General features: G+C 52.9%; 9 protein-coding genes across 19 annotated transcripts; 5 read left to right on the forward strand and 4 right to left on the reverse strand.

Moving 5' to 3' along the window:
* Nucleotides 1-6,626: 6,626 nt before the first annotated feature.
* Nucleotides 6,627-9,184, forward strand: LOC113993882 (protein SYS1 homolog). Of its 2 annotated transcripts, XM_027732445.2 has the most exons (3): nt 6,627-6,817; nt 7,486-7,553; nt 8,133-9,184. In XM_027732445.2, exons 1-3 carry the CDS (start codon nt 6,656-6,658, stop codon nt 8,371-8,373), a joined length of 471 nt encoding a protein of 156 aa, XP_027588246.1. In that variant the 5' UTR covers nt 6,627-6,655; the 3' UTR covers nt 8,374-9,184. The 2 variants fall into 2 exon arrangements, with proteins under 2 accessions (XP_027588246.1, XP_039242644.1); XM_039386710.1 differs by lacking the exon at nt 7,486-7,553 and having other exon boundaries at nt 6,641-6,817.
* A 1,277-nt stretch (nt 9,185-10,461) lies between these two features.
* Nucleotides 10,462-20,125, reverse strand: LOC113993883 (neuritin-like). 3 transcript variants are annotated; one of them, XM_039386712.1, is made up of 4 exons: nt 19,256-20,125; nt 16,862-17,009; nt 13,029-13,265; nt 10,462-10,603 (listed from the first exon to the last, which is right to left on the reverse strand). In XM_039386712.1, exons 1-3 carry the CDS (start codon nt 19,326-19,328, stop codon nt 13,040-13,042), a joined length of 447 nt encoding a protein of 148 aa, XP_039242646.1. In that variant the 5' UTR covers nt 19,329-20,125; the 3' UTR covers nt 10,462-10,603; nt 13,029-13,039. The 3 variants fall into 3 exon arrangements, with proteins under 3 accessions (XP_039242646.1, XP_039242645.1, XP_027588247.1); XM_039386711.1 differs by lacking the exon at nt 10,462-10,603 and having other exon boundaries at nt 12,707-13,265; XM_027732446.2 differs by lacking the exons at nt 10,462-10,603; nt 19,256-20,125 and adding an exon at nt 17,387-17,491 and having other exon boundaries at nt 12,707-13,265.
* A 1,585-nt stretch (nt 20,126-21,710) lies between these two features.
* On the forward strand, nt 21,711-28,683 carry LOC113993881 (dysbindin domain-containing protein 2-like). Its single transcript, XM_027732444.2, has 4 exons — nt 21,711-21,913; nt 26,541-26,696; nt 27,165-27,308; nt 28,073-28,683. The coding sequence occupies exons 1-4, from the start codon at nt 21,871-21,873 to the stop codon at nt 28,279-28,281; spliced, it is 552 nt and encodes a 183-aa protein (XP_027588245.1). The 5' UTR covers nt 21,711-21,870; the 3' UTR covers nt 28,282-28,683.
* Nucleotides 28,684-30,691: 2,008 nt separating this feature from the next.
* On the forward strand, nt 30,692-35,711 carry PIGT (phosphatidylinositol glycan anchor biosynthesis class T). Its single transcript, XM_027732507.2, has 12 exons — nt 30,692-30,881; nt 31,283-31,460; nt 31,970-32,097; nt 32,559-32,659; nt 32,783-32,869; nt 33,122-33,209; nt 33,296-33,393; nt 33,684-33,849; nt 33,952-34,152; nt 34,686-34,851; nt 34,969-35,052; nt 35,167-35,711. The coding sequence occupies exons 1-12, from the start codon at nt 30,692-30,694 to the stop codon at nt 35,417-35,419; spliced, it is 1,740 nt and encodes a 579-aa protein (XP_027588308.2). The 3' UTR covers nt 35,420-35,711.
* Nucleotides 35,712-44,678: 8,967 nt separating this feature from the next.
* Nucleotides 44,679-46,321, forward strand: LOC113993906 (BLCAP apoptosis inducing factor). Its single transcript, XM_027732495.2, has one exon. The coding sequence runs from the start codon at nt 44,791-44,793 to the stop codon at nt 45,052-45,054; it is 264 nt and encodes an 87-aa protein (XP_027588296.1). The 5' UTR covers nt 44,679-44,790; the 3' UTR covers nt 45,055-46,321.
* A 3,109-nt stretch (nt 46,322-49,430) lies between these two features.
* Nucleotides 49,431-78,259, reverse strand: SRC (SRC proto-oncogene, non-receptor tyrosine kinase). 3 transcript variants are annotated; one of them, XM_039386722.1, is made up of 14 exons: nt 78,238-78,259; nt 65,524-65,598; nt 61,689-61,938; nt 61,349-61,448; nt 60,869-60,886; nt 57,470-57,568; nt 56,334-56,437; nt 54,919-55,068; nt 54,502-54,657; nt 54,160-54,339; nt 54,003-54,079; nt 53,468-53,621; nt 53,176-53,307; nt 49,431-52,741 (listed from the first exon to the last, which is right to left on the reverse strand). In XM_039386722.1, exons 3-14 carry the CDS (start codon nt 61,927-61,929, stop codon nt 52,533-52,535), a joined length of 1,620 nt encoding a protein of 539 aa, XP_039242656.1. In that variant the 5' UTR covers nt 61,930-61,938; nt 65,524-65,598; nt 78,238-78,259; the 3' UTR covers nt 49,431-52,532. The 3 variants fall into 3 exon arrangements, with proteins under 3 accessions (XP_039242656.1, XP_039242655.1, XP_039242657.1); XM_039386721.1 differs by lacking the exon at nt 78,238-78,259 and adding an exon at nt 67,598-68,431; XM_039386723.1 differs by lacking the exons at nt 60,869-60,886; nt 78,238-78,259 and adding an exon at nt 67,598-68,431.
* A 9,968-nt stretch (nt 78,260-88,227) lies between these two features.
* MANBAL (mannosidase beta like) lies at nt 88,228-95,719 on the reverse strand. 4 transcript variants are annotated; one of them, XM_027732492.2, is made up of 4 exons: nt 94,530-94,817; nt 93,285-93,333; nt 91,361-91,555; nt 88,228-88,821 (listed from the first exon to the last, which is right to left on the reverse strand). In XM_027732492.2, exons 3-4 carry the CDS (start codon nt 91,508-91,510, stop codon nt 88,714-88,716), a joined length of 258 nt encoding a protein of 85 aa, XP_027588293.1. In that variant the 5' UTR covers nt 91,511-91,555; nt 93,285-93,333; nt 94,530-94,817; the 3' UTR covers nt 88,228-88,713. The 4 variants fall into 4 exon arrangements, with proteins under 4 accessions (XP_027588293.1, XP_027588295.1, XP_027588292.1 ...); XM_027732494.2 differs by lacking the exons at nt 93,285-93,333; nt 94,530-94,817 and adding an exon at nt 95,629-95,719; XM_027732491.2 differs by lacking the exons at nt 93,285-93,333; nt 94,530-94,817 and adding an exon at nt 95,138-95,221.
* Nucleotides 95,720-101,945: 6,226 nt separating this feature from the next.
* GHRH (growth hormone releasing hormone) lies at nt 101,946-110,044 on the forward strand. Of its 2 annotated transcripts, XM_027732479.2 has the most exons (7): nt 101,946-102,248; nt 105,367-105,466; nt 106,293-106,424; nt 107,045-107,149; nt 107,747-107,884; nt 108,178-108,274; nt 108,715-110,044. In XM_027732479.2, exons 2-6 carry the CDS (start codon nt 105,387-105,389, stop codon nt 108,239-108,241), a joined length of 519 nt encoding a protein of 172 aa, XP_027588280.1. In that variant the 5' UTR covers nt 101,946-102,248; nt 105,367-105,386; the 3' UTR covers nt 108,242-108,274; nt 108,715-110,044. The 2 variants fall into 2 exon arrangements, with proteins under 2 accessions (XP_027588280.1, XP_039242658.1); XM_039386724.1 differs by lacking the exon at nt 101,946-102,248 and having other exon boundaries at nt 105,278-105,466.
* A 1,548-nt stretch (nt 110,045-111,592) lies between these two features.
* Nucleotides 111,593-129,736, reverse strand: RPN2 (ribophorin II). 2 transcript variants are annotated; one of them, XM_027732477.2, is made up of 18 exons: nt 129,701-129,736; nt 129,397-129,602; nt 127,892-127,987; nt 127,054-127,229; nt 126,126-126,201; nt 125,607-125,741; nt 123,597-123,773; nt 123,134-123,252; nt 122,665-122,770; nt 120,172-120,263; nt 119,930-120,044; nt 119,407-119,601; nt 118,810-118,896; nt 118,211-118,306; nt 117,001-117,076; nt 115,969-116,098; nt 114,181-114,265; nt 111,593-111,974 (listed from the first exon to the last, which is right to left on the reverse strand). In XM_027732477.2, exons 1-17 carry the CDS (start codon nt 129,711-129,713, stop codon nt 114,214-114,216), a joined length of 1,947 nt encoding a protein of 648 aa, XP_027588278.1. In that variant the 5' UTR covers nt 129,714-129,736; the 3' UTR covers nt 111,593-111,974; nt 114,181-114,213. The 2 variants fall into 2 exon arrangements, with proteins under 2 accessions (XP_027588278.1, XP_027588279.1); XM_027732478.2 differs by lacking the exon at nt 114,181-114,265.
* Between the last annotated feature and the right edge of the window lie 7,351 nt (nt 129,737-137,087).

Genomic DNA, 137,087 nt, shown 5'->3' on the forward strand with positions numbered 1-137,087 from the left:
AAGCTGATGCAAGAGATAAAACAAATATAATGCACAGGCTTGACCCACTCCATGGTCAAGAAGAGGGCTTGAATATCAGCTCCCAGGATAACTCCACTGTCCTGAAAGACTCTGGATTCGGACTGTTTAGATTTCACTTGCCAGACTTTTTAGAATATTCTCTCAAGTGTTCCCAACATCACTTTGGGATGTTTGGTAAGTGTCCAATACATTTAAATTTCATTAATGTGATTCATAAATGTGATTCATTACAATGCCTAAGACACAAGAGTCTCTTTGTCATAAATTATAGGTAATCTGCACTTTTACGTTAGCTCAATTACCAGTAATAGAGTTTTAATGCAGTACTTACATGGTGTTAGAGAGAAATCTTTGGTACTACTAGATTTATCTCAAGGAGGAAATGAAAACTAAATTGGAAAGGCTGGTACAGAAGAAATGCTGATAGGGCACCAGGGAATGGAAGTAAAGACAGAAAGCCATATTAGTCACATGAAATGGAGAAAGATAGAGTAAATATAAGATAGAAGAAGATTAAAACACACTAAGAGAAGGAAAAATGTAGTGCTCTAAGGATGCTTGAGGAAGGAGAAACATATCAGAAAGTGTACTAAAAATGGGGGAAGAGAAGGAGAATGAGAAGAGTGATAGGGTCAATTACATGGAATTGGTCTGCTTTTAGATCATCATGGCTAGGCTTCGCGAACGAAGATTTGGGAAGGCTCTATCCACATTTGCTGCAGGCACGCTGGTGGCTTATGAGGCCAATACGTGACAGACAAATCCGATTGCAAAAGGCACAGCAGAAAGACTCCTTAGATGGTGTATCCTGCAATACACGGTTCTTTCTGCGTTGCCTTTTTTCCTCGAGGGTGATCCTGCGTGTGTTCTCAAAGGAGACAGCTGCGTTATAGATGGTGTGTCTCCAGGCCTCCCGATTTGAGGCCAGAGTAGACCAGTTATGGTGATCAATATGGCCAAGGCTGAGATGTTGTTTCAGGGAGTCCTTGTATCTTTTCTTCGGGGCTCCTCTCATGCGGCAGCCAGTGGCAAGTTCACCGTAAAGCAAGATCTTGGGAAGGCGGTGGTCCTTCATCCTGGAGACGTGCCCTGCCCAACGCAGCTGTGTTCTCATCAGCATAGCCTCGATACTTGTGATAGCTGCTTGCTCTAGAACAGATGTATTGGTCACATAGTCTGACCAGTGGATGTTTAGAATTGTACGGAGGCAGCGTTGATGGAAGCGTTCTAAGAGACGCAGGTGGTGGCGGTAGATGACCCATGATTCAGATCCATATAAGAGAGTAGACAACACAATGGCTTTGTAAACACTGATCTTGGTGCTTTTCTTCAAGTGTTTATTACGCCATACTCTTTTATGGAGTTTTCCAAAAGCACTATATGCCTTTGCTAATCTGTTGTCTATCTCTCCGTCAATCTTACCATCTGAGGAGATGAGGCTACCGAGGTAATTAAACTGTTGGACTGATTTGAGCTCTGATTGACCAATGGTGATGTGGGGATGATGGGGGACATCCTGAGGTGCAGGCTGATGGAGGACCTCTGTCTTCTTTAAGCTGACCTCCAGACCAAAGAGCTCAGCAGCATCTGCAAAGCAGGATGTTAAACGCTGCAGAGCTGCTTCTGTGTGGGCAACAAGGGCGGCGTCATCAGCATAAAGCAGCTCCCGGACAAGATGGTTTAAGGTCTTAGTGTGGGCCTTCAGTCGCCTTAGATTGAATAGACTTCCATCAGTACGGTATCGAATGTAGATACCGTCCTGATCATTGAGGTCTGCTGTGGCCCTTTGGAGCATCATGCTAAAGAAGACGGTGAATAGGGTAGGAGCGAGAACGCAGCCTTGTTTCACACCATTCTTAATTAAAAAGGGCTCAGAAAGTGCATTGCCATATCTGACTTGGCCATGCTGATCCTCATGGAGTGAGATAATCATTTTGAGGAATTTAGGGGGACAACTAAACGTTCCAAAATCTGCCACAGACCTTTTCTGCTCACAGTGTCAAAAGCCTTGGTGAGGTCGACAAAGGTTACATAGAGACCTTTGTTCTGTTCCCTACACTTCTCTTGCAGTTGTCTGAGGACAAATCCCATGTCTGTGGGGCTCCTGTTGGCTCTGAAACCACACTGACTTTCAGGAAGGATACCTTCTGCTATAGTGGGTATTAGTCTGTTCAAGAGTATTCTTGCCAGGATTTTGCCAGCAATGGAGAGCAGAGTAATACCACGATAGTTTGAGCAGTCAGATTTAATTCCTTTCTTCTTATACAAGGTGATGATGACTGCATCACGAAGGTCAGATGGTAGTTCGCCGAGTTCCCAACAGCGCACCACGAACTCATGGAATTTGGTGTGGAGTGCAGGGCCCCCATGTTTCCAGATTTCAGGTGGAATTCCATCAATCCCAGCTGCCTTGCCGATTTTCACCTGCTGTATGGCCTTGAGGGTTTCTCCTAAAGTGGGGGCAGTATCCAATTCATACTTTACTGGTTGTTGTGTGATGGACTGAATTGCTGAGTCTTGGACTGTGCGGTTGGTACTGAATAGAGTCTGAAAGTGTTCAGACCATCGATTCAGAATGGAGGTTTTATCTGTCAGAAGTGTTTGACCATCAGCGCTGAGTAGAGGGCTTTGTACCTGGTATGTAGGCCCGTATGCTGTTTTCAAGGCCTCATAGAAACCTCTGTGATCACCTGTATCTGCGCATAATTGAGTTTTTTCAGCTAGATCAATCCACCATTTGTTCTGGATGTCACGGAGTTTCTGTTGGAGTTTGCTGCACGCAAGACGAAAGGCTGTTTTTCTTGCGTGACAGGATGGCAGTGCAAGGTGTGCTTGGTGGGCGGTTCTCTTCTTCCTCAACAAGTCTTGGATTTCTTGGTTGTTTTCGTCAAACCAATCCTTGTTCTTCTTGAGGGAGAACCCTAAGGATTCTTCGGAGGATTGCAGGATGCTGTTTTTAATATGATGCCAGATTGTTTCAGGAGAGGAATCTGCAGAAACTGTGGGAATGTTATCGAGCTTAGTTTGAAGGTTTGCCTGGAAACTGTCTCTTACTGTGGCTGATTGGAGATTGTTAACTTGGAGTTTTCTCCTTGGGATGCTGCCCCTTTTTGGTTTGATTTTGATCTTGAAATTGAGTTTACAGCGCACCAGCCGATGGTCTGTTTGGCATTCTGCGCTGGGCATCACGCGGGTATGGTGGACATCGCGGACATCTCTCCGTCGCACCAGGACATAATCGATGAGGTGCCAATGCTTAGAACGGGGGTGCATCCAGGTTGTCTTCAGACTATCTTTCTGCTGAAAGATAGTATTAGTGATGGTGAGTTGTTGCTCTGCACAGAATTCTAGCAGAAGTCGACCATTATCATTGCAGTTTCCAACACCATGCTTGCCTAATACTCCTTTCCAAACTTCAAAATTCTTGCCTACTCTGGCGTTGAAATCACCAAGGATAACGATCTTATCGTCTGCAGGGACCTTTTGGGTAAGGAGGCGCAGGTCAGTGTAAAATTTATCTTTTTCAGCAGGGTCAGCTTGGAGAGTTGGGGCATATATACTAAAGATGACAACATGTTGCTTGTTGTTTAGTGGAAGGCGTAGGGAGATAATGCGGTCAGAGTGACCTGTCGGCAGATTTTCGAGTTTAGGAACAATAGAGTTTTTGATCATGAAGCCGACTCCTGAGAGGTGTTTTTCAGTTCTGGGCTTACCTGACCAAAAGAGTGTGTAACCGGCACCATGTTCTCTGCGGCTGCCTTCTTCATGAAGGCGAACTTCACTGAGAGCGGCAATGTCGATGTTGAGACGAGCCAGCTCATGGGCAATTAGGGCAGACCGACGCTCAGGACGTCCGCTATCTGCAGAATCGAGCATGGTTCTGATGTTCCAACATGTTAGAGTTAATTTAGGTACACCTTTGGAGGCAGGTGCATGCCTTTGACTTTTCTTTGTGCGACCGCATTGGAGGAAGATGCCCGTTGGTCTGCGGTTAACCAACCGGGTGAAAGTGGAGATGAGCTTTGTTTAGGCCACCTTTTCTAGGCCCCTCTCCGAGTGGAGCAAGCAGTGCTGTCCTTGGAAAGGCTGCTTGGTCGTTCAGGGTGCTGCCTCAAGAGACTCATCTCCGGTCAGTCTCAAATGACCAATATCCTGAACCGCCTGCATGCAGGGTTGAGTCTGCGGCTCCCAGTGCATCTTTCACCTGCCGTTTCGACCCTCGCCCGTCGCTACAGGACTTTTTGCATGTGGGTAAAGCCTTCAAGCCTGCGCAATGGATTTTTTAGGTGAGATGCAGTATGCGCGGAACTGAACCCACCCTTTAATCCTGAGGTTCATCTGCCAGGGCCGAGCGAGCTTGGACGGTGGCAGTGAGGTCCTCAGGATGTAGGTTTGATTAGAGTGACCTTCTCTTAGATGGATGGCCTTACAGGGCTAAGAGAGCTCCATCTGCCCGGGTTTGGGATTAGAGTTGACCTTCTCCTAGGATGACTGCCAGAAGGCTAATGAGCTCATCCTGCCCACAGATTTATTGTATCCGACCCTGTAGTTTTGACCTGTCTGGCATGGGCGACCCTACCGAAGGCATGTACCATCGCCAGCATAGCTCGCAACCACATAGGGGTATACAGGTTGCATTCTTACTATTAAAAATGATTAGGCTAAGTCTTACACTACCTAGGTTTCTGCCATCTGTCTATATTCAATCCCAGGGAAGCACCCAGGAACAGCCCTTTGTCCTGACCAACCTTACAGGATGTAACAGATAAATCCAGGACATACCAAACCTGGGCAGTAGCCACGGGTGAACCAAAAACAAACAAACGAGCGAAACTGTTCTGGCCACCGTACCCATCTAGGGCTCGAGGCCCTCTCTAGGCCCCAGTCCGACCAAGAACTCCAAGCCCCAGAGGAAACTATTAACCACTCTGATCTTGTCCTCCCCCCACCGTGTTTCCTCATATCTTCCCACGCACTACTTACCTGACCACCCTCCAGTCCGAGGACCCCCACAGCCTGCCTGGTACCCCACCCCCCTCCCCAAACCAGACCGGCAAACCTCTGTGTATTCCGAGGCTTCAATTCTCCTCTCTCTCCTTTCTCACGAGGGCACAAGGTCACGCCGGCGAAGCTCCCTCTATCCTTTCCCGCTGGGGGGGGAGGGGACCGGGGGCGGCCCCGCGCGGGACCCCGGGGCGGCCCCGCGCGGGACCCCGGGGCGGCCCCGAGGCCGCGAGAACCGCGGGGGCAGCCCCCGAGGCCGCGCGAGAACCGCGGGGGCAGCCCCCGAGGCCGCGCGAGAACCGCGGGGGCAGCCCCCGAGGCCGCGCGAGAACCGCGGGGGCAGCCCCCGAGGCCGCGCGAGAACCCGCCGCCAGGGCATACCAGGACTCAAAACAACATCCTGGTGCCCAATGGCCTAAAGCTAAAAAATGAGCACAGCTGGGCAGCAGCTGCCAAACAGCCTTGGTGCCTACAGGAACTGCCCAGAGATGAAAGGAAATACCCCAGGACAATAATTTCTTGTATGTTTGGTATTTGTGTCTTTTTAGCAAGGGCTGCTCTGCCAAGTTATTGAATGCACTGACACCAGCGCAGATGGGCAGGGAGTGGGGTCTGGGGAAGCCTTATCTCCAAAATGCTCCACTGTCCCACGCAGCCTTGGGGATCTTACTATTCAGACACTGAAATTCTCATATCTGAAGCCAAGCAAGCAGGACAGCTCACTGAGGCTACCAGAACAAGACCCAGCGGCCAAGGGTTGATCACACAAGGGGTATGGCAGGGCATCAGGGACTCTGTCTTTTTAGCAAGGGCTGGCCAGCCAAGTTAATGAACGCACTAGCTCAGGGCAGGGGGCAGGGCTGGGGATGCCCAGGGCAGGTGGATGTGAGAGAGCCGGTGTTGGTCACCAGGCACAGAGCACACGGGCACCACCCACTGCTGACAAATCTCTCCGTGTCACAAACCAAACAGTGCTGGGGCTCCCGGGGTCCCCTCCCCACCACAGCTACCTGGGCAGCACTTGAGGGGTCTGGGCAATGCCCCAGCCCCCAGTGAGCCCCAGTGCTCACAAACACAGAAACACACAATAGTCTGAACCGGGAAGGACCCACAAGGATCATCCAGCCCAACTCCTGGCCCTGCACAGACACCCCAACAACCCCACCATGTGCCTGAGAGCGTTGTCCAAGCGCTCCTGGAGCTCTGGCAGCCTTGGGGCCGTGACCACTGCCCTGGGGAGCCTGGGCAGTGCCCCACCACCCTCCGGGGGAAGAACCTTTTTCTAAAATCAACCTAAACCTTCCCTGACACGACTTCAGGCCGTTCCCCCCCGAGCAGAGAGCAGCGATCAGTCCCTGCCCCTCCGCTGCCCCGCGTGAGGATGTCGGAGACCACAGCCTCCTCTTCTCCAGGCTGAACAGGCAAAGTGCCCTCAAAGTGGCTCATTATAACAGCCCTTAAGTACAAGCAGCCTTTCCGAAAACAACAAAACCCTCGGCGAACACACAAACGAGCCGGGGTTGCCCCGTGCCCCGGGGGGCTGCGGGCGGGGCCGGCGCCGGGTCCTCCCGCCCGCCAGGGGGCGCTGCGGCGGCGGCGGCGCGGCCGGGCGGCGCGCGGCGGGCCGGCCATGGCGGCGCAGTTCCGCAGCTACGTGTGGGACCCCGCGCTGATCGTGGCGCAGATGGTGCTGCTGCAGGCGGGCTACTACAGCTCGCTCGGGCTCTGGCTCGCCCTCCTCGGCACCCTGGGCAGCACCGGGCCCTCCCTCCAGCAGGTCTTCAGCGACGAGGTGAGGGCGCGCCCCGGGAAGCCGCCGTGGGCACACAGGCCTCTGGAGCGGGGTGGGGATGTGCTGGGGGAACCAGACCCCGCTCCCGGTGTGGGTATTCCCGGTGTTAGGGAGAGCCCCCACCCACGGAGCACCGTGGTGTGGGGGCAGAGGTCCCCCAGTCCCGTGTAGCTGCCCCCCAGCACACAGACCCGCTGTCTGTGTGGGTGCCCCCAGAATAGAGCTGTCCCTTTGCATAGGGGGGGTCCCGGAGTAGAGGCAGCACCTCGATGTGCAGATGGTACCCTGGGTTAGAGACAGTACCCCCATATAGAGACAGACACCCTGTATAGGTTGGTACCCCTGTGTAGAAACACCACCTCGCTGTATAGGGGATACCCCCTTATAGAGACAAACACCCTGTATAGGAACCCCAGTGTAAAGGCAACTGCCCCTGCCCATATAGGTAACCCCAGTATGGACCCCCCCTCCCCGGTCTAAGAGGTTCCCCTCACCATAGAACTAGACCTTTCCCTTTCCCATAGGTTCCCCCAGACATTCAGACAGAGCTGCCCAGGCTCCTGGTGTAGTTCCTGATCCGTGTGGGGCCGTGCTGATGTGGCTGGGCCACGGGAGCAGATTTTGGGCTGCGATTTGTGCCGCGGGTTCCTACTAATAGTCCCATGTAGATTTTAGGCTTCTCAACCCCGCCGGGGAGGCTCTCCATGATGGCTTTCATCCTCAATGCACTCACCTGGTAAGTCTGCAGCCAGCTGGAGCACCTGCGTCTTGTCCTTCCTTAACGTTGAACCATAAGAGAATTCAGTGTGATGTCCTGCCTCTCTGAAAGCATCTCCCAAAATCCCTGTGCCTGGTCGAGCATGTCTGCTGAGGGCAGTTGGGAACTGCTGACTCCTGGCTTTCTAGAACCTGGAAAAGTCATTTAACTTCACTGCCTCAATTTCCCAGCTGGGAATGAGGTTTGCTTCTGTGAGGGATTTTACTGAAAGTTAGAATTAATGGATCTCAGCAAACACTGATCTGTAAAGATTTATGAATTTTGCCACTGCACAGAGATTACTGGGGGAGATAGTTTAAAAATTCCTGCCTGTTCTTTGCACTAAAATCTCTTTTCCCTGCCATCGTGTAATTAAAAAGCTGTAAGAACGTAAGTCTTGCTGCAGTGGCCGGGAGAGAGGCCAAAACCAACCTATTCTTAAAACATTTGAAGAAGTTTTAAAACTGCTAAATAACCAGCACTGCTGACAGCTCTTGCTGCACCCCCTTTTCCACGGGCCCAGCGCATCTCATTCACCTCCTGCCTTTACCTTTGCAGCGCCCTGGCCTTGCTGTACTTCATCCGCCGCGGGAAGCAGTGCCTGGATTTCACGGTCACGGTGCACTTCTTCCACCTCCTGGGCTGCTGGATCTACAACTCGCGCTTCCCGTCGACGCTGACGTGGTGGCTGGTGCACGTGGTGTGCACGGCGCTGATGGCGGCCATCGGGGAGTACCTGTGCATGCGGATAGAGCTGCGGGAGATCCCCCTCAACTCCGCCCCCAAGTCCAACGTATAGACTCGCCCTGGCGACAGACACGCTGCGTTAGCGCCGTTGTCTGCAGCACAAGTGCATCCGACATGCCTCAGAATCGTCCCTGAAGAAGCACAGCAGGTCTGTTGAGACTTTGTTATTAATTTTCTTTTTTTTCCCCCGGACCTCGGTGGCTGCATGAGTGTGAGCATCTCCTCTGGCATCAGCTGGCAGCGGGGGAGGAGTAGATGTTTATTTTGTTAACACGAAGCATTAATGTGACTGTATGGAGAGTGTGCCCTTAAACTCTTCGCTCAAGAGACTGTTAAAAGCCAGGTAGCAAAACTTGGTGCGTGAGGAGCATTTGGAATCTAACGATGTGGGAGTGCCCTGTGTGGGGAACACGATGGTCAGCTCTTCTTGCGGGAGCTGGCACGGTGAGCAGTGGGGCTGGGAGCTGCTGCTTCCAATCTGTGACTGATTTGGGCTTTGGATGGGAAAGGAGTCAAAGAAGTGAATGGATGGGGAAAAGGAAAATAGTTGTACTTACCTGAATCACCAGCTGAGTCACTAAATAACCTATAACGTTAGATGGGTTTGTTTGCTGTTTCCATGTTTGATACATAGAGGTGACAGACGGCAGTTTGCTGAGGAAACCTTTTGTAATAATAAAAACATTATGTTGCTGTGAGTGTGTTATGGCTCTCCTGGGAAGCTGAGCCCTTCAAGGAGTACCACGAGTGTCTGTATCATGGCAACAGAAGGATGCAGCCAGAGAACACCTGGCTGTGAGATGCCCGCTGTCTGGGGCACATAACATTTCCTACAATAAACATTGCATACCTCTGCTCTGAAAGGAAGGCATCAGTGAGTGCTGTCTTGGGAAGTCAGCTGGCATCATCCCACTTCGGGAGCAGTGTCAGCAGTCCAGGGTCTCTCCATGTTCAACCTGAGGCTGGAGGTGTCCTGGAGCCACCTGCTGCTCTTCCCACTTGTCTGGGTGTTCCTGCCCGGCTTCAGAATTCTAGCAACAGATCTGGTTTGGTAGAGGTGATGTTAAATAAGAGACTGCTGTTATTTCTCAAAATAACAGGATGTGCCTTTATTTAGAGACACTTCAAACAAACTTCACCAGGCAGTGACACCCCCTTACTGCTGAGGGGCCAGGGCTCAGTGGTTCCTCCAGATCCCACAGGCCAAGCAAGGAGACCTACATCCTGCCTGGATTCTGCTGAGGGATGATCGGTTTGTGCAATCCCAGACAAGGACCAAGCCAGGTCTAAAGACAGATTTTTCTCTTGTGCAGCATCTTGCTGCAGTAACTTCCCTTTGTACATTAATATTTGTAATGTTAACTTGCATAAGTTATTTGCTAATTCAACTTGTTGAAAAGTGATGGGATGATGTGGAGATACAGAAGTTGATAAACTCTTTAAAGCTGCTCTTTTGACTTTGTTCTTGGGGAATGAGCTGTATTTCAGTCCCTGCTCTCACACTCAGACACTGTAAATTGAGGCAGGATAACATCCTGTGCTTTACATACCCGGCAGGGCTGCCTCAGAGCAGGATTTCTGTCTAAACAAATGTAACCAGCACTTTTTATATTCTGGGATTTCACCAGGAGCCCTTCCTGACCAACCCCCCTGTAAGCAGAGTTTCAAACAGCAGCAGCCTTTCAAAGGGAAGAGTTTACACAAGTGTTTTTCTGGGCAGGAGCCAGCCTGGAGGGCCACCCTCAGGTCACTTCCTAGGGCTGCCCTTGCAGCAAGACAGTCCATCCCTTCTCAAAATCAGCTCAGTTCTCATATACAAGGATACTTGCCTTTCTCCCAGTCACCTCAGCCTGGATATAAACTGGTCTCCAGTAGGTGCCAGTATCTCCCTCAGAAAAGAGGAGCAGGAGTGTGCCTGTGGTTGGGATCAGGGCGGAGCAGAGGGCAGTTCTGCCTCGGGGTGACAAGCACTGACAGTGTTGTTAGTCATCTTTTAAGACTCCCTCAGGGTCATTTTGTCCTCTCCTGCTTTTTGTTGCTATTCTTGAGAAAGAACATCCCAGTCCTGCAGGGACAAGGAAAGTTTGCAGGTTTACCTCAAGGCTTAACACCACACCAAAGCATGGTGTGAACTCTGTGTTCTTTGGGGTTGTTCTTAGGGTAAGTGGGAGCTAAAGACTAATTACAGTGAACATGAGACCAAGGAAGGAAAGCCACATTCTTCCAGCTGATCCCTGGAGTTGCTGTGAGCCCATATTAACAGAGCTGCTCCCTTTGTTCCCCTGCAAGAACAGAGATGAAGACTTTGGACCAAGGAACACTTACCCTTTCTTTTTGAATGCATAAGATATGCTGTAACTGCTTCAGCAGCCTCCCTGGGGGGTGAAATGTGGTTACTTTGCATCTGGAGAGGCTCAGAGTCTCTCTGAACCAGGAGAAGAATCCTTGACAAATGTGGATTTCACATTGAGGCTGCAGGACACCCCAGGAGCTGCACTGCATCAGCAGGAATGTGCTGTAGGGTCAGAAATGCTTTCTGAAAGGCTGCTGACTGCCCAGGGGGACTGTATCTGGGTATTACTTTTTTTTAAAGGAATTCTACTAATTGTCCTAGTCATAGAGGAAGTTCTGCTAAAAATGATATATTGATTGAGGAAACTCATCACTCCCATACTGTGAGACCTAATTTTCTCTCACATGCTTTCAGTCAGATTTAGAAGCACCTTTGGCTTTAAAAAAAAATCTGCTGCTCCATACCAGAACAGTGACAGATGGTCTTTGTTTCTTAATGAATCTTTGGGTTTTTTTGTGTGCAATAGTTGAGGGATTTGCTTCCAGGGAAGATATGTCCCAACACCTGCTCTTCTCAAAGACAGTGGCAGTGTCAGCCAGCCATTGGCATCCGTGCTTTTGCAAAAAGAAGACTTGGAGATCTGAGAATTTTACCTTCCCTTTCCTCAAAGCTGTTTTAGAGTAGAAAGTTTTAACAGAGAGGAACTCCAAATTAAAAGAGAAGGTAAGAGTTGTGGGATATTGGGGGGGGCTGTGCTTATTTGTTTTCCTAAAGGCATTAAACAGCTGTTCTAAACAAAGAGCAAGTACAGGATTTGGATCCAAAACACTCCAGCCTTGGCTGTACATGATGCCCACCTGCTTCAGCTTTCCCCAGCTACAAGCCACAGGCAGGACAAGAGATAATAGGGCAGGGGGAACAGGATCAAACAACAAACACTGCTGTTGGAGTGGAAGAAGAATTAAAGAATGAAGCGTCTGAGTGGTTCACTCCAGGTTTTGCCGTGCTCTGGTTTCCCCTGTCTCCACTGCTCACCCTAAGGCTTTGTGCCCCAGATGCTCAGTACTGAGTACATAAGTAACAACTCTGTTTGCAGGAAGTCAAGTTGCACTGTCTGAACACCAGCTGCTCCTCCCTGACTTATTTCTTGGAATTTGCCTCAATGGATTTGTTCCCTCCTGCTGCTGCAGGAGCAGAGTATTGATGGTAGTGAAGGTAGGAGGAAGAACACGTGAGTGTCAAAGGAGAGCAGTACGACCCAGCACCACTGGGTCTACATCCTTTGCTGTAGAAGCTTACCCACCACCTGGAATCCATCCAGTGGGATCTGTGGGGCTGGCAAGCCCCTGCTCACATTGTAGAGTACATCCCCCACTAGTTACAGCTCCCATGGCCCCGTGCAGCCAGGAAGGCACAGAGCTCCAGCAGCATCCTTAAAACACAGACTGCCTTGGACTGCCCAAGAATATTGCTGTGTTTCTCTAACATATTCAGAAATCACTTGCAAACACCCCTCTGTTCCAAATACTTGCAGGCTTGTACTGAAGCTGCAAAACTAACAACATTCTGAGCCACAAAAGAAGAAATTGTGCTGTCAAGCAAAAGCCAGGACAAACAACTTCTACCATGCTGTAGGCTCTACAACACACTTTAATACTCTGGAATTACACACTTCTACCCACAGAGCTGCTTACAGGTACCTTGGGGAAAGCTTCAAAGCAGGAGTTGCTATAAATCTTTTTTGTCCTGCCTTGACACTCTCCCTCAATCAAAATATTTTTGCTCTGTGTCCTTAGAAAAGGGATTTACACATAACACAGGAGTTACTCAGGAATCCAGATGTGTGCAAGACAAGGCATGCAACTGTGATTATTCTTCAGCAGGGGTTTCACCATGTCCTTAAAGCAAAAGGGCCAATACAGGACAGAAGGTCTCCCTTATGCCTGTGACAGGACAGACACCACCCCCCTGCACCTCACAGAACAGTGGTAAAAATGCCCATCTTGTTCTCAGTGCCCAAATCAAAAACTTGGAGAGTTGATCTGGTGGAAAGAGTCAGCAAAGTAAACAGGTTTCCTTCCGGTAGCCATAGAAGAGTGGGAAGAGTCCAACATTTGCCATTTTTCCAGAATTTATCACTTTTCCCTAAATCCTCTGCCCCATACCTATAAGCTCCCAAATTCTCTGGACAGCCAGATCTGTCTCTGTGTCTTGAAGCAGAAGTGAACAGGCATTATTCCAAATTACAGACCAACAGGAACACCCAGGAGATTCTACCAAGCTCTCCCGTGTCCCACAGGCACAGGATGGAGCCAAGTGTCTCTGAGCTCCGCACAGGATATTCCTCAGGTTTGGAAAAAGGATCAGAAAGATGCCAGGGCACAAACTGCCACTGCTTTTGATGGGATACTCACAGAGCTGCAGTTTATAAGTTCACCCAAGTGACGATGAGGGGGATACTGAGGATGGAAACGTTGGGAACGTGGGTCCAGGCAGAGCTTTGGGCCATGCTGGGGCTGCAGAGGTCGAACAAGCTGCCTTGAAATCTGTTTTTTCGGGACTCCCTTCTCAGCATCTCCCAGACAGCTGCTGCTTCCTTCTGGCATTCCCAGAGTGCTGTCAGGGCACAGGTGTGGAATTCATCCCAGTACCTGCAGCCAGGGATACCACACTGTCAGTCCCTTTGCATTCCCACAGTGCTGGATGCCAGGCAGAGCCTCTCTGCCCCGATCCTGCCCTCTGAGCAGCGACAACCCCTGTGTTTTGTGCAAGTTGCCCAGACTATTCATCCCCTCCATCCTCTGCCAGAGTATCTTGGCTAAAACTCCAAACCTCAAAACACTGAAATTATTTAATCTTCCCCCCCCTCCCCCCGTCTTGGGAAGTCAATAAAATTCATTATTTTCCATCAACAAATGTTTCCCTTCAGCACCAAGCACCCTGAGTATCTCACACAGGCTGCAAACAAAGGCCCAGTGCATCTCATTCATTGCTTTCTCCAAGCTTTCTCCAAGAGGAGTCAAGGGCAAATGGGAGCACAGAGAAGGACAACAGCTCCCACAGAGCATTGCAGCATTAACTGAGGTATGGGCAGGGGCAGGAGGAGTTATTCACTGTGTTCTCATTAGAATCATCTCTGTTTATCTGCTGGGTATTGCCTGTGTGAGTAGATGTTCAGTGTACAGAGGCTTCTGGGAGGAAAAAAACAAGACAGGCAAAGATAACCCATAGTCCTGCAGGAGTAAACTGGTTGCTGCTCACTGAAGACCCCTTTGCCTGCTTCTCCTGTGGACAGCAACTTGGGTTTTATTTTCTCTTCAAGACTAGAACCAGGCAGGGAAAAGCCCCAGCAGAAACAGAGCTGAAAACCACAGCCCCCAAGAAAACTCTCATAGGAGGGACACAGTGACACCACCCCACCCATCCCAACACACAGGGGTCGGTGCCACACGGGGTGACCCCATGATGCATTCACCCAGAGCAGTATCCAGCCAGCCAAGGCTTTATGCCTTCCCTGAGCTCCTTCCTTACCTTTGGTGAAGCCCCATGGGGGCTCTGTAGCAGCTGGTTTTGAGCCCTTTCCAGAGAGCTCCCTGCCCACCGGTGCCAAGCTGAGCAGGGGGGGTGGGTTCCAGCTGTCTGGGACAAGGACAGCAGGGACCAGGCTGGGCCATGTTCCCCCTATATGGTGTGAGGGAGGACCAGAACAAGCACCCTCCTCGGTTTTTTTGGCTGCTGAGTATGGGACAACCAGACTCTGTACCAGACTCCCCAAAGGCTGCTCTTGGTGCTGCTTTGTGACAGGGAGGGCACCCACGGCCTGGCAGGTTCTGTGTCCTCCCGAGCACGTCTGTAAGTCCCAACCCAGCTGAATTCACAGTCGGGGTCTCTGTTTCGTAGGTATGCACTCAGGAAATAAAACAGCAGGAGCCCAAGTCTTAGCAAATGCCACGGGAACCTCTGGAAGTGGTTCCTCTCCAAAGTTAAAACTTCCTCATAGGACAGATAATGCTCTATGACACACTTGCCACTGACCTTCCCCCGTGACTTCTTTCAGAGAGAGTTTCTTATACTTGAAAAGTAAATCTTCAAAGGAGTGCATGCCCTGACACCCAACACTGGGACAAGGCAGGCACCAGCCACAGGCAGCACCCCCTGACTCCCAGGGGGCTTCCCAGGCTGTGCCAGCCCCCAGCCCAGAGCAAGCTGCACCCCCAGGCACCCCTGCCCTCCCCTGCACCTCAGCTCTGCTGTCCTGTCCACATGGGCTGGGGCTTGGCACCATCTCCAGCCCCCAGCAAGCTGGGACTGCCCAGAGGACAGGAGCAATTGCTCTGTCACCTTCCCTGTGTGTGCCAGGACACCAGGCACACGTGCCACCCCTGGGGAAGGGGCTGCAGCCCAGCTGGATGAGCGGGGACCCTGCACACTGGCAGGGGCCAGCTCAGTGTTGTGTGGGTGCCCTGTGCTGGAGATGACACCCTGTGCACACAGGCAAACACGAACACTCTGCTTGCTTAGCTGTCCTACGGGGGCTCACATCAGAACACCAGCTGTGGGAGAGTTCATTAAACCGAGTCACTGTGGCAGAATAAACGTTCCCAGATAGTGAGAAAACCTGGTGCCAACCCAGGCAAACTCTGGCACTCCTGAGCTGCAGCAGCAGAAGGCAGCTCTGTCAGGTGAGAGTTAAACCTGGCCCATGTCTTCAGGCAAAAGAAGGTTGGAGGAAGGTGAAGGGGGATGGCAGCTCCTGCCTGGATCTGCTTTCAGCAGGATGGCAATTCCCAGTGCTTCACCCTTCACAGCCCCCATCTGCTCAGGCAGACTGTTGGTAAGTGAGTTGCTGCTCTAGGGCAGCACCACACAGAGCTGAGACACCACCAGCTCCCACGGCAGCTCCTGGTTCCGTGTCCATTCCTCACCCACACTCCTGGAGAGGGGACCACAGCACCAGGAATGCAAACAGCAGTGGATAAGACTGAGGGTCAAAGGCAAATAATTCAGAAGTACCTGGCAGGGAGGAGGGATATCATCAGCTTGCTCCTCCAGGCACAGCAAGCCTGGCTAGCAGTGCATTAGGACCAGGAGAAGAAGCTGGCATGTCCCTGAAGGTGCAGAGCAAGGAAGATCCCAGGACCTGTTCTTCAGTGGTTTGTGCCCCAGAGCTGTCAGAAAACCTCAATTTGCACATTTCACAGGAGCTTCAGCAAAGGAATCGCTCCTCCAGCAGTCAACGGCAGCACGGGCTGGGCTGCCTGCTCAGGTGTGTTTTCATACCAAGAAGCCTCATTTAACAAAACAAAAAAGGTATCAATTGCTGTCCAAACCAGAGCAGGCCCCATTTCAACCCAGCCTTAGGCACGTCCCAGAGACACTGTTCATCCTGAGCCAGGCTGTCTCCTGGAGAAGGGGGAATACAGAGCAGGTCACAGCCCGCAGGGTGGTTTCCAGCAGCTTGGAAAACCTGACCCCAGGGCACTCAGTCCTCTGCCTGGCCCTGCCAGGTTTCCACTGCCCCCAGGCATGTGGGTTTTCCCTTCACTGCTGTCTGCATTTCCTTGTAACTCCTGTTCACTCCCCACAGCTCACTGCTGGGGACACAGGGCTGCCTCCATCTCTGCAAACACTTCCACCTTGCTGCTTCTTTCCCCAAACCTGCCCACCACCACCCCTCCTTACCCAGCTCTTCTTCAGTTCTGCTCAAGTTAACACCCTCCTGACACCGTCATCTCAGGGCATCGCTACAAACTCAGGAAAACCAGGGCTGGGCAAATCCAAGCCTGAAGGACAAAGGGTCAGGGCCGGGAGGGACAAGGCTGGCTTTGGCAGCAGGACCCACCAGGGGCTGGGTGCAGGTTGCTCCTGGCAGCACTGGGCCCTGGGGCAGAGCAGCCACCTGCACATCACTGCCTGAGACCCGGGGTCCAGGGGAGACTTTCCTGGGGAGCAGAGCAGGTCAGGTCCCACCAGCCCTGCTCCTCCCAGCTGCAGGAGTGCAGAGGCTGGCAGGACAAGTTCTAGGGGCTGGAGCTCCTTGACCAGTGAGACAAACTCCAGTGGGAGATAAGCAGGAGATGGACAGATGGACAGACAAAGGAAGGGAGCTCACCAGGTCTATCTGAAAGCAGAGTGAGGTGTGGAACACATAGGTATGTGCAGGCACGACAGGACCCGGGAGGGCTGGAGGAGAAGACTTCACACAAGGGCAATACCAAAAACCACGCTGGCCATGCACTGTACTCACCTGCAGACTCGGTGCAGCCCCTGCAGCTCGATGCCCTCCTCCTCCTCGTAGGTGGCCATGCTGTCCCCCAGCTTGAGGACGCAGTCCGAGAGGCCCCGGTAAGCATCGGCGCAGGCGGGTCCCGCTGCCAGCAGCCCGGCCAGGTGCCCTGCCAGCACCGGGGGGCCAAGTGAGCAGGGCACCTCTGGGGATGGAGCCCACCTCCGCCCCGGGGTGTCCCGGCCCCTTCCACGGCGGACGGCCCCGAGCCCCCGCCGGCCCCCGCCCGAGCCCGGCGCTGCCGGTGTTCGCCGAGAGCCCGGTGGGCACGGGGGGACCCCCGCCCAGTCTGCCCGGGATGAGCTCCCGGCCCGGGGCGGCGGGCAGGGACCGGCGGGGGACACGGCCAGGGAGAGCCGCAAGGACCCGACCCGGGACGGAGGGAGAGAAGGAGGGAGGGAGGGAGGGAAGAAGAGAAGGAGGGAGAGAAGGAAGGGACCCCTCATGGCATCGACCCCCTCCCGGACAGCCCAGACACCCCCTCACCCAGGGCGAGGAGCAGCACGGCCGGACCCCTCCGCTGCCCCATCCTACCGCCGGCTCCGCCCGGGCTCGGGCTCCAGCCCCGCTGCCGGTGCCGCTGCCCGCACCCCCGGGGCCGGCAGCGCTCCCCTCTCTCCCGCCTCCGCGGGGACGGCACCCGACCCCGGTCGCTGCTAATAAGCGGCTTCGGCCGCGGCTAATTAAGGAGGAGGCTGGGCCGAGGCTAACGAGCGCTCGGGGGCACCCCAAGGGATCCCGTACCCCTGCCCCTCCCAGCATCGCATCCCCCGGCACTCTCTGCAGCACCCACGGCTCCCACACCCTGCACCCCCTCCAGGACCCTGCACCCATGGGGCCCATGGCACCCCGGCACCCTCACACCAAAGCCCCCTGGCCCCTCCCCATCACAGCCTGCGCTGCCCACCCCACGTGTCCCCCCGAGTGGGGGACATGGGCCCGTGCCCGCTGCCAGCAGCAGGAATCCAGGCAGGGCAAGGATCCCTCGCTGGGCTTTGGGCTCTGGACTGGCACAGGTTAAGTCAATGCAGGGTGGGAAGCAAAGCCCGGAGAGCTTGGAGGTTCAAAGCCTTAAACATCAGCACCTACAGCTCCAAAACCTTCTGTCCAGATCCTGCCTCCAGCCATTCCCAAGGCTGTCATGGCCTTCAGGGCATCCACTGGGATTTTGCATCCCCACAGCCTGATCCCAGCCCTCACCCCAGGAGTCCCCTTTGCTCCCACAGGAAGGGAAGCAGGAGGTTTCCTGCCTGCTTTGGGGGCTTCGCTGCAAGGGCTGGTCACCCACCCTGGAGCTGCTCCATGGGGTGCCTGGGCCAGGCCGAGGGGCCATCCCCCATCTCAGCTCGGAGATCCCTGTGCTCCAACAAGCACAGGCTCCAAAGCAAACCCTGGGAATGGGGACACAGCATCCGTGTCACTCTGGCAAAAATTTATTTACAGACAAGCACCACGTGCCCCATCTCCATCGGTCTTGGAAAACAAGCAAGTGGCAGAGTTATTTCAGTCAGGCTATTGATGCACATTCCATGTACCACCAGCCTGGGATATGCAGGGGAGTGTCTGACCCAGAGGTGCCACTGCATCCCCACACGCAGGGTATGTGGCAGTCCCCAACACAAGCCACCATCCTCTGCACTACCATAGCCCCTGTTACCCAAAGCAACTCCAGAGCCCTGCAAATGTTCCTGCAGAGCAGAACTGGCCAGCCCTGAGTGGCTCTTGGATTCCTGAGGGCTGGATCAGTACCTGACTTCTTCAACAAAGGGGGTCAATGGCTGGGAAGGGCTGGAACAGGTGAACCCCAGCTCTGCCATTGACATGCTGCAAGGCCTTTGTCACCTCTGTTGATGCAGGAGGATTAAAAAAAGCTGCCTGGCCCAGTGAAGTTGGTGCATTTACTGGGGGCAAACACATCACCGCTGAACATGGCTTGCAGCACGGCTGGGAAGGAGCCAGCCTGCCCAAACTATGGGGCAAGAAGGCAAGAGTGCAGGGCAAGGGGGCTTTCCTCAGCCCAGCCTGATGCAGGACTTCCCCTCACTCTGTTCAGGTGTCTGCCCAAGTGCTCCAGGAATGCCCCTTCTTCACCCAGAGCTGGGGCTGGATGTTCTGCTGCCTGCACACCCCCTCCCAGCTCTAGCAGCTCCCGTGCCAGCAGCAACCATGGGTTGGGGCCCCAGGATGTGGGGACACGACATCCCAGGGCTTCGCAGGAGTCTCCCCCAGGCTCCAGACCGTTAGCACTGGGACTGGGATCCTTCCCCTGGGACAGGGCATGGCCAAGGAGCCGGCTGGCTCCTGGCACAGGGCAGTGCTGTGAACGCCATCCAGGCTCCCCCCACTGCTCCTCACCCGCGGAGATGCTCCGTTTCTCAGCAGCCACATTCCTTCGAGGGTGTTTATGGCTCTTCTGTCTCCCCACCATCTCAGGCTGAAATCGCCCCTTTTAAGGGAGCCACAGGGCCACGAGTCGCTGGAGCCTTGCCTGCTGCAGGCTGCTTCCCTGAGATGTATCGCCTTGTTTACTGGGAAAGCAGCCTTGCCTTGCCTTGCCCCTTGTTTTTCTCTTGACTCCACAATTTCCTGGTGGAGTCAAGCTGCAGCTCACTCCCAGCCCCGTCCACGCACGCCTCCTAGAGAATAAGATCTATTTTCACCAGCAAATGATTCACCTGCGCCTGGAACTGGTTTGCCTTTCCCTGAGTAGCCAATTTCTCCCCAGCTCCATCCTCACCCCACAACTCCTGACTCACCTCCCAAACCTCTAAGAGACGGGAAAAACCTGAGTGGGAAGGTCAGGAGGAACATGTCACCTTACATTTTCTCCTGATGACAGGTGCACTTCGATGCTGGTCCCCTGGGGATATGGGCAGGAGCTGGGCTCTGTGTCGTGGAGACAATAGGTGTCATTCCAACCCAGGCTGGTGACCCGGGGACCTGAACACTTGCAGTTAGGGTGAGGGTTGTTGACACAAGACAGTGCTGTGAGCCTGCACTGGAGGCACAAGGGAGGCAGGGATGCTGTAGCAGCTGAGACAGACCCTGCAGGTACCTGGCAAGGCTTACTCTTAGCGCTCCCTACCAGAAGTGGAGACTCTCCACTGACTCCACCATCACCTCTGTCCCCTCTCACCTTTTGGCCGGGGGCAGGCACGCTTTGCTATGAGAGAAAAAAAATCATTACGTGGAGCTGGCTTGCCTGCAATGGTTTAATTGCAATAAAACGTGTGCCCCGCTGAGCAGCACGGCTTGTGCTGGAGAGCCAGGATGAGTCAGGCTCCGTGCAGATGATATCACTGCTTTTCCAACACCCTCCCAGCAAGGCAGGACGGAGGGGCCACAGCAGTGAGGGGCCTGGGAACGTGTCACTCTGCATGGGCAGCACCCTCATGTGCTGTCCCCACAGCGGGGATTCGGGATGTAGTGAGCCCGAGGGAACTCGGGGTGCTCCGGAAACTCGTGTGTGCACAAACAGCCCCCACGCCTCGCAGCAGTAACCGGTGCCAATCGACACAGACATGTCACATAGCAGAGACCTGAGCTAATCCTGCGGCCCTGCCTGCTCGCCTCCCTGTTGGCAAGGCAGGGCAGGGCAGGGGGGCAGCAGGGACGGTGGGGAAGCCGGAGGCCACAGGGAACTGTGAGCAAGCCAGCGCTGGCAGGTACCCAGCAGAGATTTGCTGCTGCAGCTCCTCAGAGACCATAAATCCCCACTCTTGCTACACCAGCCTGGTCCCCGCCAGCCACAGTGCTGGCATCCCACACTGTGGTGGAAACCATCAGGCAGATCTGAGGGTGCTTATAGATAGGGATCAACATTTAGGTGGACAAAACCACCTGCTGAAGGCAGCAGCTACGGGTAAGCGCACAGGGTGCAGGCTCCGGGTCCCCAGCACAAAGCCGGTTTTTGGCAGCAGAAGGTCCCGGGGGTGTAGAGGGGGACAGCAAAGCAACAGTAGCCAAAATAGAGCTGGGACACAAACAATACCGAGTTATCTTTTGTTATGCAGACAGTTAGAGGAACACACTCAGAACGGGACAGGCGGGACACGCCACAGACACTGGAAACTCCCTTCCAGCCAGAGTAAAAGGGCACAGTGGATGCCCCCCCCCTCCCGGCTTGGCAGTGACCAGGCAGTGGGCAGAGCTGGCACTGGGCACTGCGAGGCACTGACTCACCCTGCTGAGACACAGGAAGGAGGCGGGCGGCCAAGTCCGCTCCTCTGCCAAGGAGCAGCCCTGATGTGCAGGGCTGAACGTGGGAGAAAACACCCCAGAGTGGGGTCTGCTGGGGATGAGGGTCTCACAAGGCCAGGAGTGAGCTGGGGAGGGAGCCCCTTACCCATCCGTGCAGTGTGCTGTCCTCTCCCGTGTGAACGCGTGAGTTAGGCGTTCAGAGAAGAAAAGTAAAGAAAAGCAAAGGAAAAACAAGCATGAATGGTAACTGTGCTCCCTGCCCAGGCAGAGCCCCTGCCTCCCCCCGCCTTCTCCCCACCAACCTCCTGCCACGCGTGGCACAGCCCCTGCCAGACCCGCAGCCCGACACTGCGGGTACCGAGCTCTGCCCGAGGCGGCTGTGGAGGGGTGACCCCGCTGCAGCGACCCTCCCTGGGGGCCAGGGACCCTGCCGGGGTCTCTCCGTGCGCCCCGGCGAACGTGGAGACCCTCCGTGAGGAGCGGGTACCGCGCACGGGGGCCCCTGCTCTCCGCGGGGGCCAGGGGCCTCGCACGGGGCGCCTGTGATCGTAGATGGGGACCGGAGACCCCATCCCCGCCGCAGGACTGCCGGGGGGCTCCGGCAGCGGCGGGGCAGCGGCCGGGAGGAGCGGAGCGGGTGCCGCGGTGATGGGCGCGCCGGGCCCGCCCCGCAGCGCCGAGCGCCGCCCCGCAGCGCCGCTGGGGCGGGGGGGCCCGGCCGAGCCCCGCGCCCAGCCCCGTCCCCGGCACGGCCCGGGCGCAGCAGCCGCATGTCGGGGCCCGGCGCGCAGAGCCGCAGCCGGCGGCTGCCCGGTAAGTGCCGGCCGCGGGGTGGGCTCGGCGGGGTGGGAGCGGGGCTCCGAACCGGGCGGGCAGGGCTCGGGTGCCACATCCCCTCCACCTCCCCGCAGCTCCCACCTGAGGCTCCGCAAAGCCGCTGTGACCCCCCTGCCGTCCCCGCAGCCTCCGGCCCGGCCACCCCGAGCTCCGCTGAACCAACCTGCTGCCCGGGCGGCTCGAACCGGGGGCTGCTGCCCGGGGAGCGCCGTGCCCGGGACGGGGATGCTCGGGGAACGGGGGGATTTGGGAGACACCTTCCTTGGGAAGGGGCTGAGATCGGGGACCTGTTGCGGAGTGGCATCGGCACCCCTCGGAGAGGGGGGGGCTCCCGGCTGGAGCGGGTCCCCCCGCACCCGCGGGGCTGAGGGTATGAGGATGCTGAGCAGAGCAAAGCCATCAGCGAGCGGCGGGGCGAGCGGCAGTCGGGGGACCGGGGCTTGCTGGGGGCCAGCCAGCCAGGGACGGTGCCCGGGTCATGCCCGCCGTGCCTCGGGCACCGCGCTGCCCGCCTGGCTGCCCCGTCCTCACGCTTCTCTCGCATGAAAGGAAGCAGCGCCCCGCAAATAGCAGGGTCTTATGACACAGCCTCTGCCGGGGAAGGAGCTCCGGGCGGCAGGGAGGGATATTTTTAGTGCAGAGACGCAGGGGATTTGGAGATCGCTCGGAGGAGTGCAGGCAATGAAACCGCGGCACACACAGGGGTTACGAGGTGCCATGTCCTCCCTCTCCAGCTCTCCCCCTTCCCACTTTTCCCGGCAAGCAGCTCTGCCAAAACCACTGCCTCCCTCGCACTCGCCTGGTGCATTTCCTCTCACCAGGGCTACGGTTATTTTTTGCTGTGCTGCAACACGAGGTCAGACGTGCCGATGGAGAACCGTGCAGGGAATTAACGCTCAGGCAACCGGAGCGTCCAGAATCCCGTCTCTGCACGGCCTGGCCCCGAGTGATTCTCTGGGGCATTCCCAGCTCTCCACACCATCCACTTCTTCCAAGACTGAAGGAGCTGAAAGCCCTTGGGAATTACCCTTGTCCCACGGGGGTTGTGCTGGGGCAGGGTGACAGGGAAATGCCATCTCTGCAGAGCCTCCCAGAGGATGCTGTTGCAGCTGAGGAGCTGCATCGTCCCCCAGCCATCTCCTCACAGTCCTGCATGTAGGGATCAGGAGGGCAAGGTGCACTCTGACAAGTTGGGCAGCAGTGGGACATTCTAGGCTTCTCTGGAGGAGCAGAGTCAAAGGTTTGGGCTCCAGGAAAGCTCAGGGAGAAGAGCAAAAGCCAGCCTACTCTAGCTCTTTCATTCACCAGGGAACTGGCCCATGCTTGGAGCAACCCGCTACTTAAACTCTGCTCACCTCCCCAGCACCCTGCTGTCCCTTTCACAGCCCAGATTATTTTTAAATCCTTTGAAATCTCTGTGAGGTATTGCAGAGCTGTGGCCTCAGGAAAAGGCCATCCCCATCCTCTCTTGGCCTTGTGCCTCCACTGACAAGCTTTCTCCCACCCCAAATACACCCCTCCTATCTACCAGCACAGAGAGGGGGGGGATCCCATGGGCCAAGGAGGAATGAAAAGTGCATCCACTCCCAGTGGAAACACAGCCAGATGATTGAAACGTGCTCCACTCCCAGCCCGGATGCAGGGTCAGAAGCACCCTGAGCTGGTGCTCCCTGCACCCTCCAGCCCTACCTGACCCTTGCCCCGTGCTAACTGCACCTTGGAGTTGCTCCTCTCCCAGCCCACTCGGGCGAGGGTGTGGATGGGACAGCTTGCAGAGTTTTGCTTCTCAGCCAGCCCTCCCACACCTTCCCCCACCACAGCGTAGCCACGAGCCCACACTGCGTGAGGGGTGGCCCTGGCAGGGCAGAGGGGCCAGCGGGACCATCGTCCTCGGAGCAGGTGAGAAGGAAATCCCTGCCTGCACTTCCTGGTGGGGATCCTGCCCTGCCCTACCCACCCAAACTCTGCAGCAGTGTTTGGCCCCGGTTCCTCTCCAAGCTACACTGGCTAACAAGCCGTGAGAGCCGGAAGGCTCTGAAGGCAGCGGGGTCTCGGTGCCCGCGCTGGGCGGTTCAGCCAGCGGGGCAGAGCCTGGCTCTGAATGCTGATCAGCCTCCAGCCCCCCGGCCGAGCGGGCTGTGGTAATAACCATGACAATAGCAATAAAAGCCAGGCCACCGGCAGGTACCGACAGATCCCCCACGGTGCACAGGGGCCGCATTGTGTGTGCGAACGTGTCCCGCGGTGGGAACATGCCAGCCGGATGAGACAATCCCCACGGCTGGTGACCGGCCGTCACATGGGCAAGGGCCGCGGCAGGGAATGCCGTGCTCCTTTATTTCCCCGGCAAGGGTTGCTGAGAGGCAGCGACACTGGCAGGGCTGTTCGCTCCCCCGGGGCCCGGAAGAGCCCCGGGAGGGGGGGAAGGCTCCGTCCCCGGCTCTTACCGCGGTCACGGGTCAGGCAGGGCCAAGCACAGCCCCAGCTGCTGCCTCCCGCTGCCGGCCTTCCTTACATAATGGGATCTCAGTGCTCGTGCCCAACTCCCCGGCGACAGCTCAAAAACAAGTTCATAAACAGGTCCTGCTAATTTCTCCCTCTAGAGAAACCCTGGCGCCCACAGGAATGCTGCCTCCAGCTGCCTGTCCTCCCTCTCCCCAAGCACCTTTACGAGTATCGGTCACGTGCTGGGGAGACACGGGCAGTGAGAACATTAATAGCACACACTTGTGACACCTGGGACAGCACCTGAGAGCATTTGGGTTTATTTTGTCTTTGCACTGCAGGAGGATTTAGAGACTTTTCCTTACCTCACACTGCGTCCCTTTGGCAAGGTGTTCCACAAAGAGTTGGTCTGTCACCCTGGATCCAGGAGCCAGCACAGCCTGTGCCCTGAGCCCAGCCTCCCTAGGGCTCTCCTCAGTGTGGTGAACTGCGGAAGTTTGCCATGGATTCAGCACAGCTGAGCTTGGGGACACAGCTCTGCCTGGGACAGTCAGCACAGGGCTGATTCCAGCTGCTGAAGGGAGTCAGCTTTGTAATCGGTGCCTTGATCAGCCCCTCTTGTCCCCCACTCTGCAGATGGCACAGGGTGGCCAGAGGTGTTTGCTGTACCCCAGTGGCACTGGGCTGCTGCTGACAGTGAGGCAGCTTTCCCGGCAGGAAAGCTTCCCTGGCACCACGGCTCTTACCCTGGGTCCTGCACAGCACACCGAGCCTGGGCACCACTGCTTTGGTCAGACATACCAAGGCAGAGATCCCTTCAGGCAGCCAGGAGTGCTGCCCCAGGCGGTGCAGGAAGTCGCTGAGCAGCCAGAGGAGGACCAGAGCCTCTTCCAGAAAGCGGATGGTGACTGGCACTGAGTCATGGTGCATCCCCACGCAGTGCTGCCAGCACGACCCAGCCCGCAGGGGCAGCCGCCTGCAGATGATGGGGTTTCACTGAAGGATGCCCCAGAAACGGAGTGCAGAAAAACCCTGGAAGGGCTCTCAGGAAGATGTGATATTGATCTCCAGGACACCTCACCAGGCTCACCACCTCTCTCCCATTTGGGTCCTGTGCTGCTCCATGCTGCTGAAAGCCAGCCCCTCTGCTGTGCTCGCCCCTGCTCCTGCCAGACAGGGTGGGGATGCTGCTCCCCAGCCTGGGGGAGCAGAGGGTTTGGGCCGTGCTCAGGCAGAGCAGAGGATGTTTGTTTGGTTTCCTTGGTTACTGCACTGCCTGCTCCAGTAATCACATTTTCCTTGTGCCGGTTGGGCCAAGAGCAGCAGAGAGGAAATATGGAATGGCTGAGGTCAAACACCAGCCTGGGAACAGCTGGGGCCACCAGCCACAACCCTCTGTGCCACTTGGGTCCTTGCTGTTGTGGGTACTCAACCCAAAAGGGAGTTACCAGGCCCAGGGATGAGCAACGAGCTCCTTCAGCAACAGCCCCAGGGCTCCCACCAGTCCCTCCAGTGAGCCAGGGACGCAGGCACCGGCAGTGAACTGCGTGAGGAATTGCAGGAATGAAAATGTTTGTGCAGGCAGAAGCCAAGCTGGCTGTGAGCAGGGATGTGAGTGGGAGCCTGCGAGCGTAGGTGCAGCGTATTTATAGCGACGGTGGCGGCGGGGGTGTGCACGGGCAGGGGTGACAGGGTTGCGAGCGGCTTTTGTTCCTTATGCATCCCTCAGCCCAGAAACCCTGGAGCACTAACGCCAGTTCTCGTCCCTTGGAGCTCCCCTGCTCGTTAGCATTCACAGACAGCCCTTGGTTTGGTAACAAGGAAACTGAAACTTGAACGTGCACAAACGGCAGCTGATCTCACACCAGCACCCTTTCCCCCCAGATAATTCCCTCCAGCAGTCGTGAGCATATGAGCTCCCTATTCCTGGCTGCCTTGCACCTCAGGAGCAGGATCTGAGTGAGGCTCCACACAGCATGTGCAGGTGACGCTGCCGTGCCGGTGTGTAACATCTACCCACGGCGACTAACTCAGTGCGTGCTGGTAAAGCAGAGCAGAGGGGACTCACCAGCCCCCCAGCACAGCTGTACAGTGTGAGCTGGCACAGAAGGGCTCAGACAGCCCTGCCTGGCCTGACTCTCCTCCCCTTTCTCCCCAGCCGACATGGAGCAGGCCCAGCGGAGCCTGGATGCGGAGCAAATGCAGCAGCAGCAGCTCAAACTACGGGACCGGCAGAAGTTCTTTGAGGAGGTTTTCCAGCATGACGTGGATTTCTTCTTCCCAATGTCTCACCTGCAGATAGAGCATCGGAGACGTAAGTGCTGTGGGCACCAGCACGGGGCTGGGGGGTTTCAGGGAACAATGACACAGGGGTTAGAGATGGGTGGGACATCCCCAGGCAGTGGGGACACACATGTCTTGCACCGAGACAGGACCACACAGGCTGTGTGTGGGTGTGCTGTGCTGTGCATTACTCACACCACTTAAGTGAAGGCACTTGCACACGGGTACCCAAGCTGGCGCCCTGCAGAGTCACTGGCTTTGGGCAGGCTCCTCCAGACAGCAGTTTGGAGCAGGGACAAGGACTTCAGTGAGACAGCAGGGGCTTCAGGAGGGATGTTTTAAGGAAACATGATTTTCCTGAGGTCCCTTAGCAGCAAGTAGAATTCAGTTCCCCGTGGCAAGGCTGGTCTCCCTCCTCAGGGTCCTGCCTACACAGTGCTGATGGTGCCCTTTACCTGGCACTAGCACCCACCTTTTCACTGGGCTCTATCTCTTGCAGCTCCCTTAGGCAGCATTTCCTCCATGGAAGTGAATGTGGACATGCTGGAGCAGATGGACATGATGGACCTGTCAGACCAGGACACAGTGGATGTGTTTCTGGGCTGTGGGACAGAGGAGAGCAGCATTGTTGGATCCCTGCCAGGTATGTGCAGTCCTGGCCTTTTGTGGGCCAGGCTGGAAGCCCTTCCTGCCCCCAGTGCCCACACTGGCTGGTTCCTCAGCCCTGGCCACCCTGCAGGCAGATCCACACCCACCCAAAGGGAGACACTTGGTGCTGGGGTCTGTGAGGTTGGAGGGATCTCACCCCGGGCTGCTCCACGTCAGTATCCAGCTCCACAGCCCAGACATACAGACCCCTGTAAAAACCTTGTGCTGCAGAAGACAGGAGAGCCCAGGCACCTCCCTCGTCCATGGGTCAAATTCCCTTGTCCTGAAGCGCCTCTGGAGCAGCCAGTGTTTAGTCATGAGTCCCCAGGCCCCCACTGTGCTGCAGAGCTCACTGTGCTGAGTGGGAAAGCTGCAGGACCCCCTCACTCCCCAGCCAGACCCCAGAGAGGGCAGGGAGAGCCCAGGGTGGCCGCACCTTCCTCCACGCACACAGGTCAGTGAGGTCAGGCCAAACATCTCCTGGCCTGCTGCAGCCTCACACAGCACGGCTCTGAGCTGTGCTTCATGTGAGACGGAAACGGCTCCACTGCCAAAACCGGGGAAGGAATGTGCAGCAACTGCCCGAGCCAAGCCGGGGGTGTGAGGTGGGGAACGGCCACAGCGGCCGCACGGGGAGCAGCCAGGAATGCACAGCCTGCCGAGGAATAAAACACGCGTTTTGGAGGGGCTGTCCATGAAGCCTAGGGAGCAATAAACCTCCAGAAGGCTTTTTATTTCTCACACTGCTCTCTCCTCCAGGGGCAGATGCCAGCCAGTGCCCAGAGGAGATCACCCTGCAAGTGCCCGAAGCAGCCGAGAGCAAGTCTCGCATTTCCTCCACGTCCTCGGCCTCCACGGATCTGAACAGCCTGGACACCAGTGAGGAGGGGGCCGAGACCCCCGTGGTGCAGTCGGATGAGGAGGACCTGCAGGAGGACAGTTCCAAAGAGCAGGTGGCAAGAAGCTAGCAGGCAGCTCTGCCCGGCTCCCAGCCTCCTCCACACGGACTTGCCAGCCCAGAGGAAGGAAAGCTGCTGGTGCTCAGCAAACCCCTTCTTGGACTGCTGCCCTGCCAGAGGGGAGAGATGGTTTTCCCCTCCTCTCCCTCCACGGGTTCTCCTGGCAGCCAAAAGGAGAAGGAAAGGGGTATTGTAAGCTCCCAAAATTAACTCTTCAGGCTTTGCTGCTAACATTCCTTGCTTCACCCCCCCCAAAAATGCTGAGCATCCCACAGCCCCACCATTCCCAGAAAGCCATCCCTTGGGACCCCAGTTCCCCCTGTTCTACTGACAAAGGTTTTTCCCAGACAAGCACTTAACAACAGAGAAATAACACTGCACACAGAGAAATAACACTGATCTAACCAAGCAGTGGGTGTGTGTGTCTTTGGGAGAGAACAGCGCCGGGTGAGGGTTTGGAGGGGATTGCAGGGGGGAGAGCAGTGCAAAGCCAGCATGCCAAGGGTGCCACGCAGGAGCAAACAAAACCTCCTGTTGCACAGCCCAGGGATGGTTCCTGAGCAGATAACACAGACCTTGGCAGAGAAGGGCTGTAAGTGCAGCAGGTCACCCTGCTGAGGAACCCGGGCTGTGCCTCCAGGAGGGAGGGAGCCAGCACAGACACAACCTGAGCAGGCTGGGGGGATGGTGACCTGGAACCACCCACCAGGAGCACATTGGGGATCTCCCACACAGGTGGGATGAGTGGAGAACACCAGCACACGCAGCACCAGACGCTGCTGCTCCCCCAGCACAGCAGCCCTGGCTGGAGGCTGCTCCGGAGGAGTGAAGGAACAGCATCAACATGAAGCCACTTTGCAGCTTGGTCCCTGCAGGCCAGGCCAAGAGGAGTTGGGCACAAAGCTGGCACTGCCACTGTCAGTGGCTGCAGGCCAGGAAAGGGCTGTCCCTGCTCTGGCTGTGTCAGCACAGCCGTGGTTACCGGGAAAGGAGCCTGGGAGATGAGCAAGAGGAGCCAGGGAATGCTCCTCATCCTGGCTGCTTCCTGCAGTGTGTTCAGACACCCCTGCACTCCTGTCAGCCAACCCACCTGACACCAGCTGGAGTGCTCCATGTCTATATTGCAGCATGAATGTTGCATGTTCTGCCTTCAGCTGTTTATTAGATGGGAAATTGGTTGAAAAGAGAAACAAGGGCCAGGCTTCAAGACTTCTCAGGTCCTGCCACAGGGACTCCCAAAGTAGGTACAGGGTAATTAACAGCTCTGGCTGGATATTTTTACCTTCAATTACCTACCAAAATGCATCTAAACCTTTATTACTTACCAGTATCTTGTTGCAAGGAGTTGCCCAGCTTGAAAAAAAGAAACAAAAGAAACCCAACAAGCAACATTGTAAAGAAATTTGACCTGGGTTTTTTTTTTTTTTTTTTTTTTTTTTTTTTTTTTTTTTTTTTTTTTTTTTTTTCTGGGCATGCTACCTTTTTGGTTTCATGTGATGCCCCTAATAAGCAAGAGGGGAAAAAAAAGCTGTAAAATAAGTAAGAGGGGGAAAAAAAGAGCTATAAAGGAACTCCTTATCCTTTACAAACACTGAGTCAATGGGATTTGATTCCAAGTTAATGTTGCATGAAGACCTTAGATCTAAGCAAGTAAGTGGGTAATTGAATAGGTGTAGCACCTGGTAAGTGACAACCCCATGTTGTCACAATTTTTATGCTTATTTCCTACCGGAGCAAACCATTAGTACTCTCAAATCATCACGGGGAATAACCAGCCAGAACGGGAGTCGGTGTGAGCTCCACGGGACTGTCACTGCCTTGCTGTGGCTGCCCTTTTCCTCCCCCTGGGGTGGCCCCGGGCTCGGAGGGGGGGGCTCCCGGATGGCTCTGCACCCGCAGATAGACGCTGCCCTCCGGAAAGGAGCCGTCACGGAGCGGGGGAGAGCCGCCAGCAGCGGGAAGGGCTGGGACGAGCAAGGGAGCCGGGACAGGCACAGCCCCCGCAGGGAACCCCAAACTCAGGGGCTGCCCCTGCAGCACCAACGTCACAGGCGGGGGGAGGGAGCCCCCGGGAGCCCCTCGCACCCCCTAGACCAGCAGAGATGGACTCGGTGATCCTTGTGGTCCCTCCAGCTCCGAATATTCTGTGCAAACAGCGGCGCTCGCTGCCGGGCGGGGGGCGGGCGCCAGGCACAGCCAGGCAGGCGCTTCCCCCGCGGAGGCTCCAGCTCCGTGCAGCAGCTCCTCGGCGGGTCCCCGGTCTCGGCCCCAGGCAGGGGCAGCCGCCGCGGCCCGGAGGGAGGGAGGAAAGGAGAACGGACGGATGGATGGTCTCCATAGCCCACGTCTCCACGGGCCGCCGGAAGCGGCGCCATTGGCGGGCGGAAGCGGAAGCGGCGCGGGGCGGGCGGGCCGCGGGATGGCGGCGGCGGCGGTGCTGCTGCTGCTGCTGCTGGCGGCGTGTCCCAGCCCCGGGCGGGCGGGCACGGGGCGGGAGCGGCGGGACGAGCTGCGGGAGGAGCTGCTGCTGAGCCCGCTGCCCACCGGGGACGTGGCCGCCACCTTCCAGTTCCGCACGCGGTGGGACGCGGACCTGCAGCGGGGCGCAGGTAGGGCGTGCCGCGCCGGGGCGGACCGGGCCGCTATTGGCTGACCTGGGGGGCGGACCGGGCTATTATTGGCTGGCGCTGGGGCGGACCGGGCCGCTATTGGCTGGGGCGCGGCGCAGGGGCGGGACCACGGCGGTGTGATGGTTTGCGTTGGGTTATGACGTCGGGGCGAGTGACGTCAGAGGCGAGCAGGGCAGGGCACCGTAGGGCTGCGGGAGGCCGAGAGTTGCGGTGACGTCACACCCCCAGGGGGCTTGGGATGGGGGGTGAAAGTGGGTTGCATGTGATAGTGAAAGCAAGGGCAGTGTCAGGGGATGATGTCATGCTTGGCCAGGCCCTGGTGTTACGTCAGGGGCAGGGATGGGGGATGACGCAGGCAGGGACTAATGCTGCCCACACAGTCTCTCACTACAGGCTGTTCCCGAAGGCGCTGGGGCGGCTGGTGGCGGCGCTGGGTGTGCGGGAACTCCACCTCGCCCTCACCCAGGGCTTCTGGCGCACGCGGTTCTGGGGGCAGCCGCCCCTCCAGGCACCCGCTGGCGCCGAGCTCTGGGTCTGGTTCCAGCCCACGGTCACCGAGTAGGTACCCTGGCTGTGGATCTGTTCCCCCGGGTCCTTCCATGGCCACCGATCCCAGGAGCTGTGGCTCATCTCTAAGGAGGCAGCTGCCTTGTGTGAATTGGTCTCCTGGGTGGAAAATGTCTGCTGGAATAAAGGGCCCGGAATGCCAGGAGTAGTTCTAAAAAAAAGCAGAACTTATCCCACTCAGTGCACAGGGCAGGATGTGGTGCTGAGGGCACTTAAGTAATTCCTTTGTGGGCTCTGTGTTGACAAACCCCTCACTGCACTAATGGGATGGGGTTATATCTTGACCTCTCATCCATGACTCACTTCCTTTCACTCCCATCCAGTATCTGTCACCATGTCCCTTAGCACTCAGCCCCTGTTCAAGCTGCAGCAGCTCTGTGGGGACTCACAGAGCTCTCTCTTCCCTACAAGTGTCCTGTTTATTGAATGTTACTGACTTAATGCTTGTTGTTCCAAGGATTTAAGCTGCTCAGCAATCTCTGGTATCTGTTCTCACACAGTGTTGACAAAGCCTGGAAAGAACTGAGCAACATCCTCTCGGGAATATTCTGTGCTTCTCTCAACTTCATTGACTCAACCAACACAGTTATTCCAACAGCATCCTTCAAACCCCTGGGCTTAGCCAATGGTGAGCCCTGCTCTGCCCTCTCACTCTTGCCTCTTGCTCTCGTTCTTCCCTGTGCCACTGCCAGGATTCTGGTGCAGATCCTGCAGTGACTCTGGGTCTGGGTACAACAGGGTCTGTTAACCTCCTCCTCAAAGTGTTTCCTCTCCCTGCAAACAGGCCTTGCATTTGAACAGAGGAAGCTCACAAGCAGTACATGGCAGATGCTCCCAGGCCCTTGTCTGTCTCTCTGAAAAATATTTTATGAAACAATGAGAACTACAGGATTTAAGGCCCTTATGAAAAAAAATCTGCTAGGATACATCCTTACACGCACATCCTTACTCTTTCCAAATCACTCTGAACAGAGTGGGAAGTATTCCCGATGGAGCTCATGGCATTTGGGGCACATTGAGAGGGTGGTGGGTGTGGGGTGGAACAGCCTGTGGCAGTACCAGGCTCTTGACCCTCCAGCTCCCTCCCAGGGACAGACCACCATCTCCTGCGATACGCCGTGCTGCCCCGGGAAGTCGTCTGCACAGAGAACCTCACGCCTTGGAAGAAGCTGCTCCCCTGTGGCTCAAAGGTAACAGCAGGTCCTGCTGCCTCCTTGGGTCACTCCCAATGAAATATGAAGTCTCAGCCAGGCCTTTCTCCCATGGGAGCAGAGGGCAGGGCAGGGGCTGAGTCTCTCCTCTGCTCCCTGCAGGCCGGGCTCGCTGTGCTGCTGAAGGCCGAGCGCTTGTTCCACAGCAGCTACCACTCACAGGCAGTGCACATCCGCCCCGTCTGCAGGGTAAGCTCCAGGCTCAGCTCCCTCCATGAACATCCCAACAGAGAATCCACAGCCTCCTTGTCACGCTGTAAGGTGACACACTGGTTTGCCCAGCTCTGCTGCCGTGGGTTCACTGTGTCTAACACAGCTGTTGTCCTGCTGCTCTGGGCTTACCTGCATCCCAGTGGTGATCCTGGTGGAGTTCCAGCTCTGCCCTGGTGTTGTGACCCTCCAGAAGGTGTGATCAGAGTCACTTGTCTCTTTGTTTTCCAGGATGCCTCCTGCATGGCTGTGTCCTGGGAGCTCAGACAGACCCTCACTGTGGTCTTTGATGTCTTTTCCAGCGGTCAAGGAAAGAAAGGTAAGCCTGGGGCTTGTGCACTGTGGTGCTCGAGTGCCCCCAGCCTGCAGCACTTCACTGCCTGCCACTGACTTTACTTCCCACAGACTGGTCCCTCTTCAAGATGTTCTCTCGCACACTGACTGATGCCTGTCCTCTGGCGTCGCAGAGCAAGGTCTACGTTGACATCTCCCCCAAGAACAAGGTAAGCTCACGGACCAGAGAGCACCCCCTGCTCCGTCGTGTGGCTCTGAAACATCCCCACCTGCACCCCCTGCACGGCCCAGCCCCTGGGAGCCCTGCAGGGCTAACAATGGGAGGCAGTTTCCTTGCTCTGCCCATGGCAGTGGGGATGAGCCTGCTGGTGTTAGTGAGGGCGCTGAGCTGCCACTCCAGGTGGGTGGGAAAGCTGGGGGCCAGCTGGAGGGGCTTTGCCCAGCACCGCCAGTTACTTCAAGGGGCACTTTTCCTTTCATGGCCCATTTGCTTTCTCAGGAAAAGGAGCTACTGGAAGTGACACCCCCTCCAACATCCGTACACGAAGCTGTTGTCCAGGGAGACAAGAAAACCTACGCTGTCTATGACCTGCTGAGCCCCTCGCTCTTCAACACATCTCGCAGCCTCAACGTGCAGCTGAAGTGGAAGCGGCCCCAAGACAGCTGTGAGTGAGCAGAACTTCACTCCATCTGCACTGCTGGCCAGGGCTCCAGGCCTAAAGCTCCCCTGGCCTGGCCCCCCATTGCTGTCCCTCTGTGCCCCGCAGCGGAGATGCCCATCCCCGTGCTCCACGCCCAGCGGTACGTGGGTGGGTACGGGCTGCAGACCGGCGAGATCTGCACTCTCATCTACAACACCCACCCCTACCGGGCCTTCCCCGTGATCCTGCTGGAGACTGTGCCCTGGTACCTGCGCCTCTACGTGCACACCCTCACTATCATCACCAAGGGCAAGGAAAACAAGCCAAGTAAGTGAACCCTCCTGGGAGCACGTGCCACCCGATTTCCTTGGCATGAGCGGCTCATTCCAGAGAGGGTTTAGCCCCTCCCTTGGGCCCCAGTGATCACTGAGAATCTGGATTGTGAAATAAAACATCTTAGAATGTTTTCTTACCCTTGAGTTCAGTGCTCACAGCAGATGAGACTACTAAGTCTGTTTTATAAGAGGCACGTGGATGGTGTTTCATAATCCAACAAGGGTGTAAACCAAAGTGAATTAATTTTTGTAGTACAGGAGGCTCAGTTTAAAACTGATGAGTGGGTTTTATTTTGCATTTGTAACTTTCCTTATGAACACCTGACTTTTATGGGTCATCAGCTCTAAAGACCAGCTAGATTTAGCTCTAACACATGCTTTTTGCTACGGTTACATCTTCACTTGCCCAGAAAAACTCTCTCAGGACAGTGGAATCAGGAGCCCCCACCCCATGGGACATGCCCTGGCCATGTGAGATTGCACAAGGTCCCCCTGGTGCCATTGACAGCATCTCTTTGGGGTTAGGTTACATCCATTACCAGCCAGCCCAGGACCGGAGACGGCCTCACCTCTTGGAAATGCTGATCCAGCTGCCAGCCAACTCCGTCACCAAGATCACAATCCAGTTTGAGAGGGCCTTGTTGAAGTGGACAGAGTACCCACCTGACCCTAATCATGGCTTTTATGTCGGGTAATGACATTCCTCAGCTCCTCAGCCCCTCCTGGGCCTCACGCAGGACTTGCTGTCCAGGTCTCTGGGGATGTCTTTGCTGGCAGGACTGACACTGGCATGTTTTTGTCTCCTCAGTTCATCTGTGCTCAGTGCCCTGGTGCCCAGTGTGATTGCGATGAAGGACGTGGATGTGGAGCAGAGCCCTCTCTTCACCTCGCTGTGCGTGTGCCTGTACTGCAGCCTAGGGCCTGTGGCCACTGTCATCCCATCTGGTGAGCACAAAGCAGTGGCCCTGTGTGGGCTGACGTTCCCCTTCCTGTTTCCACTCCCCAGGTTTCCTTCCTCTGATGGCTCCAGCTATTTTGTGCGCCTGTACACGGAGCCGCTGCTGGTGAACCTGCCAACACCAGACTTCAGCATGCCCTACAATGTCATCTGCCTCACCTGCACCGTGGTGGCCGTGTGCTACGGCTCCTTCTACAACCTGCTGACCAGAACGTTCCACGTGGAGGAGCCGAGCCGGGGCGGGCTGGCTAAGCGGCTGGCCAACGTCATCCGAAAGCTCAGGGGGGTGCCCCTGCTCTGAGAGGAACCAGGGCAGCCAGCACTGGCTGTGGGGCTCCGTGGGGAGACCCAGGGAGCAGAGCACCGATGCCACTTGTCTTGGCTGGAAGCACCCTGCTCCATTTTGCTGCCTGGATCTCTTTGGGATCCAACAAGCTGAGAGATCGCTTCCATCCTGAAGATGGAAAATGGCTCTAAGCCCATTGACTACTGAACTGCACTGCTATGGGATTGGGAAAGGTACAAGCCTTCTGTTTGGGAGAGGTGTAACATGCTGGGAATGATGCTGGAAGTAAACTTGAGTGTTTTGTACATTTGTGCTGCTCCTGGTTGGTTTTACTTTCTCAGCCCCACAGGCAGAGTTGACCCTGTAGGACTGTGAGCTGCCAGCTCTCTACCACACTGCCTGGGTGAGCTGGGAGGAGATGCAGGCATGACCAGGGGAAGGGCTGTGATCTGCTGCAAAGAGAAGGATTCATCTGCTCTGACACCTCGCCTTCCACAACTGCTGTGTTTCACAGCTCCCTCCTGTCACACTTGACCACATTTGAGCCAATTTGTAAAGTAATTGCTGGCCACGGTGTATGTCTGTTCCCTCAGCCATGGCAAGGATTTATTTTTTTTCTCAGGAACTTCTATTTGCAACATTTTGAAACCACTCCACCTACTCACCCCTTTGCTGCATCACAAGATTCTCCTCAGTATAATTTCTGCATGTCTGCCCAGGGGCTCCCTTGCACCCACGGTGTCCCCAAAGCTTTGGGGAGCCTTGGCTCAGCAGACCCCAAGTGCTGAGCTGTGGCCAGCCCTGGGCTGGGAATGCAGGAACACCAGCACTACTCTGCTCTACACTTATTTTCACAAAATAGAAATTACCACCTTCTGATTCACACAAAGCAGTGGGAGGAGGCTGGTGGTGCTGCTTGGCCTCTGACAGTCTTGTGTTCAGGAATCAGAACAGAAACTGCTCACAAGCAGCTAAATAAAGCACAGGGAAACCACTAGAAGAAATATTCCCTAGGACCAAAGCAGAACACAGCCAGAAGTCCTTTAAAAACTTCCATTTCGAACAGAAAAACCGTAAGAACCCCATTGCCTCCTGTCCTGCACTGAACAATCTGTTCCCACTGGCCTGGGATTACCTTTCCCTTCCCTGCCAGAGATGCCCTTTTCTCAGCAGCTCCTTACAGATCCACTCCACTGGATGGCTCCATGCAGCCTGCAGAGCTGCTGAAATACATGACTTTTGGATGATCCCTCTCTGTTCCTGCTTGCTCAAAAGGATGCCACGGGGCCAGGAGCTCACGCTGCTTCCAGCCACAGCTCTGCCAGCCAGGCTTCAAGTGCAAAATGGAATTTCTTTATAGAAAGCTGGAACTACAACCGAACAAAACCTCAGCGAGCACACAGCTCCCACAGCAGGGCAGGGGGGATGCAGCCAGGAAGGTCCACATGGCAGTTTGCAAAAGGATTTGGAGACCTCAAATTGTTTCAGGTTGGGTCCAGTATAAATCCTGCAGACTGCAACCAGCAGCACGTGGGGGAGCAGCTCGGAGCAGCCCAGCTCCCGGGCTGTAGCCTGCTTGCTGCAGATGTTAGGTGGGATCCAGAAAGGGCCCTGAGTGCCAGGGCCATGGACTGCCGTGGGAATCATCAGCTGGCATCTACCATCAGAGCTGGCATCAGCCAAAGGCTTTAGGGCCACTCCCATGTGGTGCCATAAACAGGGAATTTAAACACCCTGTAAAGAGGTCAGCCCAGAATAATGGCAGAGCAGGGGGAAACTGGATCCACCCCCGCTGGGCCCTTGGGGAGCAGGTCTTATCACACCCATCAATGCACGGGCCAGCCAAGCGCAAAACCCTGCGGGAAACGGTGGCTCTGCAAACACGGCTGGGTGGGTTTAAATGGCTGTGAAAATGCCAATCTTAAAATCTTAGTCTTTGGGTTTTGTTTTTTTTTTTTTTCCTGGACTATTTTGCTCCCTTCCCTGCATGGCCCCTTGGGCTCCTCAGTACAGGAGAGACATGGAGCTCTCAGAGGGCAGTCCAGGGCAGGGCTGTGAGGATGATGAGGGGACTGGGGCATCTCTCTTGTGAGGAAAAGCTGAGGGAGCTGGGGCTGTTCAGCCTGGAGATGACTGAGAGGGGATCTTATCTGTGAGCAGCTGCAGGGAGGGTGTCCAGAGGATGGAGCCAGGCACTTCCTGGACCCACAAAGATCACCCAGTCCAACTCCTGGCCCTGCACAGACACCCCAATCCCATCCTGTCCCTCAGTGTTGTCCAAACGCTCCTGGAGCTCTGGGCAGCCTCGGGGCCGTGCCCACTGCCCTGGGGAGCCTGTTCAGTGCCCCACCACCGTCTGGGGGAAGAACCTTTTTCTAATATCGAACTTAAACCTGCCCTGACACAACTCCAGACCATTCCCTGGCGTCCTGTGGCCGGTCACCAGAGAACAGATCGGTGCTGGCCCTCCTGAGGGTGTTGACGAGCGCAACGAGGTCTCCCCTCATTCTCCTCTCTCCAAGGCTGAATAGACCAAGCGGCCTCAGGCGCCCCTCGCACGGCTCACTATAACCCCCGTACACACAATAAACCTTTTAGTAAAGAAGAAAACCCCCCACAAACACCCGCAAACCCCCGCTCCGGCAGCACCGCCCGCCTGACCCCGCGCAGGCGCAGTGCCGCGCGCCCCGCGCAGGCGCACCCGGCCCGGCCCCGCCGCGCGGGGCTCCCGGACCCGCCCGAGGCGCCGCCGGCCCCGCTCCGTGCGCTCCCTCCGCCGAGCAGCTCCGCGCCCGGGGCCGGCACGGGCCGCAGCGGGCCCGGGCACAGGCGGGCGGCCGGCCGGGGCCTGCCGGCGCGGGCGGCGGTGTCCCCGGCTCCCGGGCGGCCTCTCCCTCCCTGCTCGGGGCGGCCCCGGGATGGCGGCGTGAGGCGGCGGCTCCGCGCCGTGAGTACGGGCCGGGGGGCGCGGGGCGGCGGGCGGGACCCCGGCGGGCCGTGCCGGAGCGGGGGTGACCGCGGGAACGGCGGGGCCGGGGGAGAACGGGGGAAGGTTTCCCAGCTGCGGGGTGCGGAGAAGGCTCCAGCCGACCGCGAGGTTGTTGCCAGCACGGACAGAACGGCATTGCCTGCGCCCGCCCCGCTGTCCCTCCGCTCTCGGGCGGTTACGGCTCGGAGCTCTCGTTAGCGCCGGGCCCGTTCCTCCCCGGGGTAACACAACGCTCGGACAGCGGAGGCAGCAGCTCGGCTTGGGTGGTCCTGGTGGGTCCCTCCTAAGCGGGATGTTCTGTGATGTTCTTTGAGCACAGCGCTGCAGACCCTACACATGCTCAGAGCCAGTTGCAGGGCGGGTTTACAGCCTGTTCTGTCATGCGAACATTGCTCATGACATCCTAAACGTGCAAGAGAAGAGGGAAAACAAGCTCTTAAATGCAGTCCAACAGCACACTGAACTCTTCCATATTTCCCTGGTACTGAAACATTACAATGGATCTTGCAAATACTCTTATAGTTGAATAACGTTTGTCTTTCCAACCTATATGTGATAACTTCTCATAACCCCTTGCCCAAACTGCATTTTTGCCTCTCTACAGAAGACGCAAAAAACTGGCCTTTATCGGGCAAAATTCAGGCCTCTGAAGCCTCTTGAAGGCACAAAACTTAGAGAAGGGATCCAAATGAAAACTTTTTTTTTTTAGGGAATGGGCCTGGAATTCCTGATCTCTGGATGTTAGACAAGGGCAAAAGGCAGGAATGAGGACCATGAGAATTAATAAATTAGTACAAATGAAACTAGCAGTACTTCAGATGACAACTATGAATGTTGACATCCCACCACAGAGCTGACTGACTTAAGCTTCTGCTTCGGTGATTCCTGGTGAATTCCAGGCTCAGTCCAAGTTCTCCAAAAAACAATTAGTTTTAGTTTGGATCACTTCTCTACCTTTTGTGGAGAGAAGCACACATCATACGGCTGCCTTCCTGCTCACAGATGGAGGTTTGTTCACCCTGGTGCTGTGAAGGCACTGCAGTCCAGATGGAGTGGGCACTGCCTCTGGACACATCCTCATCCACCCCCCCGAGTAACGAACTTCAGAGGGCAGCTATGGAAGCGATGAAAAGAGTGGCTCAGCAGAGACCCTCACTTTTCACAACATGAGTTGCTTTGGCTTGTCTCTACCTTGAGAAGTCAAAGCACTCTGTAAGCCCGAGGCTTGGTTAGTCAAGGATTTGTTGCTCTTTTGGAAACTGCTTGCAATTATATTGCACCACTTCTTAGTCTGCATCAAGTGTTCAAGGCATGAACTTATCCAAGACTGGGGTAAGGCCTTTGCCAAAAATTCTAGACTCACTCTTTCCAGCTGAGTCATACCAGCAGATAAAGCTTTAAATAAAAATTGAAAAAATAGCGGCAAGGCTAAAAAAAGCCCCGAAGAAGTTAATCCCTGATACTGCAAATAGGTCTGAGAGTTCAAACAGTCGTGGTTCTTGGGTTTACGACAGAGGGTTGGCATCTGGGACGCTGCTCTCCTGTTACTGTTCTTAGCTGAACTCCTCAAACTCGTCACTTGATAGCTCTTCACCTCTCTTATGGCCCCGGTGCTCTGGGAGTTGTGTATTCTTTAGCAGCTGCTTTGGGTGCTCTGTGGTACTGGAGTTAGTTTTGAACATGTGCTGACAGTGAGAAGTGCAGTAATGGCTGTGACAGGGGTTTGGATCAAAAGAATTTTAAGAGATCTGTACTACAGGTGAGCCTCATAGGTAAGAAACAGTTCAAGTACCTGAGGCTTATACTTAAGTTTACGTGCACTGTATAACCCGACAGATTTTTATCTAACCAATGTATCTCTTCATTCCCCAGCAGAAACTTCAGCTTTTGGGAAAGGGGGAGAATGGCACCAGCATGCCCCAATAATAAGGTTACTCAATGTTTTATTGCAAACCTTTCAGCTGCCAGTCTGGATGACTCTGTAAGCATCTGCTGGGGAGGTTCCATCCAGGCAGTACTGGCTTAAAGGCTGCCTTAGTAAGGTCTGAACAAGCTTCCCTTTGAAGTACTTAGGGAAAGCCAGCTGATTATTCTCCCCTGTCAGGGTAAATGGACTGTTAAGGAATTAAAACATTCTTGAGAAAGGTACAGACTTGGTATTGGCATACTGATGTGTCAAACCTGTGGTGTAGGAACACCTCTTGACATCCTAATTGGCGAATTAGCTTGTACAATGTGGAGGAACAGCTCACTCGCTCCTCAGATGGATTTATTCCAGAATGTGACTGATCGATTTGAAGGCAGTACAGGCTTGAACTGTGCTACTCACTCTAGACTTGCCAGAACTGAAGGTTTGTTTCTGGCTGGGAAAGGTGTGCCACTGCCCTCTCACTGGAATTCCAAAATCCTCCCAGCAAACATGCGCCAGTAGGACCAGCTGGTTTTGAATAGTCTTGGGAAGGAAGATGACAGAGGGAAGGGCTGGGAACGCGATGGAAGCCAATTAATAAGCGTGTGGAAAAGTATTGGTGTCTGACTAGTAGTGAGGTGCACAGGGAACCTCCCCAGGCTGCTCCTCTGCCTGCAGGAACCGGCAGGGAAGAGGCTCCGGCAGCACGTGCAGATCGGAGGGAGCCGATGGCTGTGGGAGGAGCAGCGGGAGCATCGCCAGCTCTGCTGCCCAGGGGGCTGAAGTGAGTTCAAGTGGCTCCAAGAGCTGCAGAGGGGCGAGAGGAGGCAAAGGTGGTGCGGTGGAAAGGAGCCCTCGGGTAAACATGAGTGGGCACCAAGTCAGATGATTTGAGGGTGAGAGGAGAGCGGGACACGGGGCAGGCTGAGGAGGGAGGTGAGTCAGGCAGGGGAGAACAAGAGCAACTGGTTGAGTAAAAGCAGGATGCGGTTGTGAAACCAGTGCTTTGGGTGACAGGTGATTATTTGCTCTGAGACGTGGTTATCTTTGGCTTAGATCGTGAGGAGGGGACAAAGACAATAAGGTAGGAATCTTTCATTTGCAGGTTTCACCTTGCTTGAGAATCCAGGCAAAACTGAACATTGTTGTGGCTTCCAGAAGGATTTGCCTGTCCTGGGCACCAAGGAGAGAGTTCCCTGCTCAGTAAAGAGTTGATAACCAGAGACACTGTTTCTCTTTGATCAATAGTGTGGAAAGAAAACTCAGTCTCATTGCCAGCTGTACAAAGAAATCTCTAGTGAAGAGCATGTATCTTACTAGTGGAAAGTCCCTTGAGGAAAACAGAGCTACAGAAGTCTCCAATAGTGGGTAATTTATCTAGGATCAGCTGTGGGATAGAGCAAAGGGCCCTCAGCCTTTAACTGGTGGATAGCAAAGGGGCATGTGAAAATACAAGCAAACTGACTACAGATACAAAGAGCAACTGTTCAGATATCTGCATTTGTCAAAAATCCAGGAGGTTTCCAGGTTGAAGGGCATTGGCACTGAAACTTCATAGTAAAAATAACCCCTATTAAATGGTTCTTTATTCTGCAGAGTGGCTGCATTTATTGCTACAAGCAACTAGCTCTTGCAGGAAACACTAATATTTAAAAATGGGTAACTTGTTCTGAGATGGCTTTGTGTTTGTAAGAAGTGCTTAGGTAAAGCTTAGATGCTTAAAATCAACTTGCTGTTTAGAGTGTTATTGTGAAGAGCATTGTAGGAGCAAGGACACCAGACCATGAAATGAATTATAATTATTTTCAGGCTGTGATCATTTGGGGGCTAAAGGCTCAATAGTGACACATGACCCTTTCTAAGCGGAGAGATTTATGCCATTAGTTCTAAAAGATTCTAGAGCTTCGTTCCAGCTTTGTGCTACTCCCACAGAAACATTGTCTTAGGGGTTTTTTTACCCATTTCTTTGCTCTAGAGACAGAAAGCCTAAAGCAACTGCCTGTAGGCACTGGAAACAAGAGCTTCAAGAAGAGGTGACACAGACCACCATGGAAGTCAAGCTGAGGCAACTTAGGGCTGGATCTAGCAAAAACATGACATGATGTTTATGCAGTGATTTTTGATGCTCAATATTTGGAGCACTTGGGAGGAAAAGATTGCAGGAAACTTCAAGGAGGGAACATTTCAGGAGGATTAAAGTGGCTGCAGATCAATGATTTGGTACAACTTTGTTGCATTCAGTGCAATCTGAACTAAAAAGTCAAGTGTTGGGGTTTAATTACCTTCCCATTCAAATATTTGTTGTTAAATCTTTTCTGTCCATTCTTCCCCTTGGAAAAAAAAAAGTTCTCCAGTCCTTCTGCAGTGTGTTTACTCCAGAAACGTGGGAGCAATTCACAAAGGCCAGCAGACAGCATGTTTTGGTATGAAATAAGTAATTGCTATTTCCAGCTTATAGATGGGGAAAAAGGCTTGGGACTAGACTTGCCCTTAAAGATGCAAGTGAATGACCTGCATAAAACAGGACTAAAATGGGCAACTTTATTCCTGTGATTTGCTTTATCCATATTGCAATGTAAAAGAACTCTTTGGTTGCTGAGCTGCAGTTTGGTTTTACTAACTGAATTTTAGCTGCCCTTTTTTTGCTGGAGAACACTCTCCTGCAGGAGCAGCAGCACAACATACTTCCCCCAAATAATCTGTTTGTGCTGGTGGAGGTGTTTGCCTGTATTCTCTTACTGCCATTAAAATAAAATAGTTCCTGGTGCTCAGCACACAGCGATGGCAAAGTCCTTACTGCTGCTGACAGCAGAGCCCAGTCTGACCTCAGTGTTCTTCTGGAAGAGAACCGTGTGTGGTTTTCTCTTGGCTTTTCTGTGCAATCCCTCATTCTCCCTCCCTTTGCCAGGAAATCCCTTCTCCTGCCAACAGGAGCCAGTGGAATGTGCTGTTTGTTTACCTTCTCACTCCTTCATCCTACTAACCTTCCCACCCCCAAGCTGTAATCCTGACTGGCTGGGCTCAGCCCTTCATCCTTCTGACAGAGCAGTGCCCCACTGAGTATTTGCAGATAAAAGGATTGCTGCCAGGAGCTGTCCTGACCAGACTCTCCTTAGTGGGACAAGGCTGTCCCCTCTTGTCTGACTTTCTCTGCCCTGGCTGGCAGCTGCTTCCTTCAGTGTTGCTGCCTGTCATCATAAAGTGCTATAGGATAGCAGGGAAGAACATGCTTCCAAGGCTCTTCCCTTTTCCACCATTCCCCTGCATGGTTTTTCCCCTTTTTGGGGCAATAATGTAGGAGTACCCTCTTCTCACGGGTTTACTGCACAAACTGAAGGATAGCTTCCAGTTAGTCCCTCCCAACCCTACTGATACCTTCTAGCCTGCCCTGCTATTGCTATCCCAGACTGCTGAACTCCACTCTACTGCCCCCTTCCAACAGTTCAGGACCTGTAAACACACATGTAAAGCATTTACTGTTTTTAAAGCCATCTGAAATTCTTGAAGATGTTTGTACTGCTTCGAAAGGCAAAACAGAACCACATGTTTAGTGTAGCTGAGGTGATTGCTAAAGGTAGGAGCAGGTTTTCTGGACTTGTAGTGTGCTGCCATCCCTGCTTAGGAAAGCCCTTAAAGCTCACTTTTTCCACAGGGTTTTATAATAATCCAAGTGAGGAAATCCTGTGTTTACAGCACTTATGGAAATTGCCATTTTGAGCCTATCCCCTCTTTGATCTATTCACGTTCTTTGTCTTATCTGACTTCAGCTGTTTGGCAGGGATTATAAATCCTTAAGCAGGGACTGTCCCCCCCTTTGTTTCACAGCCTGGGCACTGCCAGGGCTTTCCTGGGTGGCTACATGTGTAGCTGGACTGCTCTGCTGTCCTGCTGGAAGACTATTGTCTGTGCCTGGGAGGAAGCAGTCTGTGTGCTGAACAATTCCTAGACACTTCCTACACCAATGCTCCCTTAACACTTCTCTGTGGCACCCAGTCCTTTACCCCTCAATTGCCTTTCTTTTACTGTCACTCAGGTCTTTGGGTGGCCTTGGGTAAATACGTGCATAGGAAGGCTGTGGCAGCTTGTTTGCCTTTTCATTTCCCCTTCTCCCTTTCTGTTCCTGCACTGTGCTAAAAGGGTCTCACGATTGTTAGCCTGGGTAAAAGCCTGAAAAACAGAGCACACAGGAAACGCTTCTACACCAGCAATAGCTAATCCTGTCCCCAGCTGAGTGGTTCAGAAAGCAGGAAACTTTCCACCAGCTCCAAGACACACCAGAATTTAGTACTGGGAGGTCAAACATCAGCGTATGATGCTTGGGAGTAAATGAAGCTGTATGAGAATGTCAGTTGATTTTTTTTTTGCTGTGTTTCTCTGACAGTCTGACATTTTGCCCTCCCTACAGACAGCCTGTCTGCCGGAGGAGTTGCTGGAGACTGTTCTGGAGCACATCCGACTGCTGCTGCCACGAGACCCCAGCCAGCCACAATGTACTGCCTGCAGTGGTTGCTCCCTGTCCTGCTCATACCCAAGCCCCTCAACCCGGCCTTGTGGTTCAGTCACTCAATGTTCATGGGATTCTACCTGCTCAGTTTTCTCCTGGAACGGAAACCTTGCACGATTTGTGCCTTGGTCTTCCTGGCAGCTCTATTCCTCATCTGCTACAGTTGCTGGGGGAACTGCTTCTTGTATCACTGCACAGGATCCCAGTTGCCGGAATCAGCTCACGATCCCAGCATAGTGGGCACCTAGAAAACCATAACCTTCCAGTCTGCTGAGGGCTCTTGTTTGGCTTTTAAATAGGGGATGGGGCTGGGGAGGAGGGGGGTGTTAGGTATGGGACTGGAATAAGGACAGCCTGTTTCCTGTAACTGTGCGTGGACTAGAGTGGCAAGTTCCTCCCACTCTGCCTGTGAAATTCGACTCGTTTACTGTGTGAACTCTGGCAGCACCACCTGCTTTTTTAGAAGCAGAAGTCTTTTTTTTTCCTTCCCGTATCACCGGGAACAGACACCAGCCCTCCCAACCGAGAACTGCTGAAGGCCCGAGCCACTGGCCCCTGGTGGCAGTGGTGGAGTTGTGTCACTGGTCTGCATTAGGCCATGGTGGTCTAACTCAGGGCTCTCGGCCCTCTGATCCTGCTCGAGTAGCTACAAGATTCTCTCAGTCTCTCTTTGTGGGGAGCCACCTTTCCACTTTGCTGATCAAGGGCAAATGCTACAGCTCACAGATGCACTTGGCCAAAAGCTGCTGGGGCCAGAGGCAGTTGAGTCACCTCCTCCTGCTCAGCCTGCCAAAGAGATGTGTGCAGTGCCCAAGTGCTTTCTGAACTCCATATGCTCCGAGATGATCCCAGCCTGAAAGCCTCAGTTATGCTGCTGCTTTTATAAAGCCTCACAGGCAGCAGAGACTCTCTCTTCCCCTCCTCCTAGATGTCCAGGGTTTACCAAGGTATTGACTGTTGGGATAAAGAACTGGCGTGCTGCAAGACACAGGGTTTTAGAAGCCACTGTGAACTTCACCCTACAAAACCTGTGCTAGCCCAGGAGTCTGGGCGTGGGCAGGGCAGGAGAGGGTCCTGAGGTAGAGGCATGGCTTGAAGCAGTAAGTGCTTCAACCATTTTCAGTGTTAGCGTTTTTGGGCTGGAGGTGACAGAAGGTGCTGATGCTACTGACTGGAGAAGTGCTGAGGCTGGAAAAACACCTGATATCTCCAGTTTCTCTGGCAGAAGGATGTCAAGCAGCTGAGGTGGTGGTGGGTCAAGCCTAAAGCCTGGGGCAGAGGTTGGTTTGTGAGAAGCCTTAGAGGTTGACACAAAACACTTGTCTCTAAACTTTAAAGGTGTCCCTCCCCTTTGCCCTCTGTTTGTCTTTCCTTCAGTCTCCTGCTGGAGAACAGCAGAAGTGGCTGTTGCTGTCCTGAGGCAGTTCAAGCTATGAGGTTGTGAAACTTCCAGAGTATTGTTTGTTCATTGCACAGCTGTTCAAAATGTTTAATAAAGCTTTATAAACTTTGGTCTATGGCCTCCTGCCCAGCATGATGTGTTGGCTGCTCATTGTGGATGCCTTAGCCCAGCAATCATGTGTTTCTGCATTGTTCTGTTCCCAGCACAGTAACCCCGGAGCTGAGTCTCCAGCAAGAGGCAAAGCCTGTTTGCCCTGTAGCTCCCAGTACTGATTCTTCTCCTTGACTGGTTAACCTGACCATGGGCAGAGTGGGAACCAGACTGGCAATTCCTAAACAGGCTCATCTCACAGCCAGAAGCACCTCCTGTGTATCTCTGCACTTACGTGACAGATTCCCCCTTCTCTTGCTGCTCATGAAATAAACCCCCAGAGCTGTGCCCTGGAAGCCACTAATCCCTGGTGCCGACAGTAAAAGTGTCTGCCGGGAGCTCACGCCGTGTAAGCCCATCCCACGACACCACATAACCCCAACTGTCCCTCTGCTCGGGGCAGAGACCTGCCTGCAGCCCAGCTGAGCTGTGGTGCTGTGAGCCCTTCCCAGCCTGGGCTGTAGGACTGGGGGAGAAGGACTGTCAGATCCAACAGCACCCAGGAGCACCCGAGAATGGCACAGGGTATGGGAGCTGCTGGAGCTTACACTGGCTTGCTCTACCCTCGCCGTGAAGCCCAGGTCCAAGTTGGAAAGAGTTCAGGGCATATTAGTGTTTACATGATTAAAAAAAGCGTGTGCCACATCAAAAATAGATGTGACAGCTCTGTCACCTGTCAGGCCGAGGGAAATCCCAGTAGCTGTCACATCAGCATAAATAAATGGAGAGGGGAGGGCACTCACTCTTGCCTGTTCTCTGAGCGACTTTTAAGTTTCAATGTACTTAAGCTAATGCAGTCAGTTCTGTCAAGAGTCCTTTTTTGTTGCTCACTAGCCAAGTTGCACTTTACAGCAATTTAAATAAATCCTAGCCACGAAGCCAGACAGCCCTTTGGATGAGAGCAAGCCCTGGCTTTGTACATGGGGTTCAAGACAAGGTGCAGCTGCAGGCCTTCCCTTCTGTGAGACCCAGCTCAGAGTAAAAAGCACTTCAAAAGAGGGAGTCTGCAGGAGAGCTCTCGGTAGACTGATGGGGTTAGAAGCCTCCCACCCCAAATGCAGAGAAGGAGCACTCTTTGATGTGCACATAGCCCTCCACAACACACTGTCTTACCCTCTTTAGGGCCCTGAGATACCATCTTCATTTTAAAGACAGAAAATTAAAGCAACTTCGTCATGGTCAGACAGAAAGCCTCAGGCAGAGTGAGGAACCCAACCAGGTCTTACATCCCATGCTAATGCCTGGCTTGTCCTCTATAAAGAGATTGAAAAACCAGCCTGTGACTGCAGAACAGGTCAGACCCGATGACTTCTGAAGAGCATCATCACAGCTTCCCTGCCTGTGCACCGCAGATTGGGCTGAGCCCGTGCAGACACGGCCTGTGCTCCCGGCCAGGGGTGTGCTGGCTGCGCCCAGGGACGCTCGGAGCTTTGGCCCTGCTCTCGAGGAGTTTCTCTGCCAGAAGAGCAGTGGGGTGGCTCTGTCCCCAGGGATGTGTGGGGACTGCACCGGCGGGCAGCTACACCGGGGACTCAGAGCAGTGGGATTTCGAACACAGCCGCTGTGCTGTGCCAGGCCCCACTGAGCCTGGACACTGCCTGCAAGTGTCACTTGACACTTTGGCACAGAGCGAGTCTCATCACCTTGCTGAATTACAGTGTCCATCTGCCTGATGCTCCCTAGATACAGGGAGCAGGAGCCTTAAGCTGTTTCTTTGTCTTTCCATATGAAGGAGAGATCATTTTCTTTTCTAGGTCACATAACAGATCAGTGACACAGCAGGGTCAGTAAAGGGAAAAAACAAATACAGAAAAAAGCCCAGGCTCCAATCCCTAGAAACAGAGATGCAGAGATGGCAACCAAGTCCAGAGGCACAGTCCTGCTCCCAATAGCACCAGCCTTCCATGGCCTCCAGCCTCTTCCCCTCATGCTGTCACCCTGGGAATGGTCCAGCCAAACCCCTGGGAAGCCACAAACATCACTCAGTGGCACAGAGCCCTGCCATTGCCCTTTGGCACCAGCTGGTTTCCCAGCCGTGGGACATAAGCTGAAGTCAGGTAAGGACTTTAGCCCTTCCCTCCCAAGCCTGGAGATTAACCCCTGATGAGAGGGTTTTGCTGCTCCTCAAGCAAAGACAAATCTTGTCACAGGGCAGAGACAGGCTGTGTCCTCTGAGTCAACACGTGCTGGCAGCCTCCTATTCACCCCTTGCTACCAGTGAGCACCAGGGGCTGTGGTGGCACTGGCAGCAAGACCTGAGAGCCTGACATGGGGGCACAGCCCTGCCATGAGCCAACCCTTTAATGAACACCACCCCACTCCTGCCTCAGGAGACCTTCTGCTGGGTCTGGGCTGTGGGAGAGACCCCAGACCCTCAGCACAACTCAGGATTTGCAGTTCAGGGCTGCTGCCTGTGGTGACCAGCCCACCCTGAGTCCACACACTGCAGGGGGACCAAGGGACCAGCACCATCGCTTAATTCTTTTAAAGACAAACAACACATAAAGCAATAAACATTGAAGGTGATAAGACCGAGTCACTTACCAGTCCAAGATGGAGGGAGCAGCCAGAGCAGGGACTTGGGGCACTAAAGCCACTACAGACCACATGGACGATAAAGGTAGTGGTGAAGGAGGAACATCAACCATCCTGCTCTCAAAGGGCCTACTACTCCCAAATGTTATCAATTACTTAATCATCCCAGTCAGCACCCACTAATCACCCAGAGAGAGCAGGCCTGCTTCTTGTGATTGCTGCTGAAGCAGATTCTGCTGATGGGGCACTGCCCCTGCCCTGTCCCCTCCAGCCCTCCCATTGGCCCTGCACAAGCTCCAGGATCCAGCAGCTCCTCCATCACAGGTGCTAAGGAGCTCACAAGGCCTCTCACACATGAGCTACACTTTTGTTTTGTGAGGTCTGTTTGTATTTAATTATCAAATTGCAAAGTATTTACATCCACGTTAGAGTTTCAAAGCATCTCCACCCCCCCACCACCCACAAAGCTGGACCTTTTCAGGTTTTTTCCCCAGTTTTATTATTATCCAAAAAAAAAGACCCAAACAAATAAAAAAAAAAAAGAAAAGCTAAATATTTTACTTAGACACCAAAAAAGGCAGGTGAGGGGAGCTGGGGAGAGACACAGATCCACATGTTCTCTGCATAGTCGGTTGGAGATCTTTTACAAAAGACTGTGTAAAAAAATTATAACAGCAGAGGAGAATGACTTGCAGGATTTGATGGGGCCCAGGAAGCCAAAAAGCATCCTTAGGTGGGGGCTCCCCTCTGGAGTTTCTTGGCTTAACAAATAAACTGCCAGGCAACACTGGGGGTGGAGGGGAGGCTCTGAATCCCCGGGGCCTCCGGGCCCTGCCGGTCGTGGTGGCGAGTCTGGAGATGCTGAGTCCCAGCAGAGCCACTGCACAGAACCACGATGGACACACGGACACAAGGACACACAGCCCTGTGCAGGAGGGCTCCTCTGGCATTGCCTTACTGTCTTCTGCCCTGAAATGTCCCCAGCACGTCTCCTCCGGCAAAGCTTCCCGAAATCCATGGGGCATTAAGCCAGCCCGGGGCGCTCCTTGCGCCTGCTGCTTCCAGGGAGAGCCAGAGCCTGGACCTGCCGGGTGAGCAGGTCCAGGCTGCTCCTGACCCCCTGTGCCCACAGGAGAGCCTGCACGTGCCGCAGACACCCAAAGGCCAAACTGAACTCGTGTGCCTGCCTTCTCTCTCCCCAGCTTCCAGACCAAATCTGGCTTCTCCCAGGGATGGGGATTTTGTGGAATTCAGGCAGAGCTGTGGCACAGGTCACAGGCACAGTCCACCCCTCGGAAGGGCTGCCAAGGGACAGGGTGTCCCTGGCAGTGCCAATGGGGACATGGCAGCTGCCCATCCCAAAGGGCTGCAAATAGGGGAAGACCAAGAACATGGAGGTTTGGGGAGACCCTACCCAAACACAGAAACCTGTAAGGAAGGGAGTGGGGGAGAAAAGGCTCCAACTTTCGAAATGATTTAAAAACAAATCCATTAATCCAGTCGCTGTCCTTCAAGCCAGCAGGATCTCTCCATCCAGCTGAAGAGCCTGATCAAGCTGATTTTGAGGGTTTTACTCAAAAAAGGAGCCACTAACCAACCAACCAACCAAGCAAGTCCTTGGTTCATAAATAAGTGTGCAGGGAGCTGTGGGGGTGAACGGGAAGCAGTGTTGTGCCTGAACCCTGCTCTGGTGGAGATTTGGGGTGGGGCTTTTGGCCACCCCCTGCCCACACTGGGCTCCCACCCAGCTTTCCTGGGACACTGGTACCATGGCAGGGACTGGTGAGAGGAGGGTTGGGTCTGCTGCCCGTGACGAGGCTGTGCTGGAGGGACAGCCCATCCCACAGGTGATGGGGAGGCACAGAAAGCCCCCTGCCCGAGGACTGAGAGGTGGGTGAAGCCACTGGCTCCCCCCTCTGTGTCCTTCCCCCCAGCACTCCTGCCCTGCAGCACTCCCCAAGCCCCCATCCCACCATGGCCCAGGAGAGCATCTGAAGACTCCCCAGGTTTTTCTGAGCGAGTGGGGCTGGCACCCGAGAGGTGAGGGAGAGAAGCTTTGTGAACCACCACAGTGAAGGGTTTCCAGCTGGATACAGCCACAGGAGGGGGAAAACCAACCCATACAATGAAATCTAGGTCTGGGAGGGTGTGGGGACCACTCAAGGGTTATGTACAAGCAGTTGAGTGGAAGAGGGCAGGGTCTGGGATTTGCCACACAGAGTCTGGGAATCGGCCCCATGGGATATGTGTGGGGCAAAGCTGGGCAGGGATAGCCACCCACCTCTGAAACACGGCTGAGGACTTTGGGAGCAAGCAGGGGGGAGATGAGGATGCAAATGTGGCACAGCACTTCCAAGGATTCTTCTCTGGGATCGTGGCATGTGGCTTGGGATGCTGCATGGGGGCTGCAACCTGGCAGCTGAGACATGAGGGGTAAAGGGAAGCCGGCTAAAAACGTACCAGGTGAACAAAAGCATCTGTGAAAGATGAGTATTTCCCCCAAAACACTCCCAACACCCTGAACAGCTACATGGGCCGTGCACCCAACCCCCACAGTGGCAGTGGATTTGGTGGCAGGGCCAGCCCGGGGGACTCTGCTGGTGGGACAGCTGGTGGCAGAACCAGGGGTGGAGGCTGAGGGGCACTTTACAAGGAGGTGGCTGGAAGACCTGGAGTGTGTGGTGGGAGAAAACACAGCAGGGCAGCAGGGCTGGCTGCAGACAGGGCGAGGGCTCTGTCAGCATCCCCTGTGCCACTCCCAGGAGGGGAGAGACACGTCCCCTGGGGGAACAGACACAGCTGGAAGATTTCATCGTGTGCCCAGGTGCTCCTATGGGACAGTGTCCATCACCAGAGCCACGAGCAGTCACATTTCATGGTTCCAGAACCCACTAGCCATTGAGGTCATGGTAAGGCCAGAGGGACCACCAGAGTTCTGCTGCCATCCCATGCTGGCACCACCATCCAGTGCATCACCCCCTCTGAACCAGCCAGGGATTGTGCCATCATGACACTGAGCTTAGCTCAGCTGGTTAGAGCATGGAGCTAATAACACCAAGGTCATGGGTTTGATCTCCGTGTGGGCCATTCACTTAAGAGCTGGACTTGACAGTCCTTATGGGTCCCTTCCAACTCAGCATTCTGTGATTCTGAATCTGTGGTGAAATGTCTCTGCCAGCATCCTCAGGGGAACTGGAGCCAAGGGGGAGACAGTGGAGAGGGTGAAGAGGCAGGGAAATTTGTGCTGATTTAGAAAGGGGGTGCAGGAGACTGGGGCCATGTGTCTGAGGTGGAGTGATGCTGTCCCCCAATCCCTCCAGGCTCATCCCAGAGCTGTAGGGGGGAAAAGTCTCCCAAAAGCCAAGTCTCTTGGCAGGAGATGCTCTGCTCGCCCTCCCGAGCCAGCTCCGCCGGCGCCCGCGGGCTCCTCTCGCCAGCGGGACAGCGCTGCTCTACGCACGGGCCACAAGTCTCAGTGAGCAATGGGGGGACCCAGCACCTCCCCGGGCTGCATCCGCAGACAACGCCCCGTCCTGCTCCAGGGCTGCTCCACAAAAACAGCCCCTCAGTGGGGAGGCCAGCCCTCGGTGCCCTGCGGCGAGGACGGCAGCGTCCCTGGTGCCAGGAGGAACTCCGGGTCTATAGGTTCTCGCCGGGCTGGTACTGGGGCTCTGTCGAGGTGAAGTAGTCCTCCAGGAAAGCCTGCAGGTACTCGAAGGTGGGTCGCTCCTCCGGGTCCTTCCGCCAGCACTGGCACATGAGGTCGTGCAGGGACTCTGGGCACTCGGGTGGGCAGGGCATGCGGTACCCTCGCTCCACCTGATCCAGCACCTCCCGGTTCACCATCCCTGCGTGCCAGAGGAGACACGGCATTGATCAGAGCCGGGCCAGGTCCTGCACTGTGCCTGTCCCAGGGGACACACCAAGGGTGCCGTGCTGGGACACCCCTCAGGGGCAACCCCGGTGACCCACGGAGAGAGAAATGCCCCCAGCCCAAGAACATCTTGTCCCCGCCAGCCTGTCACCTTGCTCTGGGCTAGAGCGGGACAGGGTGGCTGGGACCTTGCATCCTGGCCAATCTCTGCTCACCCCAGTGGGGAGGATCCGACCTGGGAAGGGGCAGCTCAGCCCCAAAGGGCAGGAGAAACTTTGCATCAGTTTGTTACTCCACAAGGATGGCTCTGAGGGCCACGGAGTGCCAGGAGTAAGCTCTGGGCATGAGCAGCTGGCATTGGGCACTGCAATAGGGACAGGGCTTCTGCTGGTGGGTGCCAGCCCTCACCTGGGTACGGCACTCTGCCCTTGGTGGTCAGTTCGGTCAAGAGGATGCCAAAGGACCAGACATCTGACTTGATGGTAAACCTTCCATACAGAGCTGCTTCAGGGGCCGTCCACTTGATGGGGAACTTTGCACCTGGATGGAGAGGCAGCGTGAGGGGCTGTGTGGGGCCACGAGTGTCTCTGTGCAGTCAGAGCCACGTGTCGGCTCCAGACACAACGCACACCTCTGGGGACCAGGGACCAGTGGCCATTGCTCTGGTGCCACCAGCCTGGGCACCTCGAGGGACACGCACCTTGACGAGCAGTGTACTCATTGTCCTCGATGAGACGTGCCAAGCCGAAGTCAGCCACTTTGCAGACCAGGTTCTCCCCCACGAGGATGTTGGCTGCCCGCAGATCCCGGTGCACGTAGTTCATCCTCTCCACGTAGGCCATGCCGGATGCGATCTGTGGGGACCAGCACATGGGGCATTGAGGCTGACAGGGTGACACGAGGGTTCCCAGGGAGTGCCCAGCAGCAAAGAGGGGAATGGCTCTGCAGTGGCACCCAGCTGGGGTGTGGGAACAACCAGCTGCTCAAACAACCCCATGAAGACACGGCTTTGCTGGCCAGGGAGAACCAGTGGCAACGGGAATGGACAAAACGATGGTCCCAGACTGCAACCCAGCTCCAGGCTGAGAGCCAGGGGGGACCATGGCACCCACCCAAGCAAGGCTGCACAGCACCCCACTACCTGACCAGTGACAGCTGTGACAGCCCAGTGAGGGGCTCAGGCAGCCAGCGCCCTTGGAGGGGGATGCAGGACACCCAGGGATGCACAAACCCACCTGAGCCGCCATATCCACGAGCTGGGGCAGCCGCAGGTACTTGCCCATCTCACCCTTCAGGAAGTCCAGGAGGCTCCCTGTGAGGAAAACCATGGTCAGAGCAATGTGGAGGAGCAGTGTCCCTCAGCCACACCCTCGGTGTCCCTCCTGTGCTCACCCTTGCTCATGTACTCGGTGACAATGTAAATGGGCTCCTCTGAAACCACGGCGTAGAGCTGAACCAGCTTCTCGTGCCGGAGCTTCTTCATGACCTGGGCTTCCTGCAGGAAGGCCTCCGGGGACATGGTGCCAGGCTTCAGTGTCTTGATGGCCACCCGGGTGGTGCCATTCCAGGTCCCTGTGGCACAGGACACGCGGCTCAGGACACACGTACGGGGCAGGGGGCCGTGTCCCTCACCTGCTCCCCCACCCCACTGCAGGCTCTGGGCACCTGCAGATGGCTGGGGACAGGATGCAGGTGGTGACAGGGAGGGGGCAGCAGGGAGGGAATGCTCCTTACCCATCCACACCTCTCCGAAGCAGCCCTGTCCCAGCTTGACCTCCAGTCGCAGCGATTCCCGGGGGATTTCCCAGGCATCTTTGGCAAGGCCTTGGGTCTGGGGCTTGGATGTGGGGCAGACGTTGGTGAGACGGTGGCACAAGCCATCGGCGTGTTCTAGTAAAGGAACAGCAAGGTGACACTTGGGCTTTTAGGCACGTGATGTCTTTACCCCACATCCTCTCAGCAAACACCTCGGGGACCAGTACCCAAACCCTGTGCCCTAAAACCCAGGCAGCTTTTCACCAGGGTCCCACACAACTGGTTTGGGGTTCCCCAGCCCTGTGCTGGCTTCCCAACAGCACCGCCCTGCAGCGAGAGCAGGCACAGCACCCCGGGTGCCACCAGACCCCAAGGGGACCCTGCATGGCTACCCACTGGAGTAGTAGGCCACCAGCTGCTGCAGGCTGTTGAACTGGGTGCGGGAGGTGATGTAGAAGCCGCCGCTGTCCAGCTTGCGGATCTTGTAGTGCTTCACGTTGAGCCCCTTGGCGTTGTCGAAGTCGGAGACAGAGAGGCAGTAGGCACCTGTGGGCAGGAGTGAGGGGCTGGGGGAGATGTGCTGCAGGCAGGAGCTCCCCATGGGGTCCCACGGAGGGTGGGCGTGGAGGAGGCAGGACTGGGCATGCAGGCTCCCTCTGTCACCCAAAGAAGAGGATGGGGAGCAGCTCCTGGATGCCCCAGCTGGCACCTGGTGCCAGGGAGGGATGGCACGTACCCCTGGCTACAGCCACAACATGCAGTCACAACCTCCAGCTGCCCCCTGCTTGCACAGCAGCTCTGCCAAGCCTTGCCACCAGCCATCCTATGGGATGTGCTGACCAGGGGCATTGTCCCCCAGCCCCCCCAGACCTGTCAGGTCCTTCTCTGCAGCAGGAGATAGGACCAGATGGGAGGCAGGTTGGGGGGAGCTCCTGACCCACCACCTCTACATCTCAGCATCTCAGAGGGGACCCAAGGGCTGGTGGGCCTAATTCCCTGCTCCACAAACACCCCTTTGGGATCTTGGCTCCGCTCTGCCCATACAAGAACAACGCAGTGCTGCTGGGGCCACAGAGAGCAGAGATGAAGATTTATGCTGCTGCTTGAATGAGCTGCTTCCACCGGAATAAAATAACTAGTGATAAGTTCAAGGCATAAAAACAGAGAGGCACATCAAGGGGCTTTTCCCAAAGGTGCATTTGGAGCCACGTTTTCAGGTAAGAAACAGCATCCTCAGGCAGTCAAACCTCAAAGATCACAACTCACACTTTTGGGAGATATAAAACAAGTATAAAGAGTCGTCAGACTTGAAAGAAGGATTAAAGTTCATTGCTCCCTCAGCCTGCCTGCCCAGGAAGCACATGTTCAAGATACTGCCACTATACAGGGACCAGGGAAAACCAAAAAAACATCTACTTGGGGGTAAAGAAAAAAAACAGGAAAAAAGAGCATCCTGCCAGGTGGTTCTGCTGGGATGGAGAGGGTCCCAGCTCCCACCCTGCCATGAGCTGAACCATCTCTCTGAAGGGTGCCATGGGGCTGGGAGAGAAGTGGCCACGTCCCCCCAGACCATGGGCTCAGTGGTGTAATGGTATGTTCAGCACATTCACTGGGGATGTGATGGGGGCAGCAGCACTGGCTCCCTGGGGATCAGCACTGGCAGGGGAGATCCCAGGAGTTTTCTTCATCTCCCTCCCCCCATGCCTAAGCTGGGGAACTTGGATTCCACAGAGTGACTGAGGGGACTCAAGGTACCCCCACACCCTTTAGAGAGGGTCTCTCTGAGGCCAGTCCCCCCCAGACCTGCTCACCTTTCGTGGTCTCACTCTCCCGGACCAGGAAGGTCCCTCGGGGGTTTTCGGGGTTGAGCAGCAGCCGCTCGGACTCCCGGCGAGTGATCTTCCCAAAATACCACCTGCAGGAGCAAGGCAGCAGCTCAGCACCCGGCACCTCCCCACCCCCTCCACTGCCCGCCCAAGCAGGGGCCTCAGCCCCAGCCTCCACACTACAGGTTTTGGAGACCAGGGGCTGCATCTCTGGGCTTGGGTGCCTCAGGGTGTGCCTTGTCCCCGTCCAGCCCAGGCTGGGCATCGCCCAAGGAGCAACCCTGCTCCACAGGCCTTGGAACACCTTCACTCTGAAAGCCTTCCCAAATGGGATCCCTGAAGCCCCCCAAGCTCTTGCTGAGGGATACCACGCTGCTGGCTGGGAAAGGGACATAGCTGGCACCTCCTGCTCTGAGACATCTGGCTTTTCCCCTGCCTGCTCTCCCTGTGTGACAGCTCCCTCCACACTCAGCCTGATCCACACAGGTGGAATCAGCAGTGTGTCCATGTGGAGGAGTAAAATCATAGAAACATAGATTTGGGTTGGAAGGGACCTTAAAGATCACCTCGTTCCAACTGCCTTCCTGCCACACCTTCTACTAGACCACGTTGTTCAATCTGGCCACGAAGACTTCCAGGGATGGGGCAGCCACAGCTTCTCTGGGCAAACTGTGCCAGTCTCTCACCACCCTCACAGGGAAGAATTTCTTCCTAACATCTAATCTAAATCTCTCCTCTTTTCGTTTAAAACCATTTCCCCTTGTCCTCTCACAGGCCCCTCTGCCCACGCAAAAAGTCACTCTCTCTCTCTTTTATGAGCCCCCTTTAAGTCCTGGAAGGGTGCAATGGAGCTTTCTCTTCCCCAGGCTCTCCATAAAAAACAGACCAAAAGCATCCATGGCCCCACTGTGCCACTGCTCCCCCTCCACCACGCAAGCACGCTGCACCACTGCACTCATGGGCCTTAAAGGAAGGCTGGAAAACATTTTCGGGGTTTGCACACTCAAAGGGGAAAACAGCAAAGAGGAAGGCTTCCCCCAGGATGGAGCAGGGGCAGGGAGGAACACTCAGGGTGAGTTTGCTATTGCTCTTTTTTAAACTGTCTAAAAGATGGCAATTACTCTTCAGCCTGGATGGAGTCTGAGGGCGCGACATAGTTACTGGGGATGTAGCCCGTCTGTCCTGTAGTGAGGGAATGAGCCAGCCACCAGTCACCTTCCCTGCAAGAGAACCAAAACACACTCAGTGTGAAGCCAGGAGCCCCCCGGCCAGCCCCTCGCCCGCCCACAGGCACCGGGGGAGGACGAGCCAGCGCAGAGCCCTGCCGGGAAGGGGGACAGCCCTGCAGCCCCAGCCCCACAGCCAGACCCCAGCCAGGAGTGTTCCTGCTGCCAGCCCCTGCCCACGGCTCCGTCTGGGTGAGCTCTTATTAGTGGGGCCACTCATCTGCATATAGGACGAACTTTAAACTTAAACTGGGCAGGGCAGTCCCTGAGCCAGAATACCTTCAGAGCCACCTGAATGGGAACGGGGTCTGGTTGTGAGGCACTGGGGGTCCCAGCAGCAGGACAGGGGGGAGCAGCAGGCGAGGGGAGGGAGGGGAAACAGGGAGAAGCAACAGAAGGATGGCAGCAATTAACAAAGGCACCAGGAAAACCCAGGAGAGTTAGTTAAATACAGGCTGCAGAAAAGCAACAGGAAGGGGCTGAGGTTTGGGCAGGGGGTGAGCCCTGCCCAGCAGTGCTGCCCAGCCTGGATGCAGTGGGATCTGCCTAGCCTGGGTGCCCTGCTCACAGCCCCAGGATGGGCACCCCACGTGGCTGCAGCCCTGACCTGAGCTTCGTGCAGCCCCACAAAGGGCGGGCTCTGCCTGCACAACCATGAGTGTGACTTGTCTCCAAAAACCTGGGGCTTAGCCACCATCCATCCCTCCAGCCCTAGGATCAGCAGCCCCAGGCACATCCCCAGGAGCAGGAGTCTCTTCCCCACTCTGCCCTCCTGCCCACCAGGCTCCTGCTCCAGACAGGGCTGGAGAGGAATGAATAGAGAGGAACAAGAGGACAGCAGGAGGCGGCTTCCCCTTCCTGCAGACAGCAGGGCTCTTCCTCCCACCACCTGCATCTTCTTGCCCATCAAAGACAGAGTCACCAAACTCATCCTGACCACAAGGGAGACGAGGCTACAGGAAAACTGCAGATTCGTGGGAACAGCCCCGTAAGGATGCAGGAACTTGGCAGGACAACCTCCACAAACACGTTACAGAAAAACACTAATAACCTCAGTCACCACTGCAGGGCTCATCAGACCACATCCAGACCCATCCCTGACCCTGCAGATGTGTAAACCTCCATCCTCACTCCAGACACACCAGCAGCTAAACCAGCAATGCTTCCAAGTGGCCAGGAGAACCCAGACATGGCCCCCAGCTCCCCACAGTGGTGTCAGTGGGGCAGGGGACAGCAGGGACCTTCCAGGCCTCTCCTCCCACCCACAGAGCTGGGCTTTGCCCCTGGACCAGCCTGGCAGCAGCCCTGGATGGCACTTCAGCCTCTCCCAGCCCCAGCACAGTGCATGGCAGGCAGCTTGGGCTCCCCAGCCAGGGCTGCTGCCCCAGTCACCTTTACTGAGGGGGCTCTGAAAGCTGGTTGGGCTCTTTCCCACAGGGCCAGAGTAAACATCTGCTTGAAAAATGCCCAGCTTTTGACTTGTGGCTTCATTCCAGCTTGGGCTGCAAGGCTGCAAGCTGGGAATTCAGCAAAAACAAACTATTCCAAAAATATCTCAGCGGGGAAAAAAATAATAATAATCATCATCATCAAAACAAAGCATTTCAACAATTCCCTGCACAATCTTACCCAAAATATCCCACCACATCCCTGCTGGCTGCCAGCTGGCTGGGAGGAGACCTCCTCCACTGGAAATGGGACCACGAGAGCCTTTCTGCACTGGGGGGGATTGGGAGGCTGACGTGGAGCAGGGATCTCAGTGATGTGGAAGCTTCTCCTTCTGTCCTGCACAACCCTGGTTAAGTCAGAGCAGCCAAAACCTGCCACCACCCTGCAAAGCCACTATGGCCATGGGCTCCTGCTGTGCCCAGGACCTGCCAGCCCTTCCCAGACTGACCCTCCCCACAGCTCCAGGGATGCCCTGCCAGGGAGCCTAGAGGAAGGGGACATCACACGCCTGCCTGTTGCTGTCCCCAAAGTGCAGCAGCCTGAGCTGTTCCCAGACTGTCCAAGCATCTCTGGGAACTCAATGAGAAGAGTGATTCACGCCCTGAGCACTGCACAAACTGCCCAGCTTCCTCCACTGCCTCTCTCCCTGTGGACATCCCACCCACACAGACACTGGGAAGGTCAGCAGTTACATCCTGCACCCTCCACCAAAGGGCTGTGTCACCAAACGAAGCCCTTTTGCCCCCCAGGATGCTGCAGAGCCCATCACAGCTCGACCCTTCCCTCTGAACGATAAATAGAAGCAGAGGAAAAAAAAAAGTGTGGAAACCTCAGAAGTGATACGAGGTGTAAAGAAAAAACCCACATATATGGGCCTGGTCTGGACCTCCACGAGCAGAGCTCACTTTGCAACAGCCCAAACTCAAGCATAGGGCTCTTACACTGCTGAGGCTGAAAGTAAGAAGCCCCCAAACCCCCAAATTCAGGCTTTTCCTGCAGCATTGAAGCCCTGAGCATCCTGGACTTCATGGATGAAACAAATCACCATTAATAAACAGCACTGGAACAATGAGAACAAGGATCAGATTGAAAACATGTTTGTGCAACACTGCCCGAGCATTGCAGGAGAAATCTCACTCCCAGGGTGTTCCCTCGTCTTTCCACTCTTTGACCTTGCAAAGCTGTTTTGGGTGGCCAGGTTGGAAGGCAGCAGTGGAGGGGAACAGGAGCTGCAGACCCTGGGGACCCTGTGACAGCTCCATGCCTGGGGACACTGGCTCAGCCAGCCAGGCTCCAGACCATGTGTGCCACGTTAGGACAGACCACACGTGGATTTAATAACACAGGATCATGTTTAAGAGCATCTTCCAGCTGGCCACGCTGCCCTGCTCTACACAGCACATGATGTGTGTGCTGTGGTGACCAGGATGGGGAGCAAACCTGGGGGTCAGACCCCTAAGGATGTGCCTGAGTCCCCAGAGTCACTCATGAAAAATAAAAGTATAATTAAAAAATAATAAAAAAAAAAGGCAAAAAAGGCCAGGAGGAAGTGAAGAGCCAACTGGAAAGGAACTGCAGAGGGGAGTCAGGCACAGACAAAGAAAGGGGCCAGGTTCAGAGCTCCCAGGTGCAGACATAGCTCTGGATGGAACAGTTCCCCAGCATGGGAAGAGACTCCCTGCTCTGTCCCAGTTCCTCAAGGAAAACAAACCCAACTGACCACAAAACCATTGGTAAACCATCTCCTCCCAGCCCTGCTCCAACCAACCTGCTCTAATGTGGGCAGCAGATGGGTTTTGATCATGTAGATCATTAATAATAACAGTAATAATGTGCCATACACACCTGACATCCACTTTCCTCCTAAGTGACAGCATGGAGGGAGAGAAAGAAGAGTCAAGAGAGAAGGTGAGACCAGAGACAGCTTGCAAGCACAGGGGAAAGCACCCGTGAAGTTGAGGAATGTGTCCAGGCAAATGAGAGGGAGCTGAGCACGGACGGGGACGGGGACCAGTGGGGACATGGCCCTGTGTTGGAGGGCACAGACTGGCCAGCAAGCTGAGGAGGCAGCTTGGTGACAAGGCTGCCAGGCCACGGTGACCAGCAGCAGGGCCGGGGGGACGAGGAAGCAGGCAAATGATTGCTTCTAGCATCAGTGTCCTTGGACAAGTCACTGTGCCCGTGCACATTTGGGGGCTCTCTCTCTGAGCCCCCATCCCTGGGAGAGCTGGTCCTGCTGGGCTGGGCTGGGGGCTCCGCAGGAGGGACAGAGATGGCAGCTCACCACATGGGCATGGCTGCAGGGACAGGGACGGGGACACTCACGTGTTGTTGACGATTTGCAGGCGCTCTCCTTTCTTGAAGGACAAGTCCGTTTCAGTCCGGGACTCGTAGTCATAGAGGGCCACGAAGGTGGTGACTCCACCTGTGACACAGAGCTCTCAGCAGGGGCACGGCCACGGGTGCTGCTGCAGAACAGCGCTGGGTGCCCCTCACCAGGGACCCTCCTCTCCCACCATCCTCCCACGGGCCAACAGCACACAGATCTGCTTCTCCCCCAAGCACAGAGTCCCTCAAAAGCAGAAGACCCCAAGAAGCTGGCCCCGAGCCCACAAAGACCCAACCGAGCCCCTCCCCGCCCTGCCGAGCCCCAGCCCACACCAACCAGCCAGTGCCCCGGCACGCTGCGGAGAGGTGACCGTGTCAGAGGTGTTGAAGCCTCCAAAGAGCTTGGGTTCAGCAGCCATGGTCCCGAAGGCGCGGCTGGGGGTGCGGTGGGCATCGGGGGCTGCCGCCTTGCTGGGCGTCTGCGAGGCTGGGTAACCCCCATGGTGGGTGTTGTCGGTGGGCTCCAGGCTGCGCCGGCGCTGGCTGGGGTCTTTGGGCTTGCTCTTGCTGCTCCCCATGGTCCCGGGCTGGAGGAGACACAGACACGCAGAGGGTCTCTGTTATTATCGTTGTAATTATTATTATTACAATTAGTAAGCAGAAGTCGCTCTCCAGGGCCTGGGTGACAGATGCCTGCCCACCAGGAAACGAAACAACCTCTGGAGTCTGTTCAAGCATCAGCTGCTGGGGAGTCTGGCCACCCTGTCCTTGCCCTGGGACAGCATCGCCCCTCCATAACACTGAGCCACCTCCTGCGTGGCCACAGCAGCCAGTGAAACACCAGGAGTGGAGTTTTCAGGACACACTTTGGGAGCGGAGGGAAGCACACTGAGCCCTGGGAATGTGGAGCGAGGATGCTGAGCATGGAGCCTGGACCTGTGGTCGAGAGTGCAGCAGCTCCGGGGCCAGGCACCCGCTGTGGGATGCAGCTCAGTCCCACCCAGACGCGTTTCCTCGTGCATGAGAGTTTGTACCAGGGCGTGGACAGGAGAAAACAAGACACAGACAAATATCCACGTGCTTGGATTACTGTGACAACAGAAATTTGGAGAACCCACAGCTGCATCACTGCTGGCTCAGGATGGGGATTTAATTGCTGAACATGTACCTTTGAAGTCCAAAACATGCAGCAAATGGGATAAAAGCTTAAATCGGGAGCAGTTTCAGGCAGCTCACAGCTAAGGACCAAGGGATCTCGGCTTTATATTAGTCAAATAGTTTATATATATAGCCTTCCTTTCCACTCAAGATCACACTCTATAAATACCTTCAAGGTAATGATATAAATGAAGGAAGGGAATTATTTGCAGTCTCCAAAGATGGCAGGATACCCAGCAGTGTCCTGAAGCTATGGAAGGAAATATTTAGGCTAGATCACGCATGGCAGGAGGGAAAAGGGAGGTGGAGACAACCAGGGAGGAGACTATCTCTGATAAGAACACAGAAGCAGGGAAACAGCAGAGGAGGCAGCCACTGCCTGTGGGGTGTGAGACCTGGATGCAGCCACTAGTGAGGCTGTGCCAGGGGTTTTTCTAGCCCAGCTTTGGAGAGAATTCAGGCCAAACCCCCACGAGCAGGGCCAGAGCCATGGGCAGCCCCAGCAGCCTGCACAGCCCCAGTGTCAGTGGGGTAGAGCCCCTGGCTCCTGCCATGGGGAAGCTTAGGGGTGCCAGGCACAAGCTCTGCTCCCCTCCCAGCTCCCCTCTCCACATTGCTCGGGGCTTATTTCCTAGAAGACACAACTTCCATCCACTCTTTTCCAGCTCCCACATTGTACAAGCAATGTACACAAGCAGAGTCCTGGTGTGACCCATGCTGGCAGGATCAGACCCTGCCAGGGTCAGGGAATTGGAATAAACTGATTTTTTAGGAATTAGAATAAACTGCTAGGTATGACTCCAGAAGCCACTCCAGTGGGGAGAAGAGCTGTCGTTCCTCCTATGGATGCAGGAACAAGGAAGGACCAATGCCTCTATCTGCCACGGGACCCAGCCCACGTGTATCTGTCCTGGACTTTGGGGTTCTCGAAGCAAAGAAAGGTCAAATATAAGCTCTGCACTGGCAAATTCAGAGGCACATCCTGCAGCCGGGGGGGAGGGTGTCTGTCCCATAAATAAATGCACTTTAAAAGCCTGGTGCCGAAGACACTAAAGCAGAACTGCAGGGGAAAGCAGGACCTTAGAAGCAAAGAGAAGAAGCCCCCACCACCCCATCCCCAGCAAGCCCCTCTCTCACCTCTGCCCAGAGCTCCAGCACCCACTGGCACTCCTGGGATGGCAGCAGCAGTGCAGGGAGGAAAGTGGGGGCACAGTGGGGCTGTGACCGTGTGGCTTGTGACTGCCCACGCGACCGTGAGCAAGGGCAGAGCTGCTCAGAGTTTCCCCTGGAAACAGCACTTCCCCAGGCAGGAAAACTCCCTGGCTGGGGCAGCGGATTTAGCAGCACTTCAGGGACGCAAGTGTCCCCTGAGCACATCCAGCCTGGGTCAGCAAAGGATTTGTCAGCATGCTGAGAAAATCAGAGAATAAAATACTCAGTATGCCCAGAGATTAGCCAGGACCACAGAGATGGGAGAGTGGATCCCCAAGGCACTTCCCCAAAGCAGGCGAGTCCTTGCCTTCACACCTGAGAGCCTGTGGGCACAGGATGTGCATCTCCCAGGCATGTCCTGGCCAGGGATGCCATGGACCATGAGATCATCCCTCCTGTGCAGTGGTTTGGGCAGGAGAGCTCTCACGGACATCAGAGCTCCCTCCCTGCACCGGGGTGCTGATCCTCCTGGGCAAGGGGTTTGCTGGGTGTGCTGGTCACCAGGACATGATGCTCCAACGGGGCCCAATGCAGGAGGAGGAGGAGCAGGAGGCATGAATCCATGGTCCTCTGGGGAAGGGGCTGCAGAGCAGCGAGCTCTGCTCCAAGCTCTCCTGTTGGTTTGCACATAAATACCTGCAGGCTCATGCTTCGACTTGGCTAGTGCAAAATGCAGGCTGGCAACCCCAAACTGTGCCCAGAGGCACTGGCAGCCTTGCACCATCCCCACTCTGAGTCCCAGGTAACTCAGCCCACAGGACCATATGGCTTTAGCCCTGTGGCTCTCCACCTGTCCCCAGGGAGGAGAGGGGCCTGAGAAATACCCTGTGACCCCAACATCCCCCTTGGCAGCCAGGGAGGAAAGGGTGCACATTCCCCTGGGAGAATGCAGGGTTGTGCAAGAGCCTGGCAAAGGAGTGATTAATGACAGCAGGAATGTGCTGTGCACTCAGGTCCTGGGAGGCACCAGGGAGAGACCCCCCTGCTTCCAGCAGAGCCATTGATGAACTCCCCCAGAGTCAAAGGGCAGACAAGGAAGGGGGTGAACCCACCACCCAATGTGGCAGCTCCCAGCACACCCCAGCAGCATCACTGGGGGCTGTGGGACAGCACTACAGCAGCCAGACTGCAAAAAATACCCATGGCCAGCAGCTGTGCTGTGTTTATGTCTAATAAATTTATGTCTAATAAAGACAGCATTTCCACACGCAGCAGGCTGCAGGGATGCTCAGCACCGCCAGCATCCAGCCAGGGCAGCCTGTCCAACGCCCAGTGGGATATTTCCCTGCTCCCTTGCTTTCCACAGCCGACAGTGCTGGGATGGGGGGCTCAGCATCACTCCCCACCCCGGCCAGTGCCTTGGTTTCCAGCAGGGCTTCCCTACTCCCCCTCCCAAGGCTTGTGTGGCAGGCTGGAGCACGGCCAGCATTCCCGTGCTCGCTCTGACTGATGCGAGGTGGCGGACGAGGCAGCTTTCCTGCGGCGGGGATTAACACCCCGGGCACGTCGCAGCCTGCAGGAACTCCCTGCTTTCCGCTCCGGGGGGGTCAGCGCCAGCAGCACATCGTGAACCACCACCGTGATGAGTTGCGAGGCCTCAGCTCTGCCCCCCGGGCCGGCCACGCCTCGGCGAACATCCAGGGAGGGTTCAGCCTTTGGCACCTGCACCCAGCCCCCAGCCCACCCACAGATGCTCAAAGGCCAAATCGGCTGTGGTAGCGCACCCAGGGCCCCAGATCTGAGCCCCCCCGGCAGGTAAAGTGGCCTGGTTCCCCCTCCCCGGGCCATCGGCGATGCCTTACCAGTGCTTTCGGCTACAGCCTCGCCGCGGGGTGGGGAGGTGCCTCCGGCCAACTCAGCTCAGCTCCCGCCGCAGCCTGTGAGACAAGGGAACGTCAGCGCCCGCGGCAGCACCCGCGCCCCCGACCGTGCCCTCTGCCCCCCGCCACGGCCGGTGCCCAGCACTGCCACTGCCCTCCTCCTCCTCCTTCTCCTCCTCCTCGCCACCCCTCCAGCGCGGGGCCGGCAGCTCACACCCGCCCGCTCTGATCTTCTCTCATGTGTGAAGAGGGGACGATTCTCTGCTCCACTTCATCAAACCCACCGGGGACGGGAGAGGAGGTGGCTGCAGCCGCCCCGGGCGATGTCCCAGGACGGGAGGGAAGCGTGGACACCCCCAGCGCAACGAGTGATTTTTCAGGAGAGAAACAAAGCCAGTTCCTCCAGACACACTAGCATTTTCAGCTCTGCTGCTCCATCTCTGGACAGCCAGGACCCGCGGCAGGGAGGGTCGGGGACCTTGTCCCCTGGGATGAGTCACCTTCTCCATTCCCAAAAGCACAGACAGATGCTACAGTACGAACCATGCACAAGGTCTGGGAGGCAACATGTGCTGCTGAAGCTCTGACTCAGCCAAAAAAGGACATTTTAGCTAAATTTTTCTAAAAGGACAGTTTTCTGTCACAAAATCGTGCAATGGTGTGACACTTCTCAGCAGCAGTGGCTTGGGGCAGAGCTTCGAGTGGAAAGCAGACCAGGACACGGCCCTGCAGAGTCAGGGCTGCACCTCACCTGGCTCTGCCACCCCTTCCCATTCCCCAGATCCTGCAGGAACTGCCTCTGCTCCCTCCTCTCCTACCAAAAGCAAAATCTCTCTCCAACCAGCCCTGCTCACCCAGTGCTGAGCAGAGGCTTGAGCTGCCCCCGAGGGGCTCCTGCTCCTGGATGGAGGGGATTTAGCCCCCACAGCTTCACAGCCCCGAGCACCACCCCAACAGGCTCCTCTCCCAGCTGGAGCCCAGGTTTCACACCTCATTCAAGGGGAACATCCCGGGGGCCGTGCCCCACCGCAGGTTTGTTTTGATGGCCTCCCCTTCCCGCTGTTATTAAGTTTTGTCACTATTTTTAGTGCATTTGATTAGGATAATGAGCAGGAGCTGACTGACAGCTCTTCAAGACGTTGAATGGTTTGTAATTTGTACTTGACGAATACTCGCTGGCAATGATTGCACAGCGGGATGGAAGGGGAAAGCTGCAGCCCCAACTCCAGGCTGCAGCACACACAAATAAGGCTGTGCCAGCACACACGTGCTCGTGTCCCCACCACCCAGGCATGCTGTGACATGGGCTCCCAGGCACACGCTGCAAGGCCATGATCATGACCGGACCAAATAGGGCCAAAAAAGCCATGAGGGAAACCCAAATAGGCCTGAGCTTGGAGCCAGCCATACACTGGGCGCTGAGGTGCCAGGTCCTGCAACAGGGAAGGGACAGGTCCCCATGTGGATGGATGCACTTGCAACTTCACAGTGCCGGGTTTGGGTGTTTGGTGGCTGAAAGTGGCTGCTGTGGCAGCAGCCTGGCACTGCCTGGCACATCTGGCACAGCCCAGAACAGTCCTGCTGCTCACTTGGCAGAGGTGCTGCCATCCTCACCAGCATATCACTGACATAGCCATGGCCAGGCTCAGGCAACTGGCCAGTGCTGCCATCCCCACCTATCTCTGTGTGCTGCTGGCTCTGCATTAAGGGTCTTCCCGGCCCCCCATCCCTCCCCAGCTGGAGGGGAGGATGCCAGGGCTGAGCCCAGCCATGCACCCTGCCCGGGGCAGAGGCCGAAGCAAGGAGAGGCCAACCCCGCCCTCCCCTCTCCAAAAGCAATTAAAAATGAGGCACACTTGGCTGCACAACTCAGCTCGGATCAGATCACGGCACGCGAGACAGTGGCGTCCCCATCCTCCCCCGCCGGCGCTGGGAACGGCGCTGGGAACGCCGCCTGGACTGCCCAGCATTCCCACACCTCCGCGCTCCAGGGTCAATCCCCCCAAAAATCAACTGGCAAGTTGGGTGGCAGGAAAGGCTCCATCCTCTGCCCTACCTCCCTGCAGCAGAGATGCTCTGGCAAAGGCAACAGCGAGGGGAACCGGCTGCCCTCCCGGCGAGTCCCGCTGTTTTCCGCCGCGCCTGGATCGCTCAAGGATACAATGGCCGTGGAACGGGCAGGCTGACAGCGGGCTGGCGGCGAGGGGAAGCGCTCTTACCGTCCTTGCAAAGACACTAACAAAAGACACTGATTGGGAGCAGACAAAACACAGCAGAGGCAGAAACCTTGGGAAATGCCGCGACAGGCTGGGGCCCGATACCAGACACCAAGCCTTGGGGAGGGAAACAGGCTCCGTCCTTGGGGCTGCTCTGGGGCCGGGTGGGTGCTGAGCGGCACTGCCAGCAGGTGGGACGGGGGGTGATGAGGGAGAGCAGGGCGAGGGGCTGAGGCAGCAGCACCCACCCACTGATGGAGGAAGCCGAGCTGAGCCGTGTCCTCGGCTCGCAGAGCCCCGGCGAGATTAATCACGGCAACTGTCTCACACCAGACTGAAAAATGAAGCGTGCGGGACGGCGGGCGAGACAAAGCAGCCTGGCGGCACCCAGCCCATGGCAGCAGGCACTGGGGACAGGGAGAGGCAGAGAGCGGCGATCCCAAACCCATCGGACCCCTCCCTCCCCTTTGCACACAACCAACCCCATCCCAGCAGCACTGGGGTCCTGCTGGGGCAGATCCGTGCAGCACAAATGGAAACCACATATGAGGTGTGCCATTTAAACCAGAGGTCCTGCGCTGGGGGCGCTTTGCCATCCCCTGTGTCCCCCTGCGTGGGTGGCACAGTGACAGGTGACAGCAGTGCTGCCCCTGCCATTGTGGCCCCCAGACAGTGGGGTCAGTGCCAAGGGTGATGAATCACCATGGTTTGGTCAGTGCTGCTGTAACCACATCGAGATGGTCTTTTAATCATGTTAAGGTGGCCCCCCATCCCTCTCCCCACATCACCCCCTGCTCCCTCCCCACGTTTCAGTAGGAGATGCAGCTCCGGACATGCTCGCACTGCAGTTCCCCCCTCGCTCCCAGGGGATGCTCCCGGGTTTGCCCTTTCCCACGGCAGCATCACGGCCTGGGGCCAGCGAGCGGCAGCACAGCCCCCAGTGCTTTGGGGTGCTCCAGCTCAGCCCACCATCCTCTCTGTCACCCTAATACAGCCTGTGAAAAAAGTGATTCCTGGCCCCTGTCCCACGCCACCAGGCTTTGCTCAGTACAAAAAGGGGAACACAGGCACATCTCTGCCAGGCTGGGACCTGCCCTATTACAATGAGTCCCAGGTGGTGTGAAAAGTGGGAGCTGCTCCCTCAGCCCTGCAAAGTGGGGTGTGATGCTGCAGACACTCTCCCTGTCCAGCTGAAGTAGTGAAGGCATGTCTGGACTGTGCCCTCAGCCCTTCTCCACAAGGACACTTGTTTCTCACTTGCACTGATTCCTAAAACAGGAGAAGCAATGCAGAGATGCTCCCTTCATCTTGGCTCCACTTTGGGGACAAGCCACAGGCAGGTGCTCCCAGTGCCTGTCCGGGACCTCCACTTTGCTCAGCTGACTGCATGTCAAAGGCACCTGAGCTAAGGTGCCTCTGCCCTCCCCTGGGTCCCCCCCACTGATGGAGAGCTCTCCCAGATGAAGGAATGACTGGAGGAGCAGGGCAGCACAGCTGCTGCGTGGGGGCCCAGCTAAACACTCCCCACAGATATAAGTCCCAGCCCCTCCTACCTGACCCTGTCAACTCCTGTTAAATTTAAAACCATCTTAATTAAAGCTTCACAGTCCAAGCAAGCAGAGGCCAGTTTGTCACAAAAGGGGAAAGGATAATTAGACCAACCATCCAAATTCACTCCCCCCAAGCACGGGGGAGAGCCACAGTCAGGAGAGGTTCAGAATGCCTCTGACAAGACATGTCAAAACAGGGAGTTTAAAAGACCAAAACAAACCCCCAAGAAGCACAGAAGCATGCTCAGGATGTTCATCTGGCCAAGAAACTGGGAAACTCCAACTGGGAACACAGAAAGCATGCAGGGAGCTCCAGCTCTCCCCACCATCACAGGGCCAGCCCCTTGACAGGCAGATTTTGGTTCTCTGTGGCCATGGGCAGCGGCTCTGCCAACACCAGTGGCTGCACACAGCTGCAGGCTGTGCCCCCACTACCCCCTCAGCACCCCAAAACTGGATAAGGGCAGGAGCCGCCCGATGGTGGGCACCCTGCAAACACCATCTTGCACAGGGCTGGCAGGAGAAAGCCACAAGCCTTATCTCCCCAAAACAATGCAAGTGGCTGCCCAGAGGGAGCAGGATGTGCTGCAAGTTGTGCTTGCTGGTGCCGAGCTCTCGGTTTCAAGCCTTTTTCTCCCCCAGGGGATGGGAGAAGGGAAGGTGGCCTTTGCCACACCTTGTCACACCCCCATCACTGCACTGCAGCACACCTGGGTACCAACAGGATCCATCAGTGTGTGGGTGCATCCCTTCTGCACTGCAAGGGCATCCAACAACTGGAGAAGGGAAAACAAAGCTTTCTCACCCCGAGGGCGGTCCAGGACAGGAACAGGGTCCAGAGTGGTGGTAGGATCTCTGGCAGGAGGTGCTCAAAGCTGGCTGGGTGCTGTGCAGCCCGATCGTGCTGGCGCTGCTCCGTGTCAGAGCAGGGATGCCTACCACTGCCTCCCAGCTTGACTCAGCCTGTGCTTCCAGCATTCCCACCAGGACACCAGCCAAAGCCAGGAATTGCCCAATCTGCTCCAGCAAATGCTTTCCAAGGCACACAAAGCCTCTGGCCTGCATTAACCTGAAGCCAGCTTCTCCTAGACAGGTGATGAGGGCACTGCTCTCCTCCTGCCAAATCCAGGAGAAGGAAAGCAAAAGGAAATGCTTCCAAGGGCAGGAGCACCTGTGGGGCTGGTAAGAGCCAATGCTGGGCAGGGAAACACTGATGTGGAGCTGGGGTGGCACTAGGAGCTGGAGCTCTTGGCCACCAGGACTGCCTGGAGCCATGGGGCAACGCTTCCCCAGAAGAGCCCTCTGGCTCAGCAGTGGGGGCTCAGCACCGCCCAAAATGTACCTTTTTAACACTGGCCCCTGGGCATGCTGGCACCCATGAGCTTCCACCACCTGCCACCTAGTTCAGCAGCTTCCCATGGCCTGTCACATCAGTGCTGCTCCCATCCTCCTCCAGGCAAAGCACCAGGAAGAGGGACTGGCCCTGCAGGAACAGGGTGATGGAGACTTGATGACATGAGCTGGCCTCTTGAGGAGGAGGGAGGATTTCTGTTCCCCATTTCTGCAGTGCCTCTCCCAGCACAGGCAGCCTCAGGCTCCAGGAAATGGAGTTTGCTTCTGCTTTCTGGAAGGGAACATCAGCCCCGGGTGCTCTCGGGGGATGGCTGTGGCAGCACCCAGCCCACTCCGTGCCCGGCTCCTGGGGAAGGGGCAGGAGGCAGCGGGAGGCTGAGGTGACTCACAGGTGGCTCAGACCCGGCCACCCCGGTGGTGCCACCTGCACCAGCTGTGGCTCTGGGGCTGCCACACCCATTCCAACTCGGGCAGGCAGCAAATCTCCAGGGCAGGGGGAGGAAGGGGGCAAGGAACGCAGGAAGCAAAAAAGCTCCAGATCTGAGCAAGTTACAACCATCCCCGGCCACGCTGGCGTCACTGCTAAAACATTTCCACCTTCAGAGAAACCAGCCCAGCCAGTCCAGCCAGGAGGGGAGCTCCCGGCACTCCACCAGCCCTCTGGGGCCAGAGCCGCAGCCCCACCGGCCCTGCAGAGGGGTCCTGAAGGACCCCCATGGTGGGAAACCTCCCAGCAGCCCTCCTGACATGGAACAGGAACTGAAAGACTCACTGGGGAAAAGGGGACAATGCAGAGAGGGTATGTGGGTACGTGCACCCTCAACAAAAAACGTGGGGCCAGGCATCACCCCGCTCCAGGCTGGAGCCACAGGGACTTGGCAGGACACGTGCTGGGGTTCACTGCAATGGGAGGGGTCGAAGGACATGCCAAGCAGAGGCCAAGGCTCTTCCATCACTGATTTCCAACACCCTCACTTTGCAGACCCCTGAACAGTTTCAAACTAATAAGCAGGATCCTGCGCAGCAAATTTATGCCGATGATCAGATTATTTTTCCAGGTTTTTCCGGGACTCTGGGGCATCTGCCCGACAAGCCACGTGCTCCAGGGAACCGTGGGGCCATCAGCCCTGACACACACACGCTGCAATGTGGCTGCACGAACAGGGCTGGATGCACGCTCGATTCCTGCTTTCACCTGTGCAGGCAAGGATGGGACTGGGAGCACCTCCTGCAGCAGCGGGCACAGCTTGGCACCGTGGCTCTGGTCTCAGCACACTGACACACAGGGAGCCTGGACATCATTGGTGGCAGAGCCCTCAGAGATGCTGGTCCCCACAGCCACTCCCATCTGCACCACCAAAACAAAGCATCGCTCAGGATGCGTCAGATGAAGCGACCAGGGAGGGTCTTAAGGGGCAAACAGAGATCAGCTAGCCCTGGAAACCATTTCCAAGCACAAAAAGCTGTGTTAGATTCCCCAGCTGCTCCTGGGGCGAGCGAGATGCTCAGCAGCTCCAATGGAGAGGATCCAGCTGGGAGGTGCAGCCCCAGACGGTGCTCACTATCAACAGCCTGAGCAGATGAAAAACAAAGAAAAATGCTGAGCTGGTGTCTTTATCCCTGTCACTCGTGGAGCAGGGAGCCAGGCTCTGCACACCTCCAGCCCTGCACCACTTGCTGCACCCATGGTGGGGAGCAGGGACAGGCTACGAGTCAGGTGGATGGGACCAGCAGTGTGGGACCAGCTGCACATAGACCTTACACCCTCCCATGGCATCTCTCCAACCCCCACTAGCGCTGCTCATCCTACAGGGACAGGATGAAGGGATGCAGGAACAAAGGGATGAAGGGCATCTCCTCCGCTTTCCATCACCTGTGGCTGATGGTGCCTTCAGCACAGCCCCCCTGGACCACGGCACGAGAGCTCTCCTTGTCCCCAAAGCACCGAGGAGGGCTCAGATGTGTGTACACACAGGTGCACACACATCCCCACTGCTGTGCACCTGTGCAGGCAGCTGCTCTCCTTGCCTGGCCCCACCCATCCTATCACCCTGAGCCTTCCCACCCCACACACTCCCAAACTCAGCTGCCCGTGATGTTGGAGCAGGGAACTCGTCCTGGTCACAGTGACTTTGCAGCTACATCTGTGCCCTTCCTAGTCCCACAAAATCCTCCCTGGCCAGTGCAGCAGGGTGCTCACTGGCAGCTCCCCCTCAGCTGTGCCAAGGATTCCCAATTCCCTTCCCAGCACAGCAGGGTCCCACCAGTGCTTCCCCAATGAATTGGGGAAGGAAAGGGTCCAACTGAGCAGGAAGAGACTCCAACAGACTTTTTTTGTAGCATTTTTTTGCAGAAGTCAGCAAGCACATGCTTCCACCCAGGAAAATCCAAAGACCAGCAGCACCCAACCCCACTGCCACTGGCACTGGCTGCAGCCACAGCTGAGGATGAGGAAGGGGGTTGTGCTTCATGAAGATCAGATTCTATTTGCCCTGCCTAAGGTGGGGCTTTGTCTGTGGGGTAGGGCAGTGCAGCTGGGGCTGGGAAAGGGAGAAACTGAGGCACACACTTGGTGTAAAACCTCACCAACCTCCGACAGCAGCTTCTCAGGTGCTCCTGGGGGAAACTGAGGCACACAGTGCTCCTTACTGGGTGGGGAAGCAAGGTGGAGCAGTGAAACCCAGACACAGCACTGTACCTCCAACTCCAAATTCCTTCTAAAGGGTGCCCCTAGGTGAGACATTTTTAGGCTCAATTTAGCACTGACCTGACCCTGTCATGCTGTCCCCAAACCGGTGCATGGCGTGGGAGGGGGGACAAATCACTCAGGACTTGTTAACCTCACTTGTGGTGGAGGGGGAAATGCAGCAGTGGGTCTTTACCCTCATTGCCCAGGTTTTTGCTAGCCAAGGTTGCCAAACACAGTCAGGAAGGATGGGAGCAGCCACTCCAGGTGGAGGCTGTTTTCACAGCATACAGTCAGGTTTTCTTCCATCCATCCATCCACCCACCCATCCATCCATCCAGTCCCAACACAGTAGGCTTGAGGCCAGCCGAAACCTCATGGTCATAGGAGCGAGACCACAACAGGTCAAGCATGGGCAGGGACCAGGAAACTGGGGGCTGGGAAACTCAGGACCAGCCTCCAGGACTTGCAGTGTGGGGAAGGAAGCACAGAACACCCCGAGTCACAAGTGTCCCCACATCACATGCTGGCAGTGGTGCTGATCCACCAAAGCCACTCACCCTTCACTGCAGACCCCAAAGCCACCCTGTGCCCTTCTGGCGTGGGGCCCACAGCTGCAAGGGGAGGGCAGGCTCGCTACGCACGAGCCCGATTTCTTATACTTTTGCCTCTAATACCCTGGGCAGTTCTGTTCCCCAAATTCCTCCAGACGAGCCCACCACCCCCGCACGCCAGCCTACGGATATCTCAGATGCTGTATTTCCACTGAGACCACCCAGAACCAAGGGGCTTGGTCAGATTTTTTTAAGAGCTGAATTAAAATCAATGACCAGCCCTGCCTTGCCCAGCAGCCGATGCCCCTCTGCTCCCCAGCCCGTCCCCAGCCCTCCCAAACCCCTCCCTGCTCCGCAGCAAGGGCAGCCAGCAGATCCATAGCCCGAAGCGAAGTCAGCGCAAGACGCAGATTTGCAGGTCCTGGTTCCTGGCCCAGGTTCAAACCACACTTGCTCCTGAAATCTGTTTCAGGGCTGTCTTTTCCGAGCGCGCGTGTGCACAGGCATGTGCGCGGCAACCCCGGCTGCCAGCACAGCCGGTGCCGAGGTCACTGTGCCAGCGTGGGGCTGAGCTGGGGGCCCGGGTGCCCCCGAGCACAGACCTCAGCCCTCCCCGACGGAGCCACGCTCAAACAATCCATAATATTATTTTTTTCCCTCCTAAGCACACGATAGGCGGCACTGGAACTAGATGACATGGGGGGTTGGAACTAGATAAGAGTTAAAGTCCCTTCCAACACAAACCACTCCACAATTCTCTGATATACTGGACTATCTCCCAGCTGGCTGCCCATTTAAAAGATGAGGAACCAAAGGCTTTAGAACAGCCCCGTGACACACGGCATGTTTTCTGCTGATGGGTGGAAACTTCAGCAAGACATGAGCCCCAGGGAGCTGGTCTGCACCACCCACAGCTACAGGCGGTTGGGAAGAGAGGTTTGGACTGGAAACAGCAACAACCCGCGCTCCTGTCCTAGGAACAGCTATACACGGATGGTTATTTCCATCCAGAGGTCTGAGCTGCTCTCCAGGCATGGGATGAAAGGGTTCTCTCCCAGGGAGCAGCGTGGGGATGTGCCACTGTCTGACAAGGCCGTTTCCGATGGGATGCAGGCTGGACACATCTCTAGGCGGGCTCTGGGGTGAGATGTGGAGCGCTGCGGAAGTGAGCTCAGATGGGAAATTGTTCCAAGAGATAAAGAAACAAGTTGGAAACCGAGCTGCAAAATAGACAGTACAGGAAACAATAGCACTTCAGATAGGCTTTCCAATTTCCCTCAGCCATGCCAGGAGTCCAGCACTTTGTCCCAGTGATGCACAGCGGTTCCCCCCCTTAGACAAGCTGGGAGGAGGCACAGGCTGTTCACTCACTCCTATCTCTTCTCTTTTAAGGTCTTACAGGCATTTGTTGATTATTTAAATGAGAGGTTATGGACCAAATCCCTCAGGTCTCATTAGATAAGAGTTTAGCTCTGTGATGAGCTCAAAGGCCAGGTGGGATCCCACACCACAGCAGGGAGAGGCAGACGGGATTTTGGAGGCATGGGAGCCCCATGGGCCATCCCCTCCTTGCCTTGGTGAGTCCAGTAAAATGATGCTGCTTTGCAGGAACTGCCCATGCTGCTAAAGGCCATCCCCACCTTGGATCACTGATGTCCCCTCTGTGCCACCAAGGCAGCAAAGGACCCTCTCGTCTCTGCAGCAGAGCCTCCACACCAGATGGTCACTGCAGCGCTCTCCTCGTCTCTCCCCCAGCTCCCACCCAGGGGCTGGGATGGCCCTTTCTGCCTCCCCACGGAACCTCCATGATTTTCCATCACTCCGGCACAAAGTCATTAAAGGGCAGAGCTATCATTAGGGCATCTCCATCACAAAGGGAGCACTGCAAGGCCACTAACGATCGAGACAGGGAACATTGGACTTCCCCTCGCTGCTGCTGCTGCGCAGCCCATAAATAACCCTGTCTCAGGCTGTTTTGGCAAAGCCAGGAGGTGTTTGGAGGAGCCTCTGCCCTGCTGCTCCCAGGTCAAAGCTTGGAAGTGAGAATTGACCCTCGATCTCCCAAGCAAAGGTGTCCTTCCCTGACAACCAGGCATTAACTGGCTAATGATTACAGAGACACAGCTCCCCAGGGAGCCAGCACACAAGTCTCAGAGACTCAGAATGCCAAGGTTTTCCTACAGCTGGATTTGGAGCCAGCCAAAGCGGCACGGAACAACTGGCTTAGCACAGGGCAGCCAGGATCAGCCTCTCCAGCTGCAAAGGTGTCAGGGGCAGCCCCACAGTGCAAATAACAAAAGGGATATTGCTTTGAAGCACAAGATTGCTGATGTCTCCCTGCACAACCCCCATCCTCGTGCCTTTCCAGACAGCCTTGCCAGCCCCCCACAACTGTCTGACCAACACCTGCTGCACGAGGGCCTGGGCACGTGTTGAGCCACTGGGTTCTGAGGGGGTCTCCAAGCCTGGCAGGGATGAACAGGTTTCCACCATCAACAGCTGGGCCTTGAGAAGGTCTGTCCTGCCTCGGTTCTCGCATCGGTCACTGCTGGCAGTGAGTATGTCCTCAGCAGAGAGGAGAGCAACAAAGCCCCCCAGCTCCCTCCTGCCATACACCTCCTCCTCAGGGAGCACCAGCCGGGCAGTAGGAAGAAAAATCAAGTCTTTTGTTGCCACCTTCCCACAGCTTAGTTTCACAGAGCACTGCTGGGTCTGTGCTGTCCTGTCCCTGTCCCTGTCCCTGCTGCACAGGTAGGAGCTCACCCCAGGAACCCCCTGGGCCTTGCATCCTCCACTGTTCCCAGTTCCTAATGCCACAGGGTGGTGGAATCTGTCTTGGGGGACCCCCCAGCTGCACAGAGCAGCCACATCATGTCCCTTCCTTTGCATCACTTCTGGCGACCAGGAGGATGGGTCATGGCACACACAGGGCAGCACAACCTGCTCCCTGCCACCTATAACCTTCACTGCTGCCCAGTGTCTTTGGGACTGGGACCAGGACCAGGACCACAGTCACCTCCTGGGCTGAGCCCTGGCACAAGACAGCAGCCTCTGGGGTGAGGAAGGGCCAGGGAAGAGTGCACTGTGCAGGGCCAGCAGAACGCACGGAGATGCAACAGATCCCCACTCAATCCAGAAGGTCTCACAGGAGGCTGTGCAGCTCCCTGAGACGATGCTCAGCACCAGACAGGACCACGCCAGGACCAGCACCACAAGATGCCACCCTCCTACCACCCCTGTCCCCAGTGCACACAGCCCTGAGCAGTGGCCCCATCCCTGCAGGTTGCCCCCCGTGTCCGTCCCAAGTGGCACCAGGACGCAGCACAGCCTGTCTGGCAGTGAGTACGATAAAACCACATCCCGACCCCGGTGGGGCTCAAGGCAAAAGCCACAACACTCTTCCATGGCACCGGGGGCTGTGACAGGGACAGAGGGAACACGGCAGTGCCACTGCTTGCAGCCACACGTGGGGGTTGGACCGCCCAGCCTGTGATGGAGGAACGTCCCGGCTGGATAAAGTCGTAAATCAGACAAGCTGGGGCTCTGCAGCCCCCCAGTAGGGTGAGCCAGCCGGACACAGCGAGGGGCACAGCGAGGGGCACAGCTCGTCAGGCCCACCAGGGCTGGACACTGGCCCCAGAATCACCGGTTAGCAAACACGACAAGGGAAGCAGATCACGAGACATCAAAGCAGGGGGGCGATGAATATTTCATGTCCTGGCCTACATACAGCCCGGCTGTCCCCGCCCTGCGCTCCCGGGGGTCCCCCACAGCCCCTGAGCACAACAAAGGGGAGTTGCAGGCAGGCGGGGCCGCCCCGCCGGACCCCCCGCGTCCCCAGCTCTGCCCCGCCAGGCAGTGACATCCCCAGCCAGACCCACGGCTGACCCACCAGACCATGTGCATCCCGCTGGACCCACAGCCGCCTCACGGACACCCCGAGCCAGACCGCGAGCATCCTTGTGGGGACCCGCCACCAGCTCTCCGGGCTGCGGGCATCTCCCACTGCCAGACCCACAGCTGCCCCACCGCAGCCTGGGCATGCTCGGCTTGACCCACCGCCGCCTCGCCAAACTGGCGGCAACCCCGGTCGGACCCACAACCAGCTCGCGCGTACCGCGGGCATCCCCCCCGCACTTCTCCGCGGGCATCCCACTGCGGGCATCCCCCCCCGGTCCCCACTGCGGGCATCCCCCGCCGGACCCCACGGCCGGACCCCGGGCACTCCCCGCCAGATCCACTGCCGGACCCCGGCGCTCCCCCCGCCGGACCGCGGGACCCCCCGCTCGCCCCGCGGCTCCCCTCGCCGCGCCCTCCCCGCCGCCGCCGCCGCTCACCTCCCGCCCGTCCGCTCCGCGGGGCCGCCCCCGCCGCTCGCCTCCAGCGCTCGGCCCCGGCTTTGTCTCCGCGCCGGGGGCGCGGCCGCCGCCCCCCGCCGCCGCCGCGCTGGGTGCCCGCACCGCCCCGCACCGGGCCGGGCTCGGGGCTCGGGGCTCAGGGCTGCGCCGCCGGCAGCAGCATCGCGCAGCGCCGCGGCCCCGGCGCGCTGGTGCCTCGCCCGCCCCCGCTCACCCCTTCTGCGGGGCGGGGGGGGAGAACCGCGGGGAGGGGAAAATAAAAAAAAAAAAAAAAAAAAGAGTAATATGGCAGCAAACCGGAAACGGTGGATGGGGGAAAGGGCAGCAGCCCCTCCCCTCCCTCCGTGTTTTTTTTTTTTTTTTTTTTTTTTTAAGGGAGAAGGCTCCGGGCAGCCGGGCTCCGCGGGGCGCGCACGGGCCAAGGGGCCGCCCCCGCCGCCGGCTCTGCCGGCGCGTCCCGGCCCGCGGCGGGGGAACCGCCTGGTCGCGCCGGGGACACGCGTGGGAGCGGCGGCCGCGGTCCCCTGGGCGCCTCACCTCGCGGGTCAGGGGCTGGGGGGGCTCCCAGCCCAGCCCAGCCCTGCTCGCCCCGCCGGGCTGTCTCGGTGTGTTACCTGGAAGCCGGAGCTGGTAACAGAAAAGTGGTTTTCGAGAGGCTGAAACCCGGCTGAGTTGGGGTTCGCTTTATTAAACAGTTCTAACACACGGCGAGCAGCAGGGGAAATGCTGTTTTGTGAGTTTCTGTACCTCCGCATCCCCGGGAGGGACACCTCGCCTTTCCCAGGGGGCTGCAACCCACGTTCCCCCTTCTCTGAAGTCGGAAGGAGGCAAAACTTCAGTGCTGAGGAAAAGCAGACAAAGATAAACCACGTTCTGGGCCTCCCTGGGAACTCGGGGAACTGTGGGGCTCTTCGGACGCAGCGTGGGCACACAGTGCTGTGTGGGTATCTGCCCCGTTTTTGGGTTAACACGCCTCCCCCGGTCTCCCCTGCAGCCCGTGCCGCCCTCCAAATCAAGGCAGCGTGGAGCTGTGGGTGTTCCCGGGGCACCCGGTCCCGGCTGGCAGCATCACCCTGTCAGGGCTGGGAGAGGTGCCTGTCCCGAGTGCTGCTTGGGCAGGTGGGCTCACGGGGACACTTCCTGCCGTCTCTCCCCTTGTTCCTCAGCATCCTCCCCTTCCAGCACTAGGAGGAGGTGGGAAATGCCCGGCTTTCCGCAGGCAGGGAGCAGTGCCGGGGTGCACACGTGGGCTCGGGGCTCAGCCGGGTGTCCCGACGCCTGCACCCAGCCCGTCGGGGCTGCCCGACCAGCTCGGCGGCGCTGGCAGCCCTCCCACCTCCCCCACCGGCGATCCACTGAGGAGTTCCCTGTCACGTTATCCTCCAGGAAGAAATGGGGTGAAGCAGCCCGCTCCTTAAACCCCCATTTGGCTGGTTTATGTGGCACGCTCGGCTGCTGGCCAGCTCCAGTGACCCGGGGGCTGTGTTTCCACAGCCAGCACCCTCCTCTGCCATCCCTGCCCACCCCTCCGACCAACCTTGCAGCCACTCCGCGGAGTTTTCCGAAACCCCCGTTACTCTGAGCAAGATCTGACACTTCAGAAACAATTTGGGAAGTTAACACGCTTTGGAGAATCGTGTGGTGGAGTTTTTCTTTCTGTTTCCCACTCCCTCCCACCCCCCCTGCCTCTTCCTTTTGAGTTATTAAAAAAATATTTCCCATGACACTGGCGAAGGCCAGCGAATCCATGAGTCACCAGGAACAGGGAGTCATGCACGCGCCGATCCATCACCCGTGGCCAGCACATCGCGAGGGGCCCTTCCCTGGGAGGAGCCGCCGCCGATAAGGTCCCTACAGCCGGGCAGGGCCGACGCTTTCCCTCTCGGCTCCCTCCCAGGGCCAGGCAAGGGCGGCCGGGTTCCCCGCACACCCCTGGGATGTGTGGCTGGGGAGGGGCCAGCCCCGCTTGCTCCTTGCTGGAGCATCCAACCGCAGCCCAGTTTGTACCGAGGCTTTTTGGGGCTCGGCCCACCCCCTCTTATCCGTGTGGCGTGGGGATGTGTAGAGAGGGATTCCTCAACCTCATGTCCGATGTGGGATGGAGGAATGAACCGGGCGGTGCGGAGCAGTCCCTGCTCTGCTCACCCACACGGACACAGCACAGGAAAAGAGGGGGTTCGCCGATGCCTGGGGAACCCCACACCTTCTCCCTGCGGTGCTGCACAGGGACACAGGGACACTCCCCTTCCCTCCCTATCCCAGGATGCCCGGAGCACTGCCAGCGGGGAGAGCACTCCAGGGGAGCAGGGACCTGGCCCCAGCCCCGGGGTGAGCTGGTGAGGATGACTCAGCCTCTACTGGATCCAGACCCAAATCTAGGATGCAATTATGACTTATAAATATTTGTATTTTGTTTTTCTCTTTTGCAATCAACTCCTTTTCTCCAGGCTGTCCTGCAGTCGGAGTTTCCATCTCCAGCCGTGCTGGCCCCTGGCTGGAAGGTAAACACCCCCAGCACCTTCCAACACGCCAGACCAAGTCCACGACAGAATCCCTTCTTCTTCTAAGAAGATGCCAATGTGCAAATCTAAAATTACAAACAGACACTCTCTAAACCCACACTCTTATCTTTTGGGCTCAGATTCAGGAATGTGCCCTCACAGGACTGACATTAAACATGCAGTGCTGGTGATAATGCAATTTAGGACCATTTAAGCAACTCAGCACACCTCAACCCACCCCCGGCTCAGCCATGAGGTCCTGAGCCTGATGGACACCCTCCAGCCTGCCTCACTCCAAGTGTTTGTCTTTAAACAGTCTAATTCACAATGTTTTTGAAACCCAACCAGGGATTTCAGTCTTTTTTCTGAAACTTATTTTCTTGATATGATTCTTCACTTTCAAATAGCACCAATAAAACCCACCCTGGGGAGAGGAAGGGGGTTACAGAAGCTGAAAACCAGGTATTTTCAACTTGGAAAAAAGTAGCACTGAGTATTTCCGGTGGCTTGGTTATTACAGGACGTTTTGAAATTATATTTTAACAAGAAGTGAAGACATTCTCAGGTATTTCTGTGTTTTCTTGCTGACCTTTATGCAAGTTTCATCAGGAACGAGAAGAATGAGAGTTACTGTGGGCAGACTCTGTCACGCTCATGAGTAAGCACATACACGGCTCCTTCCCCCTCCAGGTGTGCAGATCCAACTGCTCCATGAAATCCTCCTGCAAGGTAAGAGGCTGCTTGTTGGGTCCAGTATTTGATCTGAGCCCCGACCTCTCCAAAGTAACTGTGGATTTACAACAAAACATCTATTCATCTCCAGCCAGATTTATTTTTAAGCATCCTTGGCATGCATGAATAAGTTTTGTCTGTTGGATTCTGTTCCTGAGGCTGCACTTTGTTCACTGCAAATTCCAAATATAGCTGCAGGAATTATTACTATTAGTAATATAATGGTTGTGTTTGAGATGCTGGGCAGACAGAGAGGCAACCAGGGCTCTTGCCCTGAGATTTTACGATCGTTGAGCTTTACAGCCCTGTAAATAGTGAGTGTGTGATGGGAGATGATCAGCACCACCAGCCCCGTTGGGGAAGCTGCAGTTACAAGCTCAGGAGCTGATTCACTAAGGGGGATTGACCATAATAACCCCTGTAGTACGAGCCATTTGGCAATATTTCGTGGTAGGAATGTTAATTCTGGCCATTCTCTCTCACACTGAGCATCAGAGCTACAGGAGCTGAGCAGTGATGGCCAGTGTATCACCGGTTGTAGGATAAAAAGGGGTGGCTGAGAAGTCAGCAGGAGGACTCAGGACCTCAGTGTCCCTCAGTGTGGTGACAATCTGCACAAGGTGCAAAAGGGGCCCTTAAACCCAGCCAGGAAGTGTCACTGCAGAATTTCCCGGGGGAAAGGACTGTGGGGAAACCACTGACTCGGTGACATGCAAATATTTAATAAGGAGGCTCAGAGTTCAACAGCTGTGGGCTGAAATTATCTGCATGTTCAATAAAGGCAGAACATTTCCTGTCAGGTTTCTGACTGATAAAATATGTTTCTATACAATCTGAACTAGGTATCTTGGAATAGCTCATTTGGGCAAAAATCTGACACTTTCTGTTTCTTGCCTCAGCAGAAAAGCCACACACGATGTTAGCATCTCCCAGCATGGAAATTCTGCTTTTTGGACAGTCTTAGTATCAAAATAACAGTTCAGAAAAGCCCGTGGAAACTCATCCGGATGAGATTTATAGCCCTGGTTCCAACTTGGTTTGGTAGCAGAGCAGTGGAGGGGTGGCTGGCTAGTGCAGAGCTCTGGTAGCCACGTCCAGGCGACCCTGCCCCGGGGCTGTGATGTTCCCTCCCTGCCAGCACCCGATGCTCCCTGGCTCACCCACAGCCTGAGCAAGCAGAGCTGGAGCAGACACGAGGGTGTTTCCCCTTAATCATCCAGTCTCGGTCCTTTGAGCAAGGGATGGGCTGAGGAGGCCAAAGTCTGAAAACCCTATGACGCTGGGATCCGTGCTCGGTTTAAAGCGAGTTGAATGGGGGGAGACAGGGAGTGGAAATGTTTGCAGCTTCTCCTCTTCTCTCAAAAACTGCTCCTCCTGGGATTTCCTTCACCACAGAGGCCTGACACTGGGGGACATCTGCTTCAGCCACCAAAGGAGCCACTGCAGCATCACGAGTAGCTTCTCCATGGGTACCACAGCCACGAGGACCCTCTCAAACCCCCGAAGCTGCGGTCCAGCCCTTCGGCTACAGGATGGGCACTGCGGCACACGGCGACAGGCAGGAGCTGCCCTCGGGGAGCTGGAAGGATGTGACCCACAAGCCCCATGCCAACATCACAGCTTCTGCCTGGGCTGCCGGAGTGGAGGCACAAAAAACAGCAGGAAGTGTCTGGAGCTGGTTCCCAGAGCGGTGGGAGCAGCTTTGCCTGTGAGAGCTCGCCGGTGCCTGTCGTACTCCGGACTTTGGCTCTTGACAAGGTGAATTTGTAAGCCTGGGATGGCTTTTGCAGAAGCAGCAGCCAAAGGGAAGGCAGCAGGAACAAGCCTTGGAGCCTGGGACACCTGGGTTGTAGCTTGGGCAAGATATGAGATGTCTCAGGTCAGTGCTGATGCCTTCCATGGCCCCAGTCCATGAACTGAGTCTGGCTAAACTTGATGCTTACGGAGGTGCAGCTCAGAGGCTGAGACAGCCTCTGGCAAGGAACACAGGGATGTCCAGAGTGCAGGTTCCACAAAAAAGGAATGCTGTGTAAGTAGAACTTCCAGTAGAGCACAGTGCTAGGGACAGAGCTCCTTGCCTGGAGCTGGAGACAGGAAGAAGTGAGAGCCCTTCAACCCCTCCACCCACAGCATCGCCCATTTGGGAGCCGAGATCTTCACATGCACCAAGTGACATCAACCAGGCAACAGGTGTTTTTAAAAAGCAGAGCAATGTGGCCCAAAGCAGGTTTACCTTGTACCCACCAGCCAGAAAGGCTGGACTGAAGCCTTGGAGGAACCTATGTCAGCCCCTTTGCTCCAACCACCCACTCCACGTCGCTGCGATCCTCGGCAGGACTGCGGTGTCCCAGGGCACGGCTGCTTACACCTCCAAGCAGGGTGCAGGGGGCTCATCAAAGCCACACTGGGGCTTCCGGGCACTAAATGAAACCAGGGAAGCTGGGAGGAGGGAAGTGAGCATTGCCAGAGGTTTGGGATTGCACAAGACAAATGTGTGCGTGCTGGCGAGGAGCAGGATGTGAGCGGTGGTGTGGAGCACGCACAGCACCACACCACTCACCCATCACGAGCTCGGGAGCGTGGTCCTGATGGGTTTGGCTCCTTGTGGCTCAGGGGCAGGCAGATGTCCATGGCACAGCTCCCTGGCAGGGATCTGTCCTGCCCCAGCAGTTACCTCTGCCGGCCGAAAGGTTACAAGGGGACACCTTTCTCCATCCTGGATGCTCCTCCACTTGTTTCTTCTTTCTATCAGTCCAGGTAATAGCAGGTTATACCCACTGTCACTGGTAGGTAAAATCTGGCTACAAGGACAGAATAACTGCAGTAGACATGAGTCTATGGGGTGGAAGAACACAAGGGGTCATGAGAGTGACTTACGGTGACAGAAGTCAAATTGGGAAGAATCAACATGAAACAAGAAAATCAGCTGAATTTCAAGGGAGAAGCAGGAAGCCAAGTTCATTGCCCCACAGTTGCCAGCCTCAAGCAAGAGACATTTTAAGCAGCTACTGCACACTGGCCCAGGCACCAAAAGCCAGAAAACACCTCCAACAAACCACTGCTCAAAAGCCACAAACTACCAGAGGAGAAGAGCTGGACCTTGGACCTGCAGTGAGCACCAGCTGGAGAAGGAATGCAAACACTGATTACAGCCCATGTCTGCAGCCAGAGGGAAAGGGAACGCTCCCCAAACAAATCATCCCTTCTGGCTGCATGAGGAAGAGGAGGGTCAGATCCCTTCCCAGTGTCAAAGCCAGCAATCAAGTTAATCATCGAACATGCAACTGTGCTCAGTACTCCAGCACTCTCCATTCATCATCCCATTTTCTCACTGCAGTCAATCTCTCATGCCTCATGAGATTAATAAACAAACAACTAAATCAATACAGTCATCTCAATCCCTGCAGGCCACAGGCTCTGAACAACATAACTTCTGCCTGAAAGAAGTATCAGTGTGGAGGAGATGCTCCCAAGAGAATTCCAGCACCCCAGCTCTCAGCTGTCCAAAATGAACACACGCACACTGGGGAATGGTTCAGCAGTGCCCTGGGAAACAGAGATATTGAACAGGTCCTCCCCTCCTATGGCTTCCTTATCATCTGCTCAACCATCATCAGATTGCTCGACTCTCCCTAAATCCAGGCACTGAAGGAGTATTTTCATTCTTCATGACAGGCTGGGAAATAATCTGAGCTTATTGACTCAACAAGGGGGCTGCTCTGCAAACATCAATCCTCTGATGGGGCTGATGGCCTCGGGCTCCTCAGTCCTGTGGGCAGGGAACCTCACCAGAATCTCTCCGGAGCAGAGAGAAGCATGTGTATGAGAATGAAAGTAAATTAGGTCTGAACAAGATTAACAGGGATTTAATTGAACTATGTGAACTGGAACTCCAGTCACGAGCTGCTTATTAGCCCGTCTCAAGGGATTGTGCTGCTGGCACTGGAGGAGCACAAGGATGCATTGTGAGCGCGGGACAGCGCCAGGGGCACGATGGCCCTCCAGGGGAGCCTGGCCAGAGAGGCTGAGCTGCCCCACTGTGACCAAAAACGAAGGAACTCTCAACTCCCAGCCATGTTTCTTCAGAGCTGAGGCTTGGCCTGCTGAGGGACAGGAACTCTGTGACACACACTGGCAGGGGAAGGCCAGCTCCTGGCTCTGGGTGGCAGAGCAAGGTGTGGCTCTCTGCTGGCAGGTATCTGGAGACAGACCTTTGAAAACCTCCCCTGCAATAAAATTGACTTAATGAGGTCTTCAGCTCCCTTTGGGATGTTAATTACAAAACAGCCCGGAGAAAAGTGCTTGGGAATTAAAGTAGTCACCACACTAGTCCTTCTCTCTGTTTTGGTTTTCTGGTGAGAGAACCAACAGACGTTCACCAGAGCTTGGCCACCACGCCGGTCTCACTGCAGCCAAGAGCCACCAGACAGCTCCACTCTCCAGCCATGGAAACCTGAGCTCCAGCCACACACCGATGGGCTCCCGAAAATCCCTATTAACAGCCTACTGAATCCCCACCTAATCCCCTGCTTGCACTATTAACAAATGATGCCTTTATTATGGCTACCTTCACGGGGGCTCTCGGAGCCAAAATCTCTCATGAGAGGCAAACTGATGTAGTCCCTGCACCGTTTCCTCCTCCCTGCCAGGAAGGTGGAGCTGTACTGGGAGATAGTTTGCTACTTCCAAGACAAACACAGATACAGATGCACACATGCCTGACAGCATTAACTAACCAATTTCTCACAGATTAAAGGATCTGAAAGGATTTCCCTTAATGGATCATTTTAATGAATAGGTTATTTATGTCCCTGTGTTCCTATAGTCTGGGACTTCTGGCAGCTTTCACAGTGAAATGTGAGGGAAGCACAACTTTAAAAACAGATTTCTTTTTAAACAGAGATTCTGATTACATTTATTACACATTTCAAGAGAAACTAAGATACATGGGATATTGGTAATCTCTACATACTCTAAGTTCAGTAAACAAGCACACTCAAATAGGTATAAAGCTGTTAGGAACAGACTGGGGATTTTATCTTAATCCCTCTTCCCTCCAACAAAACCAAACCCCAACATCCACGATTTCTACTGAGCAATGAGTGAGCCAGCCTGCAGATAGCTGGATGTAGACATTGATGTAGTAGCTGCTATTTCAGGTAACAGCCACACAGTCCCCACTGCTAACTGGTCCTGAGCTGTGGAAGTGCTTCAGTATTTTGGATAAGGTGTGTGCTGCTCTTTCAATGACTCCATTAAAGCATTAACCCTCTGCTTTAGGTAACCTGCAGAAAGCTGGAGTTTAGATAAAACCATCCTCATGTATTAAAATGGAAGGAGGGATCTGCAGTACCTACCCAGGGCAGTAGCAATGATTTTCTTCCTCCTGCAGATCAGAGACAGAGCACAGGTCTGTCATGGAAACTCACAGCAAACACCGTTCTTTGTTATTTGCGTGGGAAATTTTTGTAATATTTCTTTGTACTGAGAACTCAAAGCAACTTTAGAGTGCTTGTGTCTCCTATGCTTTGTTCTGTCCTCTTGGTATTGCCTTCATGTAGCTCAAGAAAAAAAATGCAGAATTTAAAGCAGAACTCTGAGCTGGATTTTAAGCAGTGCAACTTGGTGTCAGCATTCTGGTCAAGAGCCTGGAGCAGGGAAGCAATGAGAGGTCAGAATCACACAGTACTGGGATCTATCTGTCCCTCCCACCAAAAGCAAGAGTGAGCAGAGAATGTGGCTGTTCTCAACACTGATGGTTTCTGTAAGTGGGTTGTTCAGCTCCTGTTCAAGAACACACATCTGGGCTCACAGGGCATTTGTGGCTCGAGGATGGGAGTCTGGGTATGCAAAAAGGATTGCAGCCCTGCCAGAGAGAACCCTTCCTTCAAAGCCGCTCTGAACCCTGGGTGCGCCCCAGAGAGCAGGTTCTCCTCCCATTGACTCATTCCTGATCAAACAAACCAAGATGTGAGCTGGCATCAGGAAGCTCGAGCTGCCCCACGGAGACTCCGTGGCTACGTCACCCCCTATCTCCTTCCACTCCTTCCAGTCCTGTCTCGCCGTATTCAAATCTCAGACCAGATTGTCCCTGGGCCTGGAGAGGCAGAGCCCGAAGGAACAGTGTGTCTGTGTCTCTTGCCATACAGCCATGCTACACAGCCAGCCTGCCACCCCTTGGATCTTAAAATACCACACCTCCCCAGGCTGAGAACGTATTTACCCTCAGGAAGAATTCAGCCAGAGGAGATGGAGCAGACTGGAGCAGGGAAGGCTGGGAGGGAGTTTGCAAATGCAAGGAACCCCAGCTGTGTTGAAACAGGGCCCATGGTCAGGGCTCAGCCAGCTGGCAGGAGGGTTTATCCACAGCACAGTGAGGCAGTGCAGGCTGATGCACCATCAGTGCAGCATTCCCAGAGTCCCACCTCAGCAGCTCTTCTCCAAAATGCAGTACCTGGTCTTCCCAAGTTTCCAAGAACAACCCCACTAGCACAGGCACTAAATTCTGCACCTTCCAGAATCACATTGTTCCCCGATTCTTGTAGTCATCACAATCCCCACCACAGCCTCAATTCCCTGAAATGTACCTGCTTTCAAAGGTGGGAATAGAAAGGAAGAGTGCATGGGTGGGGAGTAAGACAGAGGTAGCGACGCTGGGGAAATGAAAGCTTTCATCTCCAGTAGTCTGGAATCCAGTGAGTTATTACCTAAAGAATTAAAGAATATGACAAAGACATTATGATTAAGCCATAAAATGCAGCTATGTATTTCAGACTAGATGACAACAGAGATGAATACAATACTGTGTAGTGTGGTATCCTTGATCCATTTGATCCCTCTGGCTTCAAAAAACACAACACAAACTGGTATCCAAAGCAGCAAACCCATGCTCCACCTTCCACAGGGACTTGGTTACAAATCCCAGCCAGCATCGAGGGGCCTCTCTACCCATGAGAACTGACAGAAGTCACTTTAATGGTGACTGACACATTAATCATGTCAAATGAAGTACTGGATATGTGAAGTTCTCTTTGCTTGCAAGAAACCTATGGCAGAATCCCTCCCCTTCCATTCTTGTAAGTTCCTTCTCCCTTGTCCCTGAAAGGTAAAACATGGCAATGCCACAAAACCATTTAACAGAGTTAGTTGCCTTTGATGTTGTCTCTGAGGAAGCATGATTACAAGTGATTATTTGGTCTTTTGAGGCTCATCAGTCATGCCTTTATCGTTTCTTTTTGGTTTCCTTCTTGGGTTTCTTGCTTATCTGTGGAGCAGTTGCCTTTGGCTTCTTCACTGTCTCTGAATTCTTAGGCTCAAAACTGTCCGAGTCCTACAAGAATCAATTAAGAAACAGTCAGTAACTCTTTTTTACCTTTGCTGACAGCTTGCTTTGGGGATGTGAGTATCAGCCAGAGGAAACAAGTGCTGGGTATCTCTGTTGGAACACTTTGATAACCAACTGAGGCCACGTTTAATGAGCCTCAAGCAGCACCATCTCTGCTCCTTCTGCATGTGCTTTTTGATGAGTGTGAGTTTATGCACAGAAAAAGCTTGTTACCAGAGATGCCATTAAAAGCTTAAGTGTCTAAAACAGGCTTTGGAGAAGAAAAACAAACCTAACTTTGAAGACAAGAAAAAATCAACACTAAGTGAAAACTATTTGAATTAGGAAAAGATAATGTATAATCATCAGGGTGCATGGAAACATTCAGCAGGTATTTCTGCCAAATATTAATCATTATCATGTGCAAGACAAAAAAATATTCCCTGAAACAGCAGTACAAACAGAGAGTTCAGAGCCTTTAAACCAAGCCTAAAATCCAGGGAGGGAATTGCAGGCAAATCTTTCTTCACCTGGACTAACAAAATGCTTAGATATGTTGCTTGTTTCCTTCAGGGAAGATGAGAGATAATATTGCAGCCATGGGAAATAAAGTCTAGTTATCTTGTGAAAACACGAGGGAACAGCGCCAGTCTCCTCTGAGAAAGCACACACATGCAGATTGCCTCCTTTCATTAAATGCATTTGAGTATAAATATTGCTTTAGCATCTTGGTTTCTCTCAGCCTGAGTGTGCCAACTGGAAAAGGACACAGAAAAAATGGCTGAGCAAGACGTGCTGGTTTCAAGCTTCCAAGCCAGTGCTGCAGATAATGGAGGGGGAGGCAGCATCTGACAGTATCCTTTTAATCAAAGAGCTTGGTTCAAACGTCTCTCAGGTTCCTGGGCTATTACAGTTCACATCTGTGTGGCTTTCCAAGGAAGGAGGCTTGGCTGGCTTTCCAAAGGCTGTGATGGGTGCACAGGGAGCTCTGAGAGATGGAGCAACACGCGGGTATTACTCAGGGATGCAGCGTGCTGCTGCCATAAACTGAACACTGCTGCCTTCTAATGTCCAAACCAGGGTAGACTTCAAAGTCTGAGGCCTCCAAGACAGAGAAGCTCTTCAGTATCCTACCCACACTCAAGCATCATTCCCAGGACCTGGAGGGGTAGCCTCTGGTGTTTATGGCCTTGTGAACCAGTCATATGGACAGCAGATCAGCAGGAGAGTACACACATGGAGAAAATAAAAAGCAGAATATGCAAACATCAAGGCATGCTTGCAAAAGTAAGCAGTAAAAGCTTACTTGAGCTTTACTGTTTTAACTGGGAGTTTCCCACTCCAAACCAAAGCTCTCGCTCTTTTCACCTTTCAAAAATGGGGTTAATTGGTACTTCTCAAACATTTATTGGGGAAACCAGAGACTCTGACAGACAGACACTGGTGGCTGCAGGGTAACAGTGCAAAGGTTGGACTCAATAATTTTGGAGGTCTTTTCCAACCTTAATGATTCTAAGACTTGCAATGCCACTGCATTGTGTGTAGCAAGCACCACTTCATCTCCCTGCCAGGAGCTGCAGCTCCTGCAGCAGGAGCAGCAGGAGGGAGCATGACCCATGCCAGGACAGTGTCACATCACACCTGCAGCCAAAGGTGAAGAAGTTGGGTCATGAACCACATCCTTCACACTGTACCTCACCCTGGGGCATTCCCTTGCCCAGACAGGCTGTAAATTTCCATGCTTCCTCTGCCCAGGAGGGAGCAAAGGTGGCAATAAAGATAAGCTGAAAACACAACTCCCCATGCTGAGTTGTTACTGAAAATGCATCATACGCCTTTAGACAAAATCTGTACCAAAGCAACAAACTTGCAGCCTGACCAGCACTGAAACACCTGTGCCCAGCACTCAGCATTGCCAAGCACACAGAGGTCTTTCATCAGAAAAGCAGGATGCAGGACATCCCTCAGTTCAGAGGAACCACAGTCCTGCAGCTCACCTCAGCCTTTCACTTCCAGCTCCTGCTGTGCCAGCTGCATCAAAGGACCCTCCAGCACTGCACAGGGTGTCAGGACTGAAAACTGCCCCCCTCACATCAGGATATACTACAAACTTCATCTGCATCTTGTTTCCAAAAATCACACACAAACTAGCACCCAGAGCCACTTCCTGAAAAGCAGACCCTGCCTGGCAATTAATGAAGCAAATCAGTAGCAGGATGACAATATGGGGTTGGGACAAAGCCTTCTCATGCAGCCAGGAACAGCACGTACATTTAACACCTTGCCAGTGCTTCAGGTTGTTTTTTCCAGTGGTATTCAGAGAGACCCTTGCTTAGGTGTTTGTTCCTGGCTTTCCTATCTGGCGGTAAATCAAAAGACAAAAGCTGGAGGTGGGAAAGCTTGAGGGAAGGAAGAGAGTGAACAATGAAACTGTCACCAATCCCAGGGGCAGACTGCTGTGCCTCCATTAGCTACTCGACATTCCCCCCCATCCTGTTTTCTCTGACTCTGCCCATCTATATCAATATTAAAGAGCACTGCTTACTGTCTTGTGGGCCTTGGACACCGGCAGGATTATGGCCAGCACACAGATCAGCTGGAAAATGGCTCCAAAGAAGAGTCCGTAGCGAAGCACATTCTCCATGAATGTGGGCTCAGGGATTTCAGGAGGGGAGAAATCCAACTCTGCAGCCATTGTGAGTGCACCCTTCTCCTCTACCGCTCTCAAGAAGACTGGATACTGCAAAGGGGAAGAAACAGAGCAATTATTTGCATCAGGCTTTCTGCTACTCACTTTCCATTACCCCAAAATGACAGACTCCCCCATGCAGGTGTTTTGAAGATACTCTCGATCTACAGAAGCAATAGCAAAGAGGAAAATGAAAGCTGCATTTAATTTGGATGTTTGTCTTTTATCACCTGACTACTAAAATAGTCCTCAAATGCTGGTATTAGTCCGTTTGCAGGTGAGGGGCTGACAAACGAAATATTAACAATATTTATTAAGCAATAAGCTTAATAAGCAAAAACATACTTCTCCCTGAAGTCAATCATGCATGCAAGGTGATTATTAATAGTTTTCACTTACACTGTCTATGTGATCACAGCCTTATTTTAGATGCTGTACAAACCCAACTACTTAAATAAACCACAGAAGTAGAGCTGATGAAGACAGAGGAATGAGTTATGTGCACAAATTTAAGTGTGGCTTTAGTGGCTGGTTACACAAAGCCCCACGTACCTCGCAACAGTCACACAGGTAGTTTGTGGCAGAGTTAAATATTGATCTCCTGGGTCCCAAGTTTCTCAGCCTCAAGACCATCCTTTTCTTTCTCCCTTTATCTTTTGCTAATGGAGTTGTCAATTCATTCTATGAATGACTAATGGCTTTCTACAAAAGGGAGAGCTCTCCTGCCAGAACTGCTGGAGTATGCCACAGGAAGTCCCCAAAGGGAAATCCAATTAGTCTGGGATGCCATCACACTCAGCTGTGATTACTGCCCTCCTCTGTTCTCCTGACCTGTATGATCCCAGTGTGCACTCGCTGAGTCAGCACTGCTTACTGATACACTACAATTCTCTGTATCACTAAAGCTTGGTTGAGAGATATGTTGCACACATGCTTCAGTTGAATCTGCCTCCTAGAAATTATGTCCAAAGCAGGCCCTGCATTTCTCAGGCTGGGAGGAGGTTGCTACGATCTGCAGATGTGACACGGTCGAGAAAGAGACTCAATTTAAGAGTATAATCAGAGTAAAGTTACAGTTGATAAATCTGAGACTCAATCAACAACTCAGTGCCATTGCATAAGAGGCAAATATCACTTGACACACTAAAAGGAGTGGTACAGAAATTACAAGAAATAATTATTTTGTTTTAATTCATTTGAAGTACGGAATCAAGACAGGAAAACATTCCCAACTGCACAGACTGGCAGCCACTGGAATAGAAAGACTGTGGAATCCCTGCTCCTGGAGATTCAGAAGAGCAGCTCAGATAAGCACTGGCCTGGGATGGGGTGTGGGTACACATAATCCTGCATTTCAACCAGGAAATAAGAATAGGTGAACTCTCACCATCCCTTCCAGGTCTGTACTTTGGTGAACAAAAATGTTTCAAGTTCTGACTAAAACTCAGTCAGCAAGGGCCATGTGGGACCTGTACACGAAGGCAGAACACACGCTGCCCTCGCAGGCTCAGCCAGTCCCAACCAGACCCAAAGGCTGCACAGCAGTGTGAACAAACACTTCAGGACATGTGGCTCACCCCCAACTGCTTTTACCTTTAAGACACTCCCTCTCCCCAATCTGCAAGGCAGCAGCTCCTAAGCAAATAACAGAATCACTGGAAGCTTCACCCCTGAGCTGCCTTTATCTCATCCTCACTTATCGGGATATCTTTTGTAAACATAATTCCTGCCCATCCCCGTCCTCAAACACAGCAGGAAGGGATGTTGCTTCATTCCTCACCTGGAGTTTTCTCAGGACAAACGCCTACTGATAATCCTGACTCACACACCTGGAACACCACACACAGAGATAAACCAGAAAAGGAAATCAATACAGTGAAAACAAAAATTCTCCATCCTCATCTTCCTCCTTTCCCCTTTCCTACCTCACCTCCCTTGAGGGAATTAGTAATTCTCTGACAAATCCCAGGTGACATGACCAGCATCAAGGGCTCTCACGCAGGCTGGTAGCAGCTGCCACCCCCATTATAAGCAGTACCCCATGAAATACTCTCAAAGACCTGACCTCGTGTTCCATCTGGTCAGAGCAGAGCTGTGCAGGCACCCCACACTCGGACCATTCCTTCTCCTGCCATCAGTGGAGCTGAACTAACATTACCAAAACTCCTTCCTGTTTTAAAGAACTCCTGTGGTTCACGCAGTGCCCAAAGCTGCACACGCAGGGAGTTTGAACTCCCCCAAATGGGCAGGCCAGAGCTGATCTCTGGGTGCTGGGGCTCAGCACCAGGCACGTGCCTTCTGCACCCAACACAGAACCTGCAAAGGGAGTTCCCTTACCCAGAGCATCACCTCCTGACACTCTGCCTTGCACCTAAGCCAACAGGTCCCTAGATGACTGAGTCTTCCTCCCTGTTCCCGAGAAGCTCAGTTTTACCACCTCTTCCCTGGCTAACATCTCTTCTTCTCCACAGGTTATTAACTGCCTTTTTCCTCAGACCACTTTACCACAGCTGCACTTACTAATTCTTCTTAAATTGCATTTAAAGATCAATACTCCCATTTTAAACCCTGAGAGGAGGCTTTCCCTAACCCTTCCAGCTTATTTATTTGGTCTAATACCCACTGAGTAAACTGGAGGAGTGGGAAGATATCTCCTCTCCCCACAAGCCTGCCCATCTCACTGGAACATAACATCAGAAATTGGTCACAAACAGTTGCAACTGCACTACAGGAATTTATATTGACTATATGTTTAAAAATAACCAGTCTTGCTCCTACTCCATTAGGGTTTTACAACAAGCCAGCTGCCCCCACGCAGCAGGACTTGGTCCTGTAGCAAAGCCAGAGCTGGGCCACAGACCCAGGCAGGGGCTCCTCGGGGCTGCAGCTCCTGCTTTTGCCAGTGGCAGCACTGAAGGGGATGTGCCTGTTCCCCATGGAGCAGGATCAGGCCCTGTGATGAACATCCGTGTGTTTCCAGGATCAGGGCCGTGCAGCAGCCACCTCAGTACAGCCAGACACAAACCTTTCTTCTTGCTGTGTCTCCCTGCTGGCACCTTCAAGACCTGCTACTACACAAATAATTAGCGATGGCCAAAGCCATAGGAACAGCTCAAGTAATATGTATTAGCTTTCTCTTGGGGTGGAAATAAAGAGTAACGTCCCTGCAGAACACGAAAGCTTCTGTCAGAGGGTGAGGCAAAAAAGCTCAGGTTGGATATTCTTAAATGGCTTAGCAGGTGTTGGGATAGAGCCCGAGCAATTCCTACGGGGACCTGCGTGTGCTCCACACCGCTGACAGCGCGGCCTAGGAGGATATCCCAGGACAAGCAGGCGATCCCAGGATAACCAGGATGTCCAACCTGTGGGATAAGGGGCCGGGGCTGTCCGGCCGTGCCCGGGGGCTGCGGGAGAAGCAGCCGTGCAGCCCCAGAGCGGGGACACCCCGCGCTGCTGCTCCTGCCCCTCCTCCTCCCCCCTGCCCAGGGACCAGCTCCCCTCGGGGCCGCCCGGCCGGACCCCCGAGGCCCCGGGGGTGTCCCCCCGCCTGCCGGGGCCGGGGCGATGCCGGAGCTCCGCCGCCCCCTCCCCGCAGCGCCGGGACCCGCGGCCGCCCCTCCCGGCCCCGCTCACCGCCCGCTCCGCTCGCCCGGCCCGCGCCGCCCCGGAACTGCTCCCGCCCGCTGGAAGTGCTTCCCGCCCCGGCCCTGGCAACCATCCCTAGCAACCATCCCTGGCGACCGCCCCAGCAGCCGCCCCCGGGGCGGCCCGAGCGGGCCCGGGCCCGCGGGGTCCGAAGAGCCCCGAGCCCGCTCGGCCTCGCGAGCCTCGGGCCCGTCCCGGCTGCGGGAGCCGCGGGCCCCGGCCCGTCACAGGGCCAGCCCGGCTGGAAAAGCCCTCTGGGATCGCTGAGCCCAGCCCATGACCCAACCCCACCTTGTCAGCCAGACCATGGCACTGATGCCACATCCAGTCTTTCCTAAAACACCTCCAGGGACGGTGACTCCACCGCCTCCCTGGGCAGCCCATTCCAATGTGTGATCACCCTTTCGTGAAGAAATTCTTCCTAAGGTCCAACCCAAATCTCCCCTGGCGCCTTTACACCTCAGGGTTAATGTACTCACCCCCTAAATCCGTGTGAGTGTTTTAATCCTGCCATCAATAATGTGGCCTTTCAGGCCTGGTAGGTTTCTCTTTATCCACAAGGTTTTCATCTGCTCCCTTGATGTGCTCTGGCAGCAACAATTAAGATGTGCTTCTGGCTTTGCTCTTGCCAGGGATTTTATTTATTTTTAATGCCCTGTCCAGTATCCAGTTCTGAACTGGAGATGCCTTGATAAGATGACCTACAAAAGGAAAAATGGCCTGGGCTCTCTTTTCTTGTTTGTGGTATTTAAAGAATCTGATTTGTTTTGCCCTTTTTCTAACCCTAAACCATCAGATGTGCCGGGTTGGTTTTGCTGCAGAGCTTGATTACCAGAGAGCCTAAATACTTTAGTGAAAACCTAATCAGTTATTTATCTACTGGGGGAATAAGGTATGGCATTTGTAATAAAAGGATTTTCTAAGCTGTTACCAAGCATTTGAATTAAATGGGTATTAATGAAAACTATTTCAAAGGTTTTCAGCAACTGGATCAGGAATCTTTCATGTTTTTTAGTGCAGAAGACTTTACAGACCACTGGAAGATGCACGTGGCTGTGAGTGGCAGAGGCTAGAGATACTGGGACACAGAAACTCTTCTGGAATAAAAATACTAAAAAAAAACCAAAATAAAATTACTCTTGAATAGCTCTTTCCCTGCCTCTAGTGAGTGGTTGTAGAGGCTAAGGGATAACCCCAGAGCTCAGGAAAGCAGCTGAAATTCTGCCCTTTCAGCTTCCAAACACTATTTAGGATTAAAAAAATGCTGCAGAGGGAGAAGTAATTCTTGAAATTGTCAGGAGGGATCCTATCAGCATGGATTAAAGACAGATTAAATTCTTCCCAATACTACCAGTACACTGAATGGGGTGGTGCTGCTGTCAGCACACACCTTCTCATGGGCTCTGATCTTTGCAGTTCAAAGTTTGCAAGCAAAGGGGAAAATACACTGATGGATGGAAACCAGCGCTGTACTTTTGATTCCTTTTCTCCTCTCCCCAGCAGAAATGCACTACTTACTCCAGGTAGAAATAGGTAGGTGAAATGTGCAGCTTTTATGTAGCTCCTGCCCATTCTGTGCCCCTCTGTCCTGGCCCCGAGGCCATCAAAGCCTCCACGGCCAGGTCAGGAGTGCCCCAGCCCGGGAGCCACAAGCAGGTGGTGCCATCAGCCCACTGCGGCTCCGTGCCTTCCAACAGCACCACACTGACCCACTCCTTGCACCTGACTGTGAAACTACACAAAAGGAAACTATTTATAAAAAAAAAAAAGGGAAGATTTTTCCAAAGTCTGTGAGATGCGAGTGGGTTTCAAAGATAAAGTTGATTCAACAACTGGACATGGCAACTTTGTCAGCGCTCGGTTCTAAGTAGAGACAGAGCTCAGGCAAGAAGTCTTTCTCCAAATCCAAATAATCCTTGGCTTTTTTAGTCCTTTCTATGTTTTTTCTTTGGTTTGCATTGCAGTATTTCCTGCATGTCTTTGCTGTGAGGCTTCTTTATTACCGCTCACTGTACGTGTGCCAGATCCTTGTGCACCAAGGTCTTGTCATCCTCGGGATGCACACTGGTATTCAGCCAGGAAAAAAATTACTTACAGTGGCTTTCATTTTTCAGCCCTTATTGGAAACACAGTCTTCCTCATTCCCTCTCCATAAACCACATTTTACTTTCTTGGTGCCAGTAACATCTCACTTAAATTCTGGTTTTTATCAGAAGCTTTTCAAGGGGTTGAAGCTGCCTCTCCCTGTTCATTGATTCTGGCTGTAACGTGCTGTGCAGCCTTCTAGTGAAGGCTCCTTTCCAAACTGAAATGGGAGTGGTGAAACCAAAGACAAGCTCCTTAATTACTGAGATTCAGTGCTGGCATCTCAGCCCTGTCTGTCTGCTGGGGCTGGAAGAAGAAGGAGATGGTATCTAGAGAGCCAGAAATTCAGGAACTAGTAATTCTCAAGCCTAGAGCTGAGTGTAACGTGCTGATGCCTGGCTGAAACTCTTGGCAGTTCACTTGGGCGATGCTGAAATGCTCCAGCAGCTCTGCTGGGGAATAAACAGAGCCAGACAGGTACAGGCTCTATAAATGGATCCCACCTGCAGAGCCCATCGGGCCTCCTGACACATGCACATCTCGCAGGCTGCTGCCATTTGCTCTATTGTACAGTCTCAGGGATAGTTAATGTTTGAAGATTAAATAGGCTTTTCAAGCAGGCTTTTTAACACCATGAGACAGTCCTTTCCAACAGCACCTCTTGCACATTTTGAATTTCTGATTTATTTTGTCTGTTTTAAATCTGATCCCTTGCTTCAGTCTCATTCGCAGAGTACAAACTATGCTCTCATCCAGAGGGACTCCTTCCTTGGGATTATTTTGGTAAATGTTTGTACTTGGCTTCCTACCAATTTGAATTCCTAAAGGGAAAATTCTCCCCAGGAAATCTATTGATGTTCAAAGGATGGAGTCTGAAGGATCTGAAGATCCACATCTTAGCACTTTATCCTTCCAAGGATGAGAAACCAAGATTTTCTAATGGCAAGTCTCACCACACCTGCTGGGTATAAGTTTTGAGTTTTCCTTAGAAGGAACTGGCCACACAGGCTGAATCTTGTCTTTCTTATCTCATTTTTGTTTGCTTGCCTTCACACAATGACTGTGTGAAGGCAAAGAACTTGGGAATGAAAGTAATGAAAGTTACTGAGCACAGCAGTAATGGACAATGTAATTAAATGACTGATGATCAACTTACTTGTTATGTGCCTTAGTTTTTTTTGCCACTTGGAATATTTGATACTAAAATGGGTCTCATCGTACCTCTGTGATGGCAAACCCAGCCAAAAACCCATAACTTCTAGTCTTAGGCAGTTCTGTTTAACTTACCATTATGGCATTTGCAATAAGTTAGGCATCACCACATCTCTCAAGTGAAAGAAAACGAAAGGAAACAGCTGTGTGTGGCTCTCCCAGGAGTGCTGAAAGCTGGAGAAACTAGGGACAAACAGCTACCATCTGTGCCATTTTGGTAGAGTGCAGAACAGCTTTTGAGTGTGGAGAATATGGGATTTTTTTTGCCATTTGATGAGTTACTTCTGACTGTCATTAGTTTCAAGCCCACGAGGTGAGCAGGACCTTTTCACACGCTGCTCAGCTTATCTGAAGCTGTCTGTTGTGCACCTGGAATAGACAGGGGTGATTTTTTAAAGCATGGTGTGGAAACAGGGGGAGGTAAAGCTAAGAGGAAATCAATACCTGGGAAATTGCTTCGGGATCCTAACTCTGTCCTTTGTCAGTGAAGGATTGGCACTGAAATAAAAGCAACTGGCATGTGCTTCACCCAAGGACCCTAGGGAGGGTAGGTCTGCTGGGATGTGACTCCGAAATCCAGCTGTTCCAGCTACAGTAGATACCTGTGGCAGCTCGTACCTGGCTGTAGATTCCACCAAGCTTGCACTGGTGTAGGCTCAGGTTTAGAGGGCAAAAAGAGAGTTACCCACTGCACACTGCTATTCTGATAATGAGTGTTAAATACCTCTTCGGTTTGGGAGCCAGTGGATGCTGACAGCACTAGCTGTGGTAGGGAGGGAGGTTGGGGAAACTGGGAAAGTTCTAGGGACAAACCAAGAGATACTCTAAAGAGAAAAAGCTGTTCATGTTCCAAAACAAGTTTCTCATTTGTTATGCCAAATTATTATTGATACTACCCCTCAAATGAAGTTCCCATGAGGAATGCTGTCAAACAGCCAGAATGTTCAGCCTTCGAACATACTGACAGTCCCAGAGGAGCTCTGGGGCTGTGGGGAGCACAGAACTGCAGGCAGATCCCCCCTCCTGCACGTGCAGGGGACACCAGCTCTACATGTGTGACACCATCTCTACCTGTGTGCCACCAGCTCTGCCCTACTGAAAAAATGATCACGAGGACAGAGAGCTGCTACCTCAAATAAACCCTGCAACACAGAGGGATGCAAAGCTGGCTCCAAACAAGTCTGCATCCGATCACAGTCCATAGCATCTTCATCCAGGGATGTTTGGAGCCAGGGCACCCGTGGTGGGGCTCATGCTGGGGCTGAGCTGCTGGCAGCAGTGGGGATCACAGATGTTTCTGCTGCAGAGGCAGCTTCAGCAGCCAGAGGGAGAGCTCGTGGAGTCTGGTGGAGGAGCTCCACAAATGACCCTTCTGGGTCCTGGGAAGACAGGAAGGTTTTGACTGATGTTGAAACAGGAAATCCCAGGGACAGAAAAGCTGCTCTATTTGTGCTATTTCAGAACTCCTAAGCTGGGTACACCCAACAGAGCCTGGAGGGCTTTTAGAAATTTCTGCTGCCTCCTGCAATTAATCTGAAGTCATAAAGAGAGCTTGGTGTTGTGAGTCTTGCTGTATCCAGCTGTGCATGACATGAACCCAACCCAGGCAGCACAAGGAAACCCCTGGGATGATGGAGCTTTATTCAGCCTTCTCTGAAAGCAGCTTGCTTGAGATATGAACATGGATCACAGCCCTCCTAATCCAAGCTGGGCAGGAGGCAGCTATAAACAAGTCAGTTATAGACTGATTCCCCTTGATCCAAGAGATACTGCCTGGTATTGTACAGCAGCTCTGTGTAAGGCATGGGACCAGGTGGATGGAGAATGAGCTCAAAACTGCACTATAGGATAATACCTTGAAATAGCTCTTGACTGGTTTAACAGCATGGTCTGATTCGTCTGTTCAGCCAGTGCAGCACCAAGACAGTGGAAGAAAAATAAGTCATGCTGAAAAATTAGTGCAACCAGCCTCACACATGAGAGAACATGAACAGATTGTTTCAAAAAAGCAAACAAAACCCCTTTCCAGTTTGCAGAGAGCACATAGCTGTGTGCACCAGGACAGAGATTTTGGAAAACCTGCTCTGTGCAACCCAGAAATCCCCTTCTCCAGTGCCCACCAGTGGATGACACAGATGATATACCTGCCTGATTTGCATGGCAGATCCTCTCCCCATGAACAGGCTGGCACCATTTCCTTTCACAGCTGGAGGAAGGCAGTGGTTCTTGCTTCTCTTCACATTGTTGTTCTGTTTCTGGATTCCACTAGACAGGCCCAGGTCAGATGCTCAGTTCTGGGCTAGATCAAGCTCCTGCTTTGGTCTGCTCAATCTTTTTTTGTGATTTTCCTGGCCTGATCCTAATTAGATACCAAAGGGAATGTGAGCCTTTGAGTACTCAAAAGCAGGGGAGAGCCCAAAGGGCTCCTGCACATCTGTCCAGGTACAGAGTGACTATTGTTTAACACCAGAGCAACTTGGTGTTCTGAGCTCACTCCAGCCTTTCCAGCTGTGGGATTACTCTTACTGGGAGCCCACGTTTTGGCAGAGGGATATTGCTTCACTAAGAAATGAGCCATAATCACAGTGATTTCTCACCTCAGCAAGAAGCAGAGGGGCAGTGGTAGAGAGTTAGACTAGCACTGGATGCTTCTGACCCCCTGCACACACAGGCACTCGTGCACACCAGATGCTCGTCCTTTCTACAATCCCTCTCTGCTCCCAACAGCTGTGATTGCTCTGGTGCAAGGTGAAGGTATTGGGCAGTGGGCAGGTATGAGTCATCTCACCTGCTGAAACTCCTTCCCACCATCGAGTCACGCAAGCCCTGAGATGGGAAGGGTCTGGGTCCCCATCAATTCTGGGCATTGTAAAGTCAGTATGAAAAATCTGGCAGGTGGAGCTCATGCTGACACCTCGTTTTTAGCTCCTCTGAACTGTCCTGGTCTTCTTGGCACCAAGGCTCTGTGTTCTTTTTAATGGGGCTTTCATAAACCTTGTTCCAGGAATGAAAACAGCTGCCAGTGCACGCAGCACCCCAGGGAAGACCCTTGCCTTTTTCCAGAGCACATGAACGGAGCGGGGCTCTCCGGCTGCTTTGTGTGCTTGATGTGAAGCTGTGATGTTTGCGAGGGACTGGAGCATGAACTGCCCCGCTAATGCAGGTGTGAGTAACAAAGGAGAAGGAGGGAAAGGCTGATAATCAAAGAAAAATACAATAGCAAAAAGACAAACCCTCCTGTTCATGCAGTGTGAGAAAGCATTAATGGTTAACTCACCCACTGTAGAGTAGAAGGAAAAAACCCGCAATTGCAAAGGGAAAGAGAAGTTTACCTTTCAAAGTGAATTTGTCATTCACTCTGCCAGATTATTGCTGTTTTTATTTGCTCTTCACTCTTTGAGGGATAAAGAGAAAGTGTGCAAATGACCCTCGATTATAGGCATGACCCTCTCCTTGCCACCTCCCTGCACACACACACACACACACAGAAAGAGGATGCTAAACACAGCCTTTGAAATTCAGGAGGATAATTGATGCTCTGACGTGTGGAAGCCCACAGGACTCCTGAGGGAGCACAGGTATAAAAAGCAGAGATGCACCTCTCTGGCAGCCAGAGGACAGCTGGGGGGAGATCCGAGAGAGTCCTCCCTGCTCAGCACGACTCCACGTCCTGCCCGGCACCGCGGGGCACAGACCCTGCAGGCTCACAGAGGCAGCTCCAGAGGAGAAGTTGTGTTTGCAACAGGGGAAGGAACACCTGGGCAGGAGCTGATCTAGGAAGTGCTTGTTTTCTACAGGAACGGTAAGTGGGAGTCTCTCTCTCTGTGTTTAACAAAATAATGCCTATTCGGAAGTTGGAGACAATTAAATTGTACTGAAATGCAATCAAAGCTGGCACCAGGAATTAGCTTTGCCATGTACAACAGCCTTTGTACCATACCAAGTTTTGTACCAAGATGTTTTTGTACCAAGTCATACAAAGAAACAATAATTGAACTGCAGGATAAATGCAAATCAATGGAATTATACTACAGATGAGCTTTGTAAAAGCATGTTAGATGTTTACCAGCTGTAGCACAGTTTTTCTCTTTTGCTATACTGATGTGAGTTGCTTTTACCCTGGCAAATGAACAGTGTTTTACTCATCCAGCAATGAAATTGTGTTTGAGCCAAAGCCAAGTGTGAGGAGAAACACAACAGTGTGTTATAGGTAACGTGAAGCCAAACAATGAGGCAGAAGGAGGGACTGAAAAGGATTTCTGCTTTTCTACTGTAGCATTTCAGAGTATAAAAGTCTCAGCTTTATAAAACAGCAGGCATGGCAAAAGCTCCATTTTATCTACAGAGGGGTATTTTTCAGACAGCTCAGGTTAAGGTTTCAGAAGGGGTGAGAGATACCCATCTCTCCAACATCACTGTCACAATGCTGCTGTTCCTGCTGCACAGGATGGAATGAAGCTTTTATGCTTCATCTGCAGGAATGGCGCTAAAAGCTCGTCATCTTAAGAGGAATTTATTTTTTAATAATTTTTTCATGTGCTGCCAGAATGGAAAGTGAGCTGTCCCTCACCTCAAGAGAATTTTGAAGGTGACAATGTTTTGCAGAGCTGTCAAGCTGCCTCCATGCAGGGTGACACTTCAATTCCCCAGTTTCTCCTCTGAAACACACTTCTGGGAAGGGGTGTAGGACTTTCATTTCAGATTTATTCCCAAGGGAAAAAGGGAGACAGACATACTCAAAAGCTGAATGAGAAGCAGGTTGTAGCTAAAGGAGAGAAGGCAAAGCAAGACAGGGGAAAAAGGGCAAAGCCAGAGACAAACAAACAAAATTGCAAAGAAGCTATTAATAGAGAAAGAAAAAAAAATACCCCAAAGGTTCAAAAAGTGATTCTGGAGAAAACCCCAACATTCAAAGAAGGGAAACCAGAGTCAGAAAGTGCTAATCAGGGCTGTATGCTAGGGGAGAGCATTTGGGTGAGGTTTGCATTTACACTGGCACTGAACTTCTCAGCTCTCACAGTAGCTTCCCTGGTACTGATTAAATCTCCTGGTTGGCACTTTCTCCAGATGCTGGTGCCATAGTCTCCTGGTACCCCCTGACAGATGCTTTAGATCATTTCCTCTATCTAGAAAGATCTGACTTGGGATTTGCCATGAAGATACTCAGGGAGAGCACAGAAAAGGCATGCTTTTTCAAGTTCAAATGAAAAAGGGAAAAAAAGGAAGCAGTAAATTTGCTCTAAAGGCAAAAGCCCTGTAAATCTCTCAAAGTCCCTTTTTTCCTTCTTTTAAGTATTCCTTGGCTCTCTGAGGGGCCAAAGTGATTCTGTAATAGACCAGGAGTAGGAGATGCCATCCATGAGCACAAGAAGCTCTGCAGGAGTCAGGAGCTACTGTGGTGCTCCCAGGGGAACTGATGGGGAAGCTGCTGGTCCCTTGCTGGGAGCACAAGCAGCTGGAAACAGACTGGGCTGAGAATGAGTTTGTGGTAAGAAATCTCATTTCTTAGTGCAACACCTTTTCCCATGTCTATGCATGGACTTCTGACGCTGCCACTAATTCTGTTATTAACTTCCACAGTGTTGAGACTGGACCCACTTCAAAGTCCTTAATGAGTGTCCTCCTCTCTATGTTGATCTGCTCTGTCTGAGCAGTAAAGCAGAGCTCACTGCTGATGTTCTCCATCAGAAAGACCCCCCCCTCAGGAAAACCCACTCCTTGGAAAGTTCACTTGGGCAGTCAGAAGCCCAACCAAACCCTTTCCATTTGGAAGCTGCTCCTTTTGCAAGGAAGTATTGTTATACCTTTGGAAGGGTTTTATTCCCTTTTTATGGAGATCAAACATCTTTCTGCTCTTTTCTTGTGTAAAGTAAGACGGGGAACAGGGAAACTTGGTATTTTAAAGGTTTCTATCCACATTCTTAAAGAATCTTTTTTGAGCAAAAGATCAGTCGCTTTCTATCAAAACTCAGGAAGAGCAGCATTCACTGAAATACCTTCCTACTGTCCCTGGCTTCCAAGGACAAAAGCACAGCACTCAGCTCCCCGGGTGTGTGACCTCAGGTGACTCTGTCCCGAGTCATTCGCAGCTCTTCAGCCAACCCCAGGAAGGAAGCACCGCAGCCAGGGCTGCACACACGGCTCAGCCCATCCCACCTTCCACCACAGCCCGTGCTCAGAGCTGCGTAGGCACCTCGAGGGTGGCAGTTCAGCCTCCCCAAAGGGACGTATTTCGGTCCAGTCCCCTCTCCGCCCAAGCCCAACAATGCGTTTTGTTTGGCAAACCAAGCTCAGCACTTGCCTTCGATAATGGCTTTGCCAGTGTTACCCCTCTGCCCAGGAATTTTATCTGGGTTTCCCTGTTTCTCCCAGTCTCTGGCTGGAGGCAGCCCAGTCAGCTGTTAGGCGTGGACCTGTGCCACACAGGTGGAGCTGTGTGAGCAGACACGTCCCTGGGAGAGCGGGGGACAGGAGAGGTCCCAGGGGCTGGCTGGCTGCAGATGGTCCTCTGCAGGCAGTGGTTCCTTTCTGGTCCCTGCTAACTGCTGCCCTCCATCCAGGTGCTTTTACGGCCCCTGCAGTGGCCCCTGGAGCTCACCCCAGCTGAAGAGAGCTCTCCTTCAACTACAGCAGTGGGACAGGTCCATCAGGGGGTCCCACAGTGTTAAACCCTTCTGCTCGGCCCTGCCTCCTGGCCCAAGGGAGACACAGCCACTGCCTCCAGGCACTGCACTCCCTGGGGAAGACTGCCAAGCCAAGAAACCTCTGCACTGGGAAACACCCCAACCACAAACAGAGGCAAATTTCCAGGCCCTTTGTGCCAAAAAGTGAGCAGGGGGAACTGAGAACATAAAGGTGGTACTTGGCCTCCCCTCCTGGCCTGGAGCACCTCACTGCCCTCAGACTGCTCTGTGTTTTAGGTGACTCCAAGGGGTGGAAGATGCTGGATAAGGCCACTCTGCTCCTGTTCCTGCATTTAGTTGCATGCTCCATCTCCTCTCCTCTCTACCCAGCTCTCAGGTAAGTGCTCAGTGCTTTATCCACACTGTCACTCCCTGCCTCATCCCTGGCCTTGTGCAAAATAAGCACACGCCAAATTAAAGTTGCCAGCACTTCTGAAAGCCAGACGAACTCTAAATGTGTTGCTAAGCCTATTTCTTTGCCCTGTCTTAATTTTTTGGGTACACTGCTAGCCTAGGGGTGGTTTCCAAAGGGACAGGCACCTGATGGAATATTTTAGCCCAAACAGTTGGTTTTAGAATTGGATGCTGGGTTGTATAAAGGGAAATCTGGCAATCTCCAGAGCAGGCAGCACCACCAGCTCCACCACTGATTAAAATTTGTGGCTGCAGGGCACCTGCATTGAAGTCAGAACTGTTCTAGTACACGACCTCAACAACTGCCTATTAATATTTCAAGTATTTCCTTGTCACCTCTTAGAAGTTGTAATATTTCTTTCCACCCCTACAAATCGACGGAAGCACAAAATCGAGCGTTGGCTTCTCCAGTGTGGATTTGACACGTCCCATAGAAGATGCTTTGGCCTTGTGCCAAGGCCCTGGCACAATGATACCACAATCACTGGAATTTTGCTCAAGGATGCTGGGAGCTCAGCAAGGGGGAAGTGTGTTAGAGGCAGCGCTATCAATCTCTTTCCACTGCTGAAAAGAGCTTCAGGGCAGTTTCTAGCTGGAGAGAGTGATGGACAATACTTGCATCAGTGATAAGATGGGATGGCAAAAGGAGAAAGAAAAAAGCAGGAGAACAGGGAATAATGGTCAAGAAGACTGAGCCCCAACTGGCAACTGAGCACACCTCACAGTATGCCCTGGGGTTTGTCTTGCAGGTACAGTCCAGGGCCAGTTGCTGGCAAGGCCACGAGCTTCCAGCTCCAGCACAGCAGCCCACTGCAGAGCCAGAACCCCTCGGCAGAGGAACAGGAGGAGGAGGGTTTGTTAACAGACCCCACTGGGAAAAGGTTTGTACCTCACCTGTCAGCCCTGCTGTCGTGGAGTGTGCTGGTTACAACCTCCCCCCAGCCCAGGAGCAGACCAGCAGGTCAGTCAGTCCCAGCAGCACCACACAGTGCACAGGGGACTCGTCCTTACAACAGTGAGACCAGTCAAGTGGCTCGTGCTTCCCTTATCTGTGGATTTTCTGGAGTCTGGGTCTAACCACAGGCTAGAGACCTGCTGGAGGATCCTGTCATCCTGTCCCAGACACCATCCTCCCAGGAGATGACTGTGCTGCTGCAGAGCATGGGAATGTCCCAGCCCAGCTCTGCCCTCTCCCAGCCTGTGGTTCTCCTGCTCCTTTCCACTGGTTCTCTGACCTCACCTTTGGTTTGCAGGCACTCCTCCTTACTTGTTTTAGTGGGGACTCTGATTAACAGACATTTTATTTTGCCTGCTGCCTCCATGTCGGGACTGAGCTCCCTCAAATCCCATTACCCCACAACACTAGCACAGTCCAACACCAAAAGGTGTTTGCTGTGGTTACCTGCCCCTGCTATCAGCACTGTTGCCCCCAGTGTGTTATTTCTCACCTGGAGGGTTCACTGCTAGCTCAAAGAGCACACTGTCCTGCCTTTCCCCCCAGGATGCAGCGCCATGCCGATGCCATATTCACCGACAACTACCGGAAATTCCTGGGGCAGATTTCCGCCCGCAAATTCCTACAGACCATCATTGGCAAACGGCTCAGGTAAGCCCAGCATCCTGCTGGCCTAGGGCCAGTGGTTTGTTTATTACACGGGACAGTTTCTTTCGTGCATGTAGCAGGAATAGCTGCCTTCCACTGCAAGAGAAACAATCTCTCCTGCTCTTCCACATCCTGAAGGGCATCCTGCATCCTTACATCTTGGATCCCTCCTAATCACAGCTGTCATTAAGCAGCCTAATTAATCCTTTCCTCCAAGGCTGTAAGCATCAGATCAGCTGAGAGTTCTACTGTAATATCAACAAGCAATAATATTTGCAAATAATAGTTGCGATGATCATTCACTGGTAGGAAACAGTTATCCCTGGCCTGGTTTAAACACAGAAGGCAGCCTCTCCAGTACCTCTGGCTGGATAGATCACTGACTGCCACTAAGACCAACTGGTCAGATATGAGCCAGCTCCAATCCATCTTCTAACAGAGGAGCAAATACAGTGACCAATCCTTACTGAAATGAAGCAGAGTGGCCCTAGGGTCAGACCAGCAGGTTCCCTTGCTGTGCTGCTCAGCCTGAGCCAAACTTGGAGCACGGGACAAAAAAGCACCTCTGAAACAAAGATGTTTCTCATCTTCACCTAACAGAAGCAGCGGGAGCAGCCCGGGAGAAGGGGTGCAGGAGTTCCTGACAAGGCGCCAGTCTGACAGCATCCTGATGGACAGCAGCTACCAGCACCACATGGTCCTGAGGGACTTCCTGGGAGCCATCCTGCAGAACCAGAGGTAGGTGGGAATCAGTTCATTATCAGCTCACTGCAGGAATACAACAAGGTCCTTATTGCTGCCTGGATTCCAGACGTGGAGCTACTGGATTAAGTATCATTTCAGGTACAGTCAGGGAAAGAATAAAACTCTTACCTGAGCCCAAGCAAGGTGCAGATAAGGAGCAGCCTGTGCTGAGCCAGCCCACACCACACACAGTGGTCTTCTCAACCTCATCATGCAGTAAAGCAGCAGTGGAAAAATAATTTCTCTCTTGATCCCAATTACACCATCCCTGTCCTCTTCCTTGACAGGCCTCAGGACATGGACAGCAGTCGGTTAGGAGGCTTTCCCAGCACCCTGGCTAAGCTCATGTAAATACTTCTGCCTTTTCCATCTCCCCACGCTCTGGTGAGTAGCATTCCCTGCTCCATCCTGTACATACACACTGCTGCACAGCTCAAGGTTTGCAGGCTCTCCTTCAGGGATGCCAGCCCCCACTGCTGTCCATGAAAAAAGGTGCAATTTCAGGGGAAAAAACTCCCAATCAATTTTGTCAGCTGCTTTTGCAAGTGCTGTGCAGCTGCATATGGATGCCTGGGAACAGGCTTGCAGCAGCCCAAAGCAGCCTTGTAAATCTGAGACAGTGTGCCTGAACATCTAAGCCAGGCTAAAGGCAGATAAAAATCTCCCAGGAGCAACACCTGCCTCTAGATACTTGGGACATTTCAGGTTTTGGTTACTTTTCCACAAATAAAGTCAGTCAGGAAAAGCCTCCAAAGGATGAAAAAACTTCTGTACGTCCTCACAAAGTTTTCTCATAATTCTCTTTTCCTCCTCCTTCTGTCTAGAATAATTCAGAGCTCGTGGACCTGATGTACAGTGAGCCCTTCACAGCAGTGAAGACATTGCCAGATGTGAGCTGCAAACTGATGCATACACTCCTCAGACGTGATCAAAGGAATGCAGTGCTGATGCACTACTTAATTTCCTTCAGTCTTTACAATTTAACTCCCCTCTCTAAATTCTGCTCTGTACTGAATCAGAAAAACCCACCTCTGTGGTTTAACCTCAGGCTGCTTTACACACAGACTAAAACAACCCATACACTTGTAATCCTGGGGACATTCTATCTACTAATTAAGGCTTTCAAATCACAAAGTGTAGCAAAATTTCTGCCAAGTCATCATTCTGTTTGAGGGCCTGATTAACAAACATGAGGCCACCAAAAGGCACCTTTAGGCAACTCAGTAAATTGATTACAGGCTCCTCTAAATACAAGCTGATGGCACAACCACACACACAGCTCGGATCAGAGCGAGGTGAGACATGAATCCACACATCTCCCACCCATCAGAAACACTGCCGTGGGCTGCTGCTGCCTCACTCCCTGACACAGAGCCCTGGCAGCAAAACTGAGCTCTAAAAACCTCAGCTGTGGTTAATGCTCAGCCTTGAGGTGTTCAAACTAAAGCTACAGCTCTGTGAGAGTTCAAGGAGATCCCTGTGCATCAGATTGGGCTGTCACTATGTTTTAACTCAACGTTCTGTTGAGTGCCACCCCATGGCTCTGAACTCCACTGTGACTAGACACGACTGTAAATGTTTTCAAAGGAGTAAGTTATTTACCCAGTGATGTCATACAGCTACTTCCTCCCTGTCACCCAATTCTTCTATTGTTTGTGTAATAATCATGTCTTCAGAAATGTAAATAACATCAGGATGGGGTCTGCTTTCCCTCCATTAGCAGGAAATAAAAGTTGTTCTAAATAAACCTGTCCAACAGCAGGTCAAGATGCTCTTTTGTTGAGAAGTTAGTTTCTTGATTTTGGGCCCAGAATGGAAGATGTTTCTCAAAGACAGTGGTCAAGTGCACCGAGGGTGACTCAGAGCTGGGCTAACAAAGGCAGGAGCTCCAATACCATTAACACCACCAGGCTGGAAATACAGTGACATGCAAACATGCCTTAAGGCCTCTGAAATCATTCCTCCTTGCACTCAAACAATTCTCTGACAGTCTGCAGTAGGTACCATCTCCTTTTTCCTCAGGTGAATGTGTTTTAGGACAGTAAACTCCAGTATGTTTGAAGATTAGTTCATACTTGCACCAAATCCGTACCCATTACATCCTTCCTGCTCAGGTTTTAAATTCTGTTAAGTGGCATAAAAGCCATTTGCAAACACTGGATTGGATACTCCCAATAAAATCAAAAGACCTGTCAAAAACATTTCAGAAAGTGTTTGTGTGATTAAACAGCTGGGTGAGTGCAGCTATTTTGAATAAAAGATACTGCTTTGAAAGTTAAATTTGCATCAAAATGAGGAAACAAATGCTCAAACTCTGGGATATTAAATATAAAACCGAATAAAGCAAAACAGAAAATATGTGAGAAATAAAAGGCCAAATTAATAAAAGCTACCTTTCCTACTGCATACCCAAGGAAGTAGAAAATCAAAAGTAACACACAGCTTAGAGAAGATACATCACCGAGGCACTCCATGGTTTTCCTTTTGCATCTGTGCTCTCCTTGGATAACGTGTCAGAGCTCTACAGGCACAGGGAAAGTCCTGTCCTAGCATGAAGCACCAGAAGAAAGTTATAAAACAAAGCTGCTAAGTGAGCAGTAACAAAATAGGAGGCTCAAAAAACTCACCATGATGAGAAGGAATTCCAGGATAAACTACTGTGAACAGTAGCTTAGTTATTTCTTGCCTAAAGCTCCTTTAGTCCCAGAGGACTTGAATGCAGCCCGAGATTGGTGTTTGAAGGAGTGCAGAGGAGGTCAGAGAAATTCATTAAACCTCCGTGGGTCCAGTGTAACGTTTGCACTGAACAAACAGGTAGGAACTGCTACAAAGAGCAGGAACAGTGAGCTAAGTGTGAGTAACCGCAGTGGGGAAGAGAAAAAGGGGATTTTATAAAGTGGAGTCATGTCACACACGTGAAGTGCTTTGGAGGATTCAGCTCCACACCCTTTATCCACATGCTTTCTTGCTGATATAATTTTTCCTGGAAATTTGATAGAGTTCCTTTGCCAAAAGGCCTTTAAAGAAACTACTCTGACACGGGATGAACAGGAGCAAACACAGGGATGCAGGGAAGGGAGTAACTGTTATGTTTCCCATGTGGAAGTTGCTCATTAGGAGGAGATTTTGGCCTTCGGTTTTTACTATCAGTGGGTTCTTCAATAAAGCCCAAATCCGCTGCCTCAACGTGCTTGGTGGTCCTGAAGGGAGTAACTAGTTGGGAAGTTAAGAGCTCGAGTAATTCAAATGTGGCCACGTGGCAACCAGCACATTCCTTGCTTTTTGGTTTCACAGAAGACCAGAAGCAACAACCTCTTATTTGGAGTGAAACAGTGACTCCAGAGGCTGCAAAGAAAGTGAACCCTCCCAAGGGACCCCCAAACCTGCCAGGTCAGACACAGGCGCTCCAGCACCACAGCTGGCTCTCTCCAAGGGCTCCTCCTGCCTGACCCCAAGGCACAGCCTGGGGTGGGAGAGAACAGCCATGAGTGGAGAAAGGCAGCCCACAGCCTCACACAGGGCACAGGCAGGAGCGGGAAGTCCCCCCCAATAAACACGTCCCTCTGGGAAAGCACATGAAAGAACAGGAAGCTCACACGCAGCAGTGACTCACACACAAAATTACCCACCAGAAAAAGCTCTTTTCATTCCCATGTGAGCCCAGCTTCCAATCACCGCCTCCAGCACAGCCAAAACACAACATTCAGGACCATTCCTTCCTCTTTATTCACAAATCTTTAGAATGAGGAAAGGGTAGCTGGGGAAAGGCAGAACTGTATTTTCTTCTTCCTCTTTCTCAAAAGGAAATTCAAATGTCCTGGGAGAAAAAAAGGGGGAGGATCCGGGGAAAAAAAGATTTTCCAGATTCATATGAAGAGCACTCCAGTAGCAGGAACACAATGATGAAAATCAAGATATTTAAAAAAGTTTAACTGGCACCCTTTTGACTCAATATATATATATATTAAAAAAAATCATCTTCTGCCTTCCTTCTTTTGGTCTTTCAGTTATTTATTCACTTCTGTTCTGAAGGCGTTTGCTTTGTTTTTCCACATTTCTTCCATTCTTCTGGTACTACTGTGTCCTGGAAAGAAAAACCCCAAAAATTAACTCTTCCAGGCAACAAAGCACCTCCTTGCACAGTAAAAGTGTCCCCAAACCCCTCATCTTCTCTCAAAGAAAGTTTGTCAGACAAGCTTCCCAAAAGCAGCTTATTGGAGTGACAAAACCAGTACTGTAAGGGAACGGGGGATGGAATTCAAGGAAGATGGAAATGGTCAGAAAAAATGAAGGTTAATTCCTGGTGCAAAAGGTATGAACAAGCCTTTTAAATTGTAGAACCAAACAAAAAAACCCAGGCTGAATACAAAGCCTGGAGATACCTCAACTTCTACTTTTAACAGGGCCAATCCACCTGCTGGGAATCATTGGTCCACGTAAACACAAAGATCTTCATGTCCCCAAGAAGATGATGTAGTCTAATTTAGCACAGCAGATCCAACTTTTTGGGGTTCTTTTGCCAGACACAAGCATAGCTATGGATGCAGAGCTCTTGACAGTCTATCCCTAGGACGTGGTAACAATACACTCCTAACTGATGTATCTGGGGTATTAGAAAACCCAGCAATGAGAAAAATGCTTGTGACTGCATACAGCAGCAAAACCTAACTTAAGGTTTGTGGATAATAAGTTATTTGCAAGATCCTAGGGCCTGGCACAGGTTGCCCAGAGAAGCTGTGGCTGCCCCATCCCTGGAAGTGTCCAGGGCCAGGCTGGACGGGGCTTGGAGCAACCTGGGCTGGTGGAAGGTGTCTCTGCCCATGGCAGGGGGTGGAACTGGTTGATCTTTAAGGTCCCTTCCAGCCTAAGCCATTTTGTGATTCTGTGATCTTCCAGGATTACTCACAGCCCCTGGTGGGGCTGAGACACAGAAAACATGCAAGCTGTGAACACACTGGTGAGGCACTTGGTAACACAGCCCTAAAAAGCTGAAAAACACAGGCCCAAAGCAATGTTAAAAAGAAGCATCCAGGGACCTGAACAGCACACCAAACACAGTCAGGATGCAAACCCAGCATTTGTTTAGTAGGACAAGAGACAGCCATCTCCAGTTCCTCTCCAGTAACTTGCTGTAGCTTGTTCTGTGCTCAAATACCTCAAAACGCTCCAAGGAGAGAAGAGACATTAACAGGGTGTTTTTCTGAGGGACATGATGCCAGATTCTTCACGTGTAAATTCCATGAAACCATCCTCCACACTCCCTGATCTGCACACAGGTGCTGCCCCCACAGTGCACAGACTCCCACACTGGTTTTGTTTTGCACCAAAAAACCTGAGCTCCATTCAATGCACTGTGTGTGTGCCTGGAGCACTGACCACGAATGTGAGAGAAAGCAAATGCTCAGGAGATGCACCAGTGCAGCACGTTGTGCAGTGATTTGTCCCATCACAGGAGCCATCCCAGATGCTCTCCCTCTTCCCCACAACAAACCAGTGCACTGAACAGGGAATGAAGCCCCCATGCACACACACTCAGAACTGGGCAGCGTGTGGAACGCCGGCAGTCCTGCCTCCTACACCACTGTGGATAGAGCAAACTGGGACCTTACCTCTTGGAACGAAAGGAAATGAAGGGCTTTGTGCTGGTAAATGATCATGGAGACCTGTCACACAACTGTATGGAATGGAGGAGGCTGGGAGCTGCTGCTGCCTGAGCCATCATGGCCAGTTCACTCTAATGGGAGGGTGACCCCGGGACTGGGTCGTGTTCTCAGCTGAACGAGGTGGAGCTGACCTGGCTTTGCTGCAGAGCTCTTGCCACCCAAAGCAAGGGTGTAATTCAGCAGGCAGAGTGCCTGGCAGCTGAAGAACCAGAATACTGTGGATGGGGATAGGCAATACCAGCAGCAGGATGATGAAACAGCCATTTCCATCGCATCCTCCTCCAGCCAACATTACCAGTAATTTATTTATGGGAACGATAATACTATTTAAACTAGGTTTATTTCATCACCTGAGAGCTGCTTGGTGCTCAGGACAGCATATTTACATGTGCACATATCACCATGCAGATTTCAGACAATTAAGGAAATCACACAAATGCAATTTAGTCTCAGAGAACACGTACTGCTATTATGCCAACCCAGCTGCAGCCAAGGACCAAAGCCCAGTAAGCGATGTTGGGAGGAAGCAGCTTCAGTTCACATATCTTTTTGCAAAAGGAGTGAGTGATGAGGTGAAATGAAACAGGCAGCATGCCCAGGAAAGGCAAAATCCAAAAAGGCCCTTACTTCCTGAAGAGCTGGTCACTAGCAAACCCCCTTTTACCGCAGCGTTCTATACTTTGCCAACCTACTGCTCTGCTCTGCAGCGATCCTGCCAAAAGGAGAGAGGGAGAGAGGTTCAGAGAAGACAGGAAGGAGGAAAGCAGCCCTGCTCCAGGAATCAGAGCCAGTGACAGAAATGCAAAAAGCAAAACCAGGCCTTCTGGTAACTTCTGTAACAAGATGGTTTATACAGTCCCCCTCCCTTCCCACGCCCACCAGTCGCCTCCACAGCTTTGCCTCAACGTGCAATCCAGTTAATTGTCACTGCACCTCAGCCTCTGAGACAGGCAGGCAGTGCCTTAACAAGAAGATGTCTTTTTGAACTTTAAAGTCATGTACAAAAGGTTTCACTTTAGCCTCAGGTAGAAGTTTTACTTTCAAATTTGCCATTGTAGTTGCAGCTTTGTGTCATTTACAGCGAAAAAGCAAACGGACACCCCCTGCAGTGGTTTGAAGCAGGTACCAACCACCTGCATTTATGTGCTAACAGAAGCCCTGGTTAAGCAAAGATACTCAGAAATTAGCTTCATTGTATTATTTTCCCCTAAATCTGTATCCTAGGCAATCTGCATTTAATAATGATTTTATCATTACTCTTCAAAGGAAAAAAAGAAACATTATTAAATGACATAACACAGTGCTGCTGGAAAGAAAATCACAGTAGGAACTGTTGTGCTAACAAGATAGATGCCACAGTGGAGAGGGCTGGATATCCAAAAGACCAAGGCTGAGAAAGCTGGGAAGACACTATGGAAAGGGTTAATTACATTAATCATCCTCCCTGCTAAAGCCATGCAAGTTGACATGTTTTAAAGACAACAAATCAATACAATCCCCCTTAAAATTATTATTTTTTTTTTTTAAATCTCTTGTCCTGGTTTTAATGGAGTGCAATCAAAAAAAGTGAGAACCCAGGGATATCTATGCAGATAGGTACGTAGGGATAAGATTCCAGCAACTCAAAAAAGGGAAAGTAAGAAAAGCACAGGTCTGATGGCAAAGCATGTCAGTAAGATCATCTTCAAAACAAAATGCTACATTAGTACTAAAGGGCTAAAGCTTAAGTCTCACATGGAACTGTGTCTAACAGAAGTGAAGGAGGGGGGTGGTGTGTCCTCTGATCAGTGCACTGCACTGGAAGCTTGGGTCAGCAACCTGCTGGCTGCCCAAGCCATGGCAGTCATGAGGCACTGCACGGCAGAAGACACAAGTGTCCAGAATCAGTCCAATGCCAGTACAGAAATGAATCCTGTATCCCTAGTTATCTAGCAGAATTTTCCCTGGGTTTGCTTGTGCGTGTTGTCTGTTGCTGGAAGGTACCCCTGCCCTACCTTCCTCCCCTTAAAACTTTGATCACAAGCACAGCTCCTGAAGAGTTGGGCCTCTCCTGCATTTACGGTGCCTTTCATAATTTAACAATATTCTAAGAGCTTGACATACCATGTAGTAAAACAAATCTGTCAGTGAATGTGCCTTCCAAACGTGGGCTTCTTCATGTCAAAGCACAGACACCTCCACCCTGTGCTGGTTGCTCCAGCTCGTGCCATGTGGCCCGTTCTCTGTGCAGGAGAGAACTGCCCTGCTCAGTTCAAGCCCTTGTTCTGGAGACAGGCAGGAAGGTGGGACTGAGCAGCCCCCCCCCACACACGAGGTCTAAGGACCCAGAGCAGCGTTTGCTGCCCTCTCAGCCACTGGCACAGGACAGCACCACGGACTCCTCCCCACTGATGCTGAAAGCAGCTCCCTCCTTACCTCTTCACAGCTTTCTGAGCCAGCATCCTGTTGCCTGCCAGGAATGTGATGCCACCCAAAATGGCCAAGTACTTCAGCGTCTGGAACATGTTGAGCTGAGTCCAGTAGACATACATGAGCCCCAACATTGCTGGGAAAAAAAAAGACATGGCTGAAACTGCATTTCAAAGACCAACCATTTGTTATCCTCAGAACAACTGCACTGCCAGTCCTAAGCATTTGGTTTATATCTCATTTCTGAAGCTCTGAATGGCAGATTCAAAGACTCTACATTATTGCCAGGGAATTATGATGTCTGGGCCTCCACACACAAAAAACATGTGATGGGACAGCTTGCAACCAACCCTCCTGTGGCAGAATTATGGACATATTATAGACATAAAGGGGTATTAAAAAGAGGAGGTTACTCTGGATTTCAATAGGGGATATTAACCTTCATACATCTGTAGGGGCTTACAGCTTTATAAAGCTTCCACGACACTCACTTGGACTGAGAAACACAATGACATTTGGGAATCGGCAGACCCAAAGTTGTCCCAACCTGCTGTGTTTTTGAAATTCTACCAAGACATTAAATAACTGTGACCAAGGGCACAATAAAATTGATGAAAAAACTTGGTCCAGCCAAAAAACCAGAAGTGTTCTCATGGGAAGAGCTTTAAAGAAAAGATGTAGCCTTTCCCCGCCAACAGAGTCCCACAGGTTTCAATCCCCACAGAACCTCCCTGCTCACAGAGGATAATCATGCAATAAAGAAAGTGTGACCTCTGGAAATAAGAAGTTCTATTAAGTACAGATAAATGGTGTGAGAGAGGGGCCCGGATAATGACGGCTGTTATAAGCTGATGGCCAAAACAGGTTTATCACCATATTAACAATCATGAAAAGCAGGAAGGCAGATGGAAACAAGAGAACAAATGTTATGCTGTTATGTCATTATAGTTAATAGACCACGAGCCCATTAACCACAGGCTCTCATCTGTAACTCCCAGGTGAGGAGGTCAAACAAAGCAGAAAGCCTCTGACACTTACCAGCATGTCCCATGTGAAAAACAATGGTGCTGGGAGCAAAGCTGAAGTTGGAGATGTTGGCACCTATCTTGATCCACTAAAGGGAAAAAAAACCAAAATCTGAGTTACAACAGCCTTGTGAACACAAGCTTTTATTTTAAACTTCAGTACCTTTCAAGCCTGTTTGCTTTAAGTCCTTCAATGAATTCTCTGTATTCAGTGTATTCTCTACAGAAGCACTTGTAAACTACTATAAGAGTAGTAATTTGGCTAAAGGTAGCACTCCTGAGCTCCTTTAGTGAAAATCTCTCCTGCTGCTTCTGACTGCCCTAATGCAGTTGCTCAAATATCCTAAACTGATGAGAAAGTACTGCTCCAAATCTAGATTGCAAAAAAACCCCAAAACCTGACATTGCTATTTCTATCCAGCTGAGTTAATTTCAATTTAAAAGACCAAAACAAAAAGGTAAGGTTCTCATTTTGGACTCAGACAAAAACCAGCTACAGATACAAGATGCTTGCTCATAAAAACAATTGTAGTTTTTGGAGTACAAAAGACAAAGGCATGAAGGATGGGAAGCAGGAGCAGCAGCAATAAGATTTTTTATTAAAGTGTCATCAACGTGTATATTGTGAACTCCAGTGAGCAGGGGACTGAGTGCCCACTTTCAGTGAGACCAGCTAATGGGAAATTACTCTTTGAATCAGCTTCATCTTCCAAAAAAGGAATAATTTAACTTGCCTCAGTGAGATTTTGTTTTGCATTAAGTTCAGAACACTGCCCTAATGATACAATGAGTAGCAGTGGATTGTTTCAACTACAGACACTCCAATATTATGTCCATAAATGGGAATCAACCTGATAGGATTAAGTAACACAGATTTTGTGATAGATTTATTATGTGTGAGGCAGAATCCCTGCTTTTTTCCTGTGGAAGTTTAACGTTACTTAATCTGCCCACTGTTATTCACCATCCCCAGCTGAAGCAGACTGAAGAAACCCATCCACCTACTTCCACTTGGCAGCAGTGTTTTTCTGTTTTGACTATAAACTCAAACAACCAAACCAGACCAATGCCCTGCACTGACATTTGCTAGCTGTAACTCCAGCACTGCGGTGCCAGTCATGATTAACCAGGAGTTTTAGTAAGAGTTGAACTGCCCAGTCTCCTAAAGTGACTCTGGACTGCATGGGAAAAGGTGATGTTCCTCTGGGGCCCAGTTCACTCACCAGGATGAGCAGCAAAAGCAGCGGGGAAAGAACCAATGCTGTGAAAGTGTTGGAGACCACCGTGGGAGGCCTCTTCTCAGGTTCCCTGAAGAGGTGCTGCAAACAAACAAAACCAACTCATGAGTAGGAGTATTCCAACAGAGCAGCTTCTCAGCTCCTCAGAGGAGCCCTGGTGCTGTTCCCACACATTCCTCTGGAAGAGAACCATTCCTCTTAAGGCAAAGACTGACTCTTTAGTGTCTATTCTAGTCTCTGCACATTTGATCTCTTGCACAGTTAACTTTTCCTTGCACTCACAGAAGCACTTGTTCACTTGACACCAGCACAGATGGCTGGAATGAAGCAGAGACCTTTCTGGTGCTTACCCAGTCACCTGGTCAAATTGTCATGTCTGAATCTTCTCAGTGACACAAGTTGCTCTCTCACAGGTAGGACACACAGCTTATGTATTCGTACTCCAGAGGACTGCAACAAAGTTCCTTCCATTAAGCAGTAACTCTGGTCTTCCTCAAATTACTTTACTTACAAACAAACTATGATGAGAACTAATAACAACAGTAGGACTAGCCACCCATATCCACACATAATTTTGACTGTACCTGGATTTCAGGTTTAGGAACAAAGAGGTTCTTGGACTGAACTGTGGATGGGGCATCCTCTTCTGGGAATGTGATCACAACATCAGCCTGAAATGAAATCGTGCAGCTTCATGAACTTTGACCTTAATGTATTAATAAAAGTTATTCCATTACTGTGGCCTATTTCCTTATTTGCCAATCTACCACTGACATGATTTTTACAGGTACCTAAGAAAAAGCCACCAGATTTTTTAAGAAGCAGCTTCTCCTAAACAGAGGCAGTAATCACCCACAAACAAGAATTGGACTTATTTCCAGCAGAGAGAGAACAGAAAGGTTAAACATTGAGAACTTGCTGTGAAATTACAATCAAACCCATAAATGTTCTGCAGTTTCTGCTCCACCACATGATGAACTGTAAGTTCATTTCTGTCCTGCTCTGATGTTTACTTCAAAACTTAAAATGAACCTCAGAGCCCATAAATGGCCAGAAGGATTCTGGTTCACTACAGAGAACAAAACATTTGAGCTTTTTTCTTCCAGGTCTGTACCATGCCCTCCTGCTAGTCAGACTGCCAGTAACCTCAAAACCACATCACCCCAGTTCCAGCTACATACCACATTCCAGAGGATTGGATTTTCCAGAGTGGCATCTCCAATGATCAAGTAAAGAGTGTAGGTACCAGAGGCAGAGTCAAATTCAGTCTTTCTTTCAGAGGTATCCAGTTCAAATTTGTACACGTTCTTGTTATCTGGTTCTGCAACAAACACCACCTCCTGGCCAGTCTTCTGGTTGTGAAGTCGGACAAAAGTCTGAAAGGAAGGTTGTAACGTTCAAGGGCTTTTTCAGCCAACAATCTATATTAAAAAAATCAGAAGTGTGCTTTTACAGTGCAGGCTACCTACCCTCACTTTGTTGAGTTAAATATGACACAGCACCAGAGCCAGATGTTTCATTTAACACACACACAAAACAAATGAACTGAATCTCCCATCTACTGAGATCAGTGATCTTCACAGACCATGTCAGAAACATAAGGCTTCTCAAAACCTATCAAATCTTTTCAAGAGCAATTGTCACCCGAGGTGCTTCATGATGGAACACCCTGGTGTCACAGCAACGACAAAAATCCATCCTAACCTGGTGAGGGATGAGTTCAGCTCCACTGTTCACGTCTATCAGCTGGAAGGATAAAGCAAAATTCTGATGGCTGTCAGCAGTGAAGGAACCCTTGGCTTTGGCTGGGTAAGCTACCCTAGGAGTTAAAAACCAAAGAGGACTCAGGTGAATCTCCAAGAGAAGGTCTGGCGTTGAGAGAAACCCAGGCTCCTGTCTGGAGCCAGATCTGCCTTTAATGCATCACACCCACTGTGTCATTTTACCTGGTTGTTTTTGGCGCAATGCTCTGATCCTTATCCACAGTAGAAAGATCTACATTAGTAATCCCAACTTCCGTGGAAACTTTTACTTTCAGCTGCAACAAAACACAACAGAAAATTACTCAGAGCACTCCACATACACCAGTTAGGGTGAAGTTCACTGCAGATGCTTCTGCCCCCCTTCAACAAAGAGGGTCTTACCCTAAGCCCAAGAGAGAGCCTAACCTGAACAGAATGATCTATAGCAATTTACCTTCTGGCAAAGCTCCTGCACCAGTCACTAACCCTAAGCCACCCTCTTCCTTCCTGCACAAGCAGCCAGCTCTGCAGACTGCTTCCACCAGCTCCTCAGGCATGCTGGAATTAGCTGGCCTTTGGAGAACTGTTTTTAATGAAACAGTCCAACTATCCAGATCCAACTAGTTTTTCTTTTGAACTAGCAGAAACTAGCTATTAGAGATTACATCACGTGTGGTACAACTTCAAACTGCATGTGCATTTGGACTTCTGCTTTCCGGACAGCAACTGGAGACGAGTGGTCTCTGGACAGCAACCAGCTCTGCCTCTCTGGGCTCCTAAAGCCCAACAGGTTTCTGCTGATTTTATTACCAGCAGACAAACGCCAAAGCATTCCTGCAGCCCTGCACTCTGTTCAGCAAGCTTTCCTTCAGAGCCATAGCATTTATCATTCAGAGCTGGGCAGCCAATAAAGCCCTGCCATTTATCACACTCCTTTGTGCTAAGTGCAGTATAAACTCCAAGCAGAGAAATGACTTCCTGCCCTCTCCCCAGCCCCAAACCACAGCCCATGTAGGCAGTGAGCCTCGGTGGGTTTGACTGACTTCAATCCTTCTCTCAAACATAAGCAGTTACTGCAGTCTGTAGTTTTTAATTAGCACATTTGTTCTCACAGCTTACAAATGCTCCCCCAGAGAATTAAAAGTTTCACTGCCAAGATATTTTTCATCTTACACTACAATTTGTTATTACAGGTTTGCTCGTGTGAACCAGCCCCACGCCCTCAGCCTGAAAAATAATTCACAGGGAACCTGTGGGAAAAATATGTAAAAACATTAACTAAACCATTCAGGTCAGACTTCAAATACAACCATCTTGGCAGTTCCTTTACAACAAAAAGTGTAATTTAAGAGAGAGGTTACCCCTGAAAATGGATCCATTAACATGCAGATGATTTAAGCTAACTTTAGCAAAGCCCTACTTTGTTCCAAGATGGGAGCAATGAAAGATGGACTAATGAAATATTAATTTTAAAAAAGTTATGTGAAGGCAAATCAGAGCTGCCGCACACAGCCCCTCCAACAGCACAGTACACAAACATCTCTCAAATATTTTAATGCCAGGAAATGTCATCTCTGGCGGAGTAATAACCCACTGGTTTAGCTCATTACTGTCAAAACGATGGTGCATTAAGGACAATTAATGCTAATAACAGTAAGGAAAAAAAGCAGTTTCCCAGCAGTCCTCCCCCATAACAATGTGTCTTATTAGCAGTGGTTCTCACAAAGCTGCCAGTGCTAATACATTCCTAGTGGTGCCTCCGTGTGCCAGCACCAGCTTAAGCACAACAATCCATCCCCTTCTGGCACCCCTGAGTGCCATTACTACTGCACTGGCAGCATCAACTGGATACTCAGAGTAAAGGTTAGCAGCTGTAAATAAGTGTCTTCTTCCTCCGCTCCAAGCTGAGTATGTTGGAAGATTTGAAAAGCTAATTGTTTCCTTAAATAGGTGATTGAGGGCAAAAATTAACCCTGGGAATAGAACTCATTGGAGAGGAGCATTCTCAGCTGCTGACACTGAGGTGACTATATGAACAGTCACTGGGGGTCACACTGCTCACTGTAACAAGCTTGAGGAAAGGAAAACTGAGCATTTATATAAAATTGTATTTCAGAAAGATTTGGTCTAACAGCTTTGGCCACCAAAAAAGGGCTATGTATGCATGAAAAAAAGACTTTGTTTCCATTTACTTTGGTCACTGCTCCTCCACTAAAAAATCTTCAGTATATACAGTTCAGAGATGCCAAGAGACTCCCTGGACTCTTTTCTAGGGCTCTAGAGCTTATACAGACAACAGGACTCAGCTTCCACACATCAGGCAATCACCAGACAGCTGGTAGCCAAGCATTGAGATTTACTGGCTCAAATCCTGAATTCTCTGAAGAACTAACACTCTTAATAATAATTTTGCAAAGCTACTTTGGGTTGCCACATAAACACTTGCATTGTTACCCTCTGTTCGTATGCTGTCAGATCAGCATCTAAGTGATAAGTCAGGTTTGAAATTTACACAAATCCCTTTTGATCATATATTAATCTAGTTACTGGTCATAATCCTGAGTCAAAATCCAAAGTATTACAGAAAAACATGTGATAAAAATCCCATACAACTAGCAACATCCTTCATGGATGTAAATAAAATGCTGTTTCAGTGAACAGGCACAGAATTAAAATGCCATCAAAGAGCACACCCACCTCCACTTTGTTAGCAATAAATCGCTTATCTCCATCTACACTGATAGAGAAGTCATAATATCCACTTGCAGGTTTCACGTTCATGAAGTTCAGCTCAAAGAAATCCCTGTAACAAAAAAACCCAAGGTGTTAAGAAGCCTCCAAATATGTGACACTAAGCAGGCAAAACCCCACAATATAAAACTGACATTGCTAAGTGCAGCAGGAAAAGAATTCTTCAAAGCTGCCCCAAAGTCAGAAGAACATTGGAATTTCCCACTCCCAATCAAAAGAAAAAGCAACAGAAATTCACCATCACCGTCCAACGTGCTCAGTCACCCCTCACCAACAAAACACAACCACAGCATTTTGAGTTTTCCATCACACAGACATTTTTCTGGTGGAAGAATACATAAGGAAACTAAGTCCAACACTGATTAAGTAACACCTGTTTGCCTTACAAACTGTAAAAACAATCTTATTTTCTTACCCTGACAGAACAAATGGTGTCTGCTGAAGAACAGTGGTTTTGCTAGACACAGACTTGGCTTGGTCGAGCTTTACAGAAGCTTGAGTCAGTGGCTGGGACATAACATTGGTCACTTGTAGCTACAAGAGAAACACCAGCATTTCTGTGAAACCCACTGTCCCAGGAGGAATGCAGGAGCACAGACAACTCGGTACCCCTCTGTACTCCAAACCAGAGTTCTCCCTCACCCACCATCCTGGATTCCCTCGTTCTTTCTCACATAACAGGGAAAGGTGAAGCCAGTAACAGAGCTGACTGACTTCTCAAGGAGTGTCTGGTAAGCCCTGGGTAAGCAGAGATTCCTAAGAATCGCTGCACAAAAGCACTAAAGATCTACTGGAACCTGAGTCCTGGTATCACCTTACACAGCCAACCCAGAGCTACAATACAACAGATTGAGCCAAGATTAGGGCTAAGGACTCACCCTGAGTATGGGCTGATGGTGAGACACAGCTGCAGGCCCCTCGGGGACAACGATGACAGGCAAGTGGAAGCGGTTCTGGGATAAGGAGCCTGCAGCACAGGCAACACTGAAGGCCTCTGAGAGTGTCTCAAAGTTTTTCTTGCTAAAGATTGCATTCATCAACTGGATAATTTGATCCTGAAAAAGGAAAAGCAAATCACATATAAGCACCGGCAGCTTACCACAACATTGCAAACTGGCTCAGTGTAATGTTATTAATAAAAACATCATTCATAAAGACTGTTTAATTTTCCATTTGCTTTAAAAATAATTCAAGTTATTCCAGAGGTAGTTAATTTTGGGTTACCTCATATCACGTGTGCATTCTTATTCTTGGCTGGGAGGTTCCAACCGCAATGGCTGTAACTGTGCTAGAAACAGGCAAAACCAGAATTTGGGTCCACCTCTCCAAAGGATGTGTTTTGGAACAGAAGATGTTGTCAGCTCAACTACCCAGACTGCATGTGGCTACAAAAAGACACCTTGGCTCCAGGAGCTTTACAACTGCCTTCATACAGAGGAGCAGGACCAGGCTCCATGTCCTGGCTACCTGCCAGGCTGGGAAGGCCACGGAGCAGTGATGCAAAGCACCCCAATGGCTCTGGAAGGAGCCAGTCTAGACCCATGCAGGCTTATCCCCTTAGGCTCAGCAGTGTCCTCAAGCTAAGAGGATTAGCCTTAAAGCAGTACCACCAGGAGCACAGAGCCAGCTCTGGCTCTGGGATGTGCCAAAGCTAATTTGTTCTCTCCAAAGGAGGAGTGGGACTGCATCCCCCCAGCTGGTTTTGCAGTCTGACTCAGGAGGGTCAGTGCACCTGTGCCACACTCTGCAGGCTATGCCTCATTATTCAGCTTCTTCCATCACTCCCTGCCAGTCTGGAAAACAGGGACTGGCTACCTGCACTTTGATCCAAGCAAAGGATTGTGGGGTAAATTCTAATCAGAATGAGTACAATCAAACACAATCCCCAATAAAGCAATAGGCACACAACTTAGTGACCTACAAAGAACACTTTTAAATGAAATCCACTGCATCTCAAATTTTCACCCTCCTGCTTGTACTGATGAGCACCAAACAAAATCAAAACTGGAGAAAGCATTCAGACAAATGCTACAGAACTCCTGCACAGTGCAAATCCTGCAGTGTTTTTCATTTCTTTGGAGGGTATGGCATTGCTCCAGACATGAATCAGCAACTGACACTCTCATTAAAGTTGGGGGGGGAAGGGAATTATTTTTTCAAGTACTACATATTGTTTTTTAAAGACAGTTTTGTGGTATTCCAGAGGCACTCTCACCATTCACCAGAGATAAATAGCACTTCTGATAGCACAATTCTGAAACAACACTAAACAATTTTCCTTAATTGGCCTTTTCTTTTTAAGTATCATTTGGATGCTGACAGTTGGAATTGTGTGTAGCAGAATCACCACCTCAAAAATGACATCAAAAGTACTTTGCATTAGTTTGTTTGCCAGCAGCGTGGAAGAGAGCCAGGAATGAACTCAGGTGTCTTACACTGGCTTCAGTCTCAACCCTGCCACTTCGGCTCATGCTTAAGGGAGCTGTGATTCTCAATCCAAAGTACATCAGACTCTGTTAACTTGGTGTGGAAAAAAAATTACCAAGTGGATGGCTTGCAGTAATGATTTCTAGCTCAACCAAACTCAAAACAAATTTCCAACAGTCTTTCATTTTAGACAAGTTTTTGCTTTGCTTCTATACATTTGAAAAATAAAATAAAAAAAAAAATCAAACCAAATCCAGCCTGTGATCTTGAAGTTGGAATTTCCTCTTAGATACTGTTCCTTAGCACTCCCTATGAGATGTCCCTTTTTGCTGAGTATGCTCATTATTTTTTCCAGCAGGAATTCTCCCTGGTTACACTGGGCTCTTGCACTGCACAACAGGGACTGGGCAGATCCTTTCTGTGAGCTGGAGTGTGCATGGGAGGAAAAGGCAGGTACAGACCTCCTTCATTGCTGGCTCTGTACCCACGTGGTCTGACAGCTTGTAGGCAGCAGCAACAAACAGGGCAGTAGTCTCAATTCCTTCTTCAAACTGCAGGTAAACTCCACCCAAGTCATCCAGGCGAGCAACAAGATCCTGACAGAAAGAGTTATTAAAATTTAAATTGCATTCTAGCAGATCCACAGAAGTTACCTCTGCTGTTAGGCCTGTAATCAAGAATTACCTGTATGGGATCACTGATGTATTTTGTAATAGTCATTTAGAAACAGGAAGAAAGAGAAACCTCCAGCCTTTGGTGGATTTAACTATAATTAAATGTCATGACTTTCTATGTTTCAGTCCACTGTGAAACAGATAAAAGAATTATCTGCTTGAAAGGAAGGGCCAAGCCAAGCCATATCATGCAGCAAGCAATTAGCCAGGTTGGTTTTTCATTTTGTGTTTCACGTTAATACATATTTTAGTACTACAGAAGTCTAGCAAATTTCTGAATAATTAGAGAGCATAGTGTGTTCCTACCTCGATCTCCTCAACAATGCTACTTAGATCTGCCTGCTGGGACAAGTAAGATGCTGTCTCCAAAGCCTGGATGGTTCTGAAACAAGAACAAACGAAACCAAACAAGTGTATGATTATTCCTTCCTTAAAAGCCAAACATCATTTAAATCAGAAGAAATTTCATTTCCTATTCTGAATGAAGTGTAAAACAGCTGTTCTTGCCTTCAGTTGACTCAAGACAACGAATCTAAAGTGATTTTAGCATGAACTGAGCATTCACTACAGAATGTCCCTTTAGCTGCATCAGCACTGCAACAAACTCATAGATTCAAAGGCGGAGAAGAAACCAAACTTTGATCCCTGCACAGCACAGATCCCAGACTTACTACTGAGGCTTCCAGGAATCCATTTTTTTAGTCCACAAAGCAAATATTAAAGTTTCCCTTTCTTCCCCAGCTTTTAAGGGATGCTTTATTCTCTTGTTTCACAGTAAAATTATGAAATTCTTGGGTGATAAATGCCAAGATGCCTTCTGCTTACTGGCACATATTTTCCAGCTCACACTACAGGCACCCCAACCTACAAACAACAGGGCTGAGGAAGAGCATTGAGTGTGCTGCAGCCATAAATGACAAAGAAGCATGGCTGGGTATAAATCAAAATTGTTGTCAAGCTTTTTAAGAGGAAGTTTATTTGGGATTCAATCTCTTTCTTGACCATTATTCTTGAACCAAACGGAATATATAAGTTCATTTGCAAAATCACACAGAAAATAGTCCCAAAACATATTTTTCCCCAGAGGGACAACGATGAACTGGAGAAATACATCAAATGAAAACACAACACTCTATTACATCTGTATTACAACCATTAAGTGTTAAAATATTCTTTACTCCAAAATCCAACTGCCTAGAGGATGAACAACGAATCATTTCTGTCAGAGACTTACGCCAGCACATTTTCTTCTTTGCTAAGACGAGCAGTAAGAGCACTAAGAGCTTCCTGGGATGCTAAAGGAAGGCCAAAGCCACTCAGGGCACCAACAGCATGGAAGATCTGGGTGATGGAGGAATCCTCACTGACAGCTGCAAGCAGCAGCTCCCTGGTCTCATTTGAGATGGTGACCTGAGGAAGAACACCGAGATTCACACTTGAAAACAACACAGCCTCTCACCGCTGATTCCCTCCTGGAGCAACGCACTTGGTGAGTTACTGTAAGCTTTTAGGAAAAAAAGCCCTTTATCATTCATTACCTTTTAGTGTAATTACTGAAATCCCTAAGTTTTGCTGTCAACTATCAGTAAGTCAGGGTAATCCAGGATTCAGATTTATCCTGCTTTTCACGTGGCATCACATGATTGTGTAGTGGATGGTGGGACTGATGGTAAATGGGGCTCGGATAACCCACTCCAGTCCAGCAAGGGTGCTCTGCATCTGTATCCAGCAGTGTTCCAGCACCAGGATTCACATCCAAACAGTCTGTTATCCACCCAAAGAGTCACTAATTGACACGGGTCCTGAGAATAAAATGTGCTGCCTTTTTTCTTAGCCACCAGTGTTTAACTGAAAAACATCCCCTCAGAATCACCCTGGACCAAATACTTGTGTTGTATCTTTACACTTTGCCTTGTGTAGATTACGCCCAGTATTTACCTAAGGCATAACAGAGTACAACCCACTAAAAGAAAGCAAAAGTAGAAGCTATGCATAAAACCAACCCAAGAAAAATATCAAGGCAAGTATTTGCTCATCACATGAGTCTGCAGAGCTCAGGGCTCCACACTCACCTCACAGCCAGACAGGACTCGGATGGACTGGGCAGCATAGAAGAGGGATTCAACACTGCTGGAGTCCACGTGAGACTTGATGAATTTGCAGGCAGCCTGTGAAACAGAAACAGAAGTTAACTCCATCCCTGGAAAGGTGATGGAACAGCTCATCTCTAAGCACAGGAAGGAAAAGGAGGCTATGAGGAGTAGCCAGCATGGATTCACCAAGGAGAAATCATGCTTGACCTATGTGACAGCCTTCCAGGAGATGATCTGGAAAGTAACTCTGTGGAGAAGGACCTGAGGGTCCAGGTGGACAAGCAGCTTCCATGAGCCATCAGTGTGCCCTGGGGGACAAGGACCCTAGGATGCCTTGGGAAGAACCCTGCCAGCTGGCCAGGGAGGGTGACTGGAACAGGCTGTCCAGAGAGGCTGTGGAGTCTCCTTCTCTGGAGACAAAACCCATCTGGACATGATCACACTGTGCAACCTGCTCGAGGTGAAGCTGCTGCAGTAGAGAGGCTGGACTAGATGATCTCCAGAGGTCCCTTCCAACCCCAGCCACCCTGTGATATATGTTCAAGTGTTACACACAGCTGTTATTTTTCACTACCTCCACCTTTTAAATAGTCTAACCCTGTGAAGAAGTGCACTGTCCAGAAAAAAGCCTCACCACTAAACCTCAAGAACAAATAAATAATTACTGTTTACCTCCACAAGCAAAGGCTATGCTATCATGAACTAATAAAAAACTCAACCACAATGACACAAAGGAAAGCAGCAATTCCCAGTGTAGCCCACAGGTGACCAGTAACCAGCCACAGCAAGGAGTAAACCACAACATCTTCAGGAAGCTCAGAGTTTATGGTGCAAATGTGCAACACTCAAAGAGAAACTAAGACCAAATGGTTCAGAACCCCTGTTCTAATGAATCTATGAGGAAAGAACAAACTTGTATTTACAGCTCATGTGTACAGGTAAACATGACTATGCACATGAGCAGATGTGCCTGTGTGAGGAACAGAAAACCTGCAATATTTAAACTAGAAATTCACGAAGACATAACACAGTAAGCATCATGTTGATACCACAAGCCTTTGTGGTGCTGGCACACAAGGGATCATATTTTATAAGCAGAAGTGGTGTGACCTGGCTGAATTCAGTACTTGAACTGAAACAAACTAATGAGAGCTCTCTTTAACAGGACAGCAAGGCGAACGTGCCACAGGCAGGGAACTTCTTCACAAGGAGGTTAAACAAATACTGATACGGAGGAGGGAGCCCTGCAGACACCATTTAGAAGGCAGGAAGTGTAGGAGCGCCCGTGGCACGTTACTGCCCGGACAAAGGCGCAATTTATGCAAAGAGCACATGTACGAGAGCCGGTAATTACCACTGATTGCTCCGGCCCTTACTAAGGACATTTACATTTCCCACACGGTCCTGTCCAAGCAGAGCTCGCCGGACACTTTCGTTACACCTCGTCTTTCGCTGCCGAGCTGCAGCCCCTCAGCCCCGCTCACCTTCTCGTCCGCCACCCGCACCCCGAGGCTGCCGAGCCCCACGATGGAGTAGTAGGCGGCCCGCACGTCGGCGAAGGGCCGCTCCAGCGCCGCCCGCAGCCGCGCCAGGTCGCGGGCCGTGAGGCGGTGGCTGGGGGCGAGGGCCCGGGCACCGGCGAGGAGGAGCAGGAGGAGGCTGAGCGCCGCCGCCACACGCAGCCGCGGGCCTGCGGAGAAACAAGCGAGTTAGTCCGGGCCCTCCCCGCGGTACCGGGGCCGCGCCGCCCGCCCCAGCCCGGCCCCGGCCCCGCCGCCCGCGCCTCACCCGGCGCCGCCATGATGCCGCCCCTGCCCGCGCCACGGCGCCGCTTCCGCCCCGCGCCCGCCCCGCCCCGGCGCGCACCATCGCTCCGCCAGGGGGCAAGAGGGACGGCATATTTTACGAGAGGAGCCTCAGCCCCGCGCACGTCCCCTGCGAACACCGAGAAACTGTGAAAGAGAGCAGGGCGAGCGGGGAGCGGGGCCGCGGTGGGGCCGCGAGGCAACGAGCAGCGTCAGCGGCTCCCCCCCGGGCGGCGGGAGTGGTACGGGCCTCCCGGCGGGCCGCGGGGGCGGCCCCTGGCGGGGATGTGGGCTGCGCTGATTGGCCAGGGCGCCTTAAAGGGGCCGCGGCGGGGAGGCGCGTGGGGTGCCGGGGTCGTGTCGCGACACGTCATGTCGCGACATGCCACGTTGTGTCATTCCCTGGCGTTTTCACGCTGTATACAGCCATGCCGAGCCGTGCCAGGCCATGGCGTGCTGTGTCACACCGTGTCACGCTGTCCGTCGCTATGCCGTGCCACGCTGTCGTTGCACACCGTGCCCTGCCCTGTCGGACTGACACCGAGCGTCCCAAGATCTGAGCCAACAGATGTTGTATCTGTAGCAATATAGATACAATAGCAAATAGGGGGTCGAGTACCAATTAACAAAAAAGTTATGTAATTTGTAACCAATGAATGCTGATGCCTTTGTTTGCTGAAATGCAGCCATGGTGGGAAGGCGCTTTCTGCCACACTGGAGTGACCTCCAGCTCTTAATGACAGCTGATTGCCACCGGCAAAGCCATCGACTCCTCGGCTGCTGATGGCCAGAAGCTTTTGGGGCAGAAAGGGCAGTGTCCCACTGCATATCTCCTGGGAGTGGGCAACTCCGACAGCCTGGAGTGGGCATCTCCTGTGAGCTTCATCAGTGAGACCCCGGGAGCAGTGCCCTCACCCCTGGCATAGGGTTCATGGTGAGGGAAGGAGCTCCCTGGGCAGCAGTGAGGCATCAGGAAGGGCATTTGGGAGTGAACAAATAAATTTGTGCAAGGCTGCTCACTCAGATTCAGCAATGGAGACACGCAAGGCTTTAAGGGATTGTTTCAATGTCCCCTGCTTCAAGGGAGCCTTATTTTCCATCTGTTCATTTCTTCCCCCTTGTTTTTCCCTAAGTACCAAAAAAAACGAGACAAAAAAAGTTAATGTAATGTGAAGCCCCATCTCTGCTGTGCAAAAACCCAGTTAACTGAGCTGGATTTCCACGGGAATAAATAAAATAACACCATCTATTTACCCCATGTTGATTATTTCAGATGACTCTTGGGAACAGCCATGGCCACGCTATTGGGGTCCCCAAGTCCCTTCAGCAAAGCAATGCACACATCAACATGTGTGCAAGCCCCTGGGGATGGGCAGGTGGGCCTCTGGGTCTGTGTCCCCCCAGGGGACACAGCAAGCCATGGGTGATAGACACCCATCCCATGCTCACTGCCCTCCTGGAAGGCCCCAAAATCTGGGGGAAAGGGCTGTGCTTCCTCCTGCAGAGGGCACTGGGAACTTGTGCTTTTTGCTTTCTGGGAAAGATCCCCTGGAGCTGGTGCAGCTCCCACTGACACATCCACCCCGCTGCCTCTGCTCGCCCTGGGGTTTGGGGCACTTGGTGTAACATGGATGGGGCTCTTGGCCTTGCTGGGGGAAAACAAGGAGCCATGGAGCTGCTTAATGTGGAAAAGTCACTGCTGAGAATTCAGGCTGGTCCCTGCTCTGCCCCTGCTTCTCCCTCTGTGCTGGAGTGGCTCCTCTTCAGGTGACACTGAGGTGTAGTGGGGAAGGTTCCCTGATGGTTTATAAACCACAGCCAAGATGTGCTGGCCACAGGTTGGTTTCCACAGGGCCAAAACACCAATCTCACCTAAATCCTCCAATTATTGAGCCTGAACGTGTTTGACCACCTCAGCACAGGAGATGCTCACGGCACAGATGGGTACCCATGGCACTATCCATCATGGATGGATACAGGCACCCATCTCTGCTCTGAGCATCTCCCACGCTGAGGATGCTCCCTTGCACTGGGTTACTCCTCTCCCATTCTCCCTGGGAGATGTAGCTCCTCTGAAATGCATTGCAAAATCCTGTCACTGAAGCTTTCCTGGGGGAAGGAAAAAAATGTCCTTCATCAGAGTGACTAATTTTGCTATTCTGTCTGAGAAAAGGCTTTTGCTTTGCCAAGTTGGGTTTGCATCACATCAGTCACATTTCGCAGTAACCAAGTGACACATTTTAACCAGCTAGGCTGGCATTTCCCATTCCACTGCCCTTCCTGGAGAGAAACCGAGCTGAGGGGAAGATGTTTTGCCCACAACTGGAGCAAAGCCAAACTCAAATGAACTTAAAATCCTTTGGGAAATGGCATTTCTCTTCAGTTCAAGTCATCAGATGAGTCTTTGACCTTGCCCTTGCCCTACTCTAGTCCACATGAGGAGATGCCCACACAATCCCTAGGGATGCTGGGACCCCTCCAGGAGGCTGCAGGATGGCTGACCCCACCACTGCCCTGGGGGAAGGTTCCTCAGGGACCACAGGGTGTCTGGCTGGCCCCAGTGCCTTCTTCCAGGGCTGAAACACCCCACATGCACCAGCCCAGCCTCAAGAGGAGGCTGGAGACCCACAGCTGAGCTCTTCTGCTGTGATAGATGGAAATGGGAAGGCTTTTTTTTTTTTTTTTTTGAGATGAGAGAGAAAAAGCTAAAGGCCACTTGTGCAATTAAGTGCCTTAAATGTGGATTTTATTTCAATGTAATGGGATGGTTATTGCGCATAAGAGAAGAGCCAGATGGTTGTTAAAACCACATTTACTAAGTTCTAATAACTGTGCATTTGACCTGCAGCCTATCAAGAGCTGCAATCCCTCATTATAAAATACCTTGGGAGTGTCACCTGGGGCAGAGCCTCTGGCTGGTCCTTGCTGGGACCTTTGGACAGCAGCACTCGCTGTTCTGGGCAGGATTTGGCCTCGGGGCACAGCTCTCCAGCCACAGGGTGCTTTGCCTGGTTCTATCTGAGCCTCAGCCGGCGATGGTGACAAGGACAGAAGGACGAGGAGATGTGCAGGGTAGTGGAAGGTCTCTGAACACCCAGGGCAGAGCTCTCTTCTGCTGTCCCACTTGGTGCCAATGGATGTGGAAGAGGAAGCGGGGAGGGTGGATGATGGAGAATAGTGGGTGGAAAGTGGAGGGCAGAAGATGAAGGATGAAAGGTGAAGAATGGAGGATGAAAGGTGAAGAATGGAGGGTGGAAGGTGGAGACTGGAGGAAAACTCTGGGAAGAAGCTGGGGTGTGGCTCCTCCTTCTCCCCCCATGGGAGCTTTGCTTAAACTCGTGCAGGCAGGAATGGGGTGAATTTACTGCAGGTCCCATCCTGCACTGCCTCCCCACAGCTGGTGCATGCAATGCACAGGATCCAAGCAGCTCTATCCCTGTGTTGGCTCCGAGGAGGGCCATGCACAGCACCAGCCTCCGCAGCACCTCTGGGCTGGATCTGGCCCCCGTGCATTCCAGGGGAGCTCAGGACAAGCAGGGGAGGGAGCCCCCAGACCTGTGGGCTGTGTTGTGGCATCCCTCCCCCCAGCTCTGCCTGCCAGCAGCACAGCCAGCCTTCCTTCTTTGGTAAAGGCTCCAACAATTCCCTTTTTAGGCTTAATACCACCGGTCCTGGGAAGGAACGGGAGCGCGATCCCCAGCCCGGCTCTGGGTGGAGGGGCTGCCCGAAAGGGACACAGCCCCTGCTCCAAGTGCCTGCAAAGAGCTTTCCAAGACAGCCCTTCTTCAAGGCTTTCCCTGGCTGGCAGCTCCTGCTCCACTGAAGAGGCACCTCTGGTCCCTGCTCCACGGGAGCTCAGCTTCCCAACCTGCATTCCCATGAACACACCTCACCTCGGCCAGCATGAAGGTATTGCTGTGCTGGCAGGGGCCTGCTTTCCTTATTACTCCTGGAAAGCTCTCCCTGATGAATCCCAGCTGGGAGACTTTTTTTAGGTCTTAATAAATTGTTGATATTCATTTCTCTGCAGAGCCGTTTGTCCTCCCCTCCCCATCCCACTCTGTGCCCCACCAGCCACCCTGGCAGGAGGGATGAAGGGCTGCCAGGCTGCCTGAACCCAAACCTGATTCACACCCCTGAGTTCCCCATTCCTTTGGAGCACTGCCTGCTGTGGGGCTCTCCCAGTTAGCCCAGTCCCTCTAGGGGCAGAGAGCTGGGAGGACTGGAGGTGGCAGTGCCTCCAGCATCCCACATCATCCTGACAGCATTCCCAGGACACAGTCCCCACATGAGCCCTGACAGCATCCCCAGGACACAGTCCCCACATGAGCCCTGACAGCATCATCTCCTGTTAGCAGAGGGATTTACCAACAGCCCCCCACTGTGCCACCCCAACAATGCAACCCACATCCCAGCACCTCCCAGCCCTGGGCAGGGGGATAAATGGGAGCTGGGAGCAGGATGGGAACTCATGAAAGCCTTCAACAGATGGGTTTGTTTGCATTGTTCTCATTGTGCATGTTGAAACTCCCCTGTTTTCGTGAGATGGTGTCAGATATGGGCTCCTTGGCCAGATTCCCTCTGCTGCAGGGAGGGAGATGGAGTGAAGGAGGTGGGAGTAGCAGCAGAAGCTGTGGGGAAAGGGAGGCACCCATCCAGTACACCCAGTGAGCTCATACACCACCCTCTCCATTGCATGAGATGAAGTGGACAGGTGAAATGTTACCACTTGACCTGCTGCTTTTCCTGGGTCACTTTGGCTCCATGTGTGAAAATCCCTCCCAATTATCAGGGCTCACCTCTCCAGGGGTGGCTCTGGAGGCATTCCCACTGACAGCACGTCCCTGCCCCACCTGGCCCCCAGGAAGGGGAGAAACATCTCTCTCACAACACCCTCATGGACCTGGCCCCATGCAGAGGCGGCTGCTGAACCCTTGACAGCTTGTTTAGATACAAAGCAGGGGAAAGGGAATGGCCAGTTCTGCCTCTGTGAGCCCATGGAAGAAAAGCAAAAAGCTGGCCCCTAAAAGCAGCACTCCAGCTTGGCCGCCACAAGGAAGCCTCCCCCACAGGCAGCCCCCAGCAGCTGCCTGGGGATGTATCCCACCTCCCAGGCCTGGAGATATTTCCCATGTATTTGGTACAATGAGCCACACACAACTCCTGGTATTCCCTCCTTTGGGGACGTGCAAGCAGCCTAAAGTTGTGCCCCTGATGTGGAGAAGATTTGCCCATCTTCCCCCCACGTGCCCTGGGAACAGTGGCTGGGGAAACTTATGGGTGCTGTTGGAAACTCATCCCAGCCAACTGCTCCCCAGACAGGCTGGAAATCCAGAGGTTTTGGAGCTGGAAAGTCCTCCAAGAGGTAATGCTGGGGTCTGTGCTAGATCCACTCAAACTCTGGGAGCAGTAGCTCTCAGATACAGCTCAGCATCGTGTTCCTGCCGGGGCTGTGGGTACCACTGCTGAGCAGCTCCAGGCCTCCTCCATCCTCCACACTATCCAGAGACAAGGAGTGTAGTTATTCCCTGCTCCTACAGCACTTTTAGTGATGAAATCCCCAAGGGTGAGATACTCTGGCACATCCCAAAGTGTCTCCAAAAGCCTTTTGGAAAGCCCTGCTCAGAAAGCAGGGAAGGTGGACGGCGATGGTTCAGCACAGGCTCCAAAGTGACGCTGTATCACTGTGGGATATTTGAGCTTGGGGTCCTCTCTCTGTTGTAGATGAGAATAAAGTCATCACCACCCCTTGCACTGCCTCCTGCAATGGATGGGAAGGTCCTTCCCAGTGTCCTCCTGATGGTCCCAGAGAAGGGACATGGGCAAGTCACTGGCAAAGCTTTGTTAGTGATGCAGAAGTAGCAGCCAGCCAGGGAAAGGATGGGATGCTGAATGACTGGAGAAGACCCTTTCTTTGGCTTTGGCAGCACGTGAGTGTGGGCAGAGGGTGCTGATGGGCATGGGGAGTACCCGCCACAAAACCCCTGCATGTGTTAGAAATCCCAGCTTAGTTGATAATATTTCCCTTCTGCTCCAGCTTTCCTCAAGTCCCTAAATAAGAAAAGTGGCCCCAGGGAGCGCTCAGAAAAACTGTTAAAAATAATTTAAAATAAATCAGAACAAATTAATGCAGAGAGATTGAAGACATACACCCCAGCTTCACAATTCCCAACCTCCAGTACTGCCCGTGCCAACGCTGCTGGCATGGCAGCTGGGGCTGTGGCATGGAGCTCCAAATGTTTCTGAGCCCTTTTGGGAACAGTTACTCGGAGATTTCCTCCTCTCCTGGCTGGATCTGGCTCTCTCTGCCCCCCAGCTGCCTGCAGGCAGAGAAACAACAGGGATTTCTTTGCACCAGACTCATGCAACGATAGCATTGAAATTCCCAAAAAGACCTTAGGAGTGGGATCCTGCTGAAGGAGGTGGATATTTTGGGGCTGGAGCAGCAGCGGGGGTGTAAGTCAGCGTGGTTGCCACGCAGCTGCTCCCGGTTACACCAGCCCGGCTTAGCCCTAGCTGGGATGGAGCTGGCTGATGGGTTCTTCTGCCGCCTCCCACCCCGCTATCCCGGGGACTCGCTGCTCCTGCCCCGCAGCCGGCAGGAAGAAACTGGTTCCCGACTCTTTTAGCAACTGCAAGTATCAGGTTCAGTTTCCTTTGATTCCCGATGTTTGGTTTGCTCTCCTACTTCATAAATATTCAACCGCCAGATGCTTGAAAAAGCGCCTGCGAATCCCCCCGCGCGGCGGTGGGAGCGGCGCCCGCGGTCCCTGGCCCCATCCTGCCGGGATCCATCCCCGTGGCCAACGCACAGGACAGAGCCAGGGCCAAAGCCGACAGCTCGTAAACAAGCGCGGTGCCGAAACGCGCTCCCCCGGAGTCGGGTACCAGGGATACAGAACTGCTTGAGGGGGTGGAGGCCGAGAACTTGATGCCCTAAACCACCGGGAGGGCTCTGGAGGGACATTCCCAGAGAGCAACGGGGGTGCAGCTGCTCCCTGTGAATCCGGGTTCTGTGTGCACTTGCTTCCCCAAGCGCAGTGCCTGCTCCCTCTCAGTCCGAGGGCAAAACCTGAGGGGTTCCCCAAAATCTGGGGGTGATGGGTGAGAGGCAGTTATCCATCCCACGTGCCCACTCGACCTGTCACAGACTGGGGACACACGCCTGCACCACCAGCACCAAATCTGCAAAGCTCCAGCGTGCTGGGCACCCCCACTGATGGCTTAGCCAGAGTCGGAGGGATCATAGTGAGAGGAAAAAATGGAGAGGAAAAAGTAAAACCCCAGAACCCTACAATACAAAGAGCTCCCTTTTCATCAGGGCAGTGGCCCAGCGAGGCCAGCACCAAGGGAGGGTGGCAGCTTAAGGC

This window comes from Pipra filicauda, unplaced genomic scaffold, assembly GCF_003945595.2.
Source record: "Pipra filicauda isolate LSUMZ 115617 unplaced genomic scaffold, ASM394559v2 scaffold4_size7858003_pilon, whole genome shotgun sequence".
Classification (NCBI taxonomy): domain Eukaryota; kingdom Metazoa; phylum Chordata; class Aves; order Passeriformes; family Pipridae; genus Pipra; species Pipra filicauda.

Bases quoted from the DNA above. Each gene is read 5' to 3' on its own strand.
- MANBAL (XM_027732494.2), bottom strand. From the start codon at position 91,510: ATGGCTGCAGAGTTGGATTTCTCCCCTCCTGAAATCCCTGAGCCCACA. The intron at 88,822-91,360 runs GTAAGCAGTGCT...TGATTCTTGTAG, and splicing joins TGTCCAAGGCCCACAAGACA to GACTCGGACAGTTTTGAGCC.
- RPN2 (XM_027732477.2), bottom strand. The intron at 123,774-125,606 runs GTCTGTACCTGC...TTCCTTTTTCAG, and splicing joins CAGAGCCAGCAATGAAGGAG to GATCAAATTATCCAGTTGAT. The intron at 118,307-118,809 runs GTACAGTCAAAA...GTTTGTTTGCAG, and splicing joins TTCCTAAACCTGAAATCCAG to CACCTCTTCAGGGAACCTGA.
- SRC (XM_039386722.1), bottom strand. From the start codon at position 61,929: ATGGGGAGCAGCAAGAGCAAGCCCAAAGACCCCAGCCAGCGCCGGCGC. The intron at 61,449-61,688 runs GTTGGTGTGGGC...TCTGTGTCACAG, and splicing joins GCGTGCCGGGGCACTGGCTG to GTGGAGTCACCACCTTCGTG. The intron at 54,080-54,159 runs GTGAGCACAGGA...TTTTCCTCACAG, and splicing joins CACCGAGTACATGAGCAAGG to GGAGCCTCCTGGACTTCCTG.
- LOC113993882 (XM_039386710.1), top strand. From the start codon at position 6,656: ATGGCGGCGCAGTTCCGCAGCTACGTGTGGGACCCCGCGCTGATCGTG. The intron at 6,818-8,132 runs GTGAGGGCGCGC...TTACCTTTGCAG, and splicing joins AGCAGGTCTTCAGCGACGAG to CGCCCTGGCCTTGCTGTACT.
- LOC113993883 (XM_039386712.1), bottom strand. From the start codon at position 19,328: ATGGTGGGGAGACAGAAGAGCCATAAACACCCTCGAAGGAATGTGGCT. The intron at 17,010-19,255 runs GTGAGGAGCAGT...CGGTGCTGGCAG, and splicing joins GAAACGGAGCATCTCCGCGG to GGCACCTGGCCGGGCTGCTG. The intron at 13,266-16,861 runs GTGAGTACAGTG...CCCTGGCTGCAG, and splicing joins GGGCTGCACCGAGTCTGCAG to GTACTGGGATGAATTCCACA.
- GHRH (XM_027732479.2), top strand. From the start codon at position 105,387: ATGCTGGATAAGGCCACTCTGCTCCTGTTCCTGCATTTAGTTGCATGC. The intron at 105,467-106,292 runs GTAAGTGCTCAG...TTTGTCTTGCAG, and splicing joins CCTCTCTACCCAGCTCTCAG to GTACAGTCCAGGGCCAGTTG. The intron at 106,425-107,044 runs GTTTGTACCTCA...CTTTCCCCCCAG, and splicing joins ACAGACCCCACTGGGAAAAG to GATGCAGCGCCATGCCGATG.
- LOC113993906 (XM_027732495.2), top strand. From the start codon at position 44,791: ATGTACTGCCTGCAGTGGTTGCTCCCTGTCCTGCTCATACCCAAGCCC.
- PIGT (XM_027732507.2), top strand. From the start codon at position 30,692: ATGGCGGCGGCGGCGGTGCTGCTGCTGCTGCTGCTGGCGGCGTGTCCC. The intron at 30,882-31,282 runs GTAGGGCGTGCC...CTGCCCACACAG, and splicing joins GGACCTGCAGCGGGGCGCAG to TCTCTCACTACAGGCTGTTC. The intron at 33,850-33,951 runs GTGAGTGAGCAG...TGTGCCCCGCAG, and splicing joins GAAGCGGCCCCAAGACAGCT to CGGAGATGCCCATCCCCGTG.
- LOC113993881 (XM_027732444.2), top strand. From the start codon at position 21,871: ATGTCGGGGCCCGGCGCGCAGAGCCGCAGCCGGCGGCTGCCCG. The intron at 21,914-26,540 runs GTAAGTGCCGGC...CTTTCTCCCCAG, and splicing joins CCGCAGCCGGCGGCTGCCCG to CCGACATGGAGCAGGCCCAG. The intron at 26,697-27,164 runs GTAAGTGCTGTG...TATCTCTTGCAG, and splicing joins GCAGATAGAGCATCGGAGAC to CTCCCTTAGGCAGCATTTCC.